Here is a 137,623-nt window from a genome sequence, read left to right on the forward strand (position 1 = left end):
AAAAGTTTTCTCCCTTTCCTTCCTGATATGGTTTGGCTGTGTCCCCACCCAGATGTCATCTTGAATTCCCACATGTTGTGGGAGGGACCTGGTGGGAGGTAATTGAATCAAGGGGGCAGGTCTTTCTTGTGCCGTTCTCATGATAGTGAATACCTCTCACGAGATCTGATGGTTTTAGAAAGGGGAGTTTGGCCGGGTGCGGTGGCTCATGCCTGTAATCCCAGTACTTTGGGAGGCTGTGGGGGGCGGATCACAAGGTCAGGAGTTCAAGACAAGCCTGACTAACATGGTGAAACCCTGTCTCTACTAAAAATACAAAAATTAGCCGGGAGTGGTGGCACATGCCTGTAATCCCGGCTATTCAGGAGGCTGAGGCAGGAGAATTGCTTGAACTTGGGAGGGGAAGGTTGCAGTGAGCCAAGATCGCACCACTGAATTCTAGCCTGGGTGACAGAGCGAGACTCTGTCTCAAAAAAGAAAAGAAAAGAAAAGTGGGGGTGGGGGGGGAGTTGTTCTGCACAAGCTCTCTCTTTGCCTGCTGCAATCCAGAGACTCTGTCTCAAAAAAGAAAAGAAAAAAAGGGGGGGTGGGACTTTTCCTGCACAAGCTCCCTCTTTGCCTGTCATCCATGTAAGACGTGACTTGCTCCTCCTTGCCTTCCACCATGATTGTGAGGCCTCCCAGCCATGTCAAACTGTAAGCCCATTAAACCCTTTTTCCTGTATAAATTACACAATCTGGGGTATGTCTTTATCAGCAGCATGAAAAGAAAGAGACACAGAGACAAAGTATAGAGAAAGAAAAGTGGGCCCAGGGGACCGGCGCTCAGCATACGGAGGACCCGCGCCAGCCCTGGTCTCGAGTTCCCTCAGTATTTATTGATCATTATCTCTACCATCTCAGAGAGGGGGATGTGGCAGGACAATAGGGTAATTGTGGGGAGAGGGTCAGCAGGAAAACATGTAAACAAAGGTCTCTGTGTCATAAACAAGGTTAAGAAAAGGTGCTGTGCTTTGATGTGCACGTAAACAAACATCTCGGTGCATTAAAGAGCAATATTGCTGCTAGCATGTCTCATCTCCAGCCTTAAGGCGGTTTTCTCCTATCTCAGTAAATAGAACATACAATAGAGTTTTACACCGAGACATTCTATTGCCCAGGAACGAGCAGGAGGCAGATGCTTCCTCTTATCACAACTGCAAAGAGGCCTTCCTCTTTTACTAATCCTCCTCAGCACAGACCCTGTATGGGTGTCGGTGTTGGGCTGGGGGACGGTCAGGTCTTTCCCTTCCCACAAGGCCATATCTCAGGCTATCACATGGGGAGAAACCTTGGACAATACCTGGTTTTCCTAGGCAGAGGTCCCTGTGGCCTTCTGCAGTGTATTGTGTCCCTGGGTACTTGAGATTAGAGAATGGTGATGACTTTTAACAAGCATACTGCCTTCAAGCACTTTTTTAACAAAGCACATTCTGCATAGCCCTAAATCCATTAAACACTGAGTCAACACAGCACATGTCTCTGCGAGCACGGGGTTGTGGCTAGGGTTACAGATTAACAGCATCTCAAGGCAAAAGAATTTTTCTTAGTACAGAACAAAATGGAGTCTACTTCTTTCTACATAGACACAGTAACAGTCTGATCTTTCTTTTCCCCATAGTAAAAGCTATTGGATCTCTGTTTGTATATGTGTGTACATATTTAGATATGTTTATGTGATTATATTGTTACATGTATGTAACATGTATTATGTTATGTGTTGGTCTAGCATGATACCAAATGGCCTTGTAAGTAGATAATTATAAATTAAGTACAAATGCTTTTCAAGTTCACACAGATCTTCAGTAAATAAAACTGGTTTTAAAATCATTAGTAAGATAAAAATGTCTTCAGAATTGTCAGCATACATTTTTGTCTGGGCAAATAAGTTTTATAGTTTTATAGTTGCCTTGGCTAAATGTTTTAAGGTGTCACAGTTTGGCACAAAGGTTCTGAGACTATAAACCCAACTGAAAACAGAGTAATCTTTGTGTACTTTTTTTTTGAAAAATAAAACTAATTTAAAATTTTTAGTTTAATGAAAACAGCTAAATCTTCTGAGTTATTGGCAAAATGCCCAGTGTTTAAGGTTCTTACTTAGATGTATACCTGATATGCAGACTTTACAAATGGTTAACAGGGAAATAACTTTAAATAATCACCAGCTTTATGTAGTATCTCAGTTTTCAGTACTAATCTAGATAAGCTGTTAAAAATGAGAAAATATCGAGTACATATGAGATAAATGCTTATAGACTTTTTGTGTAATTTAAAACCCTAAAAACTTTAAATTAAATAATACTCATTCACCCTTTCTACTTTCCCATATAATAATACTCATTCACCCTTTCTACTTTCCCATATATTATGGCATAGAATGGTTGATGACAGTGTAAATCCACGTAATAGGTCAAGACCTCTATGAATTGAAAATAAAGTGCTACTAAAATTCTAGAGAAACCAAGGGCCAGACCAACAGCTAGCCAAAAAGTAGACAGTAACTCATGACGTGCTGCTAACCATCCATTCATCTGTCAGACTGGCTGGAATCAGACCATAGACGCATCACACTCGGGTGAAGGCAGCTCCTCCTCAACCTGATACCTCAGACAATCAGACTGCTTGGTCATGTAAACCAAGAGACGACCTAAAGCTATTTATTAAAGAAAAAATCATACAAATAAGTAACACCCTTCTGTTAACATGAATTGTTAATGAATTGTACAGTCATAACTACATTCTTTATCTTTGCTAAAACTAACCTTTTTGCTGAATGGGCATAGATGGTGACTTTCCTCCAAAATAAAAGGCTGTTGGGTCTGCAGGGAGCTACCCCTTTCTTTAATCACAGGCTTGCCATGGTGCATACAAACTGCTAACCTGAGCACTTGAGTATTTTTATACTTGGAGTAAAAATACTTACCTGTTTCCCTTCTATGATTAGAGTACCACTTACCATGAGTTCCCTGCCTCTGAGAAAACACAGAAACGTATTTTCCTTCTGGTTCATAAACAGGTTAATGCCACCCCCACTACAGGATATGCCATAGATGATGGCATATGATGGTTGATGGCAGTGTAAATCCAGGTAATGGGTCAAGACTTCTATGCATTGAAAAACACAGTAACAGTACACCCCACGCTATCTCCCACGATATGGGATGACTACCTCTTCAACAATGTGGCCAAACCCTTGGACTGACCAATAACATGTGACTAGGATGGCACAATCAAAATAGCATCCACCTCCATAACAGAGCCTCATCCTTCCCCCTGGGGTTTGCTATGGGTCTGCGGCACTCATGGTTGACCTTACTGTTGGGGATCAGCCTTAACACCACCTGTAGGGTACCTGAAGTCCAGTGGTGACAAAGGAATGAGAAGAGACAGGTTAAGTGTTCATAAAGGTGGGAGCCAGGGGGCCAGAGCAAATCAGAGGCTGCAAAGGCCTGGAGTTGAAGTCTCTACACTATTTATTGAATATAATCACTTAGATCTGAGAAGCGGATGTTCAGGGCGAAACAGTGAAAGGGAGGCAGTGCATTATATGCGTGATCTATAGCAGTGGCAGTTTAAGTGAATCTCCTTTGTGCTCAGTGTATCTTTAACTTATCAGAGAGTAGCTGGTGGGAGCAGGCTTAACTAGGAGCTTGCGTATCTGTCTACATTTCAATGTTTTAAAGGAGTGTCTTTTTTCTTGAACACAGCGTTTACAGATAAGAGAGCAGGTCTCACTCTGAGCATGGGAACATGATGGCAATTAGGAGGCTTTCCTCCTCAGAGGCCTCTTGTGGCTTTCCACAACTTATTGTCCGATATTTTTATGGCCAATTTATGCAGGCACTCCACAAGCCCTTTCCCCAACACTTACAACTGGAATGGTAGATGCACCTGGGGGCGCCCTTCCCTACCAGGATGTATCCTTTCCCATTTAGACTCCATGCCAACTGGGAAAGTGTAAAAGGCGAGACAATCCCATCAAAAATAGGCATCAAGGTGGTTGTACACAGTAGTCCTTTTTTCCCCTCAGACAGTGGCCATAGATGTAAAATTACAAATAAAAGACCTGGTTAAACATATACGGCTGCTACTTTTAATAATATCCATCATGTCATCCCCTTCCTCGCTGAAAAACCCTCACAAGATTAGACAAGTGGCCCTGCACAACCACATGACCTTAGATATCCCGACTGCAGCACTGACTCCTGGGCCAAAGTCAGTGCACAAGGCAGCCCTTGTGCACTGATTAAGACTGAATGTTCTGTCCGGGAGCAGTGGACTACAGTGCCTGTAATCCCAGCACTTTGGGAGGCTGAAAAGGGTGGATCACTTGAGGTCAGGAGTTCGAAACTGGCCTGGCCAACATAGTGAAACCCTCTCCACTAAAAATACAAAACTTAGCTGGGCATGGTGGTGTACACCTGTAATCCCAGCTACTGGGGAGGCTAAGGCATGAGAATTGAACTTGAGAGGCAGAGGCTGCAGTGAGCCAAGAGTGTGCCACTGCACTCCAGCCTGGGTGACACAGCAAGGCTGTCTCAGAAAAAAAAAAAAAAAAAAAGACTAAGTATTGTGAATATATACCACATTATTCTCACACTATGACCTAAGCTATGCATACACTGGACATCCATATTTCTGATACAGATATAGGATCCTCTCCCAGGACCCTTTAACAGTGTGGTCCAGCTGACTTCCTTATAAAAGACTTTCATATACAGTATGGTTGGTATTCTTCTCATTGTCCTCATCAGCTGCTATGGATTTTACTACTGTTATACACTGAGGACAGACTTTCTCAAAGGTTCCTAGGTCCTCGGTCCTCACACTGTAAGGCTCCAGCAAGTTCCTGCTATAGATCTGGGAATGTGGATATATTTCCAACTCCAAGTGAATAGATTCCATTCTGGTACTTCCCAACTATGCCCCCTTTCAGCAGGAAGCAGCCAGATTAACTGCGTTGCCCACTTTCCATAAAAATAGGATGAAGTTTGACAGTGGGGAATTCTTACAGAGTACTCCAGCTTTGAAATGCATTTTAAAACTTTTCTCCCTTTCCTCCCCAATCTCAGAATGTGGCCTTATATGTTAAAACTCTTCATCTCTCCCTTTCCCACGAGGTACTTCATGCACAGTGCTCACTTGTATAATTGTGCTTGCTTAGAAATTCCAAGCACTAATTTTAAAGCAAAACAGACATAGACTAAATAAATCAGCTGCACAATCCTCCCACTTAAGGGCAGTTATGAACAGTTCATCCACCACTCCTGGGCCAAAGTCAAGAAGATGCAAACCGGACCTCCAAATGGGCGACTGCTCAAGATAAACCATCAGAAGAAGACATGCAAGACCTGCACCCGACTGCACCGCTCCCACGTATTTCCCACACCAAGTTTTCCCTCTTAAACTCCCTCACTCAGCCCAAAAAGTTGGAATGGTCTTTTAAGGTATGAGCCTGGCCATTTCCCAATTGCTAACATTTGATTAGTAAAACTGCTTTCCTTTTACTACATTTTGCTTTTCATGTTTTCAGCCTTTGAGAAGCAAGCAGCTGGACTTAAGCCAGTTACACATCCATAACACAGGATTACATGCCATATAATGAGATAAAACAAACAAGATTTAGCTATAAGGGATTTTCATTTATGCATAACTTTGTTTCACTTTTACTTTGGTAAAATTGATGTCACTGTAATTTTTTGAAAAGTTAAAATATCATCCCAACCTTCCATGCCACAGTAAACAATTGTTAGCATATTAATATCCTTCTATTATTTCTATGCATATAATCACATCGTTAGGTGGACATACTTCTATTAATTGGATAATCCCAGGAAGGGTCTAACCTAGTTTTCTCATGAATAATGTCTTCTCTAGTCATTACAGACCTCTGATCATCTTAATGGCTCTATATTATAAGGATATATCAAGACTTACTCAAATATTTTACTTTTTCCTTTTTGAATTCAGGATAAATATCCTTGTGTACAATCTTTCTCGCTTTTGTCACAATCTCCTAAGTGAAATTTCTAGTGCTAGGACTGCCAGGTCAAAGAGTATTTATTGTCCACTAATACCAAGAGGTCTTAAGCATAGAATGCTGTGTAAGTGGTAATCCAACTAAATCATTACATTGAATACAATTTCAAGGTTGGGCACAGAGGTTCACATCCGTAATCTCAACACTTCAGGAAGCCAAGGTGGGAGGAATGCTTGAGGCCAGGAGTTTGAGACCAACCTGGGCAACACTGCAAGGCTCTATTAAACAAAATAAATAAACAATAAGATACAATTTCAATAAAGACTCAACAGGTTTCTTGCCCTGCCACTTCCTTTTAAGGGGATAAATGTGACAAATTAACATGGCTGAAATGTGCCAAAGCTCCTTCTAAAGCGGCCTACATGGAGGAAAGACTACACATAGAAAAGCAACTTGACCTGAACCTGAATGAAAATAATGAAAGGAAACCAATTATTAACAATTCAAGTTTACTAAGAAACTTTTTGTCATCAGTAACTACTTTTATCACTTTCAGAGTTACAGTACAGCTTAGTGTCCAAAAATTCTAATCATGTAAATTGCAGGGTCACATTAGATAAAAACAGTATTGTTCAGTCTATAAACTAATGACACTAAAAATCATACTGTACACAACTGATGATACACTGTACAAAGAACTAAGGCTGAAGGATGGGAGCCACTCATGTCTTCTTTCCAAATTTGTGTTAGTATGGATGGCAGTATTATATACTTTTCAGTACTTACTGAAACTAACGTTATTAAGGCTACTTGCAGGATTCCTTTTGAATATAAATTAATATAAATTTAGAGTAGAAAACAGACTAGAATTTTCAAGTATTTGTCCTAATTATAGGTATTTTCTTCACTTTCTTCAGTAAATTGCTGGGCCCTATTACCAAGCACAATTCTACATGGTAGAGATAGAGCGGTGAAAAACACCTCCTTACATAGAGGTTACATTTTAGTTGACATCCATTTTTTCTGTCAATCATACTTTTGTTAAAGGAAGGCCTCTCTCCTGGGCAGACTCCGACAAGACTTTTCTGCTGTGTTACATCTTGAGAACTGGGACACTTGGTACTCTGATATAAACACTGATCATATTTACAGAACAAAGTTTTCTCGCATCTGTGAAATATGATGTTTGTAAAGAATTCATGTCCTAACCAAGTCTAAAACACAGCATTTGAGAGACTTCTTTCCTGTCAAGATTCTTTGAAGCTTCTAGTTTTAAAGGAACTTTTCACAATCATCAGCATGGACTTCCCAACGGAGACAAAGATGTGAACTCTAACTGAAGGCTGAACCACACCTCTCATTTCTACAGATTCCCTCCAGTGTGGACTCTCTGATGGTAGACGAGATGTGACCTCTGACTGAAGCCCTTACAACAGACATCACATATGTAAGGCCTCTCTCCAGTGTGGACTCTCTGGTGTGTGTGAAAATGTGAGGCCTGACTGAAGCCCTTCCCACACTGCTGACACGTATAGGGTTTCTCTCCCGTGTGGACCCTCTGATGGGCACTGAGACCAGCACTCCAACTGAATTCTTTCCCACATTCCTCACATTTAAATGGTTTCTCTCCAGTGTGAATTATCTGATGGACTTGAAGATTTGACCTCTGGCTGAAGGCCTTACCACAAGTGTCACATTTATATGGTTTCTCTCCGGTGTGGACTCTCTGATGGGCTTGAAGGTGTGAGGCCTGACTGAATCGCTTCTGACATGCATCGCACTTGAATGGTTTTTCCCCAGTGTGGACGCTCTGATGGGCTTGAAGATTTGAGGCCTGACTGAAACCCTTACCACACTCTTCACATTTGTAGGGTTTCTCTCCGGTGTGGACTCTCTGATGATTGTGAAGATTCAAGCTCCAATTGAAGCGCTTCCCACACACTTCACATTTGTATGGTTTTTCTCCAGTGTGGACTCTCTGATGTGCTTGAAAGTATGAACTCTGACTGAAGCCTTTCCCACACACGTTGCATCGAAATGGTTTCTCTCCTGTATGGACCCTCTGATGGCTCTGGAAACTTGAGGCTGAACTAAAACCCTTACCACACTCTTCACATTTATATGGTTTTTCTCCTGTGTGGACTCGTTGATGACTATGAAGATTAAAGCTCAAACTAAAGCACTTACCACACTCATCACATTTGTATGGTTTTTCTTCAGTGTGGACTCTCTGATGGGTATGAAGATTTGAGCTACAACTAAAGCGTTTACCACAATCCCCACATTTATATGGTTTCTCTCCAGTGTGAATTCTTTCATGGGCCTGAAGATGTGATCTCTGAGTGAAGCCCTTCCCACACACCTCACATTTATAAGGTTTCTCTCCAGTGTGAACTCTGCAATGAATGTTAAGATCTGTGCTACGACTGAAGCCCTTCCCACAACTGTCACATCTATAGGGCTTCTCTCCTGTGTGAATAGGCAAATGAGCATAAAGATGTGAGCTCTGATTAAAGCTCTTACCACACTCGTGGCATGTATAGGGTTTCTCCCCTGTGTGGACTCTCTGATGAGTTTGCAGATTTGAGCTCTGACTGAAACCTTTACCACATTCATGACACCAATAGCGTTTTTTCCCAGTACGAACACTTTGTTGAACAGGAATACCTGAGCTATAACTGGTGTCCTTCTCATGTGTACTACACGCTGGAGACTTCCTTCCCAAGTGTACCTGCTTATGAAGTTCAAGACTGGAGCTATCATTGAAGGCTTCTTCACATTCATTACCCTGGTAGGTTTTCTGTCCTGTGTGAATACTACGCTGGGTAAGAGGTGATACCTTTAGGGTATCTTTACCACAATCACTATTGCTATGAACTTTATCTCTTTTGTGCACTATATTATCATCATGGTGGTGTGAAATACAACTGAAAATGTCAACATATGGAGCGAATATACATAATTTGTTTTTCATCTGAGTCTGCTTACAACTTCTCTGATAATTCTGTGTCTCATTCAGATATATTTTACTCCAAGAATTCGGAACTTTCCCAGTTGGAAATTCTTGATTTTCAATGATACTGGAATGATCCCCTATGTGATTCACTAGACAGTTGTCATCCACAGAAGCTTGAATAGATTCTCCTGCTCCCACTTGACAGGGGGAATCATGGTGCTTGGGGAACTGAGAGCTCTTTCCTTCAATATTTATCATGGAGTCTTGACTTCTGGCTAATTTGCTCACAATGTGTCTCTTGATTTGCCAGCATGAAAGCTCTCCCAGTGAAAAGCACCTTAATCCTGCTTTGTGAAGAGTTGCCATCTCATTTTGATTCCTGTCTCCTGAAAGGATAGAGAGAATAAGGAATAAAGGACCAAGAGACTGACATTAGCAAAGTAGAGAATTAAGATCTAAGCTCTCATTTTCCCCATGGAAACGTCAAAAAAACAACTAGACTGGCTGAAATAAATTTATAGGAGCTCTGAAAAGCAGCTGCAACCAAGAGAACACCAAATGTTTTAAAAAGCCATATTTAAGATAGAAAATTTGAGATCAGCCCAGGGTATGGTTAAGGTATATCTTGGGTCTTTTCTGAGTATGTGTCTTGCTGCCTGTGTGTATTCTCCAGTATACACAACTCCAAAGTGAATGCTTTGTCCAGATGTTTCCAAATTTTACACATAGTTCCTTCGGTATCAGGCTTTAGTTCATGATGGAAACTTTCAGCTTATCTTTACCATCACAGATTTTCTTGGATTTTATTTGCCTCTCGAAACACAGAACTACAGATCTAAGAATAGGACAGGAGGTAGAAACCAGCCAACTGCAGAACAACAAAATGATATCTCAGTAAGTACTTAGAAAGGAAAAATTGACTTCTTTGCCTATAAGAATGGTAAATTAAAAGTCACCTCTTCTTTGGCTACAGCAACTGAATCGTAAGTAGCAACTACATAAATCAGGCAAAATATATGCCTCAATTATAGGCTCTCATTATACAACCTGCACATCTAGAAACGTGCTCAAAATAACTGATAGACAAATCCATATTTATAGCTGGAGATTTCAATACCCCTTTCCAACAGCTAGTAAAGCAAGTAGGAAGATATGTGGTGGCACTCATGTAACTGAGTCCGTGCTGTGAAAGGGACAGCTGCCCTGGCCCCTTGGGGGTCAGAAGTCACCATGCCAAGGGCTGTGTGAAAGGTGCTAAGTTCCACTGAGACCCAAGCTCCAGTTTTTGAGAAGCCAAAAGGAGGGAGCACCAGGCTTCCTTCCAACCAGTGGTGCTGGTATCCTCCAAGTTTCTTCCTCCAGGCCACCTGTGGATATGCCATCCAGAAACCAGTCCAGCCCAGCCAAGATGATGACCTGTCCCCTTGTACGCTGCTCAAAGACTACCAGAACTTTCCCAGAATTGAGAAGGTTGATAACATTGGGAAAAGACACTTGTCTTTGGAAATGGCCAACCAGGAGAAGCCAAAAATTAAGCCAGAATAGTTGATAAAAAAGGACATGGCAAGCCCTGAGGACACCAGCTCCACAGAGGCTGGAATTATCGACTTGAACATCAAGGCCCACAGTTTTGTTTTGTTTTTTTGAAACGGAGTTTTGCTCTGCCACTCAGGCTGGAGTACAGTGGCATGTTCTCGGCTCACTGCAACCCCTGCCTCCTGGGTTCAAGCGATCCTCCCACCTCCTGGGTTCAAGCGATCCTCCCACCTCAGCCTCCCAAAATGCTGGGATTACAGGCATGAGCCACTGCACCTGGCCAAGATCTGCAGTTATGAAAAACACATGCTGACATATTGAAAGGACAAAGCCCACAAATGCTATCTGCTGATAAGCATCAACCAGAGGAAAAAGATGCTCAAAAACCTCCACAAGACCTATTATGACAACTCTGGGAAGACATGCAGGGAACTGGGGACTGAAGACACCTTTCCCCTCTGAATTACCAAACAGCCCACTGACCGTGGCTTCTGACTAAGAAGGCTCTGTGAATTCAGGTTTTCCAGAATGCGCAAAAGCTGAAGAAACAAAAAAGGTCTTAGCTGCAGCAGCAGCATCAGCAGTCAGAAAACAAAACAAAAACAATAAATTATATAAAAAATAAAGCAAAACACAACAAAAAACAAGTAGGTAATAAGTGAAGATACAGGCTTGAAGCAATATTATCAACCAAGTTGACTACTTGGCCTTTATAGGACACTCTATCCAGTAAGAGCAGAAAATGTTATTTTCAGGTGCACATGGAACATACTCCAAGATAGACCATATTCTAGGCCATAAAACAAGTTCTAACAGATGCAAAAGGAGTCAAGTCATACAAAGGGTATTCTAACCACAACTGATTTAAATCAGAAATTATGAACAGAAACATCTCTGCAAAATCTTCAAATATTCAGAGAATAAATAACATACTTCTAAATAAACTGTGGATGAAAAATAATTCAAAACAGACTTTATAAATTGAGTGAAAATAAAAAACCAACATATCAAAATTTCTACTTAGAGCAAAATTTATAAAGCAGAAATGTGTCAAAGAAACTAAAAACACAAGAACAAATTAAACACAAAGTAAGCATAAATAGAAAATAAGAAAACAAATAGCTAGTTCTTTGGAAAGAACAATAAAATTAATAAACTCTAGCACGCATGATAAAAACAGAAAGAAGATACAAATTACAAATATCAGGATGAGAGGTGACATCACTATAGATCCTGTATATATTATTAAAAGGATAAGGGACTTATGAACTTTATGGCAATAAATGCAACAATGCAGATGAACTGGACAAATTTCTTGAAAGACACAAAATAAGTTTACTTGAGAACATACAGATAATCTGAATAGCCCTTATCTACCAAAGAAACAGAATTCATACTTACAAACATTTCCACAAACAAAAGTTCAGGCTTATAGGGCTTCATCCATGAATTTTACCAAACATATAAGGAAGAAACAATACCAATGCTAGACAAACTCTTCCAGAAAAATGAAAAGGTGTAAATACTTCTCAACACATTTTAGGAAGCCAGCATTATTCTAACACCAAAATAAGACAATGACATTCCAAGAAAAGGCAACTACAGACTAACATTCCTAATGAACATATTTATAAAATTCTTAACAAAATGTGATCAAATCAAATCTAACAATGTATAAAAAGGATAAATCAAGACAAAGTAGTGATTATCTCAAGAATGCAAGGCTGATTTAGTATTCTAAAATTAGACCTAAATGCTTCCCTCAGAAAATCAGGAACAAGGCAAGTATATCCACTCTCACAACCTTTATTCAACATTACTGAAGTTCTAGTCAGTGCAGTAAGACAGGAAAAAAACAACATAAAAGAAATAAAGATCATAAAGGAAAAAAAGAGCCAGATAAATAATTTGAAATACTGATTTTAAGGAAGCTCAATGAGATACAAAAGAAATTTGAAAAGCAATACAAAAAATCAATTCAGGATATGAATGAGAAATTTACCAAAGAGAAAGAGATAGATATCTTTTTTTAAAAAGCCAAACAAATAAAAACTTCTGGAAATGAAAAAATCATTGAAGAAATTACAAAATACAGTTGAAAGCTTTTACAATAGACTAGACAAGCAGAAGAAAGCATCTCAGTACTACAAGACAGGTCTTTTGAATTAATCTAGTCAGACGAAAGTAAAGAAAAAAGAATAAGGAAGAAAAAACAAAGCTTCTAAGAAGTATGAAACTACATAATGCAACCAAACCTATGAATCATAGGTATTCCTGAGGGAGAAGAAAAAGTAAAAAGTTTGGAAACCTAGTTAAGGAAATAATTGAGAAAAACTTCCTTAATCTAGCAAGAGCTTTAGATATCCAGATAAAAGAGATCTAATGAACTCCACGAAAACACATTGCAAGATGGAACTCACCACAGCATACAGTCATCAGACTAAGGTTTATATGAAGGATAAAATCCTAAAATCAGCAAGAGAAAAGTGTTTAGTCACCTATAAAGGAAGCTCCATCACACAATTCAACTTGTAGAAACCTTACAAGCCAGAAGAGATTGGATTCTATTTTCAAGTTGCTTCAAAAAACAAAAAAATTTGCATCCTACTAGAATAAGCTCTATAAATGAAGGAAAAATAAGCCTTCCCCAAATAAACAAACACTTAGGGAGTTTGTCACCACTAGACCAGTTCTACAGGGAATGCTCAAGTGAGTTCTAACCATGAAAACAAAAGGTTGATACTTGCCATGATAAAAGACACAAAAGTATAAAACTTGCAGGCCTTATAAAATAATTACACAAAGAAAGAAGATAAAGAAATCAAATGGCAACATAACTCATCTTACTGATAAAGACACAGACTGAAGGTAAAGAGGTAGAAAAAGATATTCCATGCAAATGGAAACCAGAAACGAGCAGGAGTAGCTATTTTTATATCAGATAAAAAAAGACTTTAAATCAACAGCAGTAAAAAAAGACAAAGTCATTACATAATGATAAAGTGATCAATAAACAAATAAGATATAACAATCCTAAGTATATACACACCAAACATCAGGGCACCCAAATTCATAAAATAAATATTATTAGACCTAAAAAAATACACAGCAATACAATAACAGTGGGGGACCTCAACACCCCACAGACACCACTAGATAGACTGAGACAGAAAATCAACAAAGAAACACTGGACTTAAATTAAATTTTAGGTCAAATGGAGCTAACAGACATTTACAGAACATTCTATCCAACAGCAGAATATACACTCTTCTGATTAGTGCATGGAGCATTCTCCAAGATAGGACATATGTTAGGTCACAAAAAAAGTCTCAATACATTTTTAAAAACCAAAATCACACCAAGTATCTTCTCATACCTCAGCAGAATAAAACTAGAAATCAATTCCAAGAAGAACTCTAGAAACTATACAAATACATGAAAATTAAACATGATCCTAAACAATCTTTGGGTTAATGACAAGACAAATTTTAAAATTTCTTGAATGAAAACGAAAATACAATATACCAAAACCTCTGGGATAAAGCAAAAGCAGTGCTAAGAGGGAAGTTTATAGTGTTAAATGTCTACACTAAAAAAAAAAAAAGATAAAAAATTAACAACCTGTGTCTCACCTCCAGGAACTAGAAAAACAGGAAAAATCCAAACCCAAAGTCAGCAGAAGAAAGATATAACAAAGACCACAGCAGAACTAAATAAAATAGAGAACCATGGAACCATACAAAGGATCAATGAAATGAAAAGCTCGTTTTTATCTTTGAAAAGATAAAATTGAGAGACTGCCAGTAAGACTAGCCAAGAAAAGAGAAGATCCAAATAAACATAACCAGAAATGAATGAGACATTACAACTAATACCATAGAAATAAAAAAGATGATCAGACACTATTATGAACAATACACTTGAAAACTAGAAATTCTAGAGAAAATGAATTCCTGGAAACATACAACCTCCCAAGATTGAGCCAGGAGGAAACAGAAATCCTAAACAGACCAGTAATGAGCAGTGAGATTGAATCAGCAATGCAAAACCTCCCAAGAACAAAAAAGCCCAGGACCAGACAAAGGTACACTGGAATTCCACAAAAGGTACAAAGAACTGGTACCAATTCTACTAAAACTCTTCCAAAAAATCTAAGAGGAGAGAATCCTCCCTAACTCATTCTAGAAAGCCAGTCTTGCTCTGATACCAAAGTCAGATAAAGACACAACAACAAAAAAAAACTACAGAGCAATATCCCTGATGAATGTAGATGCAAAAATCCTCCAAAAACAAACACAAATCCCCCCACAAAACCCCCCAAACCAAATCTAATAGCACATCAAAAAGATAAGCCACCATGATCGAGTGGGTTTTATTCCAAGGATGCAAGAATGGTTCAACATACACAAACCAATAAATGTGATTCAGCCTATAAACAGAATTAAAAACAAAAACCACATGATCATCTCAACAGATATATAAAAACCATTTGACAAAATTCAGCATCCTCTCATGATAAAAACCTTTGACAAACTAGGCACAGAAGAAACATATTTCAAAATAATAAAAGCCATATATGACAACCCATAGGTAACATACTGAATGGGGAAAAGCTGAAAGCATTCCCCCTAAGAACTGGAATAAAACAAGGATTGCCCACTTTCACCACTCCTATTTCACATACCACTGGAAGTCCTAGCCAAAGTAATCAGGCAAGAGAAAGACAGAAAACCAATCTAAATTGGAAAAGAGAGTAAGTCATTTAATATCTCTGTTTTCTGACAATCTGATCTTATACCTACAAATCCCTAAAGACTCCTCCAAAAGAATCCTAGATTTGACAAATGACTTCAATAAAGTTTCAGGATTTAAAAAAATCAATATACAAAAGTCAGTAGCATTTCTATACGACAATAATGATCAGGCTAAAAACCAAATCAAGAACACAATCCAATTTATAGTATCTACAAAAAAATTAAAATACCTAGGAATGTACTTAACCAAGGAAGGGAAAGATCTAACCAAGGAAAATTATGAAACAATAATGAAAGAAGTTGCAGATGACATAAAAAAAATGGAAAAACATCCCATGCTCATGGATCAGCAGAATCAATATTGTTAAAAAGACCATACTGCCCAAAGCAATCTACAAATTCAATGCAATGGCTATCTAAATACTAATGTCATTTTTTACAGAGTGAGGAAAAACAATTCTAAAATTCATATGGAACCAAAAAAGAGCCTGAATAGACAAAGCAATCCTAAGCAAATAACAAAGCTGGAGGCATTACATTACTTGACTTCAAATTACACTACATGGCTACAGTAACCAAAACAGCATCGTACTGATATAAAAATAGATACACAGATCAATGGAATGGAAAAGAGAACCCAGAAATAAGTCACATACCTACAGCCAACTGATCTTTGATAAAGTTGAAAAAACATACACTGGGGAAAGGACATCCTATTGAATAAATGGTGCTATTTAATCCATCTTGAGTTCATTACCTGAGATCTCCTGAGATCCATAACAGATTCTAATAATAGCCATTCTGGCTGGTATAAGATGATATCTCACCATTGTTTTAATTTGCGTTTCTAGAAATCACTGGTGATTTCAACCACAGGAGGCAATCTGAAAAAGCTCCAAGTGGTCAAAGTAGAAATAACTTGGTAACAAAATAAACAATGCAATACTGGATTATAACACGAAGTATAAATAAATACATATGAGCCCATACTGATTATAAAATGGATATTAAGTGACAATAAGGAGTTACTATTGTAGATAGACACTGATAAATCTATGGGTGATATGACATTCTCCAGCAAAAAATAAAAGGGAAAGATAAAACAGGAACAGCAGAAAGTTGATAACTGCTAAGACAGTATGGATCTACAGAGTCTATGGCATTATTTACTTTTCTATGTTTTTTAAGTTTTCAAAATAAAAAGTTTAAAGTCATAGGAAAACAAATAGGTCATCCAAATTATATGTATGTCGGGGGAAGGGTGGAGAAGCAGAAATTATCCATTTAAACTATCAGTCAATTTTCATTAACAGAAAAAGATGTAAAATGAATGTTAAAATTGAACTGAATGGTGGGATTACAAATGGCATCCTACTAAGTCATTTTTGTCACATATCTCCCTCAGTTTGGTGGATTAGATGATATCTTAACAAAGGACATAAGCAATTTTAGAATTAATCAATTTTCTATGTTTTATACATTTTTGAAGTATATGGACCTAACAAATATATACACGTAGACTACGATTATACAGAACACTCCACCCAATAACAGCAGAATACACATTTTTCTGAAGTACATACAGAACATTTTCTAGGATACACCATATGTTAAACTACAAAAAAGCCTTAATAAATATAAAAATATTAAAATCACACAAAGTATCTCTGCTGATCAAAATGAAATGAAACTAGCAATGAATAGCAGAATAAAACCTGAAAATTCCATAAATATGTGAAAATTCAACAATACACATACAACCAATAGATCAAAGAAGAAATCACAGGGGAAACTAGAAAATATCTTGGGATAAACGAAAACGAATCCACTGCAAAAACAGTGCTAAGGGGGAAATCTATAGCTATAAATGGTTACAATGAAAAGGAAAAAGGTCTCAAATCAACATCATAACCTTATACCTTAAGGAAATGAAAAAAATAACAAGCCATCGCCATTACCAAGACCAAGATGGCTGCAAGACTTGCTGCCTTCTTCAGGAATGCCTGGGCCAAGCAGCCAGTGCTGGCTGTGTCCTTCACCATTGCAGGCCATGCTATAATTCTGCCCCCACTCAGCCCCTACACCAAGTATGCCATCATGATCAACCAGGCCACACCCTACAATTACCCAATGCCTGTCTGAGATGATAGGAGCATGCCTTATGTGTCCAGCCACCCCAGGACTCCTAGGGCCCAACCCTGGAGTGGCTGAAGAAACTGTGAGCATCTCCACTGACAGGGAGGAGGACCCTCCCCAGTGGCTCCCAATAAAAATGTGAAAAGCAAAAAACAAAACCAAATTAAACCCAATACTGACAGAAGAAAGGAATCTAACCTTTTTTTTTGAGACAGAGTTTTGCTTTTGTTGTCCAGGCTGGAGTGCAATGGTGCGATTTCGGCTCACTGCAACCTCTGCCTCCTGGGTTCAAGCGATTCTCCTGCCTCAGCCTCCCGAGTAGCTGGGATTACAGGCATGTGCCACCACGCCCAGCTAATTTTGTATTTTTAGTAGAGACAGGGTTTCTCCGTGTTGGTCAGGCTGGTCTCGAACTCCCGACCTCAGGTGATCCGCCCACCTTGTCCTCCCAAAGTGCTGGGATTACAGGCATGAGCCACCGCGCCCAGCTGGAAGATGGTATTTTAAGAAAGCCTCTCATGAAATGATTTCTGAGCAGAAGCATGAATGAAATAAGGAAGAGGGGCTGGGCGCAGTGGCTCACATCTATAATCCCAGCATTTTGGGGAGGCTGAGGTGGGCAGATTGCTTGAGTCCAGGAGTTCAAGAGCAGCCTGGGCAACATGGGGAAACCTCGTCTGTACAAAAAATATAAAAATTAGCTGGGTGTGGTGGTGCACACCTGTAGTTCCAGCTACTCAGAAGGCTGAGGTGGGAGGATCGCTTGAGCACAGGAGGTGGAGACTGCAGTGAGCCGAGACTGTGTCATTGTACTCCAGCCTGGGCAACAGAGTGAGACCCTATCTCAATCAATCAATCAATCAATCAATCAGAAAGACAAAGGTTTAAGAAAAAACAGCATTCCAGCCAGAGAATAGAAACTAAAAGGCTGTGATGCAGATGTCATATTTGAGGAACAAGTGAGGGTGGCAGAGACAAAGGGAGGGGGAAAAACAGAATGGTAAAGCTAGATGAATAGGCAAACATTATACAGCCTTACAAGCTCCTTAAATACACTGGATTTTACTCATGAAATGGGAAGCCAGTGGAGGATCTGAAGCAGAGAGTGACATGATGTGACAGATGTTTTCATTCTTTTTTTTTTTTTTTTTCTGAGACAGAGTCTCGCTCTATCACCCAGGTTGCAATGCAGTAGCAGATCTCAGCTCACTGCAACCCACGCCTCCCAGGTTCAAGCAATCCCCCCATCTCAGCCTCCTGAGTAGCTGGGACTACAGGCACACCTACATCTAGCTAATTTGTTTATATTTTGTAGAGACAGGGTTTTGCTATGTTAAAGACCCCAGGCTGGTCTTGAACTCCTGACCTCAAGTGATCCACCTGCCAGGCCTCCCAAAGTGCTGGGATTAGAGGCTTGAGCCATCGCGCCCAGCCATGACAGATGTTTTTTAAAAAAGTCTCTCAGGTAGCTGGGTGGAGAAGAAATTATCCTGAATAAAGGAAAAATAACAGCTGTTAACTACGATTCCGGCTACACAGTACTCACCTGAATGCTTACCTCTTTGGGTTTGAAGCTCCTTCATCCAAAGCTTTTCTTCTCTCTCCAACTGGGATATCATATCTGGTTTGAAGGACTGATGTCCTATAAAAAGATAGTATTTACGTGAAAATGTTAAAGGCAAAGAGTACTGAAAAAATCTGGTTCCAATCACATGATATAAGTCTCCTCCCTGCCCCGGCATGCAATGTTTAGGGAACATTTTTTTTTTATCATGACACATGATAAGAAATACATTTACTATCACTGGAAATACATTACCCTGTGTAAACTATTGAAATAAAAGATTAAAGGACCTATTTCTAATCAATATCTGTTTTCATCACATCCCTTACGGCAAGCAGCAGCAGTTATTGCCACAATGTGCACCATTCTGGCTAAGGGGCTCTGATATTGTTACTCTATTTTATTACAAAAATGCTTATGTAACTTACTAATTTACTGACCCACCAATGGATCATGACTCACAAGTTTAAAAAAGATATACGAAATAAGGAATCAGAAGGAGCCAAGCTCAACTGTTCTTTTATAGTTCATGTCTAAAAGAAAATCATCTGTCTTGGAACAAAGGTCAGAAACATCTTGTCTCTATGCTCTAAAGAGATAGAAAAACTCTAGTCTCTGAGCAGTCCCAAAGCCTTGAACAAGGGGACAGAGGCCAGGGATGCCACTAAACATCCCCAAATACACAGGATAGCCTGATACAACACAGAATTATCTGGCCCAAAACATCAGTGGCATGGAGGTTGAGAAACCCTGCTGAATTACAGAGGGTGCCTGTCCTTACCCACTGAAACCAGGTTCCTAAAGTTCTCCAGCATCACATCTCGATACAGCTTCCTCTGGGCAGAGTCCAGCAGCCCCAGCTCCTCCTCAGTGAAGGCCACAGCCACATCCTTGAATGTCACTGCCTCCTAGAACATCAAGCACATGTAACCTCAATCTCACACCCAATGGCCACTGGCACCTAGGCAACTCTTTCTGTAGAGTTACTATTCTTCCCCTTCCACAATCACACCAAAAATGCTAGGGGGAAGAAGGAAAACACCTTGTACATGTAACGTGGTGCCCTTTATATAGTTAAATTCCTAGAACTGTCATTGTTAAATCATGGCATACACACATTTTACCATTTGACTGATAGCACCAAATTTGATAAGAAATTTTGCATTAATTTCTTCCCCAGTGTTTGATAGTACCTATCTTCTCTCATTGGATAGTATCACTATTTTGTCAATCCAACAGGCCTTCATAAAGCTCTGGGACAAGTACGCAGTTCACTCTCTGGGTTCTCAGGAACATGCTGTCTTGGTCAACTGCAGCAGCATTTAGGGTCAAGGTTAAGAGTACAGGCTCTGGAGTTTGACTGCCTTAGTTCACATTCCAAGGGTCTACCATTGCTAGTTTTGTGACGCTGGTCACAAAACCTCAATTTCCACATCTGTATAAGAGGACCTATATCATAGGGTCCTTGAAGGGATTAAATGAGTGAATACATATAAGAACTTAGGACAGTGTGTGACATACAGTAAGTACTCAATAAATGTTGATCATTAACTCTTATTATCATCACCATCATCTATTTCATCCCATTCATGGCTGCATGATAGTCCATAAACATGATCTACAATATATTTAACCATTCTAAATAATGCACATTTGATCATTTTAAATTTAAAAATGACAATGCCACAAGAAAACATATTTTTACATAGATCTCAGCCAGCTCGTATGGTTATTTCCTTAAGATAAGTTCCAGCTGGGGGCAATGGCTCACTTCTGTAATCCCAGCACTTTGAGAGGTCGAGGCGGGCAGATCACTTGAGGTCAGGAGTTCAAGACCAACCCGACAAACATGGTGAAACCCTGTCTCTACTAAAAATACAAAAATTAGTTGGGCATGATGGCACACATCTGTAATCCCAGCTACTCGGGGGGCTGAGGCAGGAGAATCACTTGAACCCGGCAGGCGGAGGTTGCAGTGAGCCAAGATCATGTCACTGCACTCCAGCCTGAATGACACAGCGAGACTCTGTCTCAAAAAAAAAAAAAAAAAAAAAAAGGTAAGTTCCAAGAAGTGGTAATTACATTGTAAAAAAATATATATACCTTTGTTTTGCTGGTATAATGTTTTCTCAATTAACTCTTCCTGTAAGAGATTATAAGTATTCCCGATTCTCCATACTCTGGCCAAAACTGGACATTATATTATTTTTTTAAAATCTTGAGTAATTTGGTGAGTGATATAAACAGCTATTTAATTTTTTTAAAGATGATCTGATATTACTTTTCTTCACATATTGCCTTTGCTTAATCCTACTGGGATTTTTCATGTATCAGTAACATTACTATTAAGAATATTAAGTCATTTTCTAGAATATATAAATTCCTACCCCCGCACCTGTTTCCTATTTGTCTCATAAAGTTTGTATATGGTGTTTTTCTGTATGGAAATTAAGATTTTTTATCTGAAGACACTGCACATCCCTGCATTTGTTTTGGCTGGAGTTCTGAACATCTATGTACTAAACAACTCGATGACACATATGGCAAAGAGCCATGCACTGAGAAAGGAATCTGGTGAAGAGCAATGTGATTTCTGGAGCCCTTCATCCACCAGGACATGCCAGGGACACATACATGTGTAGCACAGCCTCAAGTCCCTGAATAGTCTCTTTTTTTTTTCTTTTTTGAGACAGTCTCACTCTGTGACCCAGGCTGGAGTGTAGTGGTGTGATCTTGGCTCACTGCAACTTCCGCCTCCCAGGTTCAAGCAATTTTCCTGCCTCATCTACATGAGTAGCTGGGCTTACAGGTGTGCGCCACCACGCCCAGCTTATTTTTGTATTTTTAGTAGAGACAGGCTTTCACCATGTTGGCCAGGCTGATCTCGAACTCCTGACCTCAAGTGATCCACCTCAGCCCCAAAGTGCTGGGATTACAGGTGAGCCACTGTGCCTGGCCTTCACCCAAATGGAACACCTGAAACTTCTGGCTTAGGCACTGGAAGCTTTAACGTCAGCTGGGCATTGAGTGGACTTCAATAAGTGTCTAAAGGTTCACACCTGTCTCTTTATGTTTAAAATACAGATAAGGCCATCTACATCCTCACAAAGCCGTTCCATGGTGCAAATTCCTGGCAAATCTCCTAGTGCTATAAGACTTTTAAACTAAGTATGTGCATCTTTAAAATATAATAACATGTTAATGAATAAAACAGATACTTAACTATAATACAAGGTTTTACTTAGAATTAAAGAAAGAAATCTAGCTCGTTTGAAACTAAAATTACTTTCTCTGAGTTTGGCATCAGTCAGATGCTACTGCACTAAGCTATACTTTATTCTCTCCATAAAATGAGGTGCTGTGTATGAGAAAATGAGTCTAAAACTTTAAAGATTAAAAAAATGGTAGAATTCTCAGAATCCTTATTTGGGAAGAGAAGTTACATGGGGAAAAACTGCTATTGTCAATGTCCTTAAAATGGCAAAATTCATAGATTACATAAACATGGAGAATGAGGAAAAATAAAATCAAGTAAATGATGGAAAATGATGTGATCATTTAAAAAGCAGGTGATATAAAATTAAATTTAAAAAATTCGAAATTGTACCTAAAGTATGATTATATATGTTGAGTGCAAATGAAAAGGAATGTGGGAAATGATTTGTAAACATATTTGTAATGTGAGAGTTGTTTTCCATATTTTTTAAATATATCTGTCAGGCCACAGCAGGAGGATCTCTTGAGCCCAGCAGTTCAAGACCAGCCTGGGAAACACAGGAACACCCCATCTCTACTAAAAATAATTAGCTGGTTGTGCTGGTGTGTGCCCGTGGTCCCACCTGCTCAAGAGGCTAAGGTGGGAGGATCTCTTGAGCCCAGGCCCAGGCTGCAGTGAGCCACTGCACTCCAGCCTGGGAAACAGGGTGAGACTCTGTCTCTAAATATATAGAGAGATTTATATTTACATATATACATATAAATATACACTTATATATGAGTAAATATATACTTATATATATTTGTATGTATTTATATATACATATTTGTATATAAATATATACGTATATATTTGTATATATTGTATATATAAACATATACGTATATATTGTATATATAAACATATACGTATATATTGTATATATAAACATATACGTATATATTGTATATATAAACATATACGTATATATTGTATATATAAATATATACGTATATATTGTATATATAAATATATACGTATATATTGTATATATTTATATAAAATATACGTATATTTTATATATTTATATAAAATATGCGTATATATTTGTATATATAATATAAATATATAAATATAAACATATATATAAATATAAACATATATATACGTATATATTTGCATATAAATATAAAATATATAAGTATATAGAAATATATAATTATATAGAAATATATTTTAGAAATTAACAGAGATATATGTATCTCTGTTAATTTTTATACTATCATATTGAAATAAAAGGCAACAACCCGGCATATAACAACCTTCCAAGTGCCTTTCGTTCCCTTTTACTCTTCCCAAACAGGAAAAATGTGTCCAATCTTTGTGAAATGAGATGTCATTTTAAGAAACACAAAGGCAAACCAAACTTACCTGGAACTTGGTCATTTTTCCCCTCCTCCTTGGAAAAGGCAGAGTTCTGGGGGAGCGAACCTAAGGGAGGGAAAGGCATCATGAGATAGGTTAGGGATGGCATTAGTCACCATGGCGCTTTTATGTGACACTTCAGAGAAAGGTCCCCGTCTCTAGGCAGACACAGTTGCACACGGCTTAGTGAGGAGAACGGGAGCTAGCTCCCAGCTACCCCTCGGCCCCCTCAACCAGCTGCTTTTGTTCATGAGCATTTCATATTAACAGACCTAAATCAAATACAGCTCTCTGTGTACTCCTTCTGAACTTTAGTTTCCAAAGAAATGAGACACAGACAGGCAGGGGAATGTAACAGCCAAAATGCCTGGCTTCAAATTTTGGCATTTCTACCTATTTTTAACTGATCAGCAGTATAAACCTTAAGTGAATTATTAATCTCTCTGTGCCTTAATTCAGTTACCTGTGAATGGGGACAATAATAATGCCTGTATTCTCTATTTCCTGCAGCTTCTGACAAGCAAGTGCTATTATGCTTCATAAAACTGCCCTTTTGAGTATGCTTTCTAGAAAATGAATCTTTTAAGAAACCCAGAACTCAAAAATAATTGCTCTGTCCTGTGAGTTACCATTACACTCAGAAAAGTCTGTAACTGTGATTGGTTGTCTAACATAATTAGTTCCGTTGGTAATGATAGTTAAACTGCCACAGGTTTTTTTTTTCCTCCAACAGATGTAATTACTTGCAAATGTTACTAAGCTGGAGGAGCCTCAAGAAAGTTCTTTTTCCACATGCATGAAAGCAATGACTAATAAAAACCTAAAACTCTCTAAGAAATGGTGTTACACTTAAGTTAACCACACGGGATTATTGGTTATAACCACATTATACTGAACATTTATTAGGGCCTCAGGACACCTCTGGCACTCTGCAAATCCGTAATGACGATCGCTTATCTGAGATAAAACACAGAGGACATTCCCCAGGCTCCGCTGGAACTAATCTCCTGTCTCCTAAACAAGAGGCTAGAAAAGTCCAAGAATCCAGGAACGGCCCCACATCAGGCAAGCATTAGAGAAGGGACAGCGACTCCGTAGCTGGATCTCCTAGACTCAGAGGAGTTTCCAAACAACAGGCGTCTTTTTCAGTATTATAACAGAATTAACGGTGGCATCCAACATTTTCCTATGCACTGGTTTTAAGCTTATTTCTACAAAACCTCATTTAATTCCCACAAGAACATCACTGGGAACGCACTAACCCTTTACAGGCACGAGGAAACTGAGACAAGGAGAGATTAAGTAACTTGCCCAATATTTTACTGCGAGGAGCAGGCAGGACTGGCTGGTAGGTGCGTGAGGACGGCTACGGCAGCAGACCCTCAACCTCGAAGGACGACGCGAGCCCGCCTCCAACGCAAAAGGTTCTGCCGAGGGGACGCAAACTCCCGCAGCCTCCCAACCCCGCCCTCCAGCGCTGGCCGCGGCTTCTCTTCCCCAAGCCAAGGACGGGTTCATCGCTGGCCCCACGCCTAGGCAAAGAGGGCTCGGAGAAGTCTTGGAGACCCGGAGCTGACTCACCTCCCTGGGAGCTATCTCAGATCCGACCTCGCCTTCCTGGAGCGGAAGTGCCTCCGAGTGCCCACGGTTCGTGGACTCCACTTCCCAGAATTCCTAAGCGGAAGCGTCTCAGAGTTCTCTCACTCCTGGACTACAGTTCCCAGAATGCTCCAAGGGCAGCGCTTCCCACCAGCTGGGCTTTGTTTTGACTCAAGCCGGTTGGGTTTGAGCCACTTCTCTGGTGCTACTACTGTGAGATTCGTTTTTGTTTTATTCATTTTTAAAAGCTCATGAGAAAATAATTGTAACATTTTTAAAGTGATGACATATAAAAATGAAAAGTGCAGCTTGTATTATGAAAATAAGTTAGAAACCAAAATTTTTCGCAGAAGCAGAGGGTAGGCTAAAATGCGAAGCGTAAAAGTGACTTAGGCTGAGCTCCGATGGACGCTGAACGTTAAGGAACACCAGATCTCAAACTTGTGTCAAATGCCGGCTCCCCAAATATCATCAACTCAACCTGTTGATAAGACAAAAAACAATTTATTGTTGATTGCAGTAATGGAGAACAACACTTCGAGGGAGCGTTGGCACCTTCACAGAGCAAAGTGTCAAGGCAAGGTTGGAACTGATTGAGAACTGGATGTTTAAGGCGGGTCTTTCAATGCAAGGGATTTTATTAGTATTGCATAATGATCATGATACTACAGTCCAGGATTGGTGGATATAGCAAGGATTTTTGAAGCAAAGAATCTTAAGGTGCAATCTATTGACACTTTCTTTGGAAGAGATTGAAAATTTGATGGGTCTCTGTGGAAGTTCCCATAATGAACAAGTAAACAGTTTGCTTGGGCAGGAATCTCCTGGAATAAAGGCCTGCTGATGAAGACAGCTGAACAATCATGTTAGTGCCGAAAGTAAATTGTGATGAAACGGGAAAAGTTCACTTCTCCCTCTCCCAGGGCATGTGATGGGGTGTGGCTCGCTTCTTCGTGCCCAGCCGCTCAAACCTCTAGGGGGAGCATGCACACGGGCAGGTTGTAGGGCTCCAACCCCACGGCAGTGTCTAGGGGTGAATGTTTACAGCTCCTGAAGCCCCAGTGGGCGTGTGTTATAGGGTGCTTATTTAGTTCAGCCGTCTGTAGGAGGCTTGTGTTAGCTCAATTAGACCCCTGACTTATCGCAAGCAAGAGAGGGCTTTCTGTATCCCAGAGGTTCTTGCCTTGGTGTACCAGAAGAATCGCATCACACATAGGCTTGGAGAAAGAGTGCAAGGATTGGAGAAACCTTGGAGAACGATTTGTAAGTAGCTCTCAGCAGAAGGCGGAGCCAGAAGGGAGATGGTTTTCGCCTGGAGTCAGCCTCTCAGCGGCCTGGGCGCTCCTCCGACTACCCAGGCCAAACTGCGTTATTCCACCGGTTAATGGCCTGCTGGCCTGCCGGTCTCTTCAGTGTGCTCTTTTGCCGACCTGCTCCCCTCGACGGCCTCTCGACAGCCAGCTGTTTGTGTGTCCGCCAATGCTCTCCTCTCAACGTCCAGCAGCTTGTGTCTCTGCCTGCTAGGGTCTCAGGGTTTTTATAGGCACAGGATGGGGGCGTGGTGGGCCAGGGTGGTCTTGGGAAATGCAATATTTGGGCACAAAGGCAGGAATGCCTGTCCTCACCTAGGTCCGTGGCCACAGGCCTGGGGGTAGAGCCCTAGTCAGGGACCACACCCTTCTCCCCTCCAGCACTTCCATTCCCCTCTTCCGTATCAGTGAGGGGCAGGGAAAGAGGAATGGAGTTTTAGTCCTTAGTGTCCAAGTTGTGTATATTTAGGGGTTGGTGACAAGGAGAGAAGGGAGTAAAGTGTTTGACTCTTTTCCCTCCATTATTCCTCAAGGTACCTAAGGGCTCATGACAGTGTTTTGTTTAATGTGCTATTCGTTCTAATATACTAAGAACCCACAAAAAGGCAATATAAATATTAAGCCAGAGAACTATCTTGAACTTCATTTATTTTAAATGTGTACTGTTATGGCAAACAAAAGCAGCTCCATTGGCCGGGAATCTAAGACAACGTTGTAATATGGGCATTTGTAAAATCTTGAATTGTTTTCTAATTTGTGTTCGGCTTCAAATATTTCATTACATACTTTGATCCTGATCCTGACATAAATGAAATTAAGTGTCTTATGGTTGCATAAACTAGATGAAACAAAGAAGCCGTGATTTTTCTCCTAGGCAGGTATAAATATACAGGTGAGCATTGAACAACACGAGGTTTAGGGGAGCTGACCCCTGGGCAGTTGAAAAATCTACCTGTAAGTTTTGACTCCCCCAAAACTTAACTTACTTAACTACCAATAGCCTGTTGACCAGAAGCCTTACCAATAACATAAACAATTAACATATATATGTGTATATATATATATATATGTTTTTTGTTTTGTTTTTTGAGACAGAGTCTTGCTCTTGTTGCACAGGCTGGAGTGTAATGGCGCCTCCCGGGTTCAAGCAATTCTCCTGCCTCAGCCTCCCGAGTAGCTGGGATTACAGGCATAAACTATCATGCTCAGCTAATTTTGTATTTTTTTTTTTTTTTTTTAGAGACGGGGTTTCTCCATGTTGGTCAGGCTGGTCTCGAACTCCCAACCTCAGGTGATCTGCCCGCCTTGGTTGGACTGTATTCTTACAATAAAGCTAGAGAAAATAAAATGTTATTAAGAAAATCATAAGGAAGAGAAAGTATTTTTTGCTATTTATTAAGCAGATCATCACAAAGATCTTCGTCCTCATCATCTTCACTGAGTTGAATAGGCTGAGGAGAACAAGGAAGAGAAGGGGTTGTTCTTGCTGTGTCAGGGATGGCAAAAGCAGAATACAATGTATGTATAAGTGGAACTGCAGAGTTCAAACCTGTTTTGTTCAAAGGTCAGCTGTAGTTTGTTACATTTTATTATCAAAGTTTTCAAACATATATAGAAGTAGAGAGAATAGTAAAATGAACTCTATATACTGATATCCCAAATTCAATAATTAACACTGTTTAGCCTATTTAATTCATCTATCACTGTTTTTTTAGTTACAATACAATTCTAAAGCAAATTCCTGTAATTATCTTTTCACCTCAAAATGCTTTGCTAAATATATTTTAAAATAAAAATATTTTCTTTCAAAACCACAATACTATTATCACACTGAACAAAATACCAGTTATTTCTTAATATTTCCTAATACTTGACAACCAAAATGAGTGACTCAGGCATAAGTCTCAGTCATTGAGGTTTACTAAGCCAGCTTTAGGACCTGCCGGGGAAAAACAAAGCCACAGACACATCTGTGACTATCTTTCCAAAGAGGTTTTCAGGAGGTTTAGTATTTGTCAATTTCCTTAAAGGGGTGGGGAAGGCATATAGGAAGAGGGGTAGGTATGCAGTTAGGCGAATAGTTACATTCTTGTGAGACTTTAGTTAGTCCCCAATAAATCTACATTTTTACATAAATAAGGTGAATGTCTTAAAAGGAAAAGGGAGTAAAAGAAGAGTCAATTATGTAGATGTATGCGGAGGTAGAGGAGAGTAGGTGGAGGAATGAGTCTTGACTTTGTTCTGCACCTGGGAAGATAAACTTGTAATCAACATTATTGTAATCACCGAGGGTTCTTACTGCCTAGAAAAGCCAGTGCGCTGAGGACAGCAGGTTTTGAAGCAAATAAATAGTTTAATAATTGCAGGGCCAGCCAAATAGAAGAATGGGAGATATCTCAAATCCGTTTCCCTGAGAATTCAAAGGCTGGGATTTTTCAAGGATAGTTTGGTGGGCAGGGGCTAGGGAATGAGGAATACTGATTGATTTAGTTGGGAATGAAATCATAAGGGGTCGAAGCTGTCTTCGTGCACTGAGTTAGTTCCAGGGTGGAGGTCAGTTTCTTGGTATGGGATACTGGTCTGGGTGACATCATCTGGTCCATCAGAATGCAGGGTTTGAAAAATACCTCAGGCACCAGTTCTAGGTTTTACAGTAGTGATGTTATCTATAGGAGCAATTAAGGAGGTTACAAATCTTGTGACTTACAGCTTTGTGACTCCTTGTGGACAATTTGTTAGCTTTACGAAGGCAGTTTCAGTCCCCAAGCAAGGAAGGGGTTAGTTCCAGGAGGGGACTTTTACCATCTTTGTTTTAAAGTTAAACTCTAAACTGAATTCTTCCCATAGTTAGCTTGGCCTATGCACAGGAATGAGCAAGTACAGCTTGTGGGGTTAGAACCAAGATGGAGTCACTTATGTCAGATTTCTCCACTGTCATCATTTTTGCAAAGGCTCTTTCATGATCAGTGTGGAGTTTTAGGAGCTAGACTTAGATTGTAGAACTAAAGCAACAATTGGCATGTGCCTGTTTATGAGAGGTCAGCAAAAATTTTACTTATGAGTAATCTATGGGGAAAGCTCTTCCCAAATACCTGAGGCTTTTCACCTTTCATGGGGATCTGGCTAATGCACAGCTGTTCGTTTGGAAGAGGGTACTGCAATGACTGAACTCCAGGGCTTAATCTCCACACTTGCCTAAGTTTGGAGGATCCTGAGATTTTTATTTTCCTTTACATACCCAATCTCTATTAAAATTTTCCTGATTACCTAAAAATATCTCATGACTGGTTTGTCAAATCAATATCCAGCCCATTCATTTTATTTATCTACTTAGGTGTATTTATTATTGAACACTACTACATCACTCCTTTGTTTCAGATCCTGACCTGTTGAAGGAATTAGGTCAGTTGTTATGATATTACACATTCCGGATTTCTCCAACTTTTCTGGCCTCTGTCCCTAGTTCCTGGGAGGTGGCATCTAAACTCTTAAAATATCCTGAATTATAGACGCTCTTTGTTATTCACGGTGGGCCACTCACACTATACCTGACAGATTGTGCTAAAGAGGTGACACATCATGGGCCTCTGGATAAGTTATGCTAGTGAGATTACTTCAGATAGGTGCTAGTTACACCAGACAGATCGATCATGTGATTTGAAGTTTGGGACTATGAGCCAAATAACACCAGCCTGTGTAGAGGATGGGGGCTAGACATTGAGTTACATGTCAGTTCAATCAGTCATACCTACGTAATAAAGCCCCAATAAAATCTATGAACACAAGCTTGGATAGACTTCTATGGTTGGCAAGTATTCTCATACAGCTATGTGCTGGGAGGGTAATGTGTCCTGACCCCAAGAGAAAGAACCATGGAATTCTTCATCTGGAACCCCCCCAGACCTTGTCCTATGCGTTTCTACCTTTGGTTGGTTTTGATTTGTATCCTTTTTTTTTAATAATAAAGCTGTAATTAATAAATATAATTTTCCTGGGTTCTGTGAGTTGTTTCAGTAAATTATTAAACCTGAGAGGTTAGTGATCAGAAGTGGTCAGCTGGTCAGAAGTGAGGGTGGCATGGAAACCCTTGAACTTGCAGTTTGGAATGAAAAAAGTCTTCTGAGCACTGTGCACTTGAACTGTGAAGTTTGACCTAACACTGAGTAATTAGTTTCAGAAGTAATTACACCACTTAATAATATGGGCTAATACCTTTACGAACCTCAGGGCAGAAAGTATTTTGTTTAGAGACAGGGTCTCATTCTGTTGCCTACCTTGGAGTGCACTGGTGAAATCATCATAGCTCACTGTAATTTTAAACTCCTGGGCTCAAGTAATCCTCCTGCTTCAGCCTCTTGAGTAGCTAGGACTACAGGCATGTACCACCATGCCTGGATCATTTTTTAATTTTTTATTTTTTTTGGTAGAAATGGGGTCTTCCTATGTGGCCTAGGCTGGTCTCTAACTCTCAGCCTCAAGCAATCTTAATCCTCCCACCTCAGCCTTCCAAAGTGCAGAGGATTACAGGCATGACCACCTTACTTGATCAAAGTTTTCTTAATACGTGCATACCTGGGAGATATTGCAGGTTTGGGTCCAGACCACTGCAATAAAATGAATATCTCAATAAAGTGAGTCATGTGAATTTTTTGGTTTCTTATTGCACGTAAAAGTTATGTTTATACTATACTGTAAACATACCATTTACCTGTGTAATAGCATTATGTCTAGTGGCTCATGCCTGTAATCCCAGCACTTTGGGAGGCCAAGACCGGCGGATCACGAGGTCAGGAGATAGAGACCATCCTGGCTAACACGGTGAAACCCCGTCTCTACTAAAAATACAAAAAAATTAGCCGGGCGTGGTGGCAGGCGCCTATAGTCCCAGCTACTCGGGAGGCTGAGGCAGGAGAATGGCGTGAACCCGGGAGGCGGAGGTTGCAGGGAGCCAAGATCGTGCCAGCCTGGGCGACAGAGTGAGACTCTGTCTCAAAAAAAAAAAAAGCAATGTAGATACCTTAATTTAAAAATACTTTGTTGATAAAAAATGCTAACAATCATTTGAGCCTTCTGTGAGTTGTGTGATCTTTTATCTGGAGGAAGGTCTTCCCTTGATGTTTATGGCTGCTGACTGATCAGGGTGGTAGTTGCTGAAGGCTGGGGTGGCTGTGGAAATTTCTCAAAATAAGACAACATTGAAGTTTGCCCCCGTGATGGACTCTTCCTTTCATGAAAGATTTCTCTGTAGCATGTGACGGTGTTTGATAGCATTTTACCCACAGTAGAACATCTCTCAAAATTGGAGTCAGTCTTCTCAAACCCTGCCACTGCTTTATCACCTAGGTTTACATCATATTCGAAATCCTTTGTTGTCATTTTAACAGTGGTCACAGCATCTTCACTAAAAGTAGATTCCATTTCATGAAACCACTTTCTTTGTTCATCCTTAAGAAACAACTCCTTATCCTCTCAAGTTTTATCATGAAATTGTAGCCATTTTGTCACATCTTCAGGCTCCACTTCAAATTATACTTTTCTCGATATTTCTAATACATTTGCACTACCTGAGTGCTACTGTCCATTTCAGAGTCTACTTCCCAGGGAAGGCAACCTGCAACAATGCTTCTCTTTGGGCAGCAGGCTCCTTTCTCTAAAGGCTGCTAATCTTTGGTGCATCACCCAGTCAGTGCATATTTCTCTGGGTACCACGCTTAGCTAAGCTATACTTCTTCCATGTATTCTGGATTGAGAAATTGCATTTTCCACTTCTATGATATCACTGGGTATTTGTTAACTCAATTTCCCCTATTAGTAGTAATGATATTATTAATATTAATATTTTTAAATTATAAAATCATAATCTACTATTTTCTTTTAAATAATACTAAAGATAACAGCTAAAATCTCCTTCAACCACCACAGCTGCCCAGTACTCTTCTCCATCCCCTGTCTTTAAGGTAGAGACCATTATCAGTTTAGTATCTATTCTTATGGACTCTTTCTTGTTTGTTTGTTTTATTGTATTTTTATTTATTGTGGACTCTTTATTCTGTATTTTATTTATTCTGGACTCTTTTATATGCATTTAAATGTGTAGAATGTGTGTCCTTGTAAGACTTAAAGAACATCATTCATCTTACATGCTACATAATATTTTGCAAATGTGCTTATACAGTTTATATGAAAGACATAGAAATTGTTTTCAATTTTTCCACTATTACAACAAAGCTGCAATAAACGTCTCATTCATGCCCTCCTATAGGTGTGACCATTCTCCATGGGAGAGGCAGAAAAATTGCAATTGCTAGGTCATGTGGTAAGCATATTTAAACATTTGATAGCTACTGCTAATTAATTCCTCAAAGTAATTGCACTAGTTTCCACTCCCACAAGCAGTTTATGAGAGTAGCAAATTCACCACATTTTCTTGAAAAAATTGAGACAACCTGGCAGGGTGCAGTGGTTCACACCTGTAATCCCAGCACTTTGGGAGGCCGAGGTGGGCAGATCACCTGAGGTCAGAAGTTCGAGACCAGCCTGGCCAACATGGTGAAACCCCATCTGTACTAAAAATAAAAAAGTTAGCCAGGTGTGGTGGTGCATGACGGTAATCCCAGCTACTTGGGAAGCTGAGACATGAGAATCACTTGTACCTGGGAGGTGGAGATTGCAATGAGCCGAGACCATGCCACTGCACTCCAGCCTGGGCAAGAGAGTGAGATTGTCTCAAAAAAAAAAAAAAAAAGAAAAAAAAGAAAAAACTTTGACAACCTTAAGGGATAAAAATAGATCTGGCTGTAGTTTTGACTTCCCTAGTTACTAACATGGTTGGGTACCTTTACATATTTTCACTATCAATTTGAACTTTTATTTAAGTGACTTGCCTGTTCATTATGATATTTTTTCTATTATATATATTTTTTATTTTTTGCAATATGTATTGTTGGGGTTTCCTCTCTCTGATTTCTAATCCTTTGGTTTTGTTCACACAGTGAAACATTATTTATGTCACATATCACTGATAGGGATATTCAGCTGTGTGGGCACTTTTGTTGTCTCCAAGGAGGTAAAATCTTACCATAGTCCTAATTGCAGTATCACATAAAGGGTCTGAACACACACGTGTACGGATTCTAATGTTAAGACTCTTGCTATTCTTCAAACCCTTAGATCCCTGTGTTGGGTTGGCTGTTATTGACTTGGCATCACAACAACCCCCTCTAACAACTTGTCTGTATTGAAGAAGAAAAGCAAGCATCTACCCATTTCCCAGGATCTCCCTCCCAATATGGTTTTACATCACAGACAACAATGGAGGAGACTGTTATATAATATTTAGCATGTGGAAGACAATGAGAAGAAAAGATCCAACTTAAAATGGGCAAAGAATTTCAACAGGTAGTCCTCCAAAGAAGTGTCCGGTACACACAAATGGCTAATGTAGGGTCCTCCAGTTACCCTCTCTTTCTGTGTCCTGACCAAAAATCACAGAGTGCCTTGACCACTCTGTGACCCAGCCAGCTGCACATTTTTTTCCAGCAGGCTTGAACCCAAACCGGGGCCTTAAACATTCCCAGACATTGATAAAGGCATCTAGGTTGTTGCCCAAAATACTGAAAGAAACTGGCCCTGGCCCTGGACCAAATTCCTTAAGCCCCCATAAAAACTCCATACCCTGACTCCCTCGCTGTGAACATACCTAGGTAGAATGCCCCTTTTCTTTCACTGTCCATCACAAGAATTGCTGCAGCCCTCTTTAAGTTCCACTACTAAATGTTTTGGACTGATCACACTGGCATTTAGTGTTTCTTTCTTTAGAATCCCAACCAGCCCCATCTCAGGATGGTTTGGGGGTACTCCATGGTGGCAACTCCCCTGCCACTGCTTTTGGGGCAATTCCAGCCATGGGTTTGGTGGGATGAACCAGCTAAATAGCACATGAAAACATGCTCAATATAATTTCATTAGGGAAATGCAAATAAAAATCGCAACGTGATACCACTTCACATCCACTAGAACTCCTGTAATGAAAAAGACAAGTAATAACAAGTGTTAGCAAGGATACAGAGAAACAAACTGTCATACATTGTTGGCTGAAATGTAAAATGGTGCAACTCTTTTGGAAAACAACTTTCTCATATACAATTTTCCATCACTCTTTCCTTTTCTCTCTTTTTGCCCTCCACAGACTTCCACCTTACATCTCTAAACTCTACCCTCTGTAATTCCCACCTCTCTTTTCAGGATTTTAGGATCAAATCAACCATGCTTTTCTTACACCCCTAAAAGAAATTACATTACCTAAACCCAAATCAGTCTGAAATAGAAGACACTCGAATTGTTGTTTGGAGAGATCTCAGAGTGGATTCCTATAGTCATACTCTTGCTTTTACTCTCAATAATCATTATTCTTTTTTGGCAGTACTTATGGTAAGACAAGTAACTTTTAATTCTGTTGAAACCTTAACTCTGGGCCTCTATAGGGCATCAGTGTCTTTGCAAACATTTACTGTACACCTGTAATGTATAAAGCACCATATTTACTCTTAAGGAGTTCCCACTCTACTGAGCTAAAAATGCTATAGGACTGTGAGGGGAACTAAAAAAGCAAAACAAACCAAATCCAAAATTAGTAAAAAGAAAGAAACAATAAAGATCAGAGCAGAAATAAATGAAATTGAAACTATAAAAACAATAGAGGATAAAATGGAAAGATTTTTTTTGAAATGACAATGTTCATAAGCCTTTAGCTAGACTAAGAACTGTGAGAAATAAGGACAAAATATTAGCCATATCTAATCTGCTATTAATCCCATCTGTTAATTTTTTTTTTTGAGATGGAGTCTCACTCTGTCACCAGGCTGGAGTGCAGTGGCGTGATCTCAGTTCACTGCAACCTCCGCCTCCCAGGTTCAAGCGATTCTCCTGCCTCAGCCTCCCTAGTAGCTGGGACTACAGGCACACGCCACCACACTCAGCTGATTTTTTAATATTTTTAGTAGAGATGGGGTTGCACCATATTGGCCAGGCTGGTGTCAAACTCCTGACCTCGTGATCTGCCTGCCTTGGCCTCCCAAAGTGCTGGGATTACAGGTGTGAGCCACCGTGCCTGGCCCCCATCTGTTAAATTCTTAATGTCAGTCATTGTGTTGAGCTTTCTAGGATTTTAAATTTTTATATAACCATTTTTTAAAAATGGATCTTTTAAATGCTACACTAAGCATAAACTTTTCAAAAACAGAATCAAGTGATTACTTTTAGTTTTCATTTATTTTCTTTAATCAGTTGTTTTAAAGTTTGTGCCCGCTAACTCCAATATGTGGATCATCTGGAAGTCTGTTTCAACTATTAGAATATCATGCTTATGTACAGTTTCTTTTGCCTGCAGTCTTAAGGAATCTACTCATTTCCCAAGTTTGAATGTTTATATTGTCTTTTGTTTTTGTTTTGGCATTTGGCCAATTTTCTGGCAAGCCCCATTAATTTTTGTTGAATGCCAGGTATTTTGTATAAAAAATGGTGTTGACTCTAGATAATGTAATCTTCCTTCAGAGGATCTAAGTTTTCTTCTGGCAGACAGAGGACAGGCATATCACAAACTTTACTCGGATGATGTTGTGATCCATTATTTTTGACTTGGAGAATATGAGGATTTTCATTTTCGGCAGGACAATGAGCCAGTACAGATAAAATTTAAAACACGTCTATTCACTCAACAACCACACATTTAAATGTTCTATGGAGATGATGAATATAAAAAGATGAAACTTATTTTTCTCTGGTTTTTATTGCATTGTGGTTTAGAAGAGTGAAAAACAGTAAACAGGCCTTCAATAGTAAGAAATTGGTTAAGTAAAAATAACACATTGATACGCAAGAATACCATGCAGGCATTAAAATTAGGTTGTAGGTCATTTAAATTTTTTTCTCAGTTTATTGTTTTGTTTCTTATTTTTGTGATAATTTAATACATTTATGTAATTTGTAAAAATCAAATCAGTGTACTTGGAATATCCATCACCTGAAATATGTGTCCTTTCTTTATGCTAGCACCATTCTAATGCTTCTCTTCTAGCCATTTTGAAATATACAATAGATTACTGTAAACTATAGTCACCCTACTAATCTACTGCTAGGTCTTATTTCTTCTATCAAACCATATTTTTGTACCCATTAATCAACTTCTCTTCATCCCTCCTCCCTACTACCCTTGCCAGCCTCTGGCAACCAGCAATCTACTCTCTATCTTCATGAGATCCACTTTTTTTAGCTTCCATATATAATTGAGAATATGTTATTTGTCTTTCTGTGTTTGGCCTATTTCATTTAATATAATTACTCCCGGTTCCATCCATGTTGCTGCAAAAGATGGTATTTCATTCTTTTTTATGGCTGAAGAATATTCCATTGTGCATATATACAATTCATCCATTAATGGGCAGTTAGGTTGATTTCATATTTTGCCTATTGTCCATAGTGCTGCAATAAACATGAGATTGCAGGTGTCTTTTTGATCTTTTTTCTTTCTTTGAATATATACCCAGTACTGGAATTGCTGGACTGTATGGTAGTTCTATTTTTAGTTTTTAAAGAAACCTCCATACTATTCTCCATAGTGATTGTACCAACTTACAGCCCCACCAACAGTGTACAAGCATTCCCCTTTTGCCACACCCTCACCATCATCCATTATTGCCTGTATTTTTGATAAAAGTAATTTCAACTGGAGTGAGATGAGATCTCACTGTGGTTTTGATTTGGATTTCCCTGATGATTAGTGATATTGATCATTTTTTCCTTATACCTGTTGGTCACTTGTATGTCTTCTTTTGAAAACATCTATTCAGATCTGTTGCCCATTAAAAATCTGATTATTTGGCTTTTTTGCTATTGAGTTGTTTGAGCTCCTTATATATTCTGGGTCTTAATCTCTGGTCATATGGTCAGTTTGCAAATATTTTCTCCCATTCGGTGGGTTGTCTCTTCACTTTTTAAATTGTTTCCCTTGCTCTGCAGAAGATTCTTAGCTTGATGTAATCCAATTTGTTAATTTTCACTTTGGCTGCCTGTGCTTTTGAGGTCCTACTAAAATCTTTGCCCATATCAATGTTGTGAATCATTTCCCCAATGTTTTCTTCTATTAATAGTAGTTTTATAGTTTTAGGTCTTATATTTAAGTCTTTAATCAATTTTGATCTGATTTTTGTGAAGGTGAGATAAGGGTCTAGCTTCATTCTTTTGCACATATTCAGTTTTCCCTGCACTATTAATTGAAGAGACTGACCTTTCTTCCACTGTATGTTCTTGGTGCCTTTGTCAAAGATGACTTAACTATAAATGCATGGATTTATACTTGAGCTCTCTATTCTTTTCCATTGGTCTATGTGTCTGTTTTTATGCCAGTACTATGCTGTTTCAGTTGCTATTGTTTTGTAGTATATTTTGAAGTCAGATAGTGTGCTGCCTCCAGCTTTCTTACTTTTGCTCAGAGTTGCCTTTGGCTATATGGCATCTTCTGTGGTTCCATATAAATGTTAGAATTGTTTTTGTCTATTTCAGTGAAGAATGTCATTAGTATTTTCTTTTTTAAAATTAAATTAAATTAAATTTATTATTATTATTTTTCTTGAGACAGAGTATTGCTCTGTCACCCAGGCTACAGTGCAGTGGCGCAATCTTGGCTCACTGCAAGCTCTGCCTCCCAGGTTCACGCTATTCTCCTGCCTCAGCCTCCCAAGTAGCTGGGACTACAGGTGCCCACCACCATGCCCGGCTAATTTTTTGCATTTTTTAGTAGAGACAGGGTTTCACCATGTTAGCCAGGATGGTCTCGATCTCCTGACCTCGTGATCGGTCCGCCTCGGCCTCCCAAAGTGCTGGGATTACAGGCATGAGCCACTGTGCCCGGCCTGTCATTAGTATTTTCATAGGAATTTCATTGAATCTGTAAATTGCATTGAGTAATACTGTCATTTTGACAATACTAATTATTCCAATCCATGAGCATGGGCTATCTTTCTATTTTTTGTGTCCTTTTCAATTTCTTTCATCAGTGTTTTAGAGTTTTCCTTGGATAGTTCTTTCACTACTTTGGTTAAACTCACTCCTAGGTATTGTATATTCTTTGTAGCTATTGTAAATGGGATTGCTTTCTTGATTTCAGATTGTTCACTGTTGGCATATATAAATAATACTGATTTTTTTATGTTTATTTTGTATCCTGCAACATTACTCAATTTTCTTATCAGTTCTAATGGTTTTTTGATAGTCTTTAGTATTTTCCATGTATAATAACATGTCATCTGTGAACAAGACTAATTTGACTTCTTCCTTTCCAATTTGGATGCCCTTTAATTTCTCTGGGAACTGGAGTGCTAAAGTTTTCTCAGTGTTCCTGCCATCTAATTGTTCTATGCAGGATTTCCAGTACTATATTGAATAAAGGTGGTGAGATTAGGCATCCTTGTCTTTTTCAAGATCTTAGAGGAAAGGCCTTCAATTCTTCCCTGTCAGCACAATGTTAGCTGTGGGCTTGTCATATATAACTTTTATTATTCTGAGGTATGTTCCTTCTACACCCAGTTTGATGAGGATTTTTATCATAAAGGGATGTTAAATTATATTGAATGTTTATTTTTAGCATCTATCAAAATAATCAGATGGTTTTTCTTCTTGGTTCTGTTAGTGTGACGTATCACACTTATCAATTTGCATATACTGGATCATCCTTGCATCTTTGGGATGAATCCCATTTGATCATGGTGAATGATCTTTTTAATATGTTGCTGAATTCAGTTTGCTAGTATTTTGTTGAGAATTTTTGCATCTATGTTCACCAGTGATAATGTCCTGCAGTTTTTTTTTCCATTGTGTCCTTTTCTGGTTTTGGTATCAGGATACTGTTGGACCCATAGAATAAATTTGGAATTATTCCCTTCTCTTCAATTTTTGTGAAGAGTTTGAGTAGAATTGGTATTAGTTCTCTAAATGTTGGTAGAATTTAGCAGTGAAACTGTTAGGTCATGAGTTTTTCCTTGATAGGCGACTTTTTATTATGGCTTCAATTTCATTATTTGTTACTGGTTTATTGAGGTTTTCTATTTCTTCATAGTTCAACTGTGGTCGATTGCATGTGTCCAGGAATTTATTCATTACTTCTAGGTTTTTATTCATTTCTTCTAGGTTTTCCAAAGTGTATCATTGTTCATCACAGTCTCTAATGATTCTTATTTCTAATGATTCTTATTTCTGTGGTCTCAGTTGTTAAGTCTCCTTTTTCATTTCTGATGTTATTTACTTGGATCTTCTTTCTTTCTGGGTTAGTTTAGCCAAAGGTTTGATGATTTCTGTTTATCTTTTTAAAATCCCAACTTTTCTTTCATTTATCTTCTGTATTCTTCTTTCATTATCAATTTTATTTATTTCTGCTCTGATCTTTATTTATTTTCTTCTACTAATTTTGGATTTGGTTTGTTCTTACTTTTTTAGTTCCTTGACGTGCATCATTAGGTTGTTATTTGAAATCTTTTTACCTTTTTGATATATGTTTGTTGCTATAAACCTCTAAGTTTTGCTTTGGCTATATCCCATAGATTTTGGCATGTTGTATTTCTATTTTCATTGTTTCAAAAAATGTTTAAATTTCCTTCTTAATTTCTTCATTGCTTCACTGGTCATTCAGGAGCATGCTGTTTAATTTCTATCTTGTTTGTGAAGCTTCCAATGTCCTTTTTGTTATTGATTTCTAGTTTAATTATACTGTGGTCAGAAAAGATACTGAATATAATCTCTCCTTTTTTTTTAATTTGTTGAGATTTGTTTTGTGGCCTAAGATATAGTCTATTCTGGACAATGTTCCATGTACTGATGAAAAGAATATCTATTCTGCAGCAATTGGGTGAAATGATCTGTAAATGTCAGTTATGTCTCTTAGGTCTGGTGTGTGACCTAACTTCAATGTTTCTTTGTTGATTTTCTGTCTGGATGATCTGTCCATTGCTGAGAGTGGGATGTCAAAGTCTCCTACTATTATTATTTTGCCACATATCTCTTCTTTTCGATCTATTAATGTTTGCTTTATAAACTTGGGAGTTCTGGTGTTGAATGCATAGATATTTATAATGGTTATATCATCTTGCTGAATTGACCCATTAATCATTTTATAGTGACCTTATTTGTCTTTTTTACAGTCTTTGATTTGTAGTCTATTGTATCTTATACAAGTATAGCTACTCCTGCTCTTTTTTCGTTGCCTGTTGCATGCTATGTCTTTTTCCACCCCTTCACTTTTAGACTATGTGTGTCTTTACAGGTGAAGTGGGTTTCTTGTAGGCAGCATATAGTTGGGTCTTGTTTCTCTATCCATTCAGCCACTTTATGTCTTTTGATCAGAGGATGAGTCAATTTACGTTCAGCGTTATTACTGATTAGTAAGGACTTACTACTGCCATTTGTTGCTTGTTTTCTGGTTGTTTTGTAACTCCTCCCTTTCTTTCTTCCTTTCTTACTGTCTTCTTTTTTTGCTTAAATATTTAAGAGTCTTCATTTTTCTGTCTTCCTTCGTGGTTAAGTGACAGTATGCTTTAATTTGTTGCTTTTTACTTTTAGTGAATCTATTATAGGTTTTTGTATTGTGGTTACCGTAAAGCTTACAAAATACTTTTTATAGATATAACAGGTTATTTTAAAGAGATGACAACTTATCTTAGATTACAAATAATAGAAACAAAGAAAAATGAAAAGAAGAAACACTTCTACACTTAACTCCCATCCGTCCCACCTTTTGATTTTTGGTTGTCTCAATGTACATATTTTTATATTACCTATTTCTTAACAAATTGCTCTTGCTATTATTCTTTTTGATAGATTTCTTTTGGGCTACATACTAGTTAAGAGTGGATTGCACATCACAATTACAATACTATTCTTGGTTTGTCTGTGTACTTAACTTTACCACTGGGTTTTACAGTTTCAAAAGCTTTCATTTTGCACATTAGTAGCTTTTTCTTTCACATTGGAAACTCCCTTGAACCTTTCTTAGAAGTATGTTGTGGTAAATTCTCTCATCTTTTGTTTATCTTGGAAAGACTTTATCTCTCCTTCATATTTGAAGGATAACTTTGCTAGATACAGTATTCTTGGATGATAGTTTTTTTTTTTATTTCAGCACTTTGAAAATGTCTCTGCACTTCCTCCTGGCCTATATGGCTTCTGTTAAGAAGTCTTTTGCCAGATGAATTGGAGCTCCTTTATATGTCATTTGCTTGTTTTTTTTTTTTTTTTTTTTTTTTTGCTGCTTTTATAATTCTTTCTCCTTGACCTATGAGAGTTTATTATATGCTTTGGGGTAGTCTTAGTTGGGTCAAATCTGTTTGCTGTTCTATGATTTCCCTGTACCTGGATATTCATCTCTTTCTCAAATTTTGGAAAGTTTTCTGTTATTTTGTTGAATATACTTTCTACTCCTTGCTCTTGCTCAACTCCCTCCTGAACATCAGTAATTCTTAGTTTTGGTCATTTGAGGTATTTTCTATCTCTTTCAGTCAATATTTGCTCTTTTACTTTCTCTGTTCTCTTCTGACTGTGTATTCACAAATAGCCTGTCTTGGAGCTCACTGATTCTTTCTTCTGCTTGATACATTCTGCTGTTGAGAGCCTCTAATGGATATTTCAGTGCAGCAAACATATTTCTCAGTTCCAAGATTTCTGTTTGATTTTAAAAAATTATTTTATTCTCTGTTCAGGTTCTCTATTTCTGAATTGCTTTTCTGTGTTATCTTGGAGATCACTGAGTTTCCTTAAAACAGCTCTTATGAAGTCTTGGTCAGAGAGTTCACATATCGTCTTCCTGTTAGGATCAGTCACTGGTTCCTTGCTTTGTCCATTTGTGGGATGCCATGGCTCCCTGTTTGCTGTTGTTGCTTATGGATGTGTGTCTGTCTTTGCATCGAATGATTATACATTCCACTCTTCTCTGTCTAGCTCATTTTGTTTTTCATTGAATATGGCTCCCTAGAGATTCTTTATATTTTACCTGTTGATTTTCTTCTTTCCCGTTAGGTTGCTGACTCCTTTTTGGTACTAGATGGCATATTAACTCCAGGTTTGCCTCAGTTCTAGTAAATAATCATAGTGCCACCCATCCCAAAAGGGGTAGGTCCCATAGGGGATATCCTAGTTGTAAGAAAGCTGGCTAGTGGTTCATGATTGGGGACCTACCGTATAGTGATGCTGAACAGTCACTCTGATTGTTGTCTCCTTTGGCTGAGTTGCAGAGTAGAGTTTCCATGACCGGGACAGTATTCCCAACTCCCTCCTTTGTCTCCGGCTGTCCTCAGGGATATTTCTCTCTTCAGTTACTCCTGATGCTTTCTGTGGGTTGAGTCAGGGACAAGTCTCCTGCCAGGGAACTCAAGATGGTGAGGAGGCTGGTTGTCCACCTTGATTAACTTTTTCCAGTATAGAAACTGTGAGACAGGAAAATTTTCCACAGTCTTGGCGCCACGCAGATTAGGGGGAAGGGCACTGTGGATAGGAAAGTCCACTTCTCTTACCATCTGCTCAGTTTTTTTCACTTATTTGTGTCCTCAGGAACTGTCTCCTTCTGTTTGAGTTCTGGGATATTGCTGGTGATAATCTTGGTGCTGTATATTTGTCTTTAGTTTTCTATTGAAAGGAGTGAAGCTAGCTTGCTTCTACATTGCTATTTTTGGAACCAGAATTTAATTTCTACTACTGACTTACGAGTTGTACTTTAAAAAATTCTTAAATGGTTACTCTAGGGCTTAAAATACATTCCTGTATTTTTTCACAGTCTATCTTCAAATCATATTATGCCAATTCATGTATAGAGTACAACCATATACCTCTAATTTCTGCTAGTATATTTCTAATTTGTCTTCCCTGTTTTGCAGTGTTCTTACGAAACATCTTACTTTTGTATGTCCTCTAAATTCATAAAACCTCATTCCTAATTTTGCTTTACTGAATTATATTTTGGAGTAATAAAAATAAAAATTATTTTACACTTAAAATGATTGAAATAACTATTTTCATAGTTATGTCTTTTGGTAGATCCAAGTCTATTTCTGGAATGCTAAATATCTCTTACAGTGCAGGTCTGCTAACAGTGAATTCTATCAGCTTCTGTTCATCTGAAAATGTCTTTATTTTGCATACCTTCTGAAAGATTTTTTCCACCAGGCTTAGGTTTTTGATTGATCATCTTTTTTATTGTTGTTTCTAAATGTTAAAGATGTAACTCCATTGTCTTTTGCTTGCATGGTTTGTGATGATAAGTCTGATGTTTTTCTCACTCTGCTTCTTATACGTAATGTGTCCCTTTCCTCTGTCTGCCATTAATATTTTCTTTGCACTGTCCATCCATTTTTAGCTATTGGGCAATAATACCTCTAGTTTTGTTCTTTTTTAAAAAAAATACTGCTTTGGTATTCTGATGTTCTTGAATCTGGGTGAAGTCTTATTATTTTTGGAAAATTCTCAGCCATTATCTCTTTAAATATCTTTTCTTCCCATTCTCTCCCCCGACCCTGGGTTTCCAAGTATGCAAATATTAGATCCTACAATGTTGTCCTATTTGTATTGTTTTCTTCACACTTTTTCTTTTTGTGTTTTAGTTTGCATGATTTCTATTGACCTATATTCAAGTTCTGACACTTTTCTCAACTATGTTGAGCCTACTCATAAGTCCTTCAAAAGCGTTCTGATAAAAGTAAAAGCAGTAGCATAAATTTTCTTTTCCTAGCATTTCCCATTTGACTATTAAATTTTACTGAAATCCCTATCTGCTCATGCATATTATCTGCCCTTTCACTGGAGTCTTTAGCACATCAATCAGTTATGTAAAATTACCTAATAGTTCCAAAATATGGTTATCTATAAGTGTGGTTTTATTGATTGGTCTGCTATCTATTGGCAGAAGATTGTTCTCAACTTTTGATCTTGTGTTTTTAAAATAAAATGCCAGATAACATATACAAAACAGCAGAGACTGAAGACAACATTATTTTTTGCCTAAAACTGGGCACACATGTTCTGCTAGGATGTCAGGATGGAGTGCTGAATTAATCTGGTCAGGAATTAAGCTGGAATTGGGTTTTGTTGTTGCAATATTTATCTTAGTTGTACCATGGCTTCAAATTTCTCTAGTGTTACCTTGTGCTTAGGGTGGGAGCTGGAGTGCTAAAGTTTTCTCAATGTTCCTGTTGCCCCATCCTCAGCTTTTGGCCATCCCTTGGCACCAGGGCCACAGAAGGATTCTCCATGTTCTTTCCTTTTCTCACAGTAGCCTGCTGTTGCTTCTCACTAGGAATAGGCTAGGGGACCAGCGGTGTCCTTTGTTGTCTTGGTTAGTCTCAGTTGTTAGTGGGAATTGGAGTGTCAGAGATTCTATGCATTTTGGGGAGCCAGAACCACACAGGACTAAAATGGTACAGAATATCTCTTCCTTCGGCTGTGAATAAGAAAGCAGGTGATGCTGCTATATTGTGAACAATGTGAAGACAAGAATTCACAAGAAAAGAGAGGTGAGAGAATTAAAAGAAAGCAATATAAAATCCCCCTACCTTACCCAGACCCTAGTCTTACACTATCTGTATCTTTTCATTTATATGAACTAAGAAACAGTTTTGGTTTAGGCAACTCTAAATTTTCTGTTACTTAGAACTAAAAGCATTCCAATTGATAAAACCACCATGAGCTCCCCCCTGTAAGTGATGATATCAAAGACATGCTTTAGAAGCCCTGGATTTCTGATGATACTGTGCAACTTGAACCAGCACCTCGAAAGCCAAGTTATGCCAGTGCTTTGGTCACCATATTCATCCAGCAAGGGGAAATCTGATGGAAAAGCCGTGAGCATCAATTTATAAAACTGGATTGCACTAGGACATCCTAGGCAACATGGATTTTGAGACCTAAGGAAATTTCACAGAAATATAAAGTTACTGGACACCTAATTTATCTGTATTCTCAAAAATCCAGGAAATTTTAAAAATTAACTTCAGGGGGTTTATTCTTTACTGTAGTTGGTCATAATGTCATACAGTGAAATCAAGCAATCATATCATGAGTTCTTAAGTATAAGAGATAATATATCAATAGCTGTTTACTGCTTTGGTGTAATTGGTAAATGTCCATTATAAATATTTTTAAATAAAGCACAAAAAACTAAGCCAAAAATTTCTTTCCAGAGAAAACTACTGTAGATATAATAATGAGTAATCTTTCACACATTATCTATAAGCATATATTTGAACATACATGTACACAGGCTTAAATTAGCTGGCTATTATGAACGTACATTCCAGGTTTTTACTAAACAATATGCATGATCCATTCTTGTCATTTTAGAGCTAAATCATACTTTCTGTAGATCCATAGTATAGAACATACAGAAACTTACCCAAATTCATATTGATGGACATTTACTTCCAGCTTAAAACATTACTATCATTGTAAAATCCTTCCTTACTGCTAAAATTGCTTAATTATAAATTACTGTTCTATGATTTCCAGATCGGTATGCACATTTTACATTCCGATATATATGGGGGGCTTGATAAGTATTTTGATATATATAGAACGACAAGCTTGTATTTTTCACTTTCACCAACAAAATGCATCATTCTTGAAGACAGATACTAGCAAGTAAATGGCAACCCTATCCTACTAGTCAATACATTGATAAATATGCTTAGAAAAATTCAAGATTTTCCCCTTTTTTGTGTGTGAGTGGGAGAAGTATGGGAATGGAAAACTTGACAAAATTAAAATCTTTCAAACTTGACCCTGCTTAAGGAGGTGTGGATTGGACAAAGGCTACAACATTTAGAAATCAGTCAGATCAAATGGACTTTTAGAGAAATATGGAGAATAAAAAAAAACCAAGTATTCTGATTTTGACATTTATTAAAAAGTATTTGTCATCAGTAACCATTATGGATACTTGCAAATATTACAGTAAAACTCTGCCTTAATTCACAGGGCAGGAGTAGAAAATCAATTATGTAAAATACAGTGTTCCATTTTTGCAACATTAACCAGAAACATTGTTTATCAGTTTGTACTGATATTTAAAGTGCACACATGTGTACATATACACAGACACAAAGCTAAACTTCAGCAGATGGTATAATGTATAGAGATCAAACGTTAAGAAATGCAGCACATCTCTGCTCAAGATGGAACAAAGGGTGGGAACTAACCCTAATAGGGTTACAACCAAATTAATGTTATTTCAGATCATCATAATGCTTATTGTTCTACATTTCAAATATTTACTTGAAATGATTTTATTAAGATTACTTGCAGGATTTCTCCTCCAAATACATTTTAAGTTTTAAAAAATGCGCTTAAAAATTTCAAACCTTTTACCTTTACATACTTTTAGTTATTTGGCAAAAAGTACTGAGCACCTACATTGCATTATGAAATGTCCTAGTTTTGTAGACTAGCAATGAACAAAGTCCCTTCTCTTACCAAGCTTAAATTCTAGAGAACATGGATTTAGGCATGCTCATCACTGTACTTTTATTAAATTCCTGACCATACTCATATTTTATAAGCCTTAGCTCCTGTGCAATGACTGATGTTAAAGTTCTAACAAAATCCCTCGTGAAACCCCTCTCATTAAATGTCTCTGTTGTGTGGTCTGCTGGCCATTATGAATGTTGGAGTTGGGCAGAAACATTACATTTTAATTTTTAAAAATTCTTTTTCTACTGAAAGAACTCTAGTGACTGGAAAATTTCAGCTCCCATTTGAAGACTTCAAAACAAAACAGAATCTTCATTTCTGTGTAGATTCTCTGATGAAGGGTAGTCCTTACCATAGTCTTCGCTTTTATAGAATTTATCACTACTATGCACTCTTTGATGAATGAGAAGACCTGAGCTCCAACGGAAACCCTTACCACATGCATCACATTTGTATGGTTTCTCTCCTGTGTGGACTCTCTGGTGAGCCTGAAGATTTGATCTCTGACTGAAGCCCTTTCCACATACCTCACATTTGTACGGTTTCTCTCCTGTGTGGACTCTGTGATGGGCTTGAAGACTTGAATACCCACTGAAACCCTTACCACACTGTTCACATTTATAGGGTCTCCCTTCCGCATGAACCCTTTGGTGTGCTTGAAGGCGTGAACTCTCACTGAAACCCTTTGTACACACCTCACATTTGTATGGTTTCCCTCCTGTGTGAACCCTCCGGTGTGCTTCAAGGCGCGAACTCTGACTAAAGCCCTTCCCACACATCTCACACTTATACGGTTTCACTCTAGTGTGGACTCTCTGATGACCTTGAAGATATGCTCTCTGACTGAAGCCCTTTCCACATACCTCACATATATATGGTCTTTCTCCAGAATGGACACTCTGATGACTCTGAAGGTATGATCTCTGACTGAAACTCTTACCACACTCATCACATTGGTATGGCTTCTCTCCCGTGTGGACCCTCTGATGGGCCAAAAGTGTTGAGGCCTTACTGAAGCCTTTACCACATTCTTCACATTTATAGGGTTTTTCTCCTGTGTGAACCCTCTGATGAATTTGAAGATTAAAGCTCCAACTGAACCCCTTCCCACACTCCTCACATTTGAATGGTTTTTCTCCAGTGTGGACCCTCTGATGGCCTTGAAGGTGTGAACTCCGACTGAAGCCCTTCCCACACTCCTCACACTTGTATGGTTTTTCTCCAGTGTGAACTCTCTGATGGCCTTGAAGGTATGAATTTCGACTGAACCCCTTCCCACATTCCTCACATTTATAAGGTTTTTCTCCAGTGTGGACTCTCTGATGGGCTTGAAGATATGAACTCCGACTGAATCCCTTATCACATTCCTCACATTTATAAGGTTTCTCTCCTGTGTGGACTCTCTGATGAACATTCAGAACTGATCTATGATTGAAACCTTTGCCACATATATTGCATTTGTATGGCTTCTGTCCAGTGTGGACTCTCTGATGATCTTTAAGTTTTGAGCTCCAGTTGAAGCCATTCCCACACTCCTTACGCGGTTTCTCTCCAATGTGAATTTTTGGATGACCTTGAAGATATAAATTATGGCTGAAGCTGTTACTACACATATAGCGTTTATATGGTTGTTCCTTAGTGTGGATTATCTGAAGGTCTTGAAAATGTGAGGCCAGACTGAAGCCATTACCACACTCCTCAGAATTATATGAATTCTCTTCCATATGAACCCTATGCTGAATGTCAAGATTTGAACTACAAATGAAACTCTTTCCATACTCTATATCTGTGTATAGTTTCTCTTCAGTGTGGATTTTTTGATGGACTTGAAGACATGAACTCTGATTAAAGACATTCTCATTTTCCTCATATTCATGGGGTTCATCCCTAGTATGGACCCTAAAAATACTATTAAGGTCTAAGCTATGACTGAAGGCTTTCTCATAAATGTTGCGCCTATAGGACATCTCACCTGTGTGGATAAGTTCATAAGTGTTAAGAGGGGACCAGTGATTGAAGTTCTCACCATATTCACCACATTTGCATGGTTTCTCCTCTGTATGCACTCTCTGATAGGATTTCAGATGTGAATTCTCAATATCATCTTCTCCCTCAATATTTTGATGAATACGAAGAAGTGAACTATAACTACAGCCCTTTCCACATGAACTGTATGTATAGGGCTTCCCTTCCAAGTGGAACTGCTGATGAACTTCAGAGCTGGAGTCATTACTGAAGGCTTTTCTATACCCAGTACATGGATAGGGCTTCTCCTCTGTTTGAATTGACTCCTGATTAAGTAATGATACCTTCATGATATCTTCTCCACAGTCATGGCAGCTGTAGTTTTCTTTTCTGTGTACTTCCAGTTTATCATTGTGATGTGAGAGCCAACTGACACTGTCACACTTACAGAAATTATTTTTCATGGAAATTTGCTGACATCTACACTGATAATTATGTGACTCTTTCAGATACATTTTCCTCCAAGAATGATGTGCCCTCCAAGATGGATACGCTTGACTTTTTATATAATTGGAGCCATTCCCTATATGAGTCAATATATAGTTCTCATCTTCAGAAATCTGAACTGGTATTCCTGCCCAAACCTGGCCGAGGGAATTACCTTGTTCTTGCAACTGAGAATTCTTCCCTTGAAAAACTTTCAGGAAATCTTGACACCTGATTAACCCACCTGCACTTTGTTGCCAGGTCTGACGGGAGGAAAGCTCTTTGGGGGAAAGGTAGCTTACTGTTACTTCCTGAATACTCTCCATCTTTTGTTGATTCTTCCTTCCTATAAGGATAAAGAGAATTCAGATGTGCACGAGTGAATGCTTTATTCAAGAGATTTGAAGATTTTACCCTTAGGTCATAACATGAAACTTGAATGAACCAGAGGAAAAGTCATGCCACTATTTCTAAGAATACTTAGAAAATATCTCTTCTTTGGCTATACCAGTTACAGGTTGAGTATTCTCAATCCAAAAATCTGAAATGTGAAATGCTCCAAAATCCAAAACTTTTAAAATGTTCTACATGATGTTCAAAGGAAATACTCATTGGAGCATTTCAGATTTCTGATTAGGGATGCTCAACTGGTAAGTATAATGCAAATACTCTAAAATCTGAAAATATTTGAAATACAAAACACTTCTGGTCCCAAGCATTTTGGAGAAGGGATATTTAACCTACATACAAATAGCATCTACATAATTCAGGATATCTGATGCCTCAAAATCAGGACTTTGCAGCACGACCTGGACATCAAACATGATGGTTGTGTTCAAAAGGCTTAGTAAAACCATAAACATGGCTGGGCATGGTGGCTCATGCCTGTAACCCTAGCACTTTGGGAGGCCAACTCGGGTGGATCACCTGAAGTCAGGAGTTTGAGACCAGCCTGGCCAACATGGTGAAACCCCATCTCTACTAAAAGTACAAAAATTAGCCAGGCGTGGTGTTGCACACCTGTAGTCCCAGTTACTGAGGAGGCTGAGGCAGGAGAATAACTTGAACCCATGAGGCAGAGGTTGCAGTGAGCTAAGATCATGCCACTGCACTCCAGCCTAAGCAACAGAATGAGATCCTGTCTCAAATGAAACAAAACAACACAACTATAAACATGTTATCATGGATTAATCATGGGTTTCCAGGAGATCTGAAGGGGAAAAGAGGATGTTCTTAAATCTGAAAAAATATAGTTGAAAATGGACAAATGCCTTTTGTCCTAATAAGTTTTTCTTTTTTGTCTGGCACATAAACATGATAATGTTGTTCATTTGTAAGGGTACTGTGTGCGTTAAATGATATGCTGAAGAAGGTAAACACATACTTTTCTTTATGTTTGAGGCATCACATATCCTGTCACTAATGAGCTATTTATCCTCATGAGAATAATAAGCTCTTCTTCAGATTATGAGACTAACGCACTGCCAGCTGCGCTAAGAGGGCTTAGAGAATAATAAGCTCTTCTAAGTCCCTGTAGGCCATTACAGATTTTAACTCTTTTCAAAAGATATTTCACAATTATCAAGGGCCATGGTGTAGGTCAAAATGTGAAAGACTGTGACAGAATTCAACTAAAGAAATCAGAAAAAAATTATGGCACCTGTAGGTGTCCTCTGAGGTGCTCATTAGCCATGAACAGAACTCAATGAATACTGACTTTTGCTTGTGCCATTTTACTGGAAAATTATGTTAATGTTTAGGAAATTTGAGGCACCAGAAAGGGTTGAAGACAGGATATTTGGGTAGAAATAGTTACCTAGTTATTAAAGCTCAGATTATAAGCAGACAGCAGATCTTCATATACTAGTGACAAATATCCTCCCTAAGGACAACTGGTTAAACAGTGTTGAATTAATAACATGCATTCTTCTAACACTTAGAAGTAGATTAAGTCTCTATAATATCCAGAAGAAAAGCAGTAAAAGGGATGTTTTTTCATGAATATTACCCTCAAACATAATTCTGCCTTATTTCTTTGTGTTTGTCTGCCTCTCCACACTGGAATGTATTATCCATGAAAACAAACACTGTTTTGTGCACTGCATTCCTTTCACTGCCAAGTGAACAGTAGTTGCTCAATAAACATTGATGAATAAATCATAGTTTGAGTTGCTCTCACTCATAGAACTAAAAGAGCATGTAATGTAGCTTTTTAAATGGGAAAGGAACTGGTGATGGTGGCAACTTTGCTGGAAAGCTGAAAGGCTATAGGAGACGTAGGGCGACAATTCAGAGTGATACTGCTGATGAGAAAAGCAAAGGTCACAAGAATCTACTGTGGATGAAATAAAAATGTAAGATCAAAAAGACCCATAGGCGGGGCCTGTGGATTGAGTCTTTCTCATTTTTAAAGTAACTTTTTAAATGGTATAACTGTGAGCCAGGCATGGTGACACAATCCTGTAGACCCAGCTACTCAGAAAGCTGAGGCAGGAGAAATGCTTGAGCCCAGGCATCTGAGGATGCAGTGACCTATTAATATAATCACACCTGTGAACAGCCACTGCAACTCCAGCCTGGGCAGCATGGCAAGACTCTGTCTCAAAAAAACCCAAAATGGTGTAATTTTTCTTGAACAAAATCTTACCCGTAAGCCCTACCCTATCCCAACTTTTAAAAAAGGAAAAAAGAAAAGGCCACACTGATGAATCTATATCACTAGGCTCTGGGGCAGCACACTGATTGTGGGATAACACTTCAAGGTATATCAGTAGGTATGCATCTTGGTACTTTAAAAGCACATTTACTGATGTCTTTGCCTTCTCAAAAGTGAAGCTTTCAGTTATTATAATGATATTTTATCATATAATGATGAAATGAAGGGATATATTATAGGAGGCATATCAGATAAAGTATATAGCTTATATGTGAGAAGTTTGAGCTTCCAGCTAGGGTTAATCATAATCCTTGTAGTTTTGTTTTACTATTATAAAAAACACTCAATATACATCCATAAAGATACAGTTTAATATGTCCTGTCTTTTGGGACTGATATAGTGGCTTGAGAACATGAAAGCAGCTTGTTAGTCAAAACCCAATTTCTTACAAAGCAACTGTTTCAATGCAAATTAGTACATAATTCATGATATAAAAATCTCTCAAATATATGAGATTAAAGTTTCTCTCTGAGCAGTGGGTTTTGCAATGTTAAGGACATAGAGGAAGAAAAAAAATAAAAGGTCATTTCACTTTGTTTCACACTCTTCTAAAAAAGACCACACATGTAACAACATTAATTTCCTTTAGTCAATGGTACAGAACGAAACACCTTGTTACTTTATTTAAATAACTCAACATTTAAGTTCTATTTCAATATCAATGGTAGAATGGTAATAAGAAATTGTGTTAAGTTTATAAATGAACTTTATTTGATGGAGAAAATAAGCATGACAAAAGATGCCAAAGACATCACTTGAGGTAAGAAGGTTGAGAATTTATTACAGCTTCATAGCAATCCTGCTTTAGCACTTAGAGGTTGAGAAAGTCAATGATTCAAGCAACCCAAATTGATCAATTCAATAACAAAGGTGCTATATTTGTCATAAAGACAAGTAATTCCTTTGAATTTAATAGTTAGCTATAATGAACTCAGAGAAAAAAAATCTTTATGTCTTCTTCTTCTTCTTCTTTAATAAAAGCTAAGTGAGAACATCAGCTCAGGTAACCCAGGCTGAGATCACCTTCCATTCTTACTTTGCTTTTAGATAGAGACAATACAAGGTATAGTGGTGACAATGTTTTGATCACAAATATTTAAGCTGCTGTGCTGACTCCTTTCTTAACCACTGATATGGTTTCGCTCTGTGTCCCCACCCAAATCTCATGTTGAATTGTAATTCCCAATGTTGGAGTTGAGGCCTGGTGGGAGGTGATTGGATCATGGGGGTGCTTTCTAATGGTTTAGCACCATGCCCCAAGTGCTGTCTCGTGATAGAGTTCTCAAGAGATCTGGTTGTTTGAAAGCGTGTAGCACTTCCTGCCCTCTTTCTCTTCCTCTTTCTCTGCCATGTAAAACATGCCTCCTTCCCCTTCACTGTCCACCATAATTATAAGTTTCCTGAGGCCTCCCCAGCCATGCTTCCTGTATAGCCTATGGAACCGTGAGTCAATTAAACCTCTTTTCTTTATAAATTACCCAGTCTCAGGTAGTTCTTTACAGCAATGGGAGAATGGATGAATAAAGAAAATTGGTACCAGAAAAGTGGGGCATTGCTATAAAGATACCTCAAAATGTGGAAGTGACTTTGGAAACAGGTAATGGGCAGAGGTTGTAATAATTTGGAGGGTTCAGAAGAAGATAGGAAGATGAGGGAAAGTTTGGAACCTCCTAGAGAATTGTTACATGGTTTTGAACAAAATACGGATAGTGATATGGACAGTGAAGTCCAGGCTGAGGTGGTCTCAGATGGAGATGAGGAAGTTATTGGGGACTGGAATTGGTGATATATTTAGATATATTTAGGTTTGTAAATGCATTTATACATTTTCCCAACATTGGTGCTATGCTTTAGCAAAGAGACTGGCAGCATTATGCCTCTGCTCCAAAGATCTGTGGAACTTTGAACTTGATAGGGATGATTTAGGTTATCTGGTGGAATAAATTTCTAAGCAGCAAAGCATTCAAGATGTGGTCTGGCTGCTTCTTTTTTTTTTTTTTTTGAGATGGAGTCTCGCTCTGTCGCCCAGGCTGGAGTGCAGTGGCGTCATCTCGGCTCACTGCAAGCTCCGCCTCCCGGGTTCACGCCATTCTTCTGCCTCAGCCTCCCGAGTAGCTGGGACTACAGGCGCCCGCCACTACGCCTGGCTAATTTTTTTGTATTTTTAGTAGAGACGGGGTTTCACTGTGTTATCCAGGATGGTCTCGATCTCCTGACCTCGTGATCCGCCCATCTCGGCCTCCCAAAGTGCTGGGATTACAGGCGTAAGCCACCGCGCCCGGGTGGTCTGGCTGCTTCTAACAGCATATGCTCATATTTATGGGCAAAGAGATTATCTGAAACTGGAACTTATATTTAAAAAAGAAGCAGAGCATAAAACATTTGAAAAATTTGCAGCCTGATCATGTGGTAGAAAAGAAAAACCAATTTTCTGGGGAGAAATTCAAGGCTGCAGAAATTTGCCTAAGTAAAGAGGAGCTGAATGTTAATAGCCAAGACGATGGGGAGAATGCCTCCAGGGCATTTCAGAGCCAGTCATGGCAGTCCCTCCTACCACAGGCCTGAAGTCCTAGGAGGGAAAAATAGTTCTGTGGCTCAGGCCCAGGGCCCTGCTGTTTTCTACAGCTGAAGGACACGGCACCCTGCATTGTAGCTGCTCCAGTTCCAGCCATGGCTAAAAGGGGCCAAGGTTTAGCTCAGGCCATTGCTTCAGAGGGTGCAAACCCCAAGCCTTGGCAGCTTCCATGTGCTGTTGGGCCTGTGGGTGTGCAGAGGGCAAGAGCTGAGGCTTGGGAACCTCTGCCCAGATTTCAGAGGATTTATAGAAACACCTGGATGTCCAGGCAGAAGTCTGCTGCAGGGGTGGAGCCCTCATGGAGAACCTCTACTAGGTCAAAGGAGAAGGGAAATGTGGGGTTGGAGCCCCTAGAGTCCCCACTGAGGCATTGCCTAGTGGAGCTGTGAGAAGAGGGCCACCGTCCTCCAGACCCCAGACCCACCAACAGCTTGCACCATGTGCCTGGAAAAGATGCAGGCACTCAACGCCAGCTCATGAAAATAGCCAAGTGGGCTATACCCTGCAGAGCCACAGAGGCAGAGATGCCCAAGGCCTTGGGAGCTCATCCCTTGCATCAGCATGGCCTGGATGTGAGACATGGAGTCAAAGGAGATTATTTTCGAACTTTGAGATTTAATGACTGCCCTGCTGGGTTTCAGACTGGCATGGGGCCTGTAGCCCCTTTGTTTTGCCTGATTTCTCCCTTTCAGAATGGGGGCATTTACCCAAAGGCTGTACCCCCATTGTATCTTGGAAGTAACTAGTTTGTTTATTAGAATATTATGCATCCATTACAAAAACAAGTGTTATAATCTTAGACTGGGAAGGATTTCCCCAAGGTAACAGCAAAGAAGAAAAATTAATATATTAAAAATAAGAATGTACATAACAGATTTTTACATTAATATGAGGTATATGATCATGTTAGTATAGCTAAAAAAATTAAGGTATTTTAAAAGGTGACATTATGTTCCAGCTGACAGTATCAGGAAGGTAGACTGGCACAGCATGGCCTCGGCCTGTTTTTGTACAACCCAGGAGCCAAGAACGCTTCCTACATTTTTAAAGTGGTGTAAGAAAAACAAAGACTGTGACAAAGAGCACATGTGGCCAGGAAAATCTAAGGTATTTACCACTGGGACCTTTAGAGAAAAAGTTTAACTCCTACTCTCAAGGGTACCATGTAGGACCCTGAATCTTAACCAAGATGGAAACAAACCATTATGGAAGTGAGTTAATTTGTTTTGAATTTTCTGTTGACTCTTTCTTCTTATCCAGCAGCATCCTTAGCTACACAGTTGCGACAGTGGCTTTTGATGTCAGTCTTGAGGACTCAAGAAACTATCAAAATGTTAGGATTCACATAAATGTCCAACTTGAAAATTCTACTTTAAGACTGTGGCTATGTCAAGAGATTGTTTGGGTGCAAGAGTATGGGACAGAATGGGAGGATAAGAAGCTGGACATATGAATACAAGGGTGTCTCACTTGAAAACGCTGCATGAGGAAGACCAGTTATAATGTTGGCATTGGTCATTTTTGATACTTACTTTAGCTGATTGGCTATTCTTATCTTTTAGGATTAATGGCTACCCATCTATGAATACCCAAGGACAGCTAAGCAGTTAAAACAGGCATCCATCAGATGAGAAACAGTATTCTAGAATACCCTTCAATTACACAGATTTATTCTACACCTATTAGCTGCCTCAGGGTGAATTGAAGAGAGCAAAGATCATGCATCTATTACCCAATTCATTCAGAGAGAAAAGCAAATCAAGGAAATTGACACAGAAGCATAATTGAGAGGTCTGAGGGGGCAATCATGGGGCAGTGCCTCTGAAACAGACTGAATGAGCAAAAACAAACAATGGTAGGTGAATATGGAAAGTGAGAAGAGGTTGAGGGGACAGATACCTTAGGACCTAATAGACCACTTTAAGTACTTTAAACTTACTATGTGTGAAATGGGGAGCCACAGGAAAGCTTAAACAGAGAAGTGATGTGTTCTGACTCATGTTCTAGAAGGGGCTCCCTGGCTGCTATGTTCCTGCAGCACAGTTCTCACCTGAACATCCATCTCCTGGGGTTTCTGTCTCCACCATCAAAAGCTTTTCTTCTCTCTCCAGCTGCGATATTAGGTCTGGCTTGAAGGGCTGATGTGCTGTAAAGAAGGAAAGGAGAGCAAAAGTTTTTAAGTTTGATGACATTCAATTGGTCAAAACTAGACAAAAAGGTATACACAGACAAGTGTGACTCTCTCCCACATCCCTTCTACCCTGTTACCTTCCACTCACTATAAGAAACTAACTTCATGATTTTCTTTTTTTTTGAAATAGGCTCTCACTTTTCTGCCTGTGCCAGCATGCAGTGGCATGATCACGGCTCACTACAACTGCAGCCTCAACCTCCTGGGCTCAAGCAATCCTCCCACCTGGGCCTCCAGAGTAGCTGGGACCATGGGTGTGCATCATTATGCCCAGCTAAATTTTTTGTAGAGACAGGGTCTCCCTGCATTGCCCAGGCTGGTCTTGAACTCCTGGGTTCAAGCAATCCTCTTGCCTTGGCCTCCCAAAGTGCTGAGATTACAGGTGTGAGCCACCATGCCTGGCCATTATTTTGATTAAACCTTCCTTCTTGTGTTTCTTCTTATAAAAATAAGTATATATATAAAATATATATATATTTTATAAGCTAATACCACATGGCTTATATATATATAATGTATATATTATATATAAAATATATATATAATATTTTATATATATAATATATACATTATATATAATATATATTTTGTATATGTATAAAATATATATACATTTTGTATATGTATAAAATATATATACATTTTGTATATGTATAAAATATATATTATATATATTTTATATATATATTATATATAATATATATATTTTATATATAATATATATTATTTTATATATTTTATAGACAATAATATATATTATTTTATATATTTTATATATAATAATACATATTATTTTATATATTTTATATAATAATATATATTATATATATATGTCTGTACCCACACACTGTCTATTTACTTATTTTACCTTATTTCTTACATGAATTGTAGTATACTATTAATATTCTTTTGGACATGGCTATTTTTAGGGAAAATCCCTAGAAATGGGTTGCTGGGGAAGGGTAAATACCTAGCTTTGTTAGATATTGTCAACTTCCCCTCCCTAAGGGTTGTATCATTTTGCATTCTTCCTTTCAATGCATGAATGTTCTTCATTCCCCACAGCTTTGCCAAAAAATGTACAGTGTTACGTTTTTGAATTTTTGCCAATTTCATGGGTGAGAAATGGCATTTCAGTATAATTGTAATGAACATTTTTTTTGAAATAAACTGAACATCTATTCATATGTATACATATTTCTATGTGTATATACATACACATACACACAGACACACAGACACACACACACACACACACACACACACCCTACACACCCTAGCTCTATGTCCTGAGACAAAGAAACATAGATCATAGATACTACAGTGACCATACCTAGCATCCAGACTTTGGCATTAAATACCATTCCCCAGTAAAAAAAAAAAAAAAAAAGGATAATTCCAGAGCCAAGGCAAAGTAAAGATGAGCACAAAATACTGTGCTCTGCCAATAAAGTAAGAAAGTGCTCAAAAAAAAAAATTGGGGACATGTTACAAGGTCACAGGAGCCAGCTTAAAGAGGCCAAACTTGGGACAATTTTAATATCTACAAAATTACAGTAATAAACTATAAACCTTTAAAAAATTTCACAAATCCCTACAAATAACATTGAATTGATGCTTGAGAAGTGGGGGGCTCTTGTTGACTGCAAGTTTATGCCAGGTGCTGACTGCTAAATGTGAAGGAGGTAAAGTTAGAAAAGTCATCATTTTGTAACTGTCATGGTAAGGACCAGATAAGGCAAGATCATCAGCAGGTGCTTAGTCTACAGGAAAATACTTGTGTTACCCTATGATTACAAATGGGGGAAAAAGCAGTAATTATATAGTGGGGAAACTGCATAACATCATGACTGGGTAATCAAAGTTAACACCACCTTTGAGGGACAGATGACTTCATGTGCCTCCAGATGTGATTCCCTCAAAAGCGCACACTCTACCTACATAGTGTTCCTGCTGCATGGATCATCTGAATCTAATTTTGTGGAATCATTAGGAATGTTCTATTAAAAATAAGGGAAGAGGTGATAGCATTCTTCAAAAATGTTACTGTCATAAAAGAAAAAGAAATGCTGTGGAAATGTTCTAAATTAAAGAAGCCTAAAGAGACAGAACAACTATACTAGACTCTAGATCCTGTTCCGGAGGGAGAAAAATATGCTTTAAAGAATAAAATTAGGCTGGTCGCGGTGACTCATGCCTGTAATCCCAGCACTTTGGGAGGCTGAGGCAGGTGGATCACCTGAGGCCAGGAGTTTGAGACCAGCGTGGCCAACATGGTGAAACCTCATCTCTAATAAAAATATAAAAATTAGCTGGGCATGGTGGTAGTTGCCTGTAATCTCAGCTACAGGTGGCTGAGGCACAAGAATCACTTGAATCTGGGAGGCAGAGGATTCAGTGAGCTGAGATTGCACCACTGCACTCCAGCCTGGGCAACAGAGACTCTGTCTCAAAAGAAAAAATATATATATAAAATTGACTTTATGGATAAAATTACAGCATAAATGATAGATAAGATAAAAACATTATATCTGTCCTGAGAACAGGTAAGAGAATATTCCTCTTTTTATAAAACAGACTGTGCAGTAAAGGAAAGAATTAGTCTTGTTTAAAGAGAGATCTGGATTTTGCCTTTGGCTTCTGGAGAAGGTAATCGCTAAGTCCCTGGAATATCCTGCCCGATTAGAGTGTCTTTTGTTTACCCAGAAGCCTTGGGCCACACACCAGATAGTTAAACAATGTGATTTATAGTGGGGGCTTTGAGCCATGTGGTATTAGCTTAACCTCTGGAGAAACTGGAATCTAAGAGCAGCCACCCAGGTGGTCAATCATATCTAGGTAACTAAGCTCCAGTGAAAACTCTGGACACCAAGGCTCAAATGAGCCTCTCTGGCTGGCAATGCTCCTTATGTATTGTCACACTTCACTGCTGGGAAGTCAGTGCTGTCCACAACCCCACGGAAGATGACAAGTGGAAGCTGACATCTGGAACACTCCTGGACTCTGCCTCCTGGGCCTCTTCCCTAGGCTGACTTTAATCTGATTCCTTTCCCTGTAATGAATCATTAACTGTGAAGACAACTGTTTTTAGTGAGTTCTGTGAGTCCTTCTAGTGAATTATTGAGCCTGAGTGTGGGGCTCAGTACTCTTGGGTCTTGGGGACTCCTAATCTTGCAATTGGTATCAGAGGTGAGAGTGAACTTGGGGACTCCTGAACTCTGTATATACACTGAAGTATTTAGAGAAAAACGGCCATGGTATATCAACTTACCCTCAAGTCGTTCAGAAAAAGATATTACGACTATATATATTTTTTCATATACATACATAAGTATGTATGGAGAGGGAAAGAACATGAACATAAATGATAGAGCAAATAGGGTAAAATGTTATTAGAGGTGAATCCAGGTAGAATCTTGACGAATCTATATAGGTGTCCTTGTCCTTTTGTAAGTTTTCTGTGAGTTTAAAGTTATTTACAGATATATTGTTTTTTAAAAAAACCCCTCTAAAAAGTCAAGTTCATCAACAGTTACTGGTGCCCTGAAAAATAAACTTACTAACCTGGAACAACTTACTAAACTGTTTGATGGCAAATCAATGAAGCAGGACCATATTTACTATTCCAAGGATAGACTAGACAAAACCATCAGAAACATCTTGTCTGTGTTGCACAGGGATTATTAGGACTCTCGGGCACCTAATCTCAGAGAATAATTTCAGGGGCTTCAGAGTTTCTAACAATTGAGCACACAAAGACCCCCCAGGAGGCTGCCATTGAGTAACTAAGGGCACCTATCCTCACCTACTAAGAGCAGGTTCCTGAAGTTCTCCAGCATCACATCTCGGTACAGCTTCCTCTGGACAGAGTCCAGCAGCCCCAGCTCCTCCTCAGTGAAGACCACAGCAACATCCTTGAATGTCACCATCTCCTACAATGCCAAACACATGCACACTAAGTTTACAGAAGAAGGGCAGTGCTGAGAAGGTGTAAAGGACTGGAAGCTGTTCTGGAGTCTGGGCAACTTGAGTCAAATTTACATAGTTCTCTTCTGTTTGCCTTCTGTAATGCTAATGCCATTCACCAAAAGGGCTGCAAGAAAAGAAATCCTTGCACTTTGAAATTACTTCCTTTTGTTAGCACTTACAAGTAAGCCTCTGGAACTCTGTTGCACCCTAGGTTACCAATATTTTAAATTGTATTAATAATGTCATTTGCTCCACAAAAGCTTTAGTTCTAACAGTGCCTGATGCTACCTGTTTCTCCTCATTTACACACACACACACATCACTTATTTAATTTGTCAAATTTACAGGGTATCAGTCATCCTTACTGCTCAAATATGTAACTCATCCTCTGTGCTCATCTGGAGACTGTTGCAGTGATGGGCACAGCTCTGGAGCCTGACTGCCTGTGTCTGGATCTGGGCGCTCTGCCCAATGCTAGCTCTATGATCTTGGACAAGTTTCCTATTTTCTCATTTGTATGGTGAAACTTATACCATAGAGTCCTAGTAATAAAATGAGTGACCACATGTAAAGCATGGAAAACAGCACCTGGCACACAGTAAGTACCCAACAAATGTTAGCTACATTATTAATATTTTCATCATATCTTCTATCCCATTTCTGGGCTGCAAAGTAATTCAGAGAACTAATGGTCTAGAATATAATAATTTGATCCAACTAATGCACACTTAGTTTGAGGTTACCTATACGAACAATGTTGCAAAAACAATCTTTTGCATTGACATTAACCTCTGGAATTCTGTCGATTATCTCCTCAAAATAAATACCAAAAAGTAACAATGGCAATGCTGAAGAATAATGACCTTTAAAGTTCTGAAATCATAATGGCAGGTGTTTTCCCAAAACAGACTTTTGCCTTCCATCTTAGCCTTCTTCCAAGAAAGTATAAATCCTAGTCAACACTGGATATGAAAGCTTTTTAAAAAAATCTTTCATAATCTCACAAGTAAATTTGGGAAGTAAAAATCAGTTATTAAAAACATTCTCACAAACTTATTGGTAATAAAGTTCATTCTCTTTGCACACGTTTGCTGTTCATCAGTATTTCTTGTTTTGTAATAATAATTCATCTGGAGGACACTGAGGTCTTTTCTTCCATGGACATTGTAAATATTTTTCATTCCACTTTGCTGTCTTGTAACTTTTTGCTGTAGGGTAATTTTAAATTTTTAAATGAACAACTGTTCAGTTCCATATTTCTTCTGGCTGCGGTTCTGAGCATAACAGCTTCAGCTCTGAATGCAGAACTCTGCTTTGGTTTGCTTTGCTTTTTTGTAAGTCTTTCCACGCAAGTGATATGCCTGAAACTCTTGGCCCAGAAAGCAAACGCTTTAGAGTTGGCCCAATGCTTATCTTCCTGTATGAACACGAACCTCTTATCTTCAAGGTAACAGTGCAAATGACTCTACAGTTCCCCTCCAACAGTCATCTGGGGCCATGAATAGTGTGACAGATGCAAAGTGCCTATATATCCTATGGTATGACTAAAAACTTTAAACTAAGTACCTGTATTACTCTAATAAAATTAATACATGAATAATGAAACACACACAGACATACAAACATATACAGATAAACACATAGCTATAGGTACTAAGAAGAATCTAGCTCTTCTTATATAAGAAGCTAGCTCTTCTTGTACAAAAACATCTATTTTTCCCCCAACCTTAGCTTCAATATAATCTTGTTAGACAAAATCATATTTTATGTATTCCACCTGAGACATCACTTAGGAGAAAATATTTTTAGTTTTGAGTCTCTAGAACATTATGGACAAATAACATCAAAATTCTCTCACACTGGTTTTTGAGTCAAGATTATTTGTAGGAAAACTGATACTGCAATGTAAAACTGCAAGAATCCTCAGGAACGTAAAAGCTTGTGAGTTGGAAATAATTTAAAGAAAAGGGCCGGGCACGGTGGCTCACGCCTGTAATCCCAGCACTTTGGGAGGCTGAGGCACGTGGATCACGAGGTCAGGAGTTCAAGACCAGCCTGGCCAAGAGGGTGAAACCCTGTCTCTACTAAAAATACAAAAAAATAGCTCAGTGTGGTGGCAGGCGCCTGTAATCCCAGCTACTCGGGAGGCTGAGGCAGAGAATTGCTGGAATCCAGGAGGTGGAGGTTGCAGTGAGCCGAGATCATGCCACTGCATTCCAGCCTGGGCAACAGAGCGAGACTCCATCTCACAAAAAAAAGAAAAAGAAAAAAAAAAGGGGGAGAGGGATAACAACAGTTTACGTCAATAATATTAGATGATAAAAATTAACTGCTAAAAATTAAGCAGATAAAAATTCAAAATTGTTATGTATTAATGCAAGAACAGTTATATTTTAAAAAATGACCATGGACAAAAACAGATTTGTAAGCAGGGTAATAAGGTGTAGGATTTTAAAATTTCTATTCTTTTTTGTACTATTATTTATGAAATAAATAATAAAACACATTTACAACTAAAAGGAAATTTTAGTAAAGGACAAAAACAAAAAGCGAGAGCCTGATACATAAATGATACTAAATGCCTGTTGTCATTCTTTACCCTTGGCAAAGAAGGGGGAAAAAGATATGTCCACTCACTGCAAAATGAGGTCACATGTAAAACGGCATAAATGAAAACCAGCTCACCTGGAATTTGGTCATTTTTCTCTTTCTTTTTCTAGAGAAAGGCAGAGACCTGAGAAGGCAGAACAGGGTAATACGAAAGAAGCCATGATTAAGAGGGAAACGTATCTTTGTGCAAATTAGAAAAAGGTGTCCCTTCCCCCAGCAGATGTGGCCACACACCTGTGTTAAGGAGCAGGTAGCATGGGTTGGATTCTAGCTACCACTTGGCTCTCCTGGCAGGGTGCCCGCATGCACGGAGCAACCCGCACAGCTGTACCCAGTAGCCTCACATGCCTTACAGCTCCCAGCATGCTCATTCTCATTATGGGAGAGGTGGGAAAGGAGAGGTAGTGGCATGTCATGTACTGGTTAAAAGTGGACTCTGGGGACAAAATGTCTATGTTCAAAACCTGGTGCTACTATATACTTGCTGAGTAACCATGGTTAAATTCATGAACCTTTCTAATGTTTCAGTTCTGTCATCTGCAAAATCCAGACCACACAGTGCCAACAATATATGATTGTTATTAGGATTATCTGTGTGCATACAGGAAACCTATTATAACTATACCAGGGATCTCTACTTCCTTGCAACTATAGAGATGCAGATAGCATTCTGTATCACAAAATTGCCCTGGCGAATGTATTTTGTAAGACATCTGGACAGCAGAGATTACTGCGCTGTCCCGGGAAAGTCACCCTTAACTTCGGAATGTCTGTAGCTCTGGCTTCTTACTTTTGTTGCCACAGTATATACTATATACATCGAGACCACCCTTATGAAAAATACAGTGGCTAGTAAATAATCTTCCTGAGCTCAGGGGAAGTTCAGTGGCACATCCCTCTTCCCACAGGGTACAACAAAAGACTCATGAAACCTGTGAGACTACTACATTTCTCATGTTAAACAAAAATGTGATCCTCTGTCTAGATATGACAAAATCTCATTGGTGATGAGAACACCTAGCCTGCAGGGTTGTTTGTGGGGCTGCGTGTGCTCCTCTGTGAAAAGCAGCTCAGTGCTTGACCCTGGGGAGGACTGGACACCAGGAGTTTAATTTCATGGTTCTTCCTCAAGGTTTGTTACTTTACTTACTGTTCTCAGGCAACTTTAAGGCTATCTGTGGAAGAGAAAGAACTGAAAAAAATAAAAAAGGAACTGAACATGAACTGTGGGTAAGGCAGAGCCTTCTAGCACCACCTCAAAGAGAGGTGCACTACTCCAGTAGGCACCTGCTCCCTCCTCCTCCACCTGGCCTCTGCTGTAGAATCCACAGGATGTAAGCACAACTACCAAGGACAAGTATGAACTTGGCTGCGTAATCAGCAGTAAAAGAGCTGAGTTTTCTTTCACTCATCCAATATTTATGGATTGCCTTCTAAAAGGGATACAGTGCCCAGATAGATGCCAGGGTAGAGGGTGCACGGAGTCCTTTGAGAGAGCATGGAAGGGCCCTCAAACCCATACATGATGACGGAGGATGGATGAGGATGGAGAAAATGAGGGCTGATCTTAGTGTTGGAAGGTGACTGACCTATATTTGCCACTCAAAGAGAAAGGAGTCATCAGACTATTGAAACAGAATGAGAGTTAGTGGGTATCTAGGGCAAGAGAGGAGGCAGAAAATGTGGTAAGAAGACCAACTCATATGCTCTAGAGGAACTCCCTCACTTAATCCCACAACCACCCAAGAAGTTGGGACAATTTGTAACTCTTTTTACAGTTGAGAATACTGAGGCATTCATATTTTAAGCTGCTTTGTCATTTTAGCTAGCAGAATGGCCAGGACTATTAGTCCAGGGTCTGTGTTCTCAGTTACTAGGACAGTGGCTCTTAAGCTGCCAGCTCACCAGTATCAATGGGGAGCTTTAAAAAAAACCAATGCCCAGACCCAAGTCCAGGCTCTATAAATGAGGATCTGTGGAAGAAGAGTTTTTATGAAATCCCCCAGATGACTACAGTGTGCAGAGAGGATTGCAAACCACAGACCAGGACACACATAGAGGCAGTTTGCAGGATAAGCCCATGCAATTAACCACTAGGCCATTTGGCCTCTCAAGAAAATTGTCAGAGAACACTCAAGCCAGGAACAGGGAAGGGCCTGGGAGCCAGGCCTCTTGATTCCCAGATCCCCATTTCTCTCTTTTAAAAGCTGCTCTTGGAGCTGTCACTAAGAGGAAGGAGCAGTAACATGCGCTGTGGGTGTCTGCAGTCACGCACTCCGTGTGAGGACAGCCTTCCAGTTTAGACCTCTCTGATCACCTTCATCAAGCAGGGGGTCACTAATCAGCCAAGGGACTCTGAGAATTCAAAAGAAAAGGGAATTCCTGTTAAATATGAAATCACACAGTGGTCATCCTATAGACTATTGTTGCTTCTTCATGTTTGATAGAATTAAAGCCTGATAATGTTCCTTTCTTGGTTAAAACAAGTGCATAGCTGCCTTTGGGATAAAGTCTAGATTCTTAGCAAGCCACACAGGAATCTTTCATGTCTGTCTGCTCATTTTCTCTGCAAATCTTCTCTCCCCTTTGATCTCCAGCCGTGTCAATCACTTGATCTCATGAAAGAGTCTCCAGGCCCTTGCATGTGCCACCCCTCCTGCACTCCTTTCTCTTTTCACTTAGAGCAGGGGTTGGAAAGCTTTCATAAAAAGGACAGATAGTGAGTATTTCAGGCTTTGTGGGTCACATGCTGTCTCTGTCCAATATTGTTCTTTCTTTTCACAACCCTTCAAATGTAAAAATCATTCTTAGCTGAAGAAGAGACACACAAAAACAAGCCACAGGCAATTTGCCCACTCCCATCACAGATCCTCTTAGCTTTTAACACTGAGCTTGTATGTGCCCCGCTCTATGATACCTTTAAGAAGGTTTCGCTGAAGCCTCATTAGCTCCTAAAACCCATTTTGCCAGCCTAATGAAAGCGGAATGCTTTGGCCAAGAGCCCAGGCTACAGAATCAAGCTGCCAAGCTTCAATCCTGACTCTACCACTTACTGGCAGCATAAACTGACACACATTAATTAACCTCTCAATGCCTCTGTTCTTCATCTGTAAAATGGAGATAAACGTTGGGTTGTTATGTTATGTTATGTGAGTTCAATGCATCATAATATTAGAAAGTCAGTGTGAGTGGTAATAAAATCTGATCAATGTTAGCCATTGTTACTACCATCTTCATTATTATCACTATGAAATAAATCTAGAAGCTGCTCATTAGCTCTGGTTTGTTTCAAAGTATGTTTATTTTAGGTCAGTAATTAACCATAGGTGTACATCACCCTTTCGACATTCTGAAAAATCTATTGGCTTCAGCATCCCACCAAAACTGATCAGAGATAAGGGACAGGGAATATTCACATCTTTTATTCTCCCACATCTATTTTCAGAAAATTTGAATATACTCTCACTGAGTTGAAGGTCCCCATTCCTGCTGCCTGCTGGAAAGCTGCACCAACCACAGATAGGTACCAGATAATTCCTCTCTGCCAATCCCTACGTTTGGTAATAAGCAAATGGAGAATTTGACACAGTTCCCACTGCACAGAAATCTGTAGCCAAATGGGAAAGACAGATCAGAAATAAGCAGCAGAAGCATCTGCGAGCTCAAAGACAGGTCAACAGAAACAATCAAACCTGAAGCACATGAAAACAATGTGCATTCTGTTGTTGATGGAGTGCTCTACAAATGTCAATGAGGTCAAGATGTTAATAGTATTATTCAGGTCTTTTGAATCCTTACTGGTTTTCAGTCTTCTTGTTCTACTGATTACTGATAAAAGAGTGTTGAGATTTCTACATAGAACTGTGGGTTTCTCTATTTTTTTCTTTTAATTATATCAGTTTTTCTTCATGTAACTGTTGTTTTGTAGGTACACTTTTAGGATTGTTATGTCTACTCGGGGAACTGACCCTTGGCATGGTGTCCCTCGGCATCCCTGGCCTTGGTCTGAAGTCTACTTTGATATTAATATAGCCACTCCGTAGTACAGCTCCTTTTCTCTTTTTCACTTTCAAACTATTTATGTCCTTGTATTTAAATGGAGTTATTTTAGACCACATATACTTGGTTCTTGCTTTTTATCCAATCTTACAATATATTTTAATTGATGTATTCAGGCCATTAGCATTTCCTATAATTATTGATATAGCTGGATTTCTGTCTACCATTTTATTATCTTTTTTCCTGTTTGTCCTCCCTGATTTTGTCCCTCTATTACCCCTTTTTCTGCCTTCTTTTGGGTTGATTTTTTTTTTTTTTTTTTTTTTTTTTTTACTATTCCATTCATTGTATCTATTAGCTTTTGGCTATATGTCCTTTTTTTTTTTTCCAGTGGTTGCTCTAGGGTTGTAATATACATATCTAATCTTTCACAGTGTATTTAGCATTACTGTTTTACTACTTTTTGTAAAATGCAAATGCCTTACCAACAAATAGTTCCCTTTATCTCCCCACTTTGTTTCAGTTGTATATACTACTCTATATACACAAAAACCTCTAGCCAAGAAAGTTATAATTTTTATTTAAACAGTCATGCATATTTTAAAGAGTAGAAAAACAGTATTTTATATTTGCCAAAAACTTACTATTTCTGGTGCTCTTTCATCATTTCTGAAGTTCCTAGTTTCCATTTAATATCATTTCTATTCAGCCTAAAGAACTTCCTTTAGTGCTCCTTTTAGCACAGGTGTGGCATTTTTTCATTTCATTCCTGAAGGACATTTTCACTGGATATAGAATTTTGTACCGACAACTCCTTTAAGAATATTAAAGATGTTTTTCCAATGTTTTCTGGCCTCCATGGCTTCCCATGATCCACGTATATCTGAATCATTGTTCTACCAGATATATAATATGTCATTTTCTCTAGCTGTATTCAAGAATTTTTGTTTATTTTTAATTTTCAGAAGTTTGATTATGATGTATCCAGAAGTGATTTTCTCTGAGTTTATTGTATTTGGTATTCAACGAGTTTCTGGAATCTGTAAATTTATGTCTCTCACCAAATTTGGGCAATTTTCAGCTAGTACTTCCAAACAAACATTTCTCTCCTCTCCTCCTGAGACTCCAAAGACAGGAATATTAGACTTCTGATATTGTCCCACAGGTTCCGAAGGCTCTGCTCATTTATTTTTCAATTTTTTTTCTCTCTGTTGCTCAAATTGCATTTTTATACTAACCTATCTTCAAGTTCACTGATTCTTTTTTCTGTCATCTCCAGTCTGCTACTGAGCCCATCGAATAATTTTTTTTACTTCAGATGTTATCTTTTTCATAAAACAAATCTTAATTTCCTAAGAATTCAAATCAAAGTATTTTCCCTAACTATAACAGATTTAAAGTAGAAATGAACAAGAAAAAAATATCTGGACAATCTCCAAATGTTTGGAAATTAAGCAGCATACTTCTAAGCAACCAATGAAATTAGTCACAAAAGAAATTAGATGCAGCGAAGTGGAAATGCTTTTTAGAAAATAAATTAGAGCATATTTTAAATGGAATCAAGACTTAAATGCAACATATCAAAATGTAAGAGATGCAGCTAAAGCAGATATTATAGGGAAATGTATAGCAATGATGCATATATTAGAAAAGAGGTCTTAAAGGCAAACAGAAAAAAAGGACGTAGTACACCTAAGATGGAAATCAATGAAATTAAAAACACAAAAACACTAGACAAAATCAAGCCTATCAAAATATGGCTGGGCCAAATCCAGCCCACTGCTTGTTTCTGTACAGGATGTAAGCTAAGAATGGTTTTTACTTTTTAATGGTTGAAAAAAAATCCTGAAAAGATTATTTTGTGATGTGACAATTACATGAAACTCAAATTTCAGTGTCCATAAAGTTTTACTGTAACACAGCCATGCTCATTTGTTTACATACGGCCTATGGCTGCTTTTGCATTACAGCAGCAGTGCTATGTAGTTATAACAGAGTTCATAGGTGGCACTCTCATTTCTTCATATTGTTGCTAAGCATAATTTAAACCACTGTGACTCAGCATTAGGTTAACTCAATTGGGTTAAATGCTGTTAATTGAACAGCATTTCAAGTAACATATGTATTGCTGTACCACAACATTTTAATTTTTGTATTACTAATACACACTCTTCAAGCCAAACACAAGAAAAAAAAACAGAAAAACAGACTTTGTTACACTTTGAAGGCACAATGGAGGTGAAATATTTTGTGAATGAATTAGATGGCAAAGCTTATCATGCTTATTGTGCTTCCTATGCAGTGACAACGTATCTATGCTAAACTAATCAAACCTATGTCAACACTGTCACGCTAAGCACTCATCACAATATTCTCAATTCACAATAAATGGTCCGAAAAATTAGAAAATTTTAAATAAAATGTCTCATCAGAGCAGAATTTCTTCACAAAAAAAATAATGAAAATGAGGTAGCAACTACAGTACATTTTGATATTCAGATATTCAGCTTCTATTTCTGCCCCAAGCAAGGAAAGTAATTTACCAGTGATGAGTTAATTAAATCATGTTTGATTGTAGAAGGCAAAGATATGTATCCAGATAAAATAAATTTGTTTATGATTAGTAGACTTTGGGCAAGACCAACTGCTCTAAGAGTTGAGGACAATGGGAACAACATTATGGTCCATTAAAATACAAGGGAAATGATTCTGATAAATTTATTTGGCTCTTGATTTCACAGATGTTACTAATGTTGCTCAGATATTGTGTATTCAAGGAATCAATGCCAAGTTTGAGTGGTTGAATGGTTAGCCTCTAGGAACAGTCGATATGGAACAACCACAGGTGAAAATATTACCAAAGAAGGTACAAATACTAATTCAGTAAACCTGAGGCAGTACAATCTGCTAAGAAGTGTTAAAATTGATAGTGGTAAAAGATATGTTGGAGCAGAAAAAGGCAGAGGTTGGATTTATAAAAACATGTATTTAAAGCCTATGGTTACTCATTGTATTCTTCATCAGCAGGTACTTTGCAGAGAATATTTTAATCTATCATGTGCTATTGAACCACTAGTGGCAACAGTGAACTTCATTCAAACTCAAAGATTTAACCATCATCAGTTGCATGAATTTCGTGAGAAACAGAAAAATTCTGACTTGCCCTACCACATGAGAGTTCAATGTCTGAGCAGCAATGAAGTTTTATTGTGATTTTTTTTAAATCTCAGGGCTGAGACTGAAATATTTCTGAATAAGAACTTCCCTCAAGCATTACTATTGATATAATACTGAATGACATTGGAAATTAGCTTTAGCTGCAGACTTGATAATGCTTCTTAATGAACTCGACCTAAAATTAAAAGGCAAAACAGTACTTATTTGTGAAGCTTATAGTGTAGGAAAGTTATTTCAAAGACAATTAATGTCTGAATCACAGGTAATGCTAAGCCACTTTACAAATTTCCAGTGCTGTCAAAAGTTAAAACAAGTAATATCTCAATTCCCACACAAATTTGTAGTATATATGTTATCTGAGCCCAAACTTCAGAATTGTAGCAGTGTTTGCAGACCTTGATGCAAGCGCAAAGGGCCTTTCTGCATTTCAAAGTCCATTTCATTGTACACTGCATAATTCTCCTAACCTTCCATTGAAAGTGATTATTCTGAAATGTAGTGACATACTAAAAGGTAAATATCAAGAGTCTACAATAATTCTTTAAATGTCTTCTGTATTAGTTTCTATTGCTGCTATAATAAGTTACCACAAACTTGGTGGCTTAAAATAATGCAATTTATTCTTTATTAGTTATGGAGATCAGAAGTCTAAAATCAGTTTCCTTGGGTTAAAGTCAAGGTGTCAGCAGGGCTGGTTGCTTCTCATAGGAATCCATTTCCTTGCCTTTTCTAACTTCTAGAGGCTGCTGGAATTCCTTGGCTTATGGCTGCAGCACTCCAATTTCTGCTTCTGTTATCATGTCACTTTCTTCTAACTTTGATCCTTCTGCTTTTCTCTTATAAGAATCCTTGTAATTACACTGGGCCCAACCAGATAATCCAGGATAATCTACACATCTTAAACTCCCTAAGTTTAATCACACCAGTAAATCTCTCATACCATGTGAAGTAACATTCATAAGTTCTGGGAATTAGGATATGGACATCTTTAGGGAGCCACTATTCAGTTTACCACATCTTTCAACTCATTAATATTCACAATTAAAATCATTTGCTTATGGATTAGTATCAGTATTTCATAGGACCTATTTGTTTAAAAAATTTCTTTTCAAAGATAAAATACATAAAATCTCATTACAAATCAGCATTAACAGATGAATATTTACAGTCAATTTTGATGACAAGGAATAGCAACCTTGAACTTCAATTAAGTTGTACTCAATCATTATATCTTAAATTTTGTCAATTAAAGTTTCCTCTCATTATATAAATACCTAAATAATAGTACTGATATTTCTAGTTAACTGGAAAAACTAAAATATTTACAATCTGGGCCTAAAAAAAATAGGTTTGCTGGCTCCTGGACAAAATTAATTCAACCCACAGGTGGTTCTTTGCAAAGATTAGTAAAAATTAAACTCCTGATGAAGAACAAAAGAGAAAAGACACAAATTACCAAAATCAAGAATGAAAGAAGGGATATCACTACAGACTTAACAGGCATTAGAAATATAAATGAATTAACATTAATGAATTCAAAGTGATAGATGAAATGGTTTAATTCCTTCAAAGACACAAAACATAAAATACTGATGTGAGAAATCAAAGAGAAAAATGAAAAAAATCACTCAAAATTCTACATACTGCATTGATTTGTTCATGTGATGTTATGGAAAAGGCAATGGGGTTGAGGAGTGAACCAGGGGTTTCCTGGGGTTAAGAGTTGGGGAAGAGTTTGACTACAAAAAGGTACCACAAGGGGATGTTTCTGGGCGATGGAACTGTTGTGAATCTTGATTGTGGTGGTGAAGTCTACATGACAATGCAATTGTCAAAACTCAGAAATGTACACCAAAAAGAATAAATTTCTACTATAAGTAGATAAGTTAAAAAATAAATGTTAAAAAATTAAATAAGGCTGTTCTACAGGTACTTGTCAAACTTTTAAGTGCACAGCAATCACCAGCTCCAGTAAAAGTGAAGCAGAAAAAGCATTTGACAAAATACAACATCCACTCATGACAGAACTTTTGCAGACTAAAAATATAATGGAACTTATAAAAATGCTTTCCCCTATGATCAGGAACAAGGCAGAGATGTGTACTCTTGACATAACTATTCAACACTGTACTGAAAATCAGCCAGTGTAGTGAGGCAAGGAAAAGAAATAAAAAGCATACAGATTAGAAAGGAAGAAATAAAACTGACCCTATTAATATACAACATGTGTCTCCATGGAAAATCCCAAGGAATCTACCAAAAAACAAAAATTTCTAGTGAGTATAGCAAAGTCAGAGAATACAAGGTCAATGCACAAAAATCAGGTGTATTTCTATACACTAACAATGTACAACTGGAAACCAAAATTTTAAAACAATATGATTTAAAATAGCTCTAGAAGAATAAATTATATATTATACTTGGGCATATGTCTAAACAAAACATGTATAGATCTGTATGCAGAAAATCATGAAACACTAATGCAAGAAATTAAAGAACACTTAAATGAACGGACATGTTATATCAATGAACTGGAAAACTCAATGTGATAAAGATGGATCCACTGATTTTACATAATGTCAATGAAAATACCAGCTGAATTTTTGGTAGATATAAATAAGCTGATTCTAAAATGCATATGGAAAGGCAAAGGAACCAGAATAGCTAAAAGCAATTTTGGAAAAAAAGAATAAATTTGGAAGAATCAAACTATCCAGTCTTAAGATTTACTATCAAGCCACAGTAAATATGATATCTTGGTACTGGTGAAGAGATACACACATAGGTCAATTTAGCAGAACATGGTACAGAAATAAACCCAAACAAGCAGTGTTGGGATGGTTGGTCATTCATATGTAAAGAAATAAAACCCAGCTTAACCATCACATATTATAAAAAAAGTTAACTCAAAATGGATCACAGATTTAAGTGTAAAACCATAAAACTTCTAGAACAAGAGAAAATCTTCACGACCTGGGGCTAGGCAGACTTCTTAGATATGACATCAAAAGCACAATCCAAAAAAGATAACATTGATAAATTAGATGTAATTAAAATTAGAAATTTTGTTCTGCAAAAGACACTATTAAGAGAATGAAAAGACAAGCTACAGGCTGAGAAGGAATATTTGCAAATCACACATCCAACAAAGGACTTATATCCAGAATATATAAATAGCTCTCAAGAATCAACAATAGGAAAAATATAACCCAATGTAAAACTGGGCAAAGCATGCATACAGACACTTCCGCAAAGAAGATATAAGGATGGCAAAGAAACAATAACAAAAACAGAAATATCTGCTGAACACCATTAGCCATTAGGGAAATGTAAATTAAAGTCACAATGCTTAGAATGGCTAAAATAAAAAAAAATAAGGAAAATACTAAGTGCTGATGAAGATGTAAATAAACTGGAACTTTCTACATCATTAGTGAGAATGCAAAATGGTACAGATACTACAGTTTGGCATCTTATAAAGTTAAACATACATTTCCCATATGATCCAGTAACCCCACTCCTGGCTTCGTACCCTACAGAAATAAGCACAAAAAAACTGTACATGAATGTTTATATCAGCTCTATTCATAAATGCCAAAAAGTGGAGGAAAAAGTCTATCAACCAGTGAATAGATAAACTGTGATACATCCATAAAGTGGATACTTCTGTTAACCAGAAGTAAACAGAAATGAAGTATTGATACGTATAACAACTTTGATGAATGTCAAGAGCAATTTGCTGAGTAAAAGAATCCGGTCTCAAATGTTAACATATAGCATCAGTTCATTTATATGACATTCTCAAAAAGACAAAACTATAGAGTTTTAGTGGTTATGGTAGTTGCCAGTGGTTACAGGTATGGTGAGGGGTAATTATGAGGGAAGACATGAGGGGAGTTTTTGGGGTGATGGAACTGTTCTTTTTCTGACTACGGTAGTCATTATACAAACTATGCCTGTGTTGTAATAGAATTGTATACCAAAAATAACAAAATAGTCAATGTCACTGTAGAAACATTTTTTAAAAACCTGTTTTAAAAACCTGGAAACACAACCTCAGTTATAAGGCATGGTCTATAAATGTTGTTACCATTTCTAACAATTTGTTTCTTAGGAATTTTTTTTAGATTATCAAAACATAACCAATCATTGCTCTTCAACTCTTCAATACTCTGAAATAGTTGGTGGATTATATAACCTACCAATATTAAGTGAGATTAAGGAATATATCCAGGGGTTATTTCTATTCTATTTTGATACCTAATTCCAATTCTACACTGCAAATCCTTGATGCCAGCTGTCTGTTGAGTAGCTACTCTAACCATAAACCCTTCACAACCTTGTACGATGTGCTGGGCACATGGAGAAAAATATGACATGGTCCCAGAAATAGAAGAACTTTCAGTGTATGGATTTAGATAAAGAGAAATAAGAAACAAAGAGCTATAAGACTTAGGCAAGGCAAACTCTATACTGGAACACAAAATTCATCACCATCCTTCTCCAAGGTACAACTCTCTTGCGTCCCCTAGCTTCCTCTAGTAAGGACCATTCTGTAAGCTTCAACGAATGAAAACCTTAGAGTAGCTGCTGGCATTTCCCTTTCAAAGTCTTGGATATAAGCAATTTATGATCATCAACGTTTGGCAATTATGACAATCAATCATACGATATTATACTAAGTCGATGTTAGAGATTTGCTTTAAAATACTGAAACAAAAAAAAAAGGGACAGGGAGTTGATACAAGACTGGCAAATGTTAACAAAGGTTGAAGCTGGGTGACGCTTCCACAGAATTATTTTAGTCATATTACATTTGGCTATGCTTACAAATTTCCATAGTAAAAACTTAAGGGAAAAATAAAAGCTATGAAGCCTATTTGGTTAAACGTGGGTAAAAATCCAAAAAGAAGTCTACTGGAAGAGGAAAACATTGAAATATTAATATTGTTACTGTTATATCTTGTGGTTAGCATAATTAATTTTTTTCTTTTACACTTTCTATACTTTCTTAATCTTTTACAATATGCAATAATTTAAATAATCAGAATATGAACTATAAATATTTCAAATAAAATTAAATTACAGATAACTAAAAAAAATCAAAAATTCAAAGCTCATTAACCTTGCTTTCACGGTCCTCTAGAAAAATCCAAATATGTGTTCTGAAGCTGATACTAAACACATCAAGAACTAAGGCAATGGATGGAAACTATTTGAATTCAAATCCCAGCTCAGGCTCTTACCACCTGGGTGACCTAAAGATAAACCACCTATGCTCTATGTCTGTTTGCTTATCTTTAAAATGGGAATGGTGGTACCCAACCCAGCCTCAAAGGGCTCTTGTGAGGATTAAAGATGTTAATTCATATCAAACTCTTAGAATGATCAGCACTAAATGTTTAAATACTATCTTTATTACTCATGCCCAAGTACTCCCTCATCCGTTTCTGCATTTATTGAACAAATATCAGCGCATCTTCGAGCAGAATTTGCCAGTGAATGATGGAAATATCGTCTTCCCTGGAAAGAAAGGATGATAAGTACTACTCAGGTGAGACTCCGCTGTCAAGTGCCAAAGGGTCATTCCCTCCTTCTCCCTGCAGCCTTTTTCAAGAAGTCAAGGCTAAAGAAGGAAAGGAGCATGGGGGAAATCAGAACTCCTGCATGAATTACAATGGACTACCCAGACAGCCCGGAGTGATCCTCTCCTAAAGAAAAATCTCTCAGTGATCAGAAAAGGGCCAGGGATACTCTGCAGCTGGAGCTCTGACCCCATCCTGGGTTCACAGAAGCTTTCAGGGAACTGAGTCCTTCTCAGAAAATTAAAAAGTGCTAGTAACAAGAGACCCATCTTCTACCACCTGTCAGGCTCTGTTCCAAGTCTTTTTATTTAACTCTCAAAAGAACTCCATTAGATAGATACTAGTACCATTTTAAAGAAAAAGAAACATAGGCAGAGAGATTAAGATACTCGCCTGTTATTATACTGCTAGGAAGTGGCAGAGCTGGCTGATGGTCAGGGGAAAGGGCTGGGGGAGTACAGAACCCAGGAGATCCCCAGTCCCTGCAATGTAGGATCTTGGACCCCCGGCGCTAAGTGGGGATGCGCCAGCTGCCCCACACTGGAGAAGGCTCATTCAAAGATAACACAAATCCCGCCCTTCGCCGCAAGTGGATTATCCTTCCCTAGAGCTACTGCCCGGTTGCTACTGGACCCCAACAAAACGAACATCAGTATGGACGGAAGGAGCAGGACGCAGGGCGGGGAGCACTCACCTTTCTGGGAGGAACGAAGGCCGCGGCCTAGCGTACCTGGGGCGGAAGTGGCTCTGCCTACCGAGACCTCCTGGACTACGCTTCCCAGAATTCCCGACGGGATCAGGGAGACGGCCTCAGCCTCCTAGAGCGGAAGTTACCCGACTACACGGGGCTCCCAAACTACATTTCCCAGAATTCCTAGAAAAACTCTCCACTTATCTGCCTGCTTAGGACGCAAGTGCCGGGTGCCAAGCTGAGAGCCTGGATGATATTTCACATGTGCCGGTCCCAAAGGAATTCCTTAACTCCCCCTTCCTGGAACCGAAATGCTTCCAAAGACAGAGAGCTCGTATATATATTTCTCTGTTTTCCCCAGCGGACCGTGCATGAAAGGCGCCTTTCCTGGCGCGTGTGTCTCTGACCCTGTGGATCTTCTGGACAATTCCCGGAATTTCTTGCAGGGTAGCACTTTCCCTTAAGTTGTCTCTTTCTCGTTTGGATAGTCAGTATTTGTATAGTCACTATTCTCTTTTGGTTAGCCATCCAATTTTATACTGCTAGTCCAGTTCTACTGCCTTCCCCCTAGAGTTTGAATTTATTTTTCTTCAAGCGCGACACAAACCCAAATAAACTCAACCAAAGCGGACTTTACCTACCTACCTACCTACTTACCAAGAAAATATCCCATAAAGGAGAGAACAGAGAAGCTTGCAATACAGGAAGAAAAAAAAAGAATTACAGAATGGAAGCGATGTGTGCGCTAAAAATGCAGGTACTTAAAGGAAATTGGGCTGATTTGTACTGGACACCGAATTTAAGGAATACAGGATCTCAACCTTTCTTTGACTCAATTACCTTTTTATTCCATTTTGGTGTGGACGCGTCTGAAACTGATAGTGCTGCTGCTACCTACCATAATGTGTTTGTTGCAAGATCCACAAGAACGTGGATGCCAAGAATCCACAAAAAACAGATGCAACCGTTGATGAGGCCATAAGCAGAAACAGTAAATGGTTCCCACGTTTCCTCTGCTTTAACTACTGATGATGAAATGCAAGTCATAAGGCAAATAGAAGGACTGTACTGATACAGACAAAATGTTATTATTATGGGAAGGGATAAGTCCCTTGTAAAACCTCGAAATTTTTTTCTTCTTTGAGAAAAATCTATCACCTATTTTCACCCTGCTCTTGATATAGCAAATATTGTAAGTTGTCTTATGGAGGACAGGATGATTCAGGGAGGACGGTGAATGGGTTGACTCAATCCAGAAAAGGAAGAGGAAAATAAAAGGACATAACGACCAATCTGTGAAAACGCTCACGGGGTCAGGAGATCGAGACCATCCTGGCTAACATGGTGAAACCCCGTCTCTACAAAAAATACAAAAAATTAGCCGGGCGTGGTGGCGGGCACCTGTAGTCCCAGCTACTCGGGAGGCTGAGGCAGGAGAATGGCGTGAACCCGGGAGGCGGAGCTTGCAGTGAGCGGAGATCGCACCACTGCACTCCAGCCTGGGCAACAGAGCGAGACTCCGTCTCAAAAAAAAAAAAAAAAAAAAAAAAGACACTATTAAGAGATGAGACTATTTGATTCTTTATTTAACAACTCCTTTCCAAGGAAATGTTTCTGAAAATACATACAGTTTACATATTAAAGAGGATCAATCTGATAATAGGTGATTTTTTTGATAAAATGAAAGGAAATTTTAAAAATAAAAGGGACAGAATAATACTTTGTGTACTTCCACTTCCAGTAATAATAAAATGAGTGATTTGGAACAAACATCTGGCAGAGGAAAGGTGAGCAAACTTTTTAAATGTCAAAAGGCATCAAAAGACAAGATAATGGAGAAATGGTGGGCCAAAATTCAGAAACACTTGGGAGAGTCATGCATTTGGGGCTACTTTTCTCCTGGGGATGATGGTCTAGTTTAGGATCTGAAAAACCTAGAAGCTCTGCAGCACTTTTGACACCTATATGAAGCTGGGGGAACAAAAGATTCTAGCAAAAACTAAAATGCGCATCTTTTCAAGTGCACATAAGATTTGCACAAATTAGTAAAATGATATGGGATTTCAAAATACTGAAATACTAAATATGCTTTTGAATACAATGAAATTTGGCTAGAAATCAATAAAAATACCACTAAATGATTCATGTGTGCATTTAATAAATATTGTCTCATCTCCAAACCCACCATTCTTCACTCTGCTTTATGGGGCTGGAATGGGGGAATCTGCAGCCAATCTTTCCCGACCTCCACACCCCCAATCTCGTTCTGTGTTCGGCAATTATTAGCAGAAGCGTATAGGGGTGGTGGGGGCAGGGAGATATACTATATCCTGTGCCTGCCAGCCAGCAGTACTTTTTCTTGTAGCAACTGCCTAATTTTCAGTTTTTCTAACACTTGAATAACCTATTTCATCATGGCTCTTTGTAAACACTATTAAACAACTTCCCAAAGACTGATCCTTAGATGTCTAAGTCCTAAAACTGCAGGGCCCTGCTTCTGAGCTCAGAGACAGCAGAACCAGCCCAACACTGACCTCTCCTCAGAGGTCTGAGTTTCAGGTGAGCATGACCTTCCTCCAAGCTTCTAAGTTTTAGTAATTCCTGTCTCTTCACTTTGTTTCCTCAGACCTCAGGTGGTTGCTGCTTGCTGCAGTTGCTACTTCCTGCAGTTGCTGCTTCCATCATATATTAGAGTTCTTTTTTTTTTTTTTTTTTTTGACAGAGTCTCGCTCTGTTCCCCGTGCTGAAGTGCAGTGGTGCCATCTCGGCTCACTGCAACCTCTGCCTCTCGGCTTCAAGCAATTCTCCTGCCTCAGCCTCCCGAGTAGCTGGGATTACAGGCATGCGCCACCACGCCCAGCTAATTTTTGTATTATCAGTAGAGACGGGGTTTCACCACATTGGCCATGCTGGTGTTGAACTCCTGACCTCGTGATCCACCCGCCTCAGCCTCCCAGAGTGCTGGCATTACAGGCGTGAGCCACTGCATGTGGCCTAGAGTTCTTTTTCTGCTCTTTCAGAAATCTAGCTACCAACTCTACAATATGCTAATTTTTCTTTTCAAATAATTGGTGAGGTTTCTATCTTCTCAGTGGACCCTAAATTATAAACTTGTTTAGAAGTTAATCAAACCACTTTTAAGTAATCCATAGATAAAAGAGTGTGGCATTGAAATCTGGTGTCATCAGTGAATTCTACCAAATATTTAAAGAAGAAACCATGTTCATCTCAAAATTATTCCTGAGAATAACAAAATAGGAAACACTTTCCAACTAACTTTATGAGGCCACTATAATAACACTGACAAAATTTGTGAGAGGCTTCATTAGAATGGAAAATGACAGGTCTGGCCGGGCACGGTGGCTCATGCCTGTAATCCCAGCACTTTGTGGGGCTAAGGCAAGCAGATCACGAGATCAGGAGATTCAGACCATTCTGGCTAACACAGTGAAACCCCGTTTCTACTAAAAATACAAAAAAAAAAAAAAAAAAAAAAAAAAAGCCGGGCATGGTGGCACGTGCCTGTATTCCTAGTTATTTGGGAGGCTGAGGCGGGACAATCGCTTGAACCTGGGAGGTAGAGATTGCAGTGAGCTGAGATCGTGCCACTGCACTCCAGCCTGGGTGACAGAGGACACTCCATCTCAAGAAAAAAAAAGAAAAGAAAAAAGAAAGAAAAAGAAAATGACAGGTCTATCTCGTCATAAATATACTTTCAAAAATGCTAAACAAAATGTTGCCAATGATATATAAAAGGGCAACCTAGGTATCAGAAAGAGAAAAAAAAGTTTGATTAAATTAATCACCCATTTATCATAAGAAAATTTAGGCAAGTAAGCAATAGTAAAGATCTACAAAAATGGCAACAAATATCAAAAGGAATAGTGAAATATTGAAAACATTTCCTCTATGATGGGGAACAAAATAATGATGTCCACCCCAACCATTTCTACTAAATACCACATTTGCTCCTTTATCCTGCAATCTTGCCAACTAATCTAATTAATTTTAATATTTTATGTGTAGATCTTTTGAATTTTATATGCATGCTCATGTTGACTTCAGATCTGCAACAAATGTGGCACTGCAGCACCGTGGGAACAGGGAAAATATTCAATACATGTTGCTGTTAAATTGAGTATTGTGAAATAAAACTGAAATTGACCTATACCTCCCACTATATGCAACAATCTAAGGCTGGTGGATTGTAGAGCCCGATTTGAAAATCATTACTTATGACACTTAAATCTACTCAGTGTATAAACCTATAAGAAATGTGTACCAAAATACACATATAAGAATGTTCATAGCAGGATCATTCATCACAATGACATGCTGAGAATACTCCAGATGTCTATCGATGATAGTATGGATAAATATTTTTGTTATTTACACAAGGTAAAAGCAAGGACATTGAACAAACTTTAGCTGTACATGCAATACCATGATGACTCCCATAAATATGTTGAGCAAAATAACTAGACAAACCCAGTAGATGCAGTGTGATTCCACTTGTACGAAGTTCATTAGACATGCACAATTCATCAGTAGGATGATTTTGGACACTTAAATAGTAAAAATATGAAGAAAAGCAAGGGAATCTTAAAACTTAGGGTAGTGGTTTCTTTTTATGGGGAAGAAAGCATCATGATGCTGTGAGAGTGGGGTGTTTGCAATTCTACCATGCTTCAATTTTTGTTGTGGGTGGTGATTATACAGCTGTTCATTTTATGTTCATACTTTCACATGTATATTTATGATTCGGACACTTTTCTGAATGTGAGTGATATTTCAATCTGTAAAAATCAATGATATATGACCAACAAACTGTGGTGCATCAATACAATAGAGTATTATTCAGCCATAAAAAGAAATGAGATATGAAGTTATGAAAACACATGGAATAACCTTAAATTCATATTGTTAATGGAAAGAAGCCAGTCTGTCAAAGCTACATACTGTAATTCAACTATATGATAATCTGGAAAAGGCAAAACTAAAGGTCAGTAAAGTGATCAGTGGTTGTTAGAGGTTCAGGGAGATTAATTGATAGAGCACAGGGTATTTTTAAGCAGTGACACTATTCTGTGTGATACAGTATGGTTGATATAGGACATTATGCTTTGTCAAAACCCATGGAATGTACAACACAAAGAGTAAGCCCTAATGTAAACCACAGACTTTAATAATAATGTATTAAAATTGGTTCATTAGTTGTAATAAATATGCCACACACATGCAAGATGCAAACAATAGGAGAAACTGGGCAGGGGAAAGGAGAGTATATGGGAAATATTAATATTTTCTCAGTGATTTTTCTGTAACCCTAAAACTGCTCTTAAAATAAAGTCTATTTTAAAAAATCAATGATATGTTTCAAAGGAAACTGAATATATGGCATAGAACTTTTTCAGAACTTAGAGGGAAGGGCTAAAAATAATGAGAAACTCTATAATGAATATGAACATACTGATCAGGTGTATCTTATAAGCTAATGAGAAAAAATGAGGATTAGAGAAGGAAGCAGATTGTAATAAATAAATCATTAAGAAAGAATAAACAATTTATCCACATGGGCAAAATCACATATTGGAAGGAGGAGAAGAAGATGGAGGAGAAGGGGGAGGAAGGTGAGGGTGTGTAGGAGGAGGAGAAGTAGGAGGAGGAAGAGTAAGAGGAAAAGGAGGAAGAGACTCGTAGAGATGCACTTGCAGACACTGAGAAATTTTTTAATGGCAAGGCTGAAGACTAAAGAATTGAGTCAATTTCAAAGGAATGAAAAAATAAGCTTTGCATTTTAATTATTGTCTGCAACATTAAAAGTAGTAATAAAATATAAAAATAATCTATGGGATTTTTGAGGTGAAAAGATTGATCCTTCTATGGTCAGAGAATGTTTTGTTCATGTGCACTATTGTTGGCATACAAGATTCAGTTGTGAATCACTTCTAAATTCTTTCCAGAAAATATTCTTCAAGACATATTACAGGCCTTTGACAACAACACAGATAAAGCGTCCACAGACCGTCTTCCTAGTTTATTTACATAGAAATGCTGGATAAAATGTGAATGTGAAAATATAATTTATTTGAATAGGACAATGTTTGAGGGCACACATATTAAAAAGAAAAAGAAAAAAACAAACAGATATTATTTATTTGTTCCATTATATCCCCCACTACCCACTCTCATTTTCCCCCCTGCCGCATCAGTAACCAGGTCGATCTGTTTAATGTGTGCCTGTTGTTGGTATGTCTTTTTGGCAAAATGTGTGGAATTTCGGATGCATATATATATATCTTGTGTTATAAAACTCTGTTAAAAATTTTCACTCAAAACTGTTTTTCTCAATATTTTACTAAAAAAAATTTTTTTTGAAGACAGGGTCTTACCTTGTCACCTAGGCTAGAGTGCAGTGGTATGATCACAGTTCACTGCAGCCTTGACCAACTGGGCTCAAGCCATCTTCCCACCTCAGCCTCCAAAGTAGCTGGGACTATAGTTGTGCCCAATCACACATGGCTAATTTTTTTTTTTTTTTTTGCAAAGATGGGGTCCCACTATGTTGCCCAGGCTGGTCTCAAACTCCTGGCCTCAAGTGATCCTCCCACCTTGGCCTCCTAAAGTGCTGGCATTGTAGGCATGAGCCACTGTGCCTAGCCCTGAAATTTTATAACATAAAGAAGAGTTGGAAGAATTATACAGTAGTCACCCATATATTCTCAGCTTAGATACTAAAATTAGCAACATTTATGTCTTAGCCATCTATCTAGCTATCTTATTACTTATCCATCAGAACATTAACATTACCCCACAAATTCCCTCATGACACTTCCCAGTCAGTCTCTAACCCCTTCCCCCAGTGGCAACCACTGTTCTACTTTTTCACCATAAATTTTACTAATTTTAGAATATGAAATATATGGAACCATACGGTAAGAACTCTTCTGTATTACAATTCTTTGAGTATAGTGTTTTTCAGATCCATCCATGTTGATGCACATATTAGTCATTTGATCCTGAAGTGATGTTCTATTGTATGAATATAAGTCTTTGGAAACTTGCTTACATTTTAATTGTTTAAATATTTTTATGAATAAAGATCCTGCAGCATACTTATAAAAGTCTTTTTGCGTGCATGTGCTTTCTTTTCTCTGGAATAAATATCTATGATTAGAATTGCTTGATGTGCTTAACTGCTTAAGAAACCACCAGATCATCTCCCAAAAGATTAATTTTACACTGTCTCCAAAAATATATGCAATTTCTGATTGTTTTGAATCCTAATAAGCATTTGCTGTTATTAGTATTTTTTTTTGAGATGGAGTTTCACTCTTGTCATGCAGGCTGGAGTGCGGTGGCATGATCTTGGCTCACTGCAACCTCTGCCTCCTGGGTTCAAGCGATCCTCCTGCCTCAGCCTCCTGAGTAGCTGGGATTACAGGCACCTGCCACCATGCCTGGCTAATTTTTGTATTTTTAGTAGAGACAGGGTTTCTCCATGTTGGCCAGGCTGGTCTCAAACTTCTGACCTTGGATGATCTGCCCACCTCGGCCTCCCAAAGTACTGGGATTACAGGTGTGAGCCACCGTGCCTGGCCTGTTATCAGTATTTTTAATATCTGCCATTCTGGTGATCTTGTAGTTGTATCTCTCTGCAGTTTTCATTTGCTTTTTCCTGATGACCAATAATGTCACACTTCTCCATGGGCTATATTAACAATTTGTATGTCTTCCTTTGTAAAGTAACTGTTCAAATTATAATTGAGATGTTGGGCTCTTTAATATTGTATTGTACAAGTCATTACATATTCTGGGTGTCAGTCAGTCTGAAATTTGGGCAGAGTTTAATGTAGAATAAGGGGCAATTCTTTGCTTGACATCTTTTTCCCTGGATTTCTTCCCTCACTTTCCAGGTCCTGTGGTCACCTCAATCTCTGTCATCTAGATCTTCAAGCCAGTGGATACTACAGAAGCATCCACAGATTCAATGAAACAGGGATCAAAAATATTCAGAAAAAAAAACCATACAAATTAGCAACACAACAATAAAAATAACACAAATAAAAAACCCAATACAGTATAACAACTATTTACATGGCATTTTTATTGTACAGGGATGGAAATAATTTGAATTATACAGGGTGATATGAAAAGGTTAGATGAGAATACTATGGCCATTTTACATAACAGACTTGAGCATCCGCGGATTTTGATTTCCATAAGGGTCCCTGAACCAATTCCCCACGGACACCAAGGGACTACTGTATTCAGGATTTTTTCACCTAGTGCATGAAGGATATTCATCTGTAGTTTTCTTTCCTTATAATTTCTTTGTCTTGTTTGGTATTATCAGATTAATGCTGGCCTCATGAGACAAGCTGGGGATGGGTGGGTATTCCCTTCTCTTTTCGTTTCTGGGTTTATTTAAAATTCACATCTTTACTCTTTAAATGTTTAGTAGAATCCACCAATGAATTAATCTCAATATTGGTTTTTTTATTGTTGTTGTTGGAAGGCTTTATCTATTAATCAGTTTTGAAATATATATCAGGCCAGGCAGGTGCAGTGTCTCAAGCCTGTAATCCCAGCACTTTGGGAGGCCAAGGTGGGTAGAGCACTTGAGCCCAGGAGTTCAAGACCAGCCCAGGCAACTTGGTAAAAAACCACCTCTACAAAAGATACAAAAAATTAGCTGCTCACTGTAGTGTGAACCTCTAGTTCCAGCTACTCAGGAGGCTGAGGTGAGGTGGGAGGATCAACTGAACCTGGGAGTTCGAGGCTGCAGTGAGCTGTGATCATGCCTCTGCACTCCAGCCTGTGTGACACAGCAAGACCCTCTCTCAAAAAAAATTATATATATATATATATATTTATGTGTGTGTGTGTAAAAATTGTATACACACACACACATACATACACTCAACTATCTAGGTCCATGATACAAGAACCACAAGAAGGTCATGCAAAGTTTATTAAAGTATAAAGCAGAAGCAGCAAAAGCTTTTGGGTGTTCCTTGACTTTAATTGCTCATTGTAAAACGTGGCTCATGAGGCGAATGAAAGGAGGTGTGTTCATGTGGAGGAATTATTATAATATGAAAAGAGATAAATATATAAAAATTTGAAATTTCTTTTTGTTCAAGTTCAAGCATCACATCACCCACTTCCACCCTATTCTTATCATAAATACAATAATAACTGAAGAATATGAAAACCAGTGAGACCATATTTCGTTCAAGTGAGTCGATTGAGAGTTGGACGCAAATCCAGAAAATCCAACAAATAAAAATACACGAAGGTTCTGCTTACCCCTTTTCTTCTGGACAAGAACTAAACATTTTCATACCTTTATGTTATGAAAAATTTCAAACATTGATAGAAATAAAGAGTGAAGTATTCCACTGCCTCATCACCCAGATTCAGCAATTTTCAACATGTGCCACACTTCCTTTATCTATCAATATTGTCTTTCTGCCCTTTTTGTTATTGTAATTTTAAAACAAAATCATGACACTGTATTATTTTCCCCCTAAACACTCCCATGCATACTTCAAAGAATTACCTTTTCTAATATAACAAAAATACAACTGTCACACTGAAGAAAGTTAATACTTCCTTAGTATTATTTTATACCCTACAAAACAAAACTTCAGAATTTCCAGTCATCTCAAAAATGTCCATCCTTTGCATGGGATCGTTTTGTCTCTTGAGTCTCTTTCAATCTGGAAGAGTATCCCCCCTTTGATCCACTTTAAATTCATGCTTTTGGCCTATACAAGACATCAGGTCAGTTGTCAAGTAAGATGTCCCACATTCTGGATTTTTAAAAATGTTTCGTTATGCTGTCAGTTAACATTTTCTTGAATATCTTCTGTGGCTCTGGTAAACTACAATTTAGACTTAGAGAGCAGATGAGATTAAGGTTCATCGTTTTCGGCAAGAATATTTCTCCATAGGTAGGTTTATTTTGGCCTTGTTCAGTAGCATCACCTTCTCCTTAGTGCAGATCACAGCACATTCTTGAATATTACTGTTTCCTACAGCACCTAAGATACTACATCTCAATCATGCACACAAATGTCCATTAGAAGAAGAACAAGGTTAAAAGAGTTTGAGGGAAAGGGTGAAGACTTTAGGAATCAAAATTTTTTCTCTTTCAATTGCTAATCTCATCCTATTAAGCATCCATAGTCTTGCAAAGTGTGAAAGAAAAATAAATCTTGGGACCCCCAAATCACTAAGCCAGAGGGAAAAGTCAAGCTGGGAACTGTGTCAGGCAAACCTCCCATTTTATTACTTAATAAGATAGCTATAAAGAAGAAAAAGCTACATACCTCCTTCACAATTTGTCCACAGGGGCCTGTTTGTGGGTCTGAACATCTTTATCCAAAAGCATTTCTGTTGAATTTCACCCTGGTAATGTAAATTGATAGCTTATCTTCACAGGTGTGGGATAAAGGACAGACAGAACTCAAAGTCATTCCTCTGTTCACCTGAAACAAATGCATATCTGATTGCTTCCTCTTCCCTATTGTTTATGTAGTAATGCAGATTCACTAAGCAACATTAAGACCTAAGTCACTATTCGTCTACCCACCTCTCACTTGTGAGTTTTGTATTCAGTAAAAGGCTAATCAGAGCCTCAAAATAATGCCACTGTGTCTCTTATCTACCTATGATATAGAAGCTCCCACTCCCATTCGAGATTGTCCTGCCTTTCTGGACTTAAGCAATGTATAACTTGCACATACTGTTTGATGCCTGATTTCTCCCTAAAATGTATAAAATCAAGCTGTGCCCTGACCACTTTGGGCACATGTTGTCAGGACCTCCTAAGGCTGTGTCACAGGTGTGTACTTAACCTTGGCAAACTAAATGTTCTAAATTCATTGAGACCTGTCTCACATACTTTTGGGTTCACAAAAGTATGCTTTAGTGAACACCCATGTCCATTTGTTCTTGATCTTTAAATGAGTGTTACCATAATATAAATTCCTTGAATGGAGACCCTTGAATCTAAGAGTATGCACAGTGCATAGAGTCATATTACCAACCCTATCCCAAAACAAGTGATCTGATTGACTGAGCCAATAGTATTTGAGAGCCTTTTCCCCCCAAAATAGATGCCATGAATTGAAATATCCCCTTTCATGGCATGTTTAAAATACTTCTACCATTGCACATACCGACTTATCAAAGTTATCTGGTCTCTGATCTCTGTACCTCTAAAGCAATGCTTCCCAGCCAAGGTCACATACACTGAGAAAGTGTCTCACAAATAACTTTTAAGTGATAACTGATACCAAATCTGATGTTATTTAAAAACAAAAACAGAGGCAAGTCAATATTCCTCACATAATAGCATCACTGGTGCCTGAACTGAAGTTCACTCTCTAGAGTAGGAGACCAAAAGATGATTTTAAAGCTGCTGGGCCAGGTAATATACTTAACCTGTAGCCTTTGGGACATATGCTATTGACTGGCTCACAGAGCATCCATTCATAATCCCTTTGACCCTGCATGTCTCTTCTATAAAATTATGGGGGAAAATCAAAATACTTTCTTAATGTTCCTTAAGTCTATGGTTGTCATGGGACAATATTTTGAACAAATTAGATGTAAGTGTAAGTCTTCTGTTTATACTAGAAAGAAGAGAAAAGATTTGGTTGGTATTGAGGATATGAGATGAACAAGGGATATTGAAAATGCAGTAGGATCAATGAATTGTAGAAATTGATGAAGTCAATATCACAGTAAACCACAGGAAGATCTGGCAAGAGAATATGAAGAGCAGACTGTAATGCCTTAAATGGAGACTATGGAGGGATTGCAGCTATTGCTAATTTAAGGCCTATAGTATGACCATGGAAATGAATACCCCAAGTAGGATAGACAAAAAAGACGACCAGAGGCATGGAAGTCAGTATATATCTCTTAAATTGTAAAACATTTCATATATACATAAAACTATGAGAATAATTTTTAAACACATCCCAGATGCCCAGGTTTAACAAGTGCAAATTCACTCAATAGAATACAACACAATCATTAAAGATGAACGTTATGAAGAACGTGGGAAACAGCAAAATTAACTTATGGTATATTACTAACTGAAATACTAATTTAAAATTTACACATTATTTAATAAAAAGCACATCTCTACATAAGTATGAAATAAACCAAAATGAAAATGTTACATGAGGGTGGTGCTAGTAGGATTATAGGTAAGTCCTAACTTAGTTCTGAACTTACTTGTAATGAGGTCCTGCCACTTAAAAAAAAAAAAAAGTTCCAGACACTTTTAAAAAGTCATATTTATTGAAGTGCAATGTACATACAGTATAAAGTCTACTATTTTTAAGTGTATAGTTCAATGAGTTTTAACAAATATGTACAGACATGTAACTACCAACACAATCAAGTTGCAGAATATTTCCAACGCTTCAAAAACTTCCCAAGGAAGCGGCAATGCTGATTGGTGGGTCCAACAGAAGGGCTACGGGAGTACAGGACCCAAGAAACCATCAAACCCAATGATGCAAGGCCCTGCCTCATTCCCCAACCTGGGACTCGGGAACCTCCCCTAACACTGGAAAGCTCTACTGAGTCGAGAGAAACGCAAACATTTCCAACCGTAATCCTCCACCGGCTGCCACTTTTCCTCCTCAAGACAGAGGGCCTTGACCATCTTTGGTCCCTCACCCAGGCTGAGGAGGCGCAGAAGGGTCGCTAAGGCTCAAGTCTCGCATGCAGCATGATGGCCGCAACTTTCCCTGTAGCGGAAGTTCCTGCGACTCACTTCCCAGAGTCAGGAGTCACACCAGAGGGCCACACCCCGTAGTCCCGAAGAGGAAGTGTTGTCGACTATATGAAACGTCTGACCCACACTTCCCAGAATGTTTAAGCGGAACGACGACAAGGACTCCACCAGCCTGGGCGAAAATACTTCCGACTACAGTTCCCAGAATACCCAGCACGCTAGTGCTTCCGCCTTCCTACAGCTCATTCTGTTAGTTAAGTGCGTTCAAACTGAAGGTCACTTCTGTGGCGCGATTAGTGCTTGGACTTTTTATTTTTGTAATTTTTGTTTCCTCAAGAAAAAACGAGTATGTGGAAATATAAAGAAAATATGACTATTTGGGGATAAAAGCGAAGGCTTTAGTATGAAAAAGAAACACACCTTAGCGGAAAAGTGATGAGTATGAGAAAAAACAAGATTCTAAAAGGGAGTTGGGCTGTCCACTGGACAGAACCTTAAGGAATATGGAATCTCCAGACGTGGTTTAACTCCGTTGCCTCTTTATATATGCCTGTAGTCATCTAGACCTCTGCTTATGCTATCTGGCATGGACAATTTATTTCAAGATGACAAGAATCCACAAGGAATTCCAAGGACAAATCAGTCTTGAAATCAAGCACAGAAAGAACAAGTTGTATCTGAAAAATGAAGGAAGCTGTACTGGCAGGAAATTTAGAAAATATGATATGGAAAATGGCTCCTTTCTTGAAATTTTTTGAGTTCAAATCAGGCTTGGAATTGGCTATTCCTCTGTTGCCCGTTGACCTCATATATTTAACATGAACGTATCTTTTCTACAAATCAGTTTAAGCCATGTGAATTTATGGTTATTCAGGAAGAGGTGGGTAGGTTGAGATGGGAGACGGACTCCAGATGACTATAACAAGTCAAACTACAGGAAGTATGTACTTACCACTTTCCTTCTGGGCAGGAAAAAAAATTTTTAATGAAACTTTCTATATTAACACAAAAAGGCGGAGCTTGCAGTGAGCTGAGATCGCGCCACTGCACTCCAGCCTGGGCGACAAAGGAGACTCCATCTTTAAAAAAATAATAATAAATAAATAAAAAAAGAAAAAAGGAAATGATAACATGAAACACCAAATGCACCTACCCTAAATTCAACACTTCCCAACATTTTACCACACAGGCAATATCTATGACTATTGAATTTTGTTACTGAAATATTTTAAAGCAGATCCCTGGCCTTATCCCTTCCCAATACTATCTGTATCACTTAAAAATAATGATGTTTTAACATAACCACAAAACCGTTACCTTATGAGATAAAATTAACAAATCTTAGTATTATCTAATATGCATCCCAATTTGAATCCTGTTTTTTGGGGGAAAAATGCTTTTACAGCTGGTTTATTCCAGTCATTATCCGAACATTTTGATCCATTGTATTTGATTGTTATCTCACCAGAAAGTCATTTACTCTAAAAGTATGCCCCCACCCTGACCCTCCCACACACAGCACCACCACCACCATTTTTTATTTCCTTGAACTGTTGGGGAAATAAAAATGTCAAATTAGGTGTCTAAATTCTGGATTTGTCTAAAGGCTTCCCTATATTTTCTCCTCTGCTCTTTTAAATGTTCTGTAAAGTAGAAATTTGATGTAAAGTCTAGATTAAATGCAAGTTATTGGTTTTTGCAATACTTCGTAGAAGGGACTGGAAATATTTGAAACAGAAACCATATTCTCTTCAACTAAAGTCAATGCAAATCCTCAGGAAGTTTCCCTCTGAAGAGAAAGACAAAAATAAATAACAGCAAATATGCAAAAAGAGACAGAGATTAAAATATGGAATCCATCATAACAAATCAGATTCTAGACTTGAGTACAATGGCTCATACCTGTAATCTCCAGCACTTTGGGAGGCTGAGGTGGGAGGATTGCTTGAGTCAAGGAGTTTGAGACCAGCCTGGGCAATATTGTGAGACCTTGTCTCTGCAAAAAATCCATTAAGGTAAGCTAGGTATTTGAGACCACTTTTATCTCAAAAAAAGTTTGAGGTGGAATTTGCCAATTCCTTAAGGTAAAAACCTGAGAAGATGATAGTTGGAGTCTAGGACCTGCCAAAGGTGGGGTGGATAACCATGGTTTAAAAAATCACTTGGGGCGCAGTGGCTCACGCCTGTAATCCCAGCACTTTGGGAGTTCAAGGTGGGCGGATCATGAGGTCAGGAGATTGAGACCATGCTGGCTAACACAGTGAAACCCTGTCTCTACTAAAAATACAAAAATTAGCCGGGTGTGATGGTGCACACCTGTAGTCCCAGCTACTCAGGAGGCTGAGGCAGGAGAATCACTTCAACCCGGGAAGCAGAGGTTGCAGTGAGCCGAGATGGTACCATTGCACTCCAGCCTAGGCTACAGAGGGAGACTCTGTCTCAAAAAAAAAAAAAAATCACTTGGGTTTTGTGTATGGAACACCAAAGGGCTGCATCCTAGGAATAAAGCTGAATGGGAAGTAGGCCCAACCTGGCAGTTATTCAAACCCAAATCCAAGTCACCTCAATCCCTGACCCTGTATTGCTTGTAAATCTGGCAAAAATAAATAAAATCCTCTGTAGAGATCCTAAGCATCCAATTATTTTTTAAACTTTTTATTTTAAAATAATCACAGATTTATATGAAATTGCAAAGATAGTAGAAAGAGGTCCCATGTACCCTTCACCCAGTTTCACCCAGTGATTATACTGTCCTTAATTAAAACACAACATTGAAACCAGGGAATTATATTGACACCATGAATATGTGTAGTTGTATGTTATCACTTGTAGATTGATATAGCTACTACCACAATCAAGATAAATAACTATTCCATCACTGCAAAGCCCTCCTTCTTGCTACATCTTGATAGTCACACCCAGTCCCCTCCCTTCCACCATTCCTGATATCTGGAAGCAACTAATCTGCTTTCCATCTCTATAATTTGGTAATTTCAAGAATGTTATACAACTAGAACCATAAAATAGATTCACATTTTTCACTTAGCATAATTATCTTAAGATCCATCTAAGTTGTGTATCAATAGTCCATTCCTTTTTATTGCTGAGTAGTATTCCACGGTATGGATGTACCACAGTTTGTTTAACATTTACCTATTAAGGAACATTTTAGTTGTTTCCACTTTTTTTCCATTATGAATAAAGCTACTATGAACATTCATGTACAGGTTTGTGTGCATTTGTTTGTGTATGTAAGTTTTCATTTCTCTGGAGAATATGTCCAGGAGTGAAGTTATGGGGTTGTAAGGTAAGGATAGGTTTAATTTTTTAAGGAACTGCCAAACTGTTTTCTGGAGTGGCTCTACTACTTTACATTCCCAACAGAAATTTATGAGACTTCGAGTCTCTTTACATCCTTGCCAGAGTTTGACATTGTTGCTATTTTTTATTTTAGCTGTTCTAATAGATGTGTAGTGATATTTCATTGTGGTCTTGATTTATATTTCCCTAATGACTAATGATGTTGATTATCTTTGCATGTGCTTCTTTGTCATATGTATATCTTTTTCATTGAAGTGTTTGTTTAAATCTTTTAGCTTAAAAAATTGGATTGTTTTCTTATTGAGTTTTGAGAGTTCTTTATATGTTCTCTATACAAGACTTCTGCATATACATGATTTGCAAATAGTCTATCACTCCCTAGCTGGTCCTTTCATATCTGCATAAGAGTTATGATTTTATTTTTTGAAAATTATTTTTTTAACAGTTTTGGGGGTCCCACAGAGATGCCAAATAGATTCATGTAACAAATCCAGGTAATGTTTGTCACCAGAAAATTACACCTCAGTGATGGTCTTAAGCCCAGTTGCATTGTTTCTTGGCTCCCAGAGGTAAATACAAAGTGGCAATAGAAATTTGTTGATCCTCTGTTTTTCTCATTTTAATTTTCTTCTAATTTTGTGTTTCATTTTTGTTTTGTTTTGTGTTCACTTATAGCTGATAAATTTTCACCATCACTGGCAACAATAATTGGGAATTTTTTATGATCTTGTTTTTAAAGTGACTATCAGTGCTGCTCCCAAGGTTCTCAAGTTTTTAAGAAACTGTCCTTGTCAAAAGGCTTATAGTCTTAGACAAATTTATATGGACACATTTCTTCAGCTGCTGCAAAATATGATTCAACTAACTCATCATCAGTAAATAACTTTTCTTGCTTGACTAACAGATTAGCCACTCTAAAACTTACTTTGGTTATAGCCTCATTTTCATTCGTTGTTTTTTAAAAGTAATTCTGCTTTGATAAGATATTCCATTTTGGCCATAATTATCTGTGATTTGGAAATATTGGGAAAAGTTTCTAATCTGGCAGTATTAATGTTATTATTTTTCTTCTTGTACAGCTATCTGTCACTGCAAAACAAACACAATAGTCAGCCGTCTGATTCTATAACAAAATAATCTACACTTTACTATACCTTAAAAGCATAACATTCAAAATTTGATTTTCTCTTCTTGTTTTGACATGATGGATATGCAAAACAAATAAAATATCATAGTAGAGTGATACATATGGCACTCAAAAATCTGTTAACTTGTAATAACTGTGTTACTGAGGTTCATGATACACTGAGCAGCAGTATGAAGTGATGAGAGCATTATATATGGTCTCTATCATAAGTACTCAACTGTACCAATATAACAGGAAAACAGCCATAGACAATATGTAAACAAATAAGCATGACTGTGTTTCAACCAAAATTTATGAATGCTGAAATTTGAATTTTACATACTTATCATATGTCATAAAATATTCTTCTTTTGATTTTTTTGACTATTTAAAAATGTAGGCTGGGTGCGGTGGCTCACACCTGTAATCCCAGCACTTTGGGAGGCCGAGGAGGGCAGAATGCTTGAGCTCAGGAGTTTGAGACCAGCCTGGGCAACATGGTAAAACCCCATCTCTACAAAAATGCAAAAATTAGCTGGACATGGTGGTGCATGCTTATAGCCCCAGCTACTCAGGAAGTTAAGGTAAGAGGATTCTTTGATCCCAGGAGGTTGATGCTGCAGTGAGCCAAGATAATGCCACTGCACTCCAGCCTGGGCAATGGAGTGAGACCCTGTCTCAATAAAAAATGTAAAAGCCATTATTACTTCATGGGGCATACAAAAACAGTCAATACACCATATTTAGCCATTAGGCCAGAATTTCCCAGCGACTGGCTTACTCTATCTTACCCAGAACCAGAATTCCAAATTGATCTATAAAGTCAACACAATATCAATCAAATTTACAGCAGGCTTTTTGCAGAAACTAATGTTAAGATTTACGTTGAAATGCAAAAAACAACTAACTAAAAAAACTAGAATAGTCAAAATTGTTTTGAAAAGGAAGAACATCATTAGAGGAATAACAGTATCAGATTTTAAAACTCACTCTAAAGCTCCAGTAGTCAAGACATAGTAATGGCTTAACAATATTTATATAAATCAATGGAACAGGGTGATTCCAGCAAATAGAGCCAAGTATATATGATCAGTTTATTTTCAGTGCAGCCACAAAGATAATTCAATGGGGGAAAGTTGTTTAAAAAAATAGCACTAGAACAACTGGACATCTATTTGAAAATTATGAACCTCAACACTTACCTCACATCATACACAAAAAAAACTCAAAATAGGTAACAGACCTAAATGAAAACCTAAAACTACAAATGTTATACAAGAAAACATAGGAGAAAATTTTCAAAACCTTGGGATAGGCAAAAAAAGATTTCATAGGTAGGCCAAAAAGAGCACAAAATCTAATTTAAAAAGATAAACCAGAACTTCATCAAATTAACATACTCTCTTAAAGACATTATTAACAAAATGAAGAGGCAAGCCAAGACTAGGAAAAAATATTCATAATGTATCTATCTGAGAAAGGATTGGTATCTAGGCTATATTAAGAAATCTTATAACTCATCATTTTTTATGGCTGCATAGTATTCCATGGTGTATATGTGCCACATTTTCTTAATCCAGTTTATCATTGTTGGACATTTGGGTTGGTTCCAAGTCTTTGCTATTGTGAATAGTGCTGCAATAAACATACGTGTGCATGTGTCTTTATAGCAGCATGATTTATAATCCGTTGGGTATATATCCAGTAGCCATAAAAAATGATGAGTTCATGTCCTTTGTAGGGACATGGATGAAGCTGGAAACCATCATTCTCAGCAAACTGTCGCAAGGACAAAAAACCAAACACCGCATGTTCTCACTCATAGGTGGGAATTGAACAATGAGAACACATGGACACAGGAAGGGGAACATCACACACCGGGGCCTGTTGTGGGGTGGGGGGAGGGGGGAGGGATAGCATTTGGAGATATACCTAATGTTAAATGATGAGTTACTGGGTGCAGCACACCAACATGGCACATGTATACATATGTAACCACCCTGCACGTTGTGCACATGTACCCTAAAACTTAAAGTATAATTAAAAAAAAGAGAAATCTTACAACTCAACAGTAAGGAAACAAACCAACAAAAAACAAGCAAAACTTTCAAAAGTTCTTTTCCAAAGAAGATATAAAATGACCAATCAGCACATGATAAAATGACTGATAACCACCTCATTACTTATCAGGGAAATGCTAATTAAACCACAATGAGATAACACTACAAATAATCCCAATGACTAAAAATCCCAAGTGTTGGTTAGCATGTAGAACAAGTGATCTTGCATTCACTGCTAATGGAAGTATAAAATGGTATAGTCATTTTTAGAAATGGTAAAGTTAAACATACACTTAGCATATTCACTGTTACTTGCCTTGTACCAAAAGTATAATTCTTAAAGCTGTGAGATAGTGGTTTGAGAATAAACAAAAATGGGCCGGGTATGGTGGTGGCTCACGCCTGTAATCCCAGCACTTTGGGAGGCCGAGCTGGGTGGATCATGAGGTCAGGAGACCATCTTGGCCAACATGATGAAACCCCATCTCTGCTAAAAATACAAAAACTAGCTGGGCATGGTGGCGGGTGCCTGTAATCCCAGCTACTCAGGAGGCTGAGGCAGGAGAATCAGTGGAACCTGGGAGGCGGAGGTTGCAGTGAGCCAAGATCGTGCCACTGCATTCCAGCCTGGTGACAGAACAAGACTCTATCATAAAAAAAAAAAAATGGTCAGAGATTTCAGTAATAAACATAAAAGATAGGAGACTCCAGGAATGGATATACCTAGTGTAGTATAAATGTGACCTTTAAGATCAGTAAATAAAAAAGGGACTCATCAATAAATGTTGAAAGCCTTGACTATCCAATTGGAAAAAAATTAAAATTAGATTTGTGCCTGACACCATTTAAAACATAGTCTTCATGTTTTGAAAATAATTAGTGCCTGGGAGTATGGGAAAGTTTTCTTTTAAAAAATCATTATACAAAAATTTCATAAACACATTGAAATTTTAACCACATATTTTTTTTTAGCTAAGTTGCCCAGTCTAGAGTGCAGTGGCTATTCACAGGCACGATCGTAGCACCCAACAGCCTCAAACTCCTGCCCTCAAGTGATCCTTCTGCCTCCCCAGTAGCTGGGACTACAGGTATGTGACAGGTATGTGCCACCACACACAGCCCAACCACATAAAGATTTTAAGTGAACAATAAAGTACCTCATTCTTTATGTTAATAGACAAGGACAGGCAATTCTTCATAAAGATAACATACACTTAGCCTATGACAGCAATTCCACTCCTAGGTATTTACCCAAGAGAAATCAAAGCATATGTCTGCAAAAAGGCTAATACAAGAATATTCTTAGTAGCTTTATCCAAAATTTCCAAAACCTGGAAACGAATGTTCACCAACATAAGAATGAGCAAACTGTGGTAATTTCCTGATTACTCTGAACATAAAAAGAAGACTGATAAGCATAATAATATAAATGAACTTAAAAACATTATGTTAAATGGTGGCAGCTTCTATAGAAAACAGAATGGCAGATCCTGAAAAAATTGAAAATACAATTACCATATGATCCAGCAATTCCACTTCTGGGTATGTGTCCAAAAGAATTGAAAGCGAGGTCTTGAAGAGATATTTGTACTCCTATGTTCATAACAGCATTATTCACAATAGCCAAAAAGTGGAAGAAACCCAAGTGTACAAAGGAAGAAAATTCTGACACATTCGACAACACAAATAAACCTTAAGGACATTATGGTAAGTTAAATAAGCCAGTCACAGAAAGACAAATACTGGGCTGGTCATGGTGGCTCATGCCTGTAATCCCAGCACTTTTGGGGGGTCGAGGCGGGCGGATCACAAGGTCAGGAGATCGAGACCATCCTGGCTAACATGGTGAAACCCTGTCTCTACTAAAAATACAAAAAATTAGCCGGGCGTGGCGGCGTGCGCCTGTAGTCCCAGCTACTCGGGAGGCTGAGGCAGGAGGATAGCATAAACCCTGGAGGCAGAGCTTGCAGTGAGCCGAGATCTCACCGCTGCACTCCAGCCCGGGTGACAGAGCGAGACTCTGTCTCAAAAAAAAAAAAAAAAGAAAAGAAAAAAGAAAAAAAAAAAAGACAAATAGTGTATGATTCCATTTACGTGACTCAGAGAAGTCAAATGCATAGAGACACAAAGTATAGTGGTTGCCAGTGGCTGGGAGGAGGGGAAAATTGAGGGTTGCTGTTGAATGGGATAGAGTTGAATGGGATAGAGTTTTAGTTTTGCAAGATAAAATGAGTTTTGGAGATTGGTTTTACAACAATGTAAATGTACTTAACACTACTGAGCTACATACTTAAAAATGGTTAAGATGGTAAATTTCATGTTATGTATATTTCACCAGAAAAAAATTGTAAAAAGCCGAAAGCATTCCAGGTAGCTCTAGTTTGCATCTAAGATTAAGAGACATTTATTTCCATCAAAAACCAAGGATCTGAAAGTAACCAATTTACAAGCTCACAAGTTAGCCTGACAGTCTCACAGATGCTGGCACAAGACAAGAGACTCCTGGCTCTGAGACAAAGGACTTTATTAGTCACAACCACAGCAGTAGCCAGAGTGTCATCCTTTGCAATGGTTTTTGCCACTCTAATCCCATAGAGTGACGTGAAAGGCCAGGTGCTGCTTGCATACCTAGCGGGCTGCATTGTAGGAACAGAACCCTAAGCTTAGGAAACCTGAATCTTTTATGATAGGCAGTGGGAACAAAACCGCTGGTCTTCACCCCAGAGGGAGACACTGTCTTCACTGGAGTGGTCCATAAACAAATTTGCTGCTCCAGAGGAAGACACTATATTTTTGTTCCCTAACACGCACCTTTGAAAAGACAGTGGGGAACAAAGGTGACCAGTGTCTCTACTCAAAGACATGCAGGAAAAGAGAAGTAGATACTTAAGTAACCATAGTGTCTGCAGAAAAATAAAAGAAAAAAAATAAGAGAAGTAGATACAGAGAATGAGTGGGGAATGAGGAATAATAACTAATGTTACATTCTACTTCAAAGCCAGTTGACTTCAGAAGAAAAAGGCCAATTCTGGGGTTACATCTCCTTTGTGAGTGGTATGCTAATAAATGTTTAATAAATGGCTCTCCAGAAAGAAACATATGTACATTATATAAGTTTACTATAAATTTTACTAATATAGAATGTTTTTAGAACACAATTTATAAACAATAATAAAATATGCAATACTCTATTTATTATAAATTACAAATTTAGAAAACCATGTTGAATGAAAAAAAAACCAAACGCAAGAGTATATTACAGTATGATTTCATTTATATAAAGTTCAAGAATAGGCAAAACCAACATACGGTGATAGAAACCAAAGCAGTGATTATATCCTTTTTTGGAAAGAAATGAAGGGAAAGGGGCACAAGGGAACTTTTTGGGGTAAAGAAAATGTTTAACATGTTGAATGGGCATTATTTACAAGGATATGTACATTTGTTAAAACTTAAATGTAGTTAGAGTGTGCACTTTATGTAAATTATACCTGAAAAAAAAGACAAGACAGATCAGACATCTTCGGTAGCTGTTATTATGCTTCTATGGGCAGTCTAGTGGAGGCATAGCCACTGGTCCCAGTCTGCCAGCTGCATGCTATTTGTATTTATTGCCTGTAGTTGTATGAAGCACTAGTGTTAAGTAGTGTTAAGTAGTAGTTATCAGTATAACTGATAACCCAGCATCAGTTATTAAAATGACTATTATTTCTCCAACATATTTCAAGGCTAATAAACTAACTCACTGTATACATGTGGATCTGTTTTTGGACTCCCAATTCTTTTCCATTGATCTATTTTTTCTCTCCTGAGCGAATACTACACTGTATTAATTATAGAAAATTTATAATAAATGTTGATCTCTGGTAGTGTAAGTCCACCAGTGTTGCTCTTCATCAAATTTTATCATCACACATAAGGGACTTTTTTTTTTTTTTTTTTTTTGAGACAGAGTCTTGCACTGTCGCCTGGGCTGGAGTGCAGTGGCGCGATCTTGGCTCATTGCAACCTCCACCTCCTGTGCTCAAGCAATTCTCCTGCCTCAGCCTCCTGAGTAGCTGGGATTACAGGTGCCTGCCACCATGCCCAGCTAATTTTTTGTATTTTTAGTAGAGACGGGGTTTCACTATGTTGGCCAGGCTGGTCTCAAACTCCTGATCTTGTGATTCACCCACCTTGGCCTCCCGAAGTGCTGGGATTAGGACTAAGTTTTACAGGGAAAACATGTAAGCTAAGGGTCTGGAAGAGAAGGCACAGGACCACAATTTCTCATACCACTTGAAGAAGCACCAGGGCCTGGGTGAAGCAGGAAATAGACCACACCTCACCGCTATGTTTTTATCCTTCTTAAAGAGCAATTGTGAAGGCATCCATGTTGGTGAGGGAACAAATTGACTATGCAGGTAATCTGGACTACTTAACTAAAGCAGACAATCCAGCTTTAGTTGTCAGAGCTTCACAGAAGTTGCATGAGAAAGCCAGGTTCTAACACCTCCCATCAGAAAGAGAAAGCCGCTGGGAAGTTGAGTTCATGTAAAGCCCTTCCCACTGAAGAATGTGGGAGTCTGAGGCCCCAGATAGCTCCTCACCTAGGCATCCCAAAGGGAACTCCCAGAATTACCTTTGGACAATTCTGGTCATTGCACACAATTGTTATTGTGAATGAAACATTTTGGCTACATTTTATAAAAGACTCTTACATAGTAATGCTATGAATTTTCACGTGCCAATTTCGTGTGAAACCAATTTGTTGACCCGATAATTTTAAAACAGGCTTCAATTGGTCAAATTTTACAGGTGGATTTGAATTTTATAAGTAAATAACATTATTCTCTAGCATAAAAATAGTACCTTCCTTTTCCTTCCAATGATTATGTCTCAACATTTTTTATTTTGTCTTAATCTCACCCCATGAATCTGGGCCAGTGTTGTGACTTGCTTTAATCATTAAAATGTGGTGAAAGCATCATTGAGCCTGTTCCCTGATGAGGCCTTAAGAGATCACAGCTTTTGCCCTTGAAACCCTGGCACTATGGGACCAACCCTCAATTGGTCTTCTGGAGGGTGAGAGACCATGATGACAGAGAGAACTTCGTTGTCTCATCTATGACCATCATAAAACAGCCAGACCCAGATGAACCATCAGCTGACTGCAGATGCATGTACAAAGTCCAGTTAAGATAATCTAGCATGTCCCACACCAGAACTGCCCAGCTAAGCCCAATTGAACTTGCCAGCTCACACGTCATGAGCTAAATAAATTTGTATTTAGAGCTACTCAGTTCTTGTGTGTGTTATGAGGCAGAAGCTGATAAGCATATTTAGGATAAATTATACATGAGCGAGTCTGTTAGAACGCTTTTATCAAATCATTGGATTTGACATGCTCATATTTATTTAGGATCTCTGCATCTTCATTTGTAAATGAGATTGGCTCCCACTGATTGGGAGCTAGACTTATTTCTGCTTTTTCCATGCTACTTTGCTACAAGAGGAAAAGCAAACAATTTTGTGAAGTAGGGAGACATTCCTGTTAGCATCACATATTTAAAAACTTAATGTGATATGCAAGCGCTGCTCCCGGCCAAACTGGAGGATTGCCTGGGACACCTCCACCAACGCTGAGGGCTGATTCTGTCACGAGGGAATGTTGCACCCATTCTAAACCCCAAAAGCTTCCTAGGATAATGTGTATCCCAGATTTTTTCTCTAACTTACTGTTTGCAAGTAGGAGTACTGGAGTATGTGTTGGACATGGACAATAACATGTGGACATTTTTATAGGTCTAGATCATTGTTGATGGAGCCATGTTATTCCATTATATGGGATGCCCTAATTTACTCAATCTCTTATACATGAAGCTTCAGGTTGTTTACAGTCTTCTCATTGCAACATTCTTAGAACACATTTCTTTCTGAAACCATATTTTCCCACTCATGTAATTACATCCTAAAAATACATTCTGAGAAGCAGGATCATTGGCTCAAAGACAATGCACATTGTACATCTGATACATATAGACAAGATCCTCTCCAGCAACTTTGTACCTGTTTTTCTTTCCCCCACCAACTTATGTAAGAACACTCATTTCCTCATTTCTACTGACACAGAATTTTTAAAATATTTCACTATTATCCACCTGATCAGTAAGAAAATGACACTTCAGGGATGGTTTTATTTGCACTTGAATGGCTGTTCTGTTTACAAACTATAACTAGCAGGAAACTGTAATGCAAGAAAAACTAGGAATAAACCATGATCCAAATGAAGAAACCGATAAGTCAATTAAAACAAAAAAGGACACTGTTTTTGAAGGAAAAAAAAGACATTGTGGGATAAGTGCAGTGGCCCAAACCTGTAATCCCTGCACTTTGGGAAGCTGAGGTAGGAGGATCGCTTGAAACCAGAAGTTTGAGACTAACCTGGGCAACAAAGTAAGACCCCATCTCTACAAGTACAATTTTTAAAGAAAACATCAGCTGAACACGGTGGTGTATGTCTGTAGTCCCAGCTACTCAGGAGGCTGAGGCAGGAGGATCACTGAAGCCAGGAGTTCAAGGCTTCAGTGAGCAATGATCAGGCCACTGCATTCCAGCCACCTGGGTGACACAGCAAGACCCTATTTCCAAAAAAAAAAAAAAAAAAAAAAAGCAAAGAGATCTCCTCTCGAATTCATCTATTATCCCCAATTAAATGACAAATTTGGGGGGAAACTGACAGAAAGAGCATCCTTTAAAAACCCATTATTATACAGGTCTGCTGAGAAGAAGACTGCATCAGTCTGCAATGAACACTGTTGGTTTTTTACATGTTGTTGGTCACTTTAGTAAATGTTGGTTTTATTCAATTAATTTTATTAAGACTAACCACAGAACACCTATTCTAGTTAATTTTTAATCGCATTTAAGGTGTGAGCTGACAAACCTATTCAGCATCCCACATTATAGAGTTTCTCTATTATATGAGATTTCTTACGTCTGTGGGTTATACTTTTCAGTAAAGTTTTACCACAGCTATATCATCTGGAACATTTCTCTTTGGTGTACACACCAATGAATGAAGGTTATCACTGCAGAAGTCCCATCCATACCATTTTAGATGGTTGCACTGCCACATCAAGCCTTAAAGATTTAAAAGTTTTGAACTCTGAATTATAATGTTACTTCTGTATGTGGACTCCAATGACAATGAAACATATTGCTATAAAATCCCTCCATGCTAGTCAGGATAGCCTAGGCAATGCTGCAGTAACAAATAAACCACCAAAAATCTCAGTGGTGAGACACGATGAATTTTTATTTCTTACTCTAAAAAGAAATCCAACACAGATGAAATAGTGACCTTCTATCAACCCAGTCTGGAATAAGCAGCCTCCAAGGTCACCTTGGCAGGGATAGAGAAGCCTGAGGATGTTTGTAAAGGCTAGACCTGAAAGTGGCTTATATCACTTTTGCTCACACTCCATTGGCTAGAACTCAATCACATGGGCACACTCTTAACTGCAAGGGTTACTGGGAAATAGACTTCTTATTTTCAAGGAAATGGAACCAGTGTGATAAACACAGCACTGCCTCTGCCACACCCTTCAAATGCCACTTCTATGGAGCTTCTTGCCTGTGTACTCTCATGGAAAACCTGGGTACTAACATTCTTTCATAGTAAGAGCATGGGTTTCATTTTTGAGCACACTTTTGAATGTTCTTCATACAGAGAGTATTTTTCTACCGGGGACTAAAAAAAAAATCTAAAGACGTTGGCTGAACTGAAGACCTTACCATAATCATCCCAATTAGAATTTCCCTCCTGGACACACCCTTTAATGGAAATTTGACCACTAACTACAACCACCACCACAAACCACCCATTTGTCAAGAGTAACCTCTTTGCCATTGTAGCATACAGCAGTTGATGGGAGCTTCACAGAAGTTCTTGAAATCCACAGTCCTTGCCTGGCACACTCCAGTGCTGCAGGCTGACATTATCAATGGCAGTGTCCCTGTCTTTTGCTCCCCTAGCCCTCCCACAGGCTGAGTAAGCCTCTATCATCTGGAATACAGTGTGGCTTCTGTTTTCCTAATTGAACCCTGACTTACTACCTTTATAATGTTTCCCTCTGCTCATGTAGTCTTTGATGAGTCAGAAGGTCCTTTCCACGCTCACAATGTGTGTACTGTGTCTCATCTATATGCACTCTCTGATGGGCAAGGAGGTATGAATTACGACTGAAGCCCTTACCACATGCCTTACACTTATAGGGCCTCTCTCCTGTGTGGACTCTGAGATGAACATGAAGATCTGAATTCCGGCTGAAGCCTTTACCACACTCATCACATTTATATGGTTTCTCTCTGGTGTGATCTCTTTGATGTAAATGAAAATATGAACTGTAACTAAAGCACTTTCCACACACTTCACATTTATATGGTTTTTCTCCAGTGTGAACTCTCTGATGAGTGTGAAGAACAGAGCTATATGCAAAATCCTTTCCACACACATTGCATTTGTATGGTTTCTCCCCTGTGTGGACTCTCTGGTGAATGTGAAGGTGTGTACTTTGGCTGAAGCCCTTTCCACACTCACCACAGCTATATGGTTTCTCCCCTGTGTGAAACCTCCAGTGGACTTGAAGAACGGAGCTCGAACTAAAGCACTTGCCACACTCACTGCATTTGTAGGGCTTCTCTCCAGTGTGGACTCTCTGATGGACAAGAAGGTTGGAGCTCTGATCAAAGCCCTTCCCACACTCTTCACATTTATAGGGCTTTTGCCCTGTGTGTACTCCCTGATGAACACAAAGAAGTGACCTAAATCCAAACCCTTTCCCACATGCATCGCATTTGTAGGGCATCTCCCCTGTGTGGACTCGATGATGGTTGTGAAGGGAAGAGCTGCGCCTGAAGCCCTTGCCACATTCTTTACATTTGTAGGGTTTGTCTCCCGAGGGGACTTTCTGATATCTGGGAAGGTCTGAGCTCTGTTTGCAGCCCATAGGCCATTCGTGGAATTCATAGGGAGTCTCACCTGAGTGGATTTTACAATGAACGATAAGATCTTGGCTCTGACTAAAGTTCTGTCCATACTGGTCACATTTATAAGATTTCTCTCCTAGGTGAGTGCTGTGATGGACATGAGGATCTGTATCATCTGCAAAGGCCACCCCACAGTTATTACATGGGAAAGGCTGTGGTAATACATGGGCCGCATTATGTTGTTCAACCGTTGATTTCATACCCAAGTTTTTCCCACAGTTGGGATGTCTACCAGGGTCCTCTCCTTTACATTCTTGGGACTCATGATGATCACGTGAGGTCCAACTGAGGCTGTCATCATGCTGAGCACGTCTGTACAATTTCTCTTCCATGTAAATTCCCTTATATCTTCCCTGAGAGTTCTGGGGCTCGGTCATTATGTTGGCTTTCCTCCACGATTCTGGGGTAAGAACCTGTGTCAGGCTTTGCCATGCTGTGATATCTTGATTTTTGATAATGGCATTTACTACATAGTTTTCAGTTTCAGAAATCTGAAGAGAAATGCCTGCCCACTCTTCACTGAGGGAAACATCTTCTAAATGTGGGGAACACTCTTCTTGAAGGTTCCTGATATAATCCTGACTCACAGTTAAATCCCGGATCCTTTGTTTCCAAATCTGCCAGCAATGAAGCACTTCTTGCGAAAGGTAACTTAACCCCTTTGCCTGAAGATTCAAAATGTTGTTTTTAATCCCGTCTCCTAGGAGAAGAAAGAGAATTTGGCTAAGAGAACAAGTCAATCATCTGTCCAGAGGTTTTGAGAAAATGAAATATGATGGGGTGGGAAGTTGTCCCTGGCTTCTATTGACATGTGAAACAATTAGAGCCACAGTAATTCTAACCTGTGAGCTGCCAATTAGAAATCAAGTGTTGTAGGGAAATTAAAAGAAATCTTGGCCAGGTGCAGTGGCTCATGCCTGTAATAGCAACACTTTGAGAGGCTGAGGTGGGAAGATCACTCAAGCGCAGGAGATCAAGACCAGGCTGGGCAATATAATGAGATCCCATCTCTATAAAAAAATTAAAAATTGGCTCAGTTTTGCCTATGATCCCAGCTACTTGGAAATCTGAGGTTGGAGGATTGCTTAATCCTGGGAGGCACAGGTTGCAGTGAGCCAAGATTGTGCCACTGCACTCCAGCCTGGGTGACAGAGCAAGACCTTTCCACCCCCACACCACAAAAAGGAATAAAAGGAAATCTTAGGAAAATTTTATGAAGGAAGAAATTCACCTCCCTGCTATAAGAGTAGTCGATAAAAAGCCTTTAATAATCTTGCTACAAAAGGTATGGGAAAGGCTCTCATTTTATGTAGTGTGTGTGTATATAAATAATACAAATTGATGGAATGTTTTTTATATGTTGGGCAGAGTAAGGGACACAAAGGGTCACAAGAGGTTTCAGAAACAAGCAAGTCCTATCTCCTGATAGCTTCCCTTCCTTCACATCACTGTCATATGGAGGACTATCATATATGTTTGTGTACAACCTGCACAACTGTACATGATGAGCCTTAAGGGGATGGGGATAAAAAGGCAATGGGGATTGAAATGGGGTAAACATTGTGAAATATGGTCCTGGCGTTGTGCGGGGATGCGTATGTAAACCTCTGAGACAAGCTTTAAGAGACATTCTTTTTATTTTCCCCGAGGTTCTTTGTCTTCATGAAAAGATAGAGACCACTCAGATCCTACAATCCATTTCCTTCAGTTCTGCCCTTTTAAGTTATTGCAGAATCTCAAACAGCCATGACTATGAGAATGGGGAACAGATACTGTGGCACTGTCAATGGCCTGGCACCCAGGGAAGCAAGACTGTGGTATGTAAAAAACAGGGGGCTGAGGCAGAAGAGGATGATCATATTCTTGGGATCCTAAGATGGGTTTCAAAATGGCATGAATATCATGGTCAAGTCCCACTGGATACTGCTTCTGGTTCAAGGTCCTTTCTGCATTGTTTTATTGAAAGTGACTTTAGTTTATAAGATAGTATCAGGGAAAGGGAGACCATGAGCTGCCCCGAATGGGCTTTAAGCAGTGGTTTCCCAATTGTTTTGATTGTAACCCACAGTAAAATCAGCATTATGACTCAGTAGGAATAGGCACGAACATCAACAGAGACTGCTCACTAAAACAGAAGTTTTATCAGCTGATATTTACATATGATGTGCAATACACTTTGATGAATTCTTTTGTTTTCTGTTCTATTAATCTATTTTTTTCTTTATTATTATTATACTTTAAGATTTAGGGTACATGTGCACAATGTGCAGGTTAGTTACATATGCATACGTGTGCCATGCTGGTGTGCTCTACCCATTAACACATCATCTGGCATTGCTAGTTATGACACAGTAATTTGATTTCAGGACTCACCAAGAGGGTTTTATCCGGCAGTTTGAGAAACAACTGCAGGGATATGCAGATTTATGCAAAAGGTCCTGTGTCTACAGTTTACACTTTGGTTTCACGAGGTTATTTATTAAAAACACAGGACCTAGGGCCAAATTAGCATGGCTCAAATCCTAGTTCTTCTTATAAGCTGTGTGATTGTGGGCAAGTTATTAATTCTGTGACTCAGTTGTTTCATCCATTGATATGGTTTGGCTGTGTCCCTACACAAATCTCTTCTTGAATTGTAACTCCCATAATTCCCACGTGTCGTGTCCCATAATTCCCACATGTCAGAGCCCCCACACAGAGTCCCTACTAGGGCACTGCCTATTGGAGCTGTGAGAAGAGGGCCACTGTCCTTCAGACCCCAGAATGCTAGATTCACTGACAGCTTGCACTGGGTGCCCAGAAAAGCCACAAACACTCAACACCAGCCCATGAAAGCAGCCAGAAGGGAGGCTATACTCTGCAGAGCCACAGGGGTGGAGCTGCCCAAGACCATGGAAACCCACCTCTTACATCAGTGTGATCAGGATGCAAGACATAGAGTCAAAGGAGATCACTTTTGACTTTTAAGATTTGACTGCCCTGTTGGATTTCAGACTTGCATGGGGCCTGTAGCCCCTTTGTTTCGGCCAATTTCTCCCATTTGGAACAGCTGTATTTACACAATACCTGTACCTGCACTGTATCTAGGAACTAAATAACTTGTTTTTGATTTTACAGGCTCATAGATGGAAGAGACTTGGCTTGTCTCCGATGAGACAATGGACTGTGGACTTTTGAGTTAATGCTGAAATGAGTTAAGACTTTGTGGGACTGTTGGGAGGCATCATTGGCTTTGAAATGTAAGGACATATGATTTGGGAGGGGCCAGTGGTGGGATAATATGGTCTGGCTGTGTCCCCACCCAAATCTCATCTTGAATTGTAACTCCCAAAATTCCCATGTGTCATGAGAGGAACCTGGTAGGGGGTGACTGAATTATGGGGGCGGGTCTTTCCTGTGTTTTCTCATGGTAGTGAATGAGTCTCATGAGATCTGATGGTTTTAAAAAGGGGAGTTTCCAGCTGGGCACGGTGGCTTGCACCTGTAATCCCAGCACTTTGGGAGGCTGAGGCGGGTGGATCACGAGGTCAAGAGATTGAGGCCATCTTGGCCGACATGGTGAAATCCCGTCTCTACTAATAATACAAAGATTAGCTGGGTGTGGTGGTGCATGCCTGTAGTCCCAGCAACTTGGGAGGCTGAGGCAGGAGAATTGCTTGAACTTGGGAGGTGGAGGTTGCAGTGAGCCAAGATAGCACCACTGCACTCCAGCCTGGCTACAGAGCCAGACTCCATCTCAAAAAAAAAAAAAGATTTCCCTGCACAAGCTCTCTTCTCTTGTCTGCCACCATGTGAGACATGGCTTTCACCTTCCACCATGATTGTGAGGCCTCCCCAGGCACGTGGAACTGTAAGTCCAGTACACCTCTATCTTTTGTAAATTGCCCAGTCTTGGATATGTCTTTATCAGCAGTGTGAAAACAGAGTAATACATCCATAAAAGGGGGATAATAACAGTAACTATCTGTATTAGTCCATTCTCACGTTGCTAATGAAGACATACCCAAGACTGGGTAATCTATAAAGGAAAGAGGTTTAATTGACTCATAGTTCCATGTGGCTGGGGAGGCCTCACAATCATGGCAGAAGGTGAAGGAAGAGCAAAGGGACATCCTACATGGTGGCAGGCAAGGAGAAAGCCTGTGCAGGAGAACACCCATTTATAAAACCATCAGATCTCATGAGATTTATTCACTCTCATGAGAACAGCATGAGAAAGACCCCTGCCCCATGATTCAGTTACCTCCTACCAGGCCCCTCCCACAACATGTGGGAATTATAGGAGCTACAATTTAAGACGAGACTTGGGTAGGGACATAGCCAAACCAAATCTGTATCTCATAAACTAAACTTAGGTAACATATAACTGTATGTGAACCTCTGAGAAATGAAAAGGAGGTTAGATATTTATCAAAAAGTAATCAAATAAGCCAACACTTAGATTACACTTACTACATACCAGTAAGTGTTGGCTATTGTAACTGCCAACCAAACCAAAGTTCTCCCTTGGTTCCTTTAACACCGGTTTATCCAAAACATTGGATAAACATTGGTTTTTTTCTCCAGAAGCAACCAATAGATCAAGGCCCTTGGTGATGTGTGAATTTTATCAGTCTCATTCTGAGAAATATGAGGAAAGAATGAGAGCCTAAATGTGTGAGTAGGGGAGGGAGGGCTTACTTCCTGCACTGAATGCCCACAGGCCAGGGGTATGAGATTTGGGGAGAGCTCCCTCACAAACCCATCACAAGGGGCCAGATCTGTAAAAGCCCATTAACTGTAGGTTTCTAACCTGCACATGCATCTCTTAGGAGTTTTCTTTCCAGTGGCCAAAGTTTCTCTTTGTGGTCTAACTGGAATATTCTATCTGGTTTGAAATGATGATTTGAGGAAACAGGTCCAGTGGTCTGATGCTCAGTTACTCACTCACTGACATGAGGTTCCTGAAGTTTTCCAACATCACATCTTGGTACAGGTTGATCTGGGCTTTATCCAATAGTGCCAGCTCTTCCTTGGTGAAGACAACAGCCACATCCTTGAATGTCACCCTTTCCTAAAACATCAACCACATGCCACGTCAATCATCCACACAAATGACTGGTCTTAGTCTGTTTGGGCTGCCTTAATAAAACACCACAGTCTGATTAGATTAAACAAAATAAACTTATTTCTTCCTGTTCTGGAGGTTGGAAAGTCTAAGATCAAGTACCACCAAGATAGGTTTCATTCAGGTTTCTTCTCTTGGCTTGCAGACAGCTCTGCTCTCACTGTGTCCTTACATGGCAGAGGGAGAATGAGAGCAAGCTCTGTTGAGGCTCTCATAAGGATACTAATCCTATTGGATCAGGGATTCCCAAAGGACAGTATTAATCAAATTATAAAATATGGCCCAGGAAATAGGCACAGATAAATCTATACTAAGGTGTTGTGCTGATACACAAGTCTAGTAGCAGTTCATGAGTTCATTTCTCATCACACACCAAGATTTAGTATTTTCACTTTTTCATGGCAGATTAATCTATTTGTATTATGTTAAAAGGAACTAAGAAGACAGGGTAACTAAAAGCATTGGCTCCTAGATTCAAAAAACACAAAAGAGAAAAGGGAGATTATTAGGATAATTACGAACACTAGGATATCAACTAGGTATTAACAAATAGTGGTATCAATGTGAAATTTCTTGAGTATGTTAGCAGTAATGTGGAAATGTAGGAAAATGCTCTTATTCTTAGGAGATACAAACTGAAATATTTAGGGATGAATTATAGTAATGCCTGCAATTTATCCCCAACTGGGTCAATCAAATAAAATATAGACGTGTGTGTATATACGTATATTATACATATGTTTGTGGGTGATTGTTAACAATTGGTGAATCTAGGTGAAGATTACACATTATGCTATTCTTTCGATTTCCTGATAAATTGAAATTTCTCAAAATAAAAGGATGCGGGTAAACACCTGGTATTAATAACCATCTCCTCATGTGTCTTTTGGCAGCACAAATGTCTTCTTTCGAGAAGTGTCTGTTCCTATCCTTCACCAACTTTTTGATGGGGTTGTTTGTTTTTTTCTTGTAAATTTGTTTGAGTTCATTATAGATTCTGGATATTAGCCCTTTGTCAGATGAGTAGATTGCAAACATTTTCTCCCATTCTGTAGGTTGCCTGTTCACTCTGATGGTAGTTTCTTTTGCTGTGCAGAAGCTCTTTAGTTTAATTAGATCCCATTTGTCAATTTTGGCCTTTCTTGCATCATCACTGGCCATCAGAGAAATGCAAATCAAAACCACAATGAGATACCATCTCACACCAGTTAGAATGGCGATCATTAAAAAGTCAGGAAACAACAGGTGCTGGAGAGGATGTGGAGAAACAGGGACACTTTTACACTGCTGGTGGGACTGTAAACTAGTTCAACCATTGTGGAAGTCAGTGTGGCGATTCCTCAGGGATCTAGAACTAGAAATACCATTTGACCCAGCCATCCCATTACTGGGTATATACCCAAAGGATTATAAATCATGCTGCTATAAATACACATGCACACGTATGTTTATTGCGGCACTATTCACAATAGCAAAGACTTGGAACCAAGCCAAATGTCCAACAACGATAGACTGGATTAGGAAAATGTGGCACATATACACCATGGAATACTATGCAGCCATAAAAAATGATTAGTTCATGTCCTTTGTAGGGACATAGATGAAACTGGAAACCATCATTCTCAGCAAACTATCGCAAGGATAAAAAACCAAACACCACATGTTCTCACTCATAGGTGGGAATTGAACAATGAGATCACATGGACACAGGAAGGGGAACATCACACACCGGGGACTGTTGTGGGGTGGGGAGAGGGGGGAGGGATAGCATTATGAGATATACCTAATGTTAAATGATGAGTTACTGGGTGCAGCACACCAACATGGCACATGTATACATATGTAACTAACCTGCAGGTTGTGCACATGTACCCTAAAATTTAAAGTATAATAAAAAAAAAAAGAAGTACTGAAATAACCTATTGGGTATTATGCTGATTACCTGGGTGACAAAATTTTACACCAAACCCCCGCAACACACAATTTACCCATGTAACAAACCTGCACATGTATCCCTTGAATCTAAAATAAAAGTTGGAAAGAAGAAAAGAAAATTTAAAAAAATTAAAAAAACCATCTCCTCATCAAGAAACCAATTTTTACATAAAATATTTCTATGGCTGCATATATCACACTGCTCAGAGTTAAGTATTTATAGATATGTTCTCTCAATAGACTCTGCATCTCTAAATAAAGCAGAGGTTTCAAACAAAAGTTGTAAGCAGTTACAAAGGACTTCACAAGAACATGTTACTAACAATTGTCCAATTACCAAAATCTGACAATGATTAAAAACAAAATCTAGGGGAGTCAGCATGGTTGTCCTAATAGCACCACTCTCTCAGTAACACTACTGTATGCCTTCTTCTGTGGGAGGCAACAAAATTGAATTGGAGATAATCATTCAGGAAATACAGATACACTGAAGCCTACTTGGGGTGTTCCAATGTAGGAAGAAGGGGTTAGGAATAGAGGTTCACACAGCCTACTCCCCATTCTCCCTTCTCTGCCTCAGCTATAGAGCCTGGGAAAACAAAACACTCATTTCTCCACCACCCTTGTAGCTGGATGGATCCCTTGTGGGAATCCTAGGCAGCGATTCTCATAGGATGCAGATACAAGGACAGCCCCAAAATATTAAGAAACCAAATTTATAAATGAATAAACACATGCAAAAATCTTTAAATCTTTTCCTCTATGAAGTATTCTTGTATAACCATCTATGAAGTATGAATCTATTCAAGCATCTGGTGCTTCCACTTACAAGAAATACTGTAGATAGAGTAACACATTGAAAGACACCAAAAGAAAGCAAACAAATGCATTCCAAATGTAGGAAAGAACACAGGACACCAAACTTGGTTTCTGCAACAAGTCAATAGCAGGAGAGAATAAAGTAGAGGGGCAGATTTCTCTAGATTAAAAGACATTACGAGATACAACAACTAACTGTATGATAGTATAGACCTTGTTAAGATCCCATTTGAACAAACCAACTGTTAAAAAATTTTTTGAGATAACCAGGGAAATTTGATTATTGTCTGGGTATTAGATAATACCAAATAATTATTGATTATTTCATTAGTCCATTTTTAAGGAAATATATACTGAAATACACAGAGAGTGTGGTAAGTTAGATTGCTGTTTAGAAATATCCTCTTCCATGCTCTCCAATCCCACTAAAGGACCAGAGTGTGTTTCCTTACCTCTTTAGTTTTGACTTGGCAATGTAACCTGCTCTGGCTACCAAAATGAAGCAAAAGTGATAATGTGCCAGTTCTAAACCTGGGCCTTGACAGATCTCACATGTCCACTTGCTCTCTTGTCCCTCTGTCTTCACTATGAGGATACACCCAATCTAACCAAAACGAGCAGAGTGCTACCAAATATCCATGGCATTAGCTTTAGGTCCAGGCCATAACCATTGAGGACACTGTTGCAGGAGGCTGGAAAAATGGTGACCTGGGTGATGCAGCGGTGAACATTTGGTGAACTGTTGCTGTAATTTAGAAGATAGAAAATGTACCTAATGAATCTTGGACTTGGGCAAGATGGTTTCCAGGCAGCAGGATAAAAGTGTGAGCTCATTCATTTTAGTTGCATATATAATAAGGTACTATACAAAAGTGATATGCTCAGAGAAAAACCAGTACCATGTGAAATACCATGCCTCTTTCAAATACTTTGGGAAAGAAAAAAACTGAAAAAGAGATTAAGCAATTCTCTTTGGCAAAAAGTTAACTGTTGAAACTGCATGATGGGTACTGCAAATGGAGGATCATAATACCCTTTGTTCTTTTTGTGTATTTTCATAATTAATTTTTTTCATGATTAAAAGAAAATCCTTCCTCCACACTGTGATGGTCTTTCTAATGTGTCAACTTGGCTAAGCTACAGTCCTCAGTTATTGAATCAAACACTAATCTAGGTATTGCTATGAAGATAATTTGTAGATGTGATTAAAGTCCATAATCAGTTGACTTTAAGGGAGATTATTCTAACTAATCTGAGTATGTCTGATTCAATAAACTGAAAGGTCTTATGAGCAGAGCTGAGGCTTCCCTGAGAGGTGGAGAAATTCCACCCACAGACAGTAGCTTCAGTTTGTGTCCAAGAGTTCCAGCCCACCCTTCCTGAGGGGCTGCCCTGTGGATTTCGGACTTGCCTAGTTAGCCCCCATAATCATATAAGTCAATTCCTTATGATAAATCTCTTAATATATATCTCTTACTGGTTCTGCCTTGCTGACTGAACTCTGACCAATACATACCCATTCAAATCTTGCTACTTATTGAATAAGACCAGTCACATTTAGAGTATGGTCATGTATATGCTGCCCATGCACTCGGATGCTGCGGCAATGCCAAATTTCTATAAAAGTTTCTGAACTTACTCTTGATTCTTTTTCCCTCATCGGGCAGTGATAAGCAGTTCATGGACTGGTACTGATACATGAACTACACTTAGAGTAGCACCAAAGTAGACATCTTGAAATCTGTGAGTTTGTTTCTTCACTTCTATAAAGGGAGTCAAACCACCTGCCTCACAAAGTCATTATGAGCAGATAAAGTACCTAATACATAGTAGTCACTCAAAAAATGCTGACCTCCTTTCAGAAAACAGAAGTGTCTGGTTCCTCAGAATGAACAGCATATTTAAAGAGAAAGAAACCCTTAACTTACCTGGAACTTAATCATACTGTCTTCCTTTTGGAAAGGGCAGAATTCTGGAAAAGCAGAACTGCAAAGAAGAAATAATCCATGAGATCATGGGTTCAACAAGTTGTGAATGAACATTGGTTCCTTCCTTATCTGTACAAGTTTCTCACAATTTCTCCTCTCCCTAGATACCATCTCTTCTCGCTCTGAACAGACTGAACTCCCACCTCCTCAAGACTTCCCTAGATTTGTCCCCAGTCCCTCAATCTCAGACCACTGTGTAACTCCTATCTCTCTCCTGAAGCTTTTGGGTCAAAACCTGAACATTCTTTTCCTTTTCTGAGACTTGTGAATGAACTGACATAATCTACATCTCAATTATGCTGCAAAAGAGGCTCCAGAATTGCTGAGTAAGGGAGCAATCTCAGGGCTGGGCACAGTGGCTCACACCTGTAATCCCAGCACTTTGGGAACCCGAGACGGGTGGATCACTTGAGGCCAGGAGTTCGAGACCAGCCTGGACAACATGGTGACACACTGTCTCTACTAAAAATACAAAATTAGCTGGGTGTGGTGGCAGATGCCTGTAATCCCAGCTACTCAGGAGGCTGAGGCAGGACAATCACTTGGGAGGCAGAGGCTGCAGTGAGCTGTGATTGCACCACTGCACTCCAGCCTGGGCAACAGAGACAGACTTTGTCTCAAAAGAAAAAAAAAAAAAAACAGAGGAAAAAAAAAGAGAGAGCAATCTCAGGATGACAGGGACCTTCTGCTATTTCCACTTTCGCATGCAAGACTTGATCTTGTATGGCCAAGCCTGTGGTCTAAAGAACATGCGGTTAGCCAAGATATACAAATTAAATCCCAATTTTTATTATTATGTTAATCAATAATACAAATTTTTAAACATCTACACCTTGACTCTTGGCTTCCTAAACTATCTCTCCAGCACCCATTCTATCCCCTGCTTTTGCAAATATTGATGACACACCTATGACATATAAGACACATTCTCTGTTCTGGAAATGCTCATGGTATACTGAACTACACATGTTCTCAGACTGCAGGTAGACCAAAGTAGGTAGACAGAGGCCTTCTAAGCTTGCCACTTCATATACACTACAGTCCCTTCCTGTTCTGCTTATATCAGTGGATTCCCTTGCCAGTTAGCTTCCAGTTGGGTTCAGCCAATGGGGAAAGCCAGCAAGAGATCCAGGGAAGGGACAAGAGTGAAGTCACAATATTTATTCCCCCAGGTTTTTCCCTAGAGGTTGCTGTGGAATGGCTATGTTCCATATCCGTTGACCAAAGGTCATGGCCTCCATCAGGCAGCTGTCATCCCATAAATCTTTCTTCAGGTTTTAGCGACTGCCTCCTCCCTTAGCCCTTCAGTCCTAAAGGCAGGAAGTTACCCTGCTCTCACTAGCTCTGAAATATTGCAGTATCCTTTGTTGATTACCACAGCCTGCCTACGACTTTATAGACTGTCCCTTTATTAAGCTCTTCTCAAATTACCCAATTTGAGTGTTCTGTTTATTTTTTATTGGGATTCCATCTGATAAACTCTGTAAACACAATTGCCTCTGGCCTTTGTGGAGAAACTTATTGTATAAAATTGCCACTCTAAGCACTGTGGAAACTCCGAAGATTAAAAAACAAAAGCCCAAAGCCACGTTTCTGCCTTCTCAGATAGTGCTTCTCACACTAACTGTGATAAAGGACTAGTTTTTAAATTATTATTACTGTTACTTTCAGCCTGTCACAGACTGATATTCTGGTAAGATACAGTAACAAGAAATTACCAGAAAAAGGAAATTAAGAAGGTATGCGAATTAAAGCCCAATTGTTATTATTATGTTAATCAATAAGACAAAATTTTAAACATCTACACTCAAGTTCTCAAATTATCTGGTCACAGACCAATATCATTTATTGGCACTGGTCTGTTGGCTACCCTTTGAATTGCAGCTCACAGGGTTATAGAATCAGGTTAATAGAATAGGAAATGTCTTTTTGGTAAATCCTTGGACTCTTTTTCTCTCCTTTCCTACCTTTAAGAGACATCATTAATCACTTCTTATTTTGAGCTCCAACAAAGGCCAAAATAAGGAGGGTTCAACTCATTAGTACAGCATGAATTACATCGTTTTACAATAGTTAAAACCTACCAAGAAAACACTCCTCCTTTCCCCTGTCAAAAAACTACAAATCCTAAAAAAAAAAAAAAAAAACAAGCTGTAGTCTTTTATCCACTGTACTTGGTAAGGATCTTATCATTTAACAAGCACTCAATCAATGTTTCTCAATATTAACAAATGCACAAATAGAATTGGCTTGGATATTATACATTAGATGCACGTGCAAAGACATAAACTCACCCTCTACTTCCAGTACCTGTTCTCACTGAAGAGCCAATAATGGGACAGGTTTATTTTGAAGCACACATCCACACACGTGCACTCACACATATATGGTTGGGGGTTTGGTTTCCTGAATTTCTGGCTTCAGACACTACCTGCCTGTATCAAGTCAGGGCCGTGGCAGGAACCAGATGGCACATTGAAATTTGAGGGGAGTTTAATAAACAGACAGCTTACAATGGTGTTGGCTGGGGGTAAGGAAGTCACAGTGGATAAGGCTCTGTCCTGGGAAGTGACAGGGAGGTGCCATTATAATACCTGGGCCTTAAGAGGTAAGGGGAGGGAGCAGTCCCTGGAGCCTGGAACTAAGAGGACTGTGTGGCCAGGGCCACCCAAACAATGACCTGTTGTTTAGAAGGGCAGCTAATCTGTGACAATCCTGCAGAGAGAGAACTGGGGGACAAGATATTCCAACTCACACCTCTTCCTCTCTCCAAACTTTCCTGTTGAGACTTCCCATTGGCCAAAGACAAGCAAGGCCAGAAGGCAATGGCGGTCTTTCAGGGCAGACAGCAGGGTGGAAAAGGTGGGGAGCCAAAGGCATGGGACACATGACACCTCAAGACGCTTGTTTTTTCCCTATCTGCCAAAGTCCACACAGTTCTCTCACACAAATGCCTTTCTCATCCCTCACCCTGACAACGACTCTGATCTGAGGAATGCATCAGGAACGAGACCAGATGCCCATATCAACCTCTTCAGGGAATGAAGGCCTAGAGGAAAAGTGCAGCTGAATCTGGAACTGCAATTGCCCAGAAACACGATCAGAAATGTAATAAATGCTGCTATTACACCTAAAACAACTAACACTAAATCTCTAACTTTATCAAATATACAGAGAGTGTTCAAACTTCAAATTTGTTGAGTGTAATTTAACAACTTATATTTGCTAATGTGCTTTATAATACTCAAAGTCCCTACTCCCTGGCTCACAGCATGTGAGGTGAGAATGGAGTTAATAATTTGGGGCAGTTCTTTTCTTTTCTTTTTTCTTTTTTTTTTTTTTTTTGAGACAGAGTCTGGCTCTGTCGCCCAGGCTGGAGTGCAGTGGCGTGATCTCAGCTCACTGCAAGCTCCGCCTCCCGGGTTCACGCCATTCTCCTGCCTCAGCCTCCCGAGTAGCTGGGACTACAGGCGCCTGCCACCGCGCCCGGCTAATTTTTTGTAATTGTCTTTTGTAGTAGAGACGGGGTTTCACCGTGTTAGCCAGGATGGTCTCGATCTCCTGACCTCGTGATCCGCCCACTTTGGCCTCCCAAAATGCTGGGATTACAGGCGTGAGGCACCGTGCCAGGCCTGGGACAGTTCTTGTCAAAATGTATTCGGTGACATTAAACTCCAGAGTTATTACAGTATTACAGTCTGAGTTGTTTCTTTATTGCCAAAAGCCAGAACCTCTGCCTTGAAGTCAGAAATTCCCCAATGGAGTCAGAGCTGCCAAAATCCAGAGTTCAGACCCAAGACAACTCCCCATCCAAGAACCTAGGGGTGCTGAGCCAGAATCGCCCCCACAAAACTGAGCGAGAACAGCCCAAGCCATCCTCTATATCCAGAGACAAGCTGCTTAAGCAAATCCCTCATCCCATTCAGGGACGCACAGTCCAGCCATTACTCCAAAACCCTGAGCCTGCGCCCCTCTGCCCTCATCCAGAGATGCACATCCCAAGACTGACCCTAAGCTTCGACCCGAGGAGGCACAGCGCAAGTCGCTGTCACGAAACGTGAAGATGCACTGTTTTGTCAGACCCAGGGCTGCTCCCCAAACCGAGCCCACGCTCGAGCCCACGCTCTTCCCATCCTATCCCGGGTAGGTCGGGCCGCTGAACTTCCCTAGTCTACCCCACCTACGAGGCCTTATCATTGGTCACCAGTCCCCTCTTCCACTCCTCCTACTTCAGTCCACAGGGACGGGTCACAGCTGCACATCCTACACCCCTACTCTTGGCTACGCCTCCAAGAGGGGCGCGGTCCAGACGGGACTCACCCCAGCGTCCCAAACAATGTCGCCCGCAGCGTGCGTCCGGTACCATGGCGCATGCGCAAGGAGGCCTATGGCCTACAATCCCCAGAAAGCCCCGCGCGCAGCAGTGGCCATTCGCAAGGCTACCCTGGTGAAGGTAGCCTTTGACTTCCGTGCATTTGGAAGTCCTTTGACTTCCATGCATTCGTCTAAAATCACGACAATCATAATAACGATAAAATAATGAAATGTTAAATAAATCACTATCAACGATGAAAAGAAGTTTCAATATTTTACTACTTGGAAATGGGCACTTTACCATTTTAGTGAAGACTTTTATAGGTTCTTATTTTATAGGCATGTCTTTTAACGTTAAAACCACGAAACTTTTCAATTAACATTCACTTAAATAATTCCCTCCCCGCCCCCCACCATGTTTTATTTCTGTTGATGGAGACTCTGGATAATCTACACTTGCGATATAACATAGCCCTGTAATTTATTTCCTAGTCTCAGAAGAAGCAGAAGGAATTAACAACTATTGTCTGAAGCCTTAATAGGGGAATTGCAGGAGTACTGAGAGTGTCCTAAAAGAGACACATTACAACATAACAAGAAAACGCGGGAAGTTTTCAGATTCTTTTTGAAAATTTGCCCTTGTTGAGACTTAGGCTTTATTTTACTTCATGTTATTGCATTTAAGATTTAAGATTTCTATTAAAGAAAAATTTGGGTACCCTAAATGGGGTAAGAAAATTGAATAAGAATTCCATTAGAGGCCCACAGTTTTAGCCTGGAGGAAAGCCCTGATAACGTGTGAGAACAATCTGTCTCCTGGGAAAGGTCACCTGGTCCTGCTGGCAGAGGCTCTGTTTGGAATATCTGGCTGGCATTCCCTTTTCCACGCACCCTCAAGCTGTAGGGGTGGTGAGGCGGTTCCAGTCCTAGACTAGATAGAGAAGTGAAGACCCCCACCTCTACGCAATGGGCAGGAAATGGTTGAATAATATCCAACTATAGCTTGATATCACAGCTTAGGGCACATAAAGGGACAGTGCAATTCTTTTGGCTTATCTCTGTCTTTTGATGTTTACATGTTTGATGTTCTTATATATTGCTCTAAGTTGAAGGATTACTTGATTTATTTGACATACTTGAATTTTAAAAAATGAGTTCAGGAACATTTTTATTTTTGACCTAATACAAGGTTAATTTTTGTGACATCTGTGTCTGTTGGAAAACAATGTGTCTTCTCTATCAGATGGATATGCATACATTTATATTTTCCCCAGACTTGCTAACTGTGCTGTTTAAATTTCCTACATGCTTATTTGTGCTTACTTAGATTTTTTCATTATGCATCTGTCAACGATTGAAAAGTGCATGTCAAAAAGGTTCCCAGTCTGGGCGTGGTGGCTCAAGCCTGTAATCTCAGTACTTTGGGAGGCCGAGGTGGGCAGATCACGTGGTGAGGAGTTCAAGACCAGCCTGGCCAAGGTGGTGAAACCCCATCGCTACTAAAAATACAAAACTTAGCCAGGCATGGTGGCAAGCACATGTAGTCCCAGCTACTTGGGAGGCTGAGGCAAGAGAATCACTTGAACCCAGGAGGTGGAGGTTGCAGTGAGCCGAGATCATGCCACTGCACTCCAGCCTGGGCAACAGAGCAAGACTCTGTCTCCAAAAAAAAAAAAAAAAAAAAAAAAGAAAAAAGTGAAAGAAAAAAAGCCTATAATGGTAAATTTGTCATTTTCCTCTCTATAGCATTTGCTTTATTTATTTATTTATTTATTTATTTCCTTTATTTTTTTTTTTTTGAGACTGAGTCTCGCTCTGTTGCCCAGGCTGGAGTGCAGTGGCGCCATCTCAACTCACTGCAAGCTCTGCCTCCCAGGTTCACGCCATTCTCCTGCTTCAGCCTCCCGAGTAGCTGGGACTACAGGTGCCCGCCACCAGGCCCAGCTAATTTTTTTGTATTTTTAGTAGAGACAGGGTTTCACCGTGTTAGCCAGGATGGTCTCCATCTCCTGACCTTGTGATCTGCCCACCTCGGCCTCCCAAAGTGCTGGGATTACAGGCGTGAGCCACCATGCCCAGCCTGCTTCATTTTTCAAAAGTCATGTTACTAGGTATACAATGGCTTTACTTTTTAAAAGTCATGTTGTTAGGTATGGAAGTGTTGTATTCCTTATCTGAAATACTTGGGACCAGAAGTGTTTCAGATATTTTATTTTTTTCAGATTTTGCAATATTTGCATATACGTAATGAGATATCTTGAGGATGAGACCCAAGTCTAAATGCAAAATTCATTTGTGTTTCATATAAACCTTATACACGTAGCCTGAAATTAATTTTATAGAATTATTTTGAATAATTTTGTTCACAAGGTTTGTATACAATGTTTGTGTGCATTGAACCATCAGAAGCAAAGATTGCCTTCGTCAGATGACCAAAGAAAAATCAATGAAAAGAACAGAAAGAAAGCAAATATTTCAGGTGTGGAATTTTCCACTTGTGGTGTCATGTTCACATTCCAAAAGTTTTAGATTGTGAAACATTTTGGATTTTAAAATTTAGTGATGCTGACCCTGTGTAAGTTTCATAATGGTCATATCTTCTTGATGGGCCAAAAATTTCATTAACAATTTTAAGTATTTTGTATTTTCACCTTGAGTTTACTTTTCAGTGAAGACTGTACCTGCTTTCTTTTCATTAGATTTCATCTAGTATTTATTCTTTCACTTTGTCTTAAAATTAGTATATTTCTTTACCTTATTATTTATATACTCTTTATTATGATAGTTATTTTTAAATGTTACTTTTACCTAATCTAAGAGCTTGTCTTTAGTCTGAAAATACACACTTAAATGGGTGTGTTAAGAACAAAAGAGAAAGCTCTTGTATAATTGATCTAGGAGCTGCTCATACTTCCCAAATGTAGAACAGTGAATCTGGCCTGTAATCCTAGTTGCTCAAGCAGCTGAGGTGGGAGGATGGCTTGAGCCTGGAAGGTTCAGGGTGCAGTGGGCTATGATGGTGCTACTGTACTCCAGCTTGGGTGACAGCATGAGATCTTATGTCTGAAAAAATAGAACAGTGACCCTCAAACAGGAATGAAATAGCCTCCCTAAGACTTTTTTGAATTGTGTGAGTGATCTTTGCTTGCTCCAGTGACTGGGGTATGCGTTTAGTATGCAGAGGAAAGGAATGCTAAACATATTGCACTTGTAAATTAATTCTCTCAACAAAGAAGTCATCCATTCAAAATACCCAACAGTAACCCCTTGAAAATCACTGCTCTAAAGGAAAGAAAATGAACAACAATAACCTCAATCAAATAAAAGGAGGGAAAGAAACAATCAAATCAGTAAAGAGAAAGTCAAACTGCTGCTGTTTGCTGATGATATGATCATATACCTAGAAAATCCTAAAGACTCCTTCAAAAAGCTTCTAGAACTCATAAATGAATTCAGCAAAGTTTTAGGATACAAAATTAATGTACACAAATCATAGCTCTGTTGTACACCAAAAGCAACCAAGCTAAGAATGAAATCAAGAACTCAACCCCTTTTACAACAGCTGCAACAAAAAATACATAGGAATATTTCTAACCAAGGAGGTGAAAGACCTCTACAAGGAAAACTACAAAACACTGTTGAAAGAAACCATAGATGACACAAACAAATGGAAACACATCCCATGTTTATGAATGGGTAAATCAATATTGTAAAAATGACCATACTGCCAAAAGCTGTTTACAAATTCAATGCAAGTTCCTTCAAAATACCACCATCATTCTTTCCAGAACTGGAAAAGACAATTCTAAAATTCATATGGAACCAAAGAAGAGCCCGCAGAGCCAAAGCAAGACTAAGTAAAAAGAACAAGTCTGGAGGCATCACATTACCTGACTTCAAACTATACTATAAGGTTGTAGCCACCCAAACAGCATGGTACTGGTATAAAAATAGGTACAAAGACCAATGGAACAGAACAGAGAACCCAGAAATAAATCCAAATACTTACAGCCAACTGATATTTGAAAAAACAAACAAAAACATAAAGTGAGGAAAAGACCTCCTATTCAGGCTGGGCGTGGTGGCTCACGCCTGTAATCCCAGCACTTTGGGAGGCCGAGGTGGGTGGATCACAAGATCAGGAGATCGAGACCATCCTGGCTAAGGCGGTGAAACCCCATCTCCACTAAAAATACAAAAAATTAGCCTGGCGCTGTGGCGGGGGCCTGTAGTCCTGGCTACTCAGGAGGCTGAGGCAGGAGAATGGTGTGAACCTGGGAGGCGGAGCCTGCAGTGAGCCGAGATCGCACCACTGCCCTCCAGCCTGGGTGACCCAGCGAGACTCTGTCTCAAAAAAACCAAAACAAAACAACAACAACAACAACAACAACAACCAAAAAAAAACCGTATTCAACAAATGGTGCTGGGATAATAGGCAAGCCACATGTAGAAGAATATGACTGGATCCTCATCTCTCACCTTATGCAAAAGTCAACTCAAGATGGATCAAAAACTTAAAACTTGAAACCATAAAAATTCCAGAAAATAACATCAGAAAAACCCTTCAAAACATTAGCTTAGGCAAAGACTTGATGACCAAGAACCCAAAAGCAAATTCAACAGAAAGAATGATAAATAGGTGGGACTTAATTTAACTAAAGATTTTCTGCACAGCAAAAGAAACACTGAGCAGAATAAACAGACAACCCACAAAGGGGGAGAAAATCTTCACAATCCATACATCAGAAAAAGGATGAATATTCAGAATCTTCAAGGAACTCAAACAAATTAGCAAGAAAAATACAAAGAATCCCATCAAAAAATGGGCTAAGGACATGAATAGACAATCCTTAAAAGAAGATATACAAATAGCCAACAAACATATGAAAAAATGCTCAACATCACGAATGATCAGGGAAGTGCAAATCAGAAACACAATGCAATACCACCTTACAGCTGCAAGAATGGCCATAATAAAAGATTTAAAAAATAATAGATGTTGGTGGGGCTGTGGTGAAAAGGGAACACTTTTACACTGCTGGTGGGAATGTAAACTAGTGCAACCACTATGGAAAACAGTGTGGCAATTCCTTAAAGAACTAAAAGTAGAACTACCATTTGATTCAACAATTCCACTACTGGGTATCTACCCAGAGGAAAAGAAGTCATTATATGAAAAAGATAGTTGCACACACGTTTATAGCAACATAATAAGATGTTTTATAAATATAAGTGATGAAATTCCTCTATTAAAAGTTTATTAGAGTTCATCAGCATTGATATCATCTCTCCAAATTAAAAAAAAGTTTTCTTTTGTTGTTTGTTTTGGTTTTTGTTTGTCTGTTTTGATGCATGGTCTTGCTTTATTGCATATACATATATGTATATATGAATGCTATTCCGCAATAAAGAGGAACAAATTAATGCCATTCATAGCAACTTGGATGGAATTGGAGACCATTATTCTTAGTGAAATAACTCAGGAATAGAAAACCAAATATTGTTTGTTCTCATAAGTGGGAGTTAAGCTATGAGGATGCAAAGGCATAAGAATGATACAATGGACTTCAGGGATGGAGGGGAGGGAAGGATGGGAGAGGGGTGAAGGATGAAAGACTACAAATTGGGTACAGTGTATACTGCTCAGGTGATGGGTGCACCAAAATCTCACACATCACCGCTAAAGAACTTGCTCCTGTAACCAAATGCGACCTGTTTCTCAAAATCCTATTAAAATAAAAATAAATCAAAAAATTAAAAGCCATTGCAAATAAAGACAGAATCAGATGTTTTATAAATATAAGTGATAAAATTCCTCTATTAAAAGTTTATTAGAGTTCATCAGTGTTGATATTATCTTTCCAAATTAAAAAATGTTTTGTTTGTTGTTTGTTTTGGTTTTTGTTTGTTTGTATTGATGCATGGTCTTGCTCTGTTGCTTACTGCAGCCTCAACTTCCGGGGCATGAGTAATCCTCCCACCTCAGTGTCCCAAGTAAGTGGAACTACAGGTGTGCACCATCATGCCTAACTGATTTTTAAAAATTTTCTTATAGAGATAGAGTCTCACTGTGTTGCCTAGGCTGGTCTGAAACATGTGTGTTCAAACAATCCTCCCAGCTTGGACAGAAAAAATGTTGGAATTACAGGCACAAGCCATCATGTCTGGACAGAATTATTATTATTATTTTTTTTTTTTGAGACGGAGCCTCTTGCTCTTTTGCCCAGGCTGGAGTGCAATGGCGCGATCTTGGCTCACTGCAAGCTCTGCCTCCCAGGTTCACGCCATTCTCCTGCCTCAGCCTCCCCAGTAGCTGGGACTACAGGTGCCCACCTCCACGCCCGGCTAATTTTTTTGTATTTTTAGTAGAGACGGGTTTTCACCATGTTAGCCAGGATGGTCTCAATCTCCCAACCTCGTGATCCAACCGCCTTGGCCTCCCAAAGTGCTGGGATTACAGGCGTGAGCCACTGCGCGCGGTATAAAAATTTTTTTAATTAAAAATTAAATAATTAAAAAGTGGGTGAAAGACATAACAAGGCAGTGAAATGAAAAATGACGAAAAGGCATCAACTATGACCACCTTGTTATCACAAAAATGAAAACCAACATCATTTTTACATATCAAGTTCACAAAGATTAAACATAAATCACTTGATCCTCAATAGCGTGAGAAACTGGACACGTTTACATTTTAGGCTGACAGAAAAAAACAAAAACAGTTTTTCCTCCGCTCTCACATCACAACAATCAACACAGAAGATTTCTGTGACGACATGTCTGGGGATTTCTCTCGGTCAGTCAAGCACACAATCCATTCTGCTGTGGACAGCAGCTGGGTGTCTTCTAATTCATTTATGACACTATCTAACTGGACATAGCATTAGATTCCACAGGGCTCAGTTCCGCAAGACTGGCCTCCCACTCTAATAACAATGGCAAGCCATACGTTGTTTTACCTGTGCTTTCACCAACTAGCTATAAATCAGGTTTCCACCGCTCCCTATTTTAGTTGCATTAATTTCCTCGAACAGCTAACAGCACGCAGGGAAACACTTACATTTACCACTTTACTATAGCGGATATTGCAAAAAATCCAGAAAAAAAGATTCATGGGTCCTGGCAGGGGGAAGGGGCGCACTACTTTCCAGGAAGTTTTACCCAGAAGCTCTCTAAACCCAGTCCTTTTGAGTTTCCATGAAGGCTTCACTCTATAGGCATGATAGGTTAAGCCATACGCTATTGGTGATCAACTCAACCTTCAGACACTCAACCCTCCTGGAAATTGGGGTTCAGGCACTGCCATTCTCAGTCTGAGTAATAGAATTTACACAAACGGAATTTTAAAACAGATTAGCATAACTGAAAACTGAATTAGATGATTGAATTATCTGGAGCCACACCTTGATATTACTAATCCAATCACCTTCATCCAATGAATGCTCCACCCAACTGGCCCCGAAGTATCTAGATGGTTCCAGAGCAGAAGAAGGTCTATACAACACATATCTCCCCTTTTTCTCAAAAGTCCATTTGCTTACACGGGTAATTCTTAAACTGCCATGCATCAGGGTCAGGGGGAGGGCTTATTACAACACAGATCTGTGGATCTCCGGGGTTTGAGGGTTGCAAGGATGCTGCTGGTGTCAAAACCACAAGGTGAGAACCACAGAACCACTAGATGGTTTTCAGTGTTTCAGTGCATTTAATTCATCATATATTTCACCAAGAAAACGTGTAAGTTCTTAGATTGTCCCAAATGTGGCGCATGAAATCAAATCAGGAGAACAGTTTCCTACCCGGTATAGCCTGGGAAAGTTGGGGGTAACTGATGAAAAGGAGGAGTGAAGCTCCGCCCTTTCCGCTGCTAGGCTGCGCCCGCCCGAGGCTATTTAAACCCACCCTGGCGGGCCTGTACTCAGATCTTCAAAGAGCGGAGCAGGGGCCGGAGCGTTTTGCGGGCTCTGCGTGGACTTGGAGCTTACAGCGTCTTGCGACTTGGAAGCGGATTCAGAGGACAGGACAGAACACTTGGGTAAGTGAATCTCTGTCTGTCTGTCTGTCTCATTGGTTGGTTTATTTCCATTTTCTTAAGGAGCACATACCTCACATCACACACACACACACACACACACACACACACACACATACACCCACTCCTTCTTTCTGCGGGTTAGAAAACTGGTAGGCTTCTCTGGGAGCTACAGGTTTCCTAATCATGTCTGCACCTAAGAACAGTAGGGTCTTGTCTGGCTCTTCTTATGAACGGTCCCCCAGCCCGGACTCCCCAAGATCCATGCTAGCCTCACCCAGCTTCTCCCTCTCCCCTCTCAGAAACTCAGACTTAAGAGGAAGCTCCTCACCAGGGATCCGGAGCTACCATTCACCATCCCCTAGGGCTTCACCACACTCACCTCTGTCATCACCAGAATCCCACAAGCTCCCATTTCCCTTTCCTCACCGTGATGGGCAATCAATGAAGCCATTGGGTTCTCCCGCGTCCTCCTCTGGGGATTCTTTAGAATCACCACATTCATCAATAATATACCACATGTTCTTACTGCCATCACCCAGCAGCTCACCCCCGGCTCTCTGGGAATCTCCTGTGCCTCCCAGCCACTCTCCAGACAACCCCGGATTTCAGCTGGGGTCAGCCCCTGACACCCAGGAATCACCTACAAACTCACGAGCCTCACGGTGCTCCTCCGCTGTGTCTTTCATCTCTTCACCCCCAGGCCTCAGGGACTCTCCTGTGTCTCCCAGTTACTCTCCAGCCATCCCCAGGTTTCTGCGGGAGTCAGCCTCATGCACCCAGGAGTCCCCCAGAGACTCACAGGTCTCGGGAGATTATGAGCGGTCCCCCAGCCCTGACTCCTCAAGATTCATGCCTGCCTCACCCAGCTTCTCCCTGTCCCCTCCCAGAAACTCAGACCCAAGGGGCAGCTCCTCGCCAGGGATGTGGAAGTACTCTACATCACCCCGCAGGGCTTCACCACTCTCACATCCACCATCAACAGAATTTCACAACTTTACATTTCCCTTTCCTGACCAAGCAGGACAATCACTGATGTCATTGTGCTCTCCCGTGTCCTCCTCTGGAGATTCTTCACAGTCACCTCATTCATCAATAATATACCATATGTTCTTACTGCCATCATCCAGCAGCTCACCCCCAGCCATCAATGACTCTCCTGTCTGTCCCAGCTACTCTCCAACTACGCCCAGATTTCAGCGGGAGTCGGTCTCCCGCACCCCAGAAACACCTACAAACTCACAGACCTCAGTGAGATCCTCGCCAGTCTCTCTCATGTCTTCACCCCCAGCCCTTACGGACCCTCCTGTCTGTCCCAGCTACTCTCCAACCACGCCCACATTTCAGCAGGGGTCATTTTCAGGAACCCAGGGATCACCACCAAGCTCACCGCTTTCACTGAGTTACTCCCCAGTCTCTAGCACGTCTTTATCCCCAAGCCTCAGGGACTCTCCTGTCTGTCCCAGCTACTCTCCAACCACGCCCACATTTCAGCGGGAGTCAGTTGCAGGCACCCAGAAATCACCACCAAACTCACCAATTTCACTGCGTTACTCCCCAGTCTCTCTCATGTCTTCACCAGCCCTCAGGGACTCTCCTGTCTGTCCCAGCTACTCTCCAACCACGCCCAGATTGCAGCTGGAGTCAGTTCCAGGCACCCCGGAATCACCACCAAACTCACCAATTTCATTCAATTACTCCCCAGTTTCTCTCATGTCTTCACCAGCCCTCAGGGACTCTCCTCTGTGTCCCAGCTACTCTCAAACCACGCCCACATTTCAGCAGGAGTCACTTCCAGGCACCCAGAAATCACCACCAAACTCACCAATTTCACTCACTTACTCTCCAGTCTCTCTCATGTCTTCACCCCCAGCCCTCAGGGACTCTCCTGTGTGTCCCAGCTACTCTCCAACCACGCCCAGATTTCAGCGGGAGTCAGTTGCAGGCACCCAAGAATCACCTACAAACTCACCAGTTTCACTAAGTTACTCCCCACTCTCTCTCAAGTCTTCACCGCCAGCCTCCTGGGACTCTCCTGTCTGTCCCACCTACTCTCCCGCCACGCCCAGATTTCAGCGGGAGTCAGCCTCCTACACTCAGGAATCACCTACAGACTCACAGACCTCACTGAGATCCTCCCTGGTCTCTCTCAGCTCTTTGCCCTCAGCCCACAGGGACTGCTGTGTCTCTTTCAGCTACTCTCAAAACTTCTCTAGATTCCCGCTGGAGTCAGTTCCAGGCACCCAGGACACACCAGCAAACTCACCAATTTCACTCAGTTACTCCCCAGTCTCACTCATGTTTTCACCCCCAGCCCTCAGGGACTGTTCTGTCTCTCTCAGTTACTCTCCAACCATCTCCAGATTTCAGCTGGAGTCAGCTTCCCACACCCAGGAATCACCTACAAACTCATGGACCTTACTGCCACCCTCCCCCATTTCTTTCACCTTTTCACCCCCAGCCTTCAGGGACTCTCCTGTGTCTCCCAGCTTCTCTCCAGCCTTCCCCAGATTTCTGCCGCGGTCAGCCCCAGGCACCAAGGAGAACCCTAGACACTCACAGGCCTCACGAGACTATTTCCCTATGACCTGTATCTATACAGGGATGGCTTCCACGTATCCCTCAGTGACCCCAAACCCATCTCCACTTACACTCAGACACTCCCAGGGCCTGACAGCTACTCCCCGTTATTGTCCTTCAGTTCGAAGCCCTGGCCAATCTACTCGCCAACATGACGCAGTTACCTGGCCATTTCTCCACATTCCTGGTGAGCGCCCCACACCCAGCCGCAGAAAAGCCCCTCCTGCATTCCGTCCTCACACACAGGCCTGTCCATCTGCTTGCTACTGTCACACTCTTGCCAGCAGAAGAGGCCCCTCTAATGGCCGATATCACCGCCCAGGCTATCCTCACCCCACCGCTGTGCAGCGGGACCCTCCTGCTGGCCCACGTGGCTGCCAGAGCCCATGCTGACACCAACCTCCAGCATGTCGGCGTCCCTGCGGGCGACACTACCGGTGACATGGCCAGCATGACCCTCCTCCCTGGCAGTGACACTGTTGATGTGAGCCCCAGTTTCAGATCTGTCATTTGTAAATAGGACCATTTTCCCTTTTCTCTCTCGCTTCCATTCACAGGGCTTTTCATTCTCTCTGTTTCTGCCCCCGTTTCAGATAGTTACTCACCTTTTTCTCTTTCACTATGTCTGCCGTGGTGTCGATGAGAGTGCGCCACATAAGATTCCCCCATTAAAAGTCATGAATTGAGTGGCTTTTAGTATACTTGTGGTTGTGCACATTCAATTTTAATTCGCAATCCGTTTGAGAATATTTTATCACCCCCGACCAGAGAAAAACCCTCTAAATGTCAGTCACTCCTCATTCTGTCTCAAACCCTCTCCCCGACCCTCAACCCTAGGTAACAACTACATAGAGCGCTCAACCCTATCTCTTTAGATTTCCATATTGTGGACATTTCCTGTCAACAGAATTATACAATATGGGAGCTTTTATGACTGACTTTACACTTAGCACAATATTTTCAAGGTTCATCCACATTGTAGCATTACCCACAGTGGGAAACCATTTTTTTTTTTTTTTTTTTTTTTTGGTTTTAGTAACACCGGGTGTTTTCTCCTTCCTTCTTTCCTTCCTTCCTTCCTTCCTTCCTTCCTTCCTTCCTTCCTTCCTTCCTTCCTCCTATTTCTCTCTTACTCCTTCTGCCCTCTCTCTTTCATATGCCTTGGGTGCATCCTACTTTCTGTGTGTTTTTGGGAAATCCTCGACAGTTGCAGGAAGATTGTGTTATTGTTATTATTTACCGGTATCTCTCTTTCATGGTTCTCCATCAATTGTAAACATCTACTGGTTTCTCCCAAGTCACTGAGTATATTTTAATGAGGTACACCTATTTTCCTTTATACAGCTATTTCTGGAGTATAGGGTCACATACTGATAAACCCAGTGTAACCCAAAAACGCATCTAATACCCCAATAAACCCATCATAAAGTTGAAAAATCATAAATCAAACCATCATAAGTCATGGTTTGTCCATGGATATGGGCTTCATCAATTCTATTGTATTCAATAATGCTCTGCACCATTAACAATGGCAGACTGATAGGGAGTGGATACTGATAGCATTTTAAAAGTCAGTTATTAGAGGGATACTTTAACCTGACTGAATAACTGATCTAATTGTATTAGTACGGTGAATAATTATGTGAAATGTTTTGAGACAGTGTAGTACATTTGTGAATGAAATTTTGTGGCTTTTTTCCACTTAGTAGGAACCTTTGTGTGTAGAAAACTTAGAAGATTGCTTTCTGCTGTAGAGTCTGGCATTCATGGTAGATTAAAGCTTATTTTTCTGTGAATAAGCCATATTCAATAAAATACTATTCTTTAAAAAAATAAAAAACACTGGTGATGTGAAGTCATTATCCTCAGCAAACTAATCCAGGAACAGAAAACCAAAACCACATTTTCACCTATAATGGGAGCTGAAAAATGAGAACACATGGACACAGGAAGGGGAACAACACACACTGGGGCCTTTCAGGAAGCAGAGCGTTAAGAAAAACAGCTAATGCATGCTGGGCTTAATCCCTAGGTGATGGGTTGACAGGTGCAGCAAACCACCATGGCACACGTTTACCTTTGTAACAAATCTGCACATCCTGCACATATACCCCAGAACTTAGAAACAAAACGAAACAAATCAAAAGGAAAAAACAATAACAAAACGCTAGTGGCAAAATAAAGTTTCAAACTGAGAAAGCGATAGAGCAATTTTTGGTTGAAATCATGGTTCTCAACCCAGGTGCCATAAGGTCAGGATAAAGAATTTGATTACGTATTGTAAATAAGACATACAGCAAATGACTAGAAAAATTATTCTCAATATATATGTGCCTTCTAATTCAATGATGACGCTATCTACCGGGACATAGCATTAGATTCCAAAGGCCTCAGTCCCGCAAGACTGGCCTCCCTCTCTAATAACAATGGGAAGCCCTACGTTGTTTTACCTGTGCTTCTTAGCAACTGGCTATAAATCAGGTTTCCACCATTCCCTGTTGTAGTTGCATTAATTTGCTGGAAGAGCTCACAGCACGCAGGGAAATACTTCCATTTACCATTTTATGATAGCGGATATTGCAAAAAATTTAGAAAACAGATTATGGGCCTGGCATGTGGGGAGGGGCGCACTGCCTTCCAGGAAGTGTTATCCACAAGCTCTCTAAACCCAGTCCTTTTGGGTTTTTACAGAGACCTCATTCTATAGGCATGATGGGTTAAACCATAGGTTATTGGTGATCAGCTCAACCTAAGGCTCTCAACCCTCCCTGGAAATTGGGGTTGAGGCATTGCCATTCTCAGTCTGAGTAAAAGAATTTACACAAACGGAATTTTAAAACAGAGTAGCATAACTGAAAACTTAATTAGATGATTGAATTATCTGGAGCCACACCTTGATATTCCTAATCCAAGCACCCTCATCCAACGAATGCTGCACCCAACTGGCTCCTAAGTCTCCACGTGGTTCCAGAGCAAAAGAATGTTCCTACAACGCGTATCTCCCCTTTTTCTTCAAAGTCTTTTCGCTTACACGGGTAATTCTTAAACTGCCATGCATCAGGCTCAGGGGGAGGGCTTGTTGCAACACAGATCTGTGGATGTCCGGGGTTTGAGGGTTGCAAGGATGCTGCTGGTCTCAAAACCACAAGGTGAGAACCACAGAACCACTAGATGGTTTTCAGTGTTTCAGTGCATTTAATTCATAATATATTTGGCCAAAAAAACTCGTAAGTTCTTAGATTGTCCCAAAATGTGGCGCATGAAATCAAATCAGGAGAACAGTTTCCTACGCGGTATAGCCTGGGAAAGTTGGGGGTGACTGATGGAAAGGAGGAGTGAAGCTCCGCCCTTTCCGCTGCTAGGCTGCGCCTGCCCGAGGCTATTTAAACCCACCCTGGCGGGCCTGTACTCAGATCTTCGCAGAGCGGAGCAGCGGCCAGAGCGTTTTGCGGGCTCTGCGTGGACTTGGAGCTTACAGCGTCTTGCGACTTAGAAGCGGATTCAGAGGACAGGACAGAACACTTGGGTAAGTGAATCTCTGTCTGTCTGTCTGTCTCATTGGTTGGTTTATTTCTATTTTCTTAAGGAACCCATACCTCACACCACACACACACACACACACACACACACACACACACACACACACTCCTTCTTTCTGCAAGTTAGAAAATTAAGTAGGCGTCCCTGGGAGCTACAGGTTTCCTAATCATGTGTGCACTTAAGAACAGTAGGGTCTTGTCTGGCTCTTCTTATGAACCGTCCCCCAGCCCGGACTCCCCAGGATCCATGCTAGCCTCACCCAGCTTCTCCCTCTCCCCTCTTAGAAACTCAGACTTAAGAGGAAGCTCCTCACCAGGGATCCGGGGCTACCATTCACCATCCCCAAGGGCTTCACCACACTCACCTCTGTCATCACCAGAATCCCACAAGCTCCCATTTTCCTTTCCTCACCATGATGGGCAATCAATGAAGCCATTGGGCTCTCCCGTGTCCTCGTCTGGGCATTCTTTAGAATCACCACGTTCATCAATAATATACCACATGTTCTTACTGCCATCACCCAGCAGCTCACCCCCAGCTCTCGGGGACTCTTCTGTGTCTCCCAGCTCCTCCCCAGACAAACCAGATTTCTGACCCAGTCAGCCTGCCGCACCCACGAAGCCGAGAGACACTTACAGACCTCACTGGCATCCTCCCCTATGTCTCCCATCTCATCACCCCCAGCCCCATGCTCTTAACACTGAACTATCTATGTCTCATATATACAGCAGCAAAACAAAACCAGAGAAAGTGGAAAGCAGATAATACAGAAAAAACAGAGGTGAATGAAATGAAAAATATAATTTTCTGGGAATATATAGAGAACGCAAATATATTTAACAAGCAGTATAAATGCTAAATAAAACTACAACCTCAGAAGAAACCTTAGGTTAATCCCCAAATAGGAAATCTATTCTGAATGCTCTAAGAGGGAAATAACACCAACCTTCAATGAGGTGATTATTACAATAAACTTTTCCAGAGAGCAGAACACGCTAGGAGCTTCTTATTATATTACTACCACAAATCCTAGTATAATTTTGATAACCAAATTATACCATAATAGAACAACAACAACTACAACAACAACAAATAAAGCCAGAAAACTAAAGGAAAATGTTTCAACGAATAGAACTGCAAAATTTTATGAAAAGCAGCAAACAAAATCCAGCAATATATTAGAATTTTTACAGTACAACAGTAATGCATGGAAATTAATCATTACTATATTTAGCAATATAAATCATCATATTAAGAAATATTACTTTCTAAAACATATCACCATGAAAATAAATGTCAATCAACAGTTTGAAAGTAATTTTCTTGTTAATATATATAACAGGAAAAAAGATCAAAACCTAGAAAAAATACACAAAAAGAGTTCATAGATAAGATGAATACCTAAACAGAAAGAAACAAGGAGTAAATAGCAAGGGAAATACAAAGGAATAAGCTTATAAGAGGATGAAGAGTCAGGGAGATGTGGCTCACACCCGTGATCCCATCACTTTGGTAGGCCAAGGCAGGAGAATCGCTTGAGCCCAGGATTTTGAGACAAGCCTGGGCAACATAGTGAGACCTCGACTCCACAAAAAAATTAAAAGAAAATTATCAGGTGCAGTGGTGCACACCTGTAGTTGCAGCTACTCAAGAGGCTGAGGATCTCTTGAGGCTCTGATCCAACCACAGCACTAAAGCCTGGGTGACAGGCTGAGATCCTTTCTCAAAAAAACAAAGAAAAAAAAAAAAGAGGATGGCCAATATCTCCCACCTGGAAAAATTCACATAATGTAATGCCATAATTGTTCACCTGATGGAAAAAAATAAAAGGATTAATAAGAGTCAGGTTTTTTTGTTTGTTTTTCTTTTCACATGGAGTCTTGCTCTTTCACCCAGGCTGGAGTGCAGTGGCTTCCGCCTCAGCCTCCTGAGTAGCTGGGACTACAGGCGCCCACCACCACACCCGGCTAATTTTTCTACTTTCAGTAGAGACGGGGCTTCACAATGTTGGCCAGGATGGTCTCGATCTCTTGATCTCGTGATTCACCCGCCTCAGCCTCCCAAAGTGCTGGGATTACAGGTGTGAGCCATTGCGCCCGGCCTAAAAAATTTTTTAATTAAAAATTAAATAACTAAAAAAATGGGTGAAAGACATGACAAGGCAGTGAAAAGAAAAATGACAAAAACACATCAACTATGACCACCTTGACTGTTAGCAATAAAATGAAAACCAACATCCTTTTTATATATCAAGTTGACAAAGATTAAACATTTTTATTATAAATCATGTGATCCTAAATAGTGTGAGAAAATAGACCCTTTTACATTTTAGGCTCAGTGAAAAAAACAAAAACTGTTTTTCCTCTGCTCTCACATCACAACAATCAACACAGAAGATTCCTGTGACAACATGTCTGGGGATTTCTCTCGGTCAGTCAAGCACACAATCCATTCTGCTGTGGACACCAGCTGGGTGTCTTCTAATTCAATGATGACACTATCTACCTGGACATAGCATTAGATTCCACAGGGCTCAGTTCTGCAAGACTCGCCTCCCACTGTAATAACAATGGCAAGTCCTATGTTGTTTTACCTGTGCTTCTGACCAACTGGGTATAAATCAGGTTTCCATCACTCCCTGTTTCAGTTGAATTAATTTGCTAGAACAGCTCACACCACACAGGGAAACACATTTACCATTTTATTATAGAGGATGTTGCAAAAAATTCAGAAAAAAAGATTCATGGGGCCTGGCGTGGGGGGAGGGGTGCACTACCTTCCAGGAAGTTTTATCCAGAAGCCCTATAAACCCAGTCCTTTTTTGTTTTTATGGAGGCTTCATTACATAGGCATGATGGGTTAAACCATCGGCTATTGGTGATCAACTCAACCTCAGGCTCTCAACCCTCCCTGGAAATTGGGGTTGAGGCATTGCCATTCTTGGTCTGAGTAATAGAATTTACATAAACGGAATTTTAAAACAGATTAGCATAACTGAAAACTTAATTAGATGGTCTAATTATCTGGAGCCACACCTTGATATTCCTAACCTCACCACCCTCATCCTATGAATGCTCCACCCACCTGGCCCCAAAGTCTCTACATGGTTCCAGAGCAGAAGAATGTTTATACAATGCATATCTCCACTTTTTCTTAAAAGTCTTTTTGCTTACATGGGTAATTCTTAAACTGCCATACATCAGGGTCAGGGGGAAGGCTTGATAGAACCTAGATTTGTGGATCTCCAGGGCTTGAGGGTTGCAAGGATGCTGCTGGTCTCAAAACCACAACGTGAGAACCACAGCACTAGATAGTTTTCAGTGCATTTAATTAATAATATATTTGGCCAACAAAATTTCTAATTTCTTAGATTGTCCCAAATGCGTCACATGACATCAAATCAGGAGAGCAGTTTCCTAGGAGATGGAGCCTGGAAAAGTTGGGGGAGACACATGAAAGGAGGAGTGAAGCTCCGCCCTTTCTGCTGCCAGGCTGCACCTGAGGCTATTTAAACCCACCCTGGCGGGCCTGTGCCCAGATCTTCCCAGAGCAGAGCAGTGGCTGCAGTGTCACTGCAATGGCCACCACTGCCAGAATGGTGTTACATCAATCTATTCAAAAGGCTCATTTTGTTAATGATTGGCAAGCCAATTCCACCCAAATGTGGAATTCTCAACAAGGCATTGATCAAAAATTGGCTAATCAAATTAATTATTTAAGACAGTCTGTTATTTGGCTTGGAGATTGGGTAGTGAGTCTCAAACATCGAATGCAAATGCAGTGTGATTGGAACACTTCAGATTTCTGTATCACTCCATGTTCCTATAATGAGACTGATCATTCATGTTAAGTGGTCAAAGGACACCTTCTGGGTAGGGAAGATAATTTATCATTTAATTTAAGATAAATTAAAGAAACAAATTTTTGAAGCTTCTCAAGCTCACTTATCCATTGTGCCTGGAGCTGAGGTGTTAGATCAGGTGGCAGAAAATCTTTATGGATTAAACCCCATGACTTGGATTAAGTCTATTGGGGGCTCCTCTGCAGTAAA

General features: G+C 39.3%; 3 protein-coding genes and 1 pseudogene across 9 annotated transcripts; 1 reads left to right on the top strand and 3 right to left on the bottom strand.

Annotated features, from left to right (window-relative positions):
- Positions 1–6,511: 6,511 nt before the first annotated feature.
- Positions 6,512–27,932, bottom strand: ZNF235 (zinc finger protein 235). 4 transcript variants are annotated; one of them, XM_003817562.5, is made up of 5 exons: positions 25,169–27,932; positions 23,594–23,653; positions 19,748–19,874; positions 18,961–19,044; positions 6,512–9,361 (listed from the first exon to the last, which is right to left on the bottom strand). In XM_003817562.5, exons 2-5 carry the CDS (start codon positions 23,606–23,608, stop codon positions 7,383–7,385), a joined length of 2,205 nt encoding a protein of 734 aa, XP_003817610.1. In that variant the 5' UTR covers positions 23,609–23,653; positions 25,169–27,932; the 3' UTR covers positions 6,512–7,382. The 4 variants fall into 4 exon arrangements, with proteins under 4 accessions (XP_003817610.1, XP_008969035.1, XP_063456440.1 ...); XM_008970787.4 differs by having other exon boundaries at positions 18,949–19,044; XM_063600370.1 differs by having other exon boundaries at positions 24,899–27,932.
- On the top strand, positions 9,371–18,852 carry LOC129394789 (NADH dehydrogenase [ubiquinone] 1 alpha subcomplex subunit 3-like; annotated as a pseudogene).
- An 18,475-nt stretch (positions 27,933–46,407) lies between the features above and the next one.
- Positions 46,408–79,066, bottom strand: ZNF112 (zinc finger protein 112). Of its 3 annotated transcripts, XM_014342745.4 has the most exons (5): positions 76,961–79,066; positions 63,581–63,629; positions 60,732–60,858; positions 56,786–56,881; positions 46,408–49,789 (listed from the first exon to the last, which is right to left on the bottom strand). In XM_014342745.4, exons 2-5 carry the CDS (start codon positions 63,593–63,595, stop codon positions 47,286–47,288), a joined length of 2,742 nt encoding a protein of 913 aa, XP_014198231.2. In that variant the 5' UTR covers positions 63,596–63,629; positions 76,961–79,066; the 3' UTR covers positions 46,408–47,285. The 3 variants fall into 3 exon arrangements, with proteins under 3 accessions (XP_014198231.2, XP_003817612.2, XP_057156687.2); XM_003817564.4 differs by lacking the exon at positions 63,581–63,629 and having other exon boundaries at positions 76,961–77,027; XM_057300704.2 differs by lacking the exon at positions 76,961–79,066 and having other exon boundaries at positions 63,581–63,632.
- A 20,417-nt stretch (positions 79,067–99,483) lies between these two features.
- On the bottom strand, positions 99,484–119,477 carry ZNF285 (zinc finger protein 285). Of its 2 annotated transcripts, none has more exons than XM_008970790.4 (4): positions 119,427–119,477; positions 115,047–115,104; positions 110,184–110,310; positions 99,484–105,957 (listed from the first exon to the last, which is right to left on the bottom strand). In XM_008970790.4, the coding sequence occupies exons 2-4, from the start codon at positions 115,059–115,061 to the stop codon at positions 104,327–104,329; spliced, it is 1,773 nt and encodes a 590-aa protein (XP_008969038.3). In that variant the 5' UTR covers positions 115,062–115,104; positions 119,427–119,477; the 3' UTR covers positions 99,484–104,326. The 2 variants fall into 2 exon arrangements, with proteins under 2 accessions (XP_008969038.3, XP_063456454.1); XM_063600384.1 differs by lacking the exon at positions 119,427–119,477 and adding an exon at positions 117,191–119,420.
- Between the last annotated feature and the right edge of the window lie 18,146 nt (positions 119,478–137,623).

This window comes from Pan paniscus, chromosome 20, assembly GCF_029289425.2.
Source record: "Pan paniscus chromosome 20, NHGRI_mPanPan1-v2.0_pri, whole genome shotgun sequence".
NCBI lineage: Eukaryota > Metazoa > Chordata > Mammalia > Primates > Hominidae > Pan > Pan paniscus.

What these genes read in the sequence shown, in the direction of transcription:
- ZNF235 (XM_063600369.1), bottom strand. Translation starts at nt 25,105, where the DNA reads ATGAACCCGTCCTTGGCTTGGGGAAGAGAAGCCGCGGCCAGCGCTGGA. An exon ending in TCCTCGCAGTAAAATATTGG is followed by an intron (nt 23,654 to 24,898) that starts GCAAGTTACTTA and finishes TCCCTCCCTTAG; the next exon opens with GTTCGCTCCCCCAGAACTCT. An exon ending in GAAAAATGACCAAGTTCCAG is followed by an intron (nt 19,875 to 23,593) that starts GTAAGTTTGGTT and finishes TTGATGTTCTAG; the next exon opens with GAGGCAGTGACATTCAAGGA.
- ZNF112 (XM_014342745.4), bottom strand. An exon ending in CAGGAACCTGCTCTTAGTAG is followed by an intron (nt 56,882 to 60,731) that starts GTGAGGATAGGT and finishes CCTTCTTTACAG; the next exon opens with CACATCAGCCCTTCAAGCCA. An exon ending in CCCAGGAGATGGATGTTCAG is followed by an intron (nt 49,790 to 56,785) that starts GTGAGAACTGTG and finishes TTATCCTTATAG; the next exon opens with GAAGGAAGAATCAACAAAAG.
- ZNF285 (XM_008970790.4), bottom strand. An exon ending in CAGGAACCTCATGTCAGTGA is followed by an intron (nt 105,958 to 110,183) that starts GTGAGTAACTGA and finishes TTCTTCTCCTAG; the next exon opens with GAGACGGGATTAAAAACAAC.